Below are 144179 nucleotides of genomic sequence, written 5' to 3'. Positions count from 1 at the left end.
CAGCAGTAGCAGCAGTAGTAATAGTAGTAGCAGCAGTAGTAATAGTAGTAGCAGCAGTAGCAGCAGTAGTAATAGTAGTAGCAGCAGTAGTAATAGTAGTAGCAGCAGTAGCAGCAGTAGTAATAGTAGTAGCAGCAGTAGTAATAGTAGTAGCAGCAGTAGCAGCAGTAGTAATAGTAGTAGCAGCAGTAGTAATAGTAGTAGTAGTGGTAGTCATAGAAAGTGAAATGCTATCTGGGCCATAGACTGTGTAACAATGCAGAAGAGAAAACAATGCCTGGACATTTAATCCATGGCCTGAATCTTCACGCTGGCTGCAGTGACTGAGTGTTTCAGTGCAGGGAGGAGAACCGAAAGCTCTTCCAACGTTAAAGTATCACATTAACTTTAAAACTGTTTCCTCATGTTACTGTACAGCACTAGAATGGCGGTTGGAAAGGCAGTTAGAGGGCTTTTTAAAGAGGGGAATGTCCATAAAGTTTAGTCAGACTTTGGGCTTAGTCCCACCTCGTGTCACTGAATGTTGTTACATGAGATTTTCAGCATTCATTGCTTCCAGTGAATTGCAGCACTCTATACTTTTCCATTGTGCAGAGTGGAAAGGCAGAAAAAGAGGGGAAATCCAAGAAGGACACTCCTTGAGTCCTACTTATTTAGCTGTCTACTCATTTTTAAACTATTTTAAACAAATCATTCAAGAGCAGAAAACATATTTAACTGAAACATAGACAGAAACCTCAACCACTAAAACGAATACTTTTTTTCTGTATTTAGTTTATCCCATTTTTGTCTTTATCACTACTTTTAGGTTTTTTGGGATACTTCTTTTTAGTTTTCAACGAAATCTGCAGGGATATTTTCCATAAGCTCAATGTCCAGTTTTAAAAGTTAGTTGTATTTTCTATTTTTCATAATCCAAGAAACCCAAATGCATTTATTGATGTTGAGGTCTGGACTCTGGGATGGCCAGTCCAAAAGAACATAATAGTGGTACTAGTAGTAGTAGTAATAATAATAATAATAATAATAATAATATTAGTAATAGTATCAGTAATAGTCGCTCTCAAAGACGGGAGCTTTAAGTGCTGTTTATCTGATGGTTGCAGGGGTGGTGGTCTAACAGGTCTTGCATGGATCTCCTGAAAAATGAATAACTCCTACTTAATGACCATCTTAACTGGACATTAAATAATTGAAGGGAATCTCTGACTTTTGCACAGTGCTGTAAATACTGAACCACAAACAGCAGCCGTTGAGATTTGCCTTCATTGTTACTGGCCAGTTCAAAGGATCCCGCTAAACAAATGCCCAAACCCCCCACCCCACCCCACCCCAGTCCCCCGCAAGTGCTACCTAGTAGAACATGAAGCAGGTGATTAGATCATTAACACTGATTACAGTGCCCTCTGAGATAAGAAGCAAAGGAGTTCCAAATCTTCTCAGATTTCTCAGGTTTTGAGATGTAGTTCTCTCCAAATGGTTCAGATGGGCTGTATTTGTTTTTTCTACAATAGATATTCCATCCCAAATCTTCGTCTTCATTTGTGGATGTTTGTGTATGTGTGTGTGTGAGTATGTGTGTGTGTGAGTATGTGTGTGTGTGGTTGTGTGTGTGTGGTTGTGTGTGTGTGTGTGTCTGTGCATGTTTGTGTATGTATGTGTGTGTGTGTGTATGTATGTGCGTGTGTGTGTGCATGTGTGGGTGTGTGTGTGTGTGTGTGTGTGTGTGTATCTGTGCATGTTTGTGTGTGTGTGTGTGTGTATCTGTGGATGTTTGTGGATGTTTGTGTGTGTGTGTGTATCTGTGGATGTTTGTGTATGTATGTGCGTGTGTGTGTGTATCTGTGGATGTTTGTGTGTGTGTGTGTGTGTGTGTGTGTGTGGTTGTGTGTGTGTGTGTGTGTCTGTGTGTGTGTGTATCTGTGCATGTTTGTGTATGTATGTGTGTGTGTGTGTATGTATGTGCGTGTGTGTGTGCATGTGTGGGTGTGTGTGTGTGTGTGTATCTGTGCATGTTTGTGTGTGTGTGTGTGTGTGTGTGTGTGTGTATCTGTGGATGTTTGTGGATGTTTGTGTGTGTGTGTGTATCTGTGGATGTTTGTGTATGTATGTGCGTGTGTGTGTGTATCTGTGGATGTTTGTGTGTGTGTGTGTGTGTGTGTGTGTATCTGTGGATGTTTGTGGATGTTTGTGTGTGTGTGTGTGTATCTGTGGATGTTTGTGTATGTATGTGCGTGTGTGTGTGTATCTGTGGATGTTTGTGTGTGTGTGTGTGTGTGTATCTGTGGATGTTTGTGGATGTTTGTGTGTGTGTGTGTATGTATGTGCGTGTGTGTGTGTATCTGTGGATGTTTGTGTGTGTGTGTGTGTGTGTGTATCTGTGGATGTTTGTGGATGTTTGTGTGTGTGTGTGTGTGTATCTGTGGATGTTTGTGTATGTATGTGCGTGTGTGTGTGTATCTGTGGATGTTTGTGTGTGTGTGTGTGTGTGTATCTGTGGATGTTTGTGGATGTTTGTGTGTGTGTGTGTGTGTGTGTGTGTGTGTGTGTGTGTGTGTGAGTGTATCTGTGGATGTTTGTGTATGTATGTGCGTGTGTGTGTGTATCTGTGGATGTTTGTGTGGATGTTTGTGTATGTATGTGCGTGTGTGTGTGTATCTGTGGATGTTTGTGTGTGTGTGTGTGTGTGTGTGTGTATCTGTGGATGTTTGTGGATGTTTGTGTGTGTGTGTGTGTATCTGTGGATGTTTGTGTATGTATGTGCGTGTGTGTGTGTATCTGTGGATGTTTGTGTGTGTGTGTGTGTGTGTGTGTATCTGTGGATGTTTGTGGATGTTTGTGTGTGTGTGTGTGTGTGTGAGTGTATCTGTGGATTTTTGTGTATGTAAGTGCGTGTGTGTGTGTATCTGTGGATGTTTGTGTGTGTGTGTGTGTGTGTGTGTGTGTGTGTGTGTGTGTGTGTGTGTGTGTGTGTGTGTGTGTGTGAGAGAGAGAGAATAGTGTGGATTTACTCTCCATTTCATTGTGACAGAGAGCGTGAGCTTGGTGTAAATCATGAAGAAAGGGAGGAGGGGTAGGAGGACCTCCCTTTCAGTGTTCTCCTGTCACACACTCAAACGCGCTGTCTTAGGGGCCTTTCCTCACATCTTGAGCTGCTTGCGTGTGAAAGGCGAGGGCCCCGAGGCTACGGGGGCTCCTCTGAACTTTCTTTCTCCTGCTGACAACAGCAGCGCCCCTGCACTTCACACTTCCCTCCGCCCACAGCCTGGCTGCTCCTCCCACAACCTGGTTATTATATCCAGCAGCCGCTGAGATTTGCCTTCATTGTTACTGGCCAGTTCAAAGGATCCCGCTCACGTGTTTAGATATTCTTTTATTGAGAAGCGTCATATTTCAAAGCTCACTATAAAGCCTCCACTGCTTTAACTCCCTGCAGCCGCATATTGTTGCTATTACATCAAAACCTCCCAACTTGAGGGGTTTTTGTTCAATGTTTGAAAAATGCCAGCTGCCTTCTATGCTGTGTGGTCATTTGGTGACCACTAGAAATGATCCACAATTACTTGGAATAAAATCTCATGTAAGGCTGGCATGTTGGAGATAAGAAGCTTTCTTATTAGAGTATCAATAGGCAAAAACAAACACTACTGATATAAACATGTTTTGATGATTTTCTAAGTGAAAGTAAGTTAACACCTCCTCTGTAGCTGGTAAGAGTAAATATGACTTTTTCCGTCATTAGAGCACAATTTTTCTGTTCTAGATTTAACAAATTGGGAAAAACAGAACAAAACATGAAGTATTTAATGCACCATAACTTTTGCACAGTCCACATTTTGACTGTTTATTTGTTTGTGTGTTTGTCTGTTTGAATGTATCAAATAAACAGTGAATTTGCATAAAAATATGCAAAACATGCGATCTCTGAGCTGGATGTGGATTCACTTAGTGTTTAAGCTTTAAGCTGCTGTTTGTGTTTTTTTTGTTTTTTTTTTACGTTACGTTTAAGCTTTTTGTCTTTCTTTTTCCTTTTGATATTCCATTTCGCTTATATTCATGTAAAGCACACTGAATGGCTGTTGGGTAGGAACTAATGAAGAAGTCACTCTGCTTTTCCTTGGAAAATCAGCAGAACATGTCTTTTGAGCGGTGGTGCATTTTACATATGACTGTACTTAACCACCAACAGTGCTGCCTTTTCCAGCCAAAACCTTCTCCAGCAATAACCTTACAGAAAAGGCGCTTTTCTCTCCAAACAAGCCGAAGTCTCCCCAAATGGAATGTACTGATCAGCTACGGCCGTGTCTCACCTCTCTTAGTTACTGTTGTCAAGCTCTCGACTCACCTTAGCAACCTGGCAGCATCCATAGTGCTTGTGCTAATCCATAGAGCTGCTGATGTACTTGTTGGTCAACTTAAAGCAAAAAAATAAAAAATAAGATCCTGGAAACTGTGTTTACATAAAATCAGTAAAGGCTAATTTTTTTGTCTAACAAAGATTGTCATGATAGTTCGCCAAAACAAGTAATCCAATACAAATGACTTGAAAAAGTAATCTCCCTGCTCATTACTTTACTTCTATGTTACTCTCTAAAACCCATACAAAATACAAATACATGACCCTACAGCTGACACTGGAGTGTAAATGACCCTACAGCTGACACTGGAGTGTAAATGACCCTACAGCTGACACTGGAGTTTAAATGACCCTACAGCTAGCACTGGAGTTTAAATGACCCTACAGCTAACACTGGAGTTTAAATGACCCTACAGCTGACACTGGAGTGTAAATGACCCTACAGCTGACACTGGAGTTTAAATGACCCTACAGCTAGCACTGGAGTTTAAATGACCCTACAGCTGACACTGGAGTTTAAATGACCCTACAGCTAACACTGGAGTTTAAATGACCCTACAGCTAGCACTGGAGTTTAAATGACCCTACAGCTGACACTGGAGTTTAAATGACCCTACAGCTGACACTGGAGTTTAAATGACCCTACAGCAGACACTGGAGTTTAAATGAGCCTACAGCTGACACTGGAGTTTAAATGACCCTACAGCTGACACTGGAGTTTAAATGACCCTACAGCTGACACTGGAGTTTAAATGACCCTACAGCTGACACTGGAGTTTAAATGACCCTACAGCTAACACTGGAGTTTAAATGACCCTACAGCTGACACTGGAGTTTAAATGACCCTACAGCTGACACTGGGATTTAAATGACCCTACAGCTGACACTGGAGTTTAAATGACCCTACAGCTGACACTGGAGTTTAAATGACCCTACAGCTGACACTGGAGTTTAAATGACCCTACAGCTGACACTGGAGTTTAAATGACCCTACAGCAAACACTGGAGTTTAAATGACCCTACAGCTGACACTGGAGTTCAAATGACCCTACAGCTGACACTGGAGTTTAAATGACCCTACAGCAAACACTGGAGTTTAAATGACCCTACAGCTGACACTGGAGTTTAAATGACCCTACAGCTGACACTGGAGTTTAAATGACCCTACAGCTGACACTGGGATTTAAATGACCCTACAGCTGACACTGGAGTGTAAATGACCCTACAGCTGACACTGGAGTTTAAATGACCCTACAGCTGACACTGGAGTTTAAATGACCCTACAGCTGACACTGGAGTTTAAATGACCCTACAGCTGACACTGGGATTTAAATGACCCTACAGCTGACACTGGAGTTTAAATGACCCTACAGCTAGCACTGGAGTTTAAATGACCCTACAGCTGACACTGGAGTTTAAATGACCCTACAGCTGACACTGGAGTTTAAATGACCCTACAGCAAACACTGGAGTTTAAATGACCCTACAGCTGACACTGGAGTTTAAATGACCCTACAGCTGACACTGGAGTTTAAATGACCCTACAGCTAACACTGGAGTTTAAATGACCCTACAGCTAGCACTGGAGTTTAAATGACCCTACAGCTGACACTGGAGTTTAAATGACCCTACAGCTAGCACTGGAGTTTAAATGACCCTACAGCTGACACTGGAGTGTAAATGACCCTACAGCTGACACTGGAGTTTAAATGACCCTACAGCTGACACTGGAGTTTAAATGACCCTACAGCTGACACTGGGATTTAAATGACCCTACAGCTGACACTGGAGTTTAAATGACCCTACAGCTGACACTGGAGTTTAAATGACCCTACAGCTGACACTGGAGTTTAAATGACCCTACAGCAAACAGTGGAGTTTAAATGACCCTACAGCTAACACTGGAGTTTAAATGACCCTACAGCAAACACTGGAGTTTAAATGACCCTACAGCTGACACTGGAGTTTAAATGACCCTACAGCTAACACTGGAGTTTAAATGACCCTACAGCTAGCACTGGAGTTTAAATGACCCTACAGCTGACACTGGAGTTTAAATGACCCTACAGTTAGCACTGGAGTTTAAATGACCCTACAGCTGACACTGGAGTTTAAATGACCCTACAGCTGACACTGGAGTTTAAATGACCCTACAGCTGACACTGGGATTTAAATGACCCTACAGCAAACAGTAGAGTTTAAATGACCCTACAGCTAACACTGGAGTTTAAATGACCCTACAGCAAACACTGGAGTGTAAATGACCCTACAGCTGACACTGGAGTTTAAATGACCCTACAGCTGACACTGGAGTTTAAATGACCCTACAGCTGACACTGGAGTTTAAATGACCCTACAGCTGACACTGGAGTTTAAATGACCCTACAGCTGACACTGGAGTTTAAATGACCCTACAGCTGACACTGGACTTTAAATGACCCTACAGCTGACACTGGAGTTTAAATGACCCTACAGCTGACACTGGAGTTTAAATGACCCTACAGCTAACACTGGAGTTTAAATGACCCTACAGCTAGCACTGGAGTTTAAATGACCCTACAGCTGACACTGGAGTTTAAATGACCCTACAGCTGACACTGGAGTTTAAATGACCCTACAGCTAGCACTGGAGTTTAAATGACCCTACAGCTGACACTGGAGTTTAAATGACCCTACAGCTGACACTGGAGTTTAAATGACCCTACAGCTGACACTGGAGTTTAAATGACCCTACAGCTAGCACTGGAGTTTAAATGACCCTACAGCTGACACTGGAGTTTAAATGACCCTACAGCTGACACTGGAGTAACAGAACCACCCAGATGACCAGGATATTGTGTCTGAATTCCCCAGAAACATCTTTCCACCATTTCTTGGCCTGATGAATTTGACTAATGTATTAAAGAGATGGGGGCGGTTCCTCTGCATCTATAGGCCTCTTGTTAAGGTCTGCTACATAAGAAATGAGACCACTGGAGTCTGCTGTTTGTTGGAGTCATACGTCCTGCATTGACACCGCTGGCAAAGCTTTGGTTGGAAACAATCCAAAAGTCAAAAATATCTCCCTTTTATAAACATAGATTTTTCCAGTTATCTCATTGTAATTTCCGCTAAAAAGCACTCCTTCAAGAGGAAAAATCAATCACGCAAGTGGCAGCTATTATTGGACATGATGGGAAAGAGTAATGGCCCTCATTTGTTTTGACTTCCCCAGCTTAAATAACACATACTGGGGAAAGATAATGTGTCATTCTGTCTCTCTCTGCCCCCTCACCCTTTCTCTCATATATACCATGCCTTTGTCCCACATGTAGCCTAAACCCATTGGAGGTTTTACAGCTGATGCACTGGCTTGACCCCGAACGACGCCAGTGCACATGTCAAAATAAGCAGGAATCCCCATATTACTAAGTCTTTTCAGTGCCCAGAAGACGGAGGATGCAGCACTCTTGTCCAAATAATCCTTTAAAATGCATTTCTTCTCAACATGATTCCATTTCCAATTCTACCTCTTTCATTCCAGCCACAAGGGTCTTGGGAAAATAATCACACGGCCGGTCTTATCCGCTTCCTCCCAGTGTCAACTGCCCCCTCCATCTTCTCTAAACTCTAAAGTGGTTGGATATTCATCTCTGTCTGACCGCTATAGAGTTTCCCACAATCCTCTCTCTGATATTAACACTCTTAAAACTGGACGTGCCAGAAGGGTTCGTTTTGAGCGATGCCATGAACAAACCGCCATTGCTTTCCTAATGAACAGTTCAGTAGATGGTTCTTTGAAGAAAAACTCCAGGCGTTTCAGTCTAATCTGTATCGTATATCTAAATGTAGCTAAGACTGAGGAGCTATTCGAGTTCAGATCAGAGTAACATAAATAGTGAATATTCAACCAGACTTGCATAAAAAGCTGAACACTCGCCTGCGTAAACTTGCTGTGTTTTGGCTGGAGAGGAAGGTTTTATCCTATGGAAAGAATTCAGCTTGATGAGCAAAACAAGACCACCCAATTCATCTTCAGGTACTGTTTACCTTCTGAATGATGACCATTGAGAATCTTCTTTTCTTTTGTCGGAGAACTGCTGTAAGAATTTGTCAGTCATCTATTCAAACTGTCTGTACAATAAATTCTGCTTCTTCAGATATTTTTATATATTAATACTAAAGGTAACAGCACAAGCACTGATATTAAAGGTAACAGTACATGAACTAATACTAAAGGAAACAGTACAAGAACAAATACTACAGATAACAGTACATGAACTAATACTAAAAGTAACAGTACAAAAACTGATACTAAAGGTAACAGTACAAGAACTAATACTAGAGGTAACAGTACAAGAACTAATACTAGAGATAACAGTACATGAACTAATACTAGAGGTAACAGTACATGAATTAATACTAGAGGTAACAGTACATGAATTAATACTAGAGGTAACAGTACATGAATTAATACTAAAAGTAACAGTACAAAAACTGATACTAAAGGTAACAGTACAAGAACTAATACTAGAGGTAACAGTACATGAACTAATACTAGAGGTAACAGTACATGAATTAATACTAGAGGTAACAGTACATGAATTAATACTAGAGGTAACAGTACATGAACTAATACTAGAGGTAACAGTACATGAACTAATACTAGAGATAACAGTACATGAACTAATACTAGAGATAACAGTACATGAACTAATACTAGAGGTAACAGTACATGAATTAATACTAGAGGTAACAGTACATGAACTAATACTAGAGATAACAGTACATGAACTAATACTAGAGATAACAGTACATGAACTAATACTAGAGATAACAGTGCATGAACTAATACTAGAGGTAACAGTACATGAACTAATACTAGAGATAACAGTACATGAACTAATACTAGAGATAACAGTACATGAATTAATACTAGAGGTAACAGTGCATGAACTAATACTAGAGGTAACAGTACATGAACTAATACTAGAGGTAACAGTACATGAACTAATACTAGAGATAACAGTACATGAACTAATACTAGAGATAACAGTACATGAATTAATACTAGAGATAACAGTGCATGAACTAATACTAGAGATAACACTACATGAACTAATACTAGAGATAACAGTACATGAACTAATACTAGAGATAACAGTACATGAACTAATACTAGAGGTAACAGTACATGAACTAATACTAGAGATAACAGTACATGAACTAATACTAGAGATAACAGTACATGAATTAATACTAGAGGTAACAGTACATGAACTAATACTAGAGATAACAGTACATGAACTAATACTAGAGATAACAGTACATGAACTAATACTAGAGGTAACAGTACATGAACTAATACTAGAGGTAACAGTACATGAACTAATACTAGAGGTAACAGTACATGAACTAATACTAGAGATAACAGTACATGAACTAATACTAGAGATAACAGTACATGAACTAATACTAGAGATAACAGTACATGAACTAATACTAGAGGTAACAGTACATGAACTAATACTAGAGGTAACAATACATGAACTAATACTAGAGATAACAGTACATGAACTAATACTAGAGGTAACAGTACATGAACTAATACTAGAGATAACAGTACATGAACTAATACTAGAGGTAACAGTATATGAATTAATACTAGAGGTAACAGTACATGAATTAATACTAGAGGTAACAGTACATGAACTAATACTAGAGGTAACAGTACATGAACTAATACTATAGGTAAGTGTACAAGAGCTAATGCTAACAGTAACAGTTCTTCTTCTACATGAGGTACATTGTTTTCGCTCAGTGAATGATGTGGAAACATGATGAAATATCTTGTCTAACTTCAGCTGTCACAGTTGACCTAGCAGCACTACCTCAGAGCTCTCAGTCATATCTCAGGCATGTTAAGGCAATCATGTTGCATAGCAACATTAGCAGCGAAATAATATACAATAGTACGTCACTTGACTGAGTAAAAAGGCAGAGTTGCCAGTTTACCTCGAAGCTTTTAGCTTAGTGTCGACTGTTTTCGTCACACCAGGAGTTGCACATCAGCCCACCCAAAGCTCAAACTGTATATTATCTGCAACTTTGTCTTCTTTTGGCTGCTCCCTTTAGGGGTCGCCACAGCGGATCATCTGCCTCCATCTTGCCCTATCCACTGCCTCCTCTACTTTTACACCAACCTTCTCCATGTCCACCTTCACTACATCCATAAACCTTCTCTGAGGTCTACCTCTTCTCCTTCTACCCGGCAGCTCCATCTCCAACATTCTTTGCCCAATATATCCACTATTCCTCCTCAACACATGTCCAAACCATCTCAACCTGGCCTCTCTGGCTTTATCTCCAAACTGCTCCACCTTCACTGTCCCTCTGATCTGCTCATTTCTAATCTTCTCCATCCTTGTCACTCCCAAGGAAAATCTCAGCATCTTCATCTCCGCCACCTCCAGCTCAGCCTCCTGTCTTTTAGACAGAGCCACAGTCTCCAAACCAAACATCATAGCAGGACGTACTACTGTCTTGTAGACCTTCCCTTTCACTCTTGCTGCTATCCTTCTGGCACACATCAGCCCTGACACCCGTATCCACCCACTCCATCCTGCCTGCACCCTCTTCTTCACCTCTTTTCTACACTGTCCATTGCTCTGGATGGTTGACCCAAGATATTTGAAGTCATCCACCTTTACGACCTCTACTCCTTGCATCTTCACCTTTCCACCTGCCTCCCTCTCATTCACACACATGTATTCCGTCTTGTCTCTACTGACCTTCATTCATCTCCTCTCCAGTGCAAACCTCCACCTCTCCAGATTCTCTTCCACCTGCTCTCTACTCTCACCACAGATTACAATGTCATCTGCAAACATCATGGTCCATGGAGCCTCCTGCCTGACCTCATCTGTCAACCTGTCCATCACCATTGCAAACAAGAAGGGGCTCAGAGCTGATGCCTGATGTAGCCCCACCTTCACCTTGAAACCATTTGTCACTCCAACTGCAACACACGACAAAAAAGAAGGGACAAAGCTGACGCCAAAGAGAGATACTTCCATTCATTTCTGGAACTTGCTAACAGCTAACCTAACTAACTTTCCCTGACAGCTTGAAGGCCTAATGTCTTTGTTGCCTCCCTTGTTAGTTATGCTGTAATCAGTGCTGGACAGTAACTGAGTAACTGAGTAAATGCAATGAGTTTCTGTACTTTAGTATTTTTGGTGTATCTGTACTGAAGTTTCTCCGTTCTGGGCGACTCTTTCCTTTCACTCCACTACATTTCAGAGTCTAATATCCGACTTTTTCCTCCTACATTCTGAGAAATCTGTCGTTCCTTTTGGTTTCTGTGTGTATAAAAACGTAACATGTCAAAACGAAAGAAGCGCAAAGCCAGAGCACCAATCAGGGCCCAGCGGTCACTTTGTTTAGAGCTGGTTTTGACCTGTTGGTCATACCGACCCAGTGCAGCACGCGGTTCAACGTCAGCGCAGCAGCGTAAAACTTTGGGAGAGTCTGTTCAACATAAATGATGAACTAACCTAACTTTGTGTAAATAGAGCTCAATATAGAAATATGTCCACATATGCAGTCGAGACTGACGCGGCTTTTTTCTGAATTTCTACAAACACCATTTCATTTTATAGTAAATGAATTTGGGCTGGTTTATGTTTATGAACAGACGCCTACAGATCAACATAGTGAAGGAGCTCATCTGTGATCCTGAGTTTAAAGCCAGTTTTTATTCAACTTAAACTTGGAACTAAGTTGTAAATAAATCTGAAACTGAAACTTTGCTTGTGTGTAAAAAGTGATTTCAGAGCCACTCGGTTCTCCCTGATGGAAACTGTTTACCTTCAGTGTTTTGTGCTTCTGATCATTTTAATAGACGTCAGCGTCACTAATTAATGACGTTCTATTAAAAGACTGGTTTACCAAGAGAGACGCTGGAGGACTTTCACCTGAAATGAGTTCATGAAGCCAGTCTGGTTATAAAAATGATAACAGGACATCAGAGCCAGAATTCCTCTTTTAGTACTTTTACTTTATACTTAAGTACATTTGAAGGGAAATACTTTAGTACTTTTACTCAAGTGGAGGTCTAAAGGGGGGAACTTCTACTTTTACTGGAGGAATATTTTACCTTGGGGGTCTTGACTTTAACTCAGGTACATGGTTTGTGTGCTTCATCCACCTCACTGACTGTAACAGCCAGGCCTGACCAAGTCCCTGCTTGTACTCTGTTCACACTACATTGTTCTCAGTGATCCCCAAACAGAACTGTCTGTGTGTTTCTTTGCTGAGCTGAACACCTGCCCATTCTCTGCGGTCTGGTGTTGTTTCTTCATCTGCCTTGACTGGGTAGCCCTGCTCACTCACCTTTCGGACCACCATGGAGTTTCCTGCAGTCTAATGCTGTGCAGAAAACCTCACCTGCATGACACTCACACTCCTCATGATGATGCCTGCACAGACCCAAGCCATTTAATCATAGACAATGTGTCATCTGCCTCAAAATGTGCTGACCTCTTCTCATATTCACACTAACACACTGACGTAGGCTTCTGACAGTCATTAATGTTCATGGATGCAGCTCTCATTCTTACTGTAATACGCTCTACACAGTAGTCACTGGTATTTACTGGCAACAGTAACTGGTCTGTTTCTCATTGTCACTCTAAAAGGCCTCTGACAGTGGTCACTGGCCATCACTGGTTGACCTCTTGCCATGCCAGTCTTATTACATACTCAGGCTTATTATTCAGTAACTATAGGGACGTCAGTTCAAACTGGTTGAGTTATTCTTGGGCTATTCTAAAACAGTGTAATAAAGTTTTGGGCTCTGGCCACCTGGGGATCATTTAAATACTTCTGTCCAATGACAGGCTGGTTTCTTTTGTCCCTGCGTCACACGCACATTTTCTAAACCGCTTATCCTTCTGGATCGTTAGGGGGGCGGGGGGGGGGGGGGTGGGCGGTGTTGTCAGGAAACACCCTGGACAGGTTGCCAGTCCATCGCAGGGCTAAACCTAACCCTCTTTTAATATTGCTATTCATGTGGTTTTGTTTTGCCACTCTGTTTTGTCCAGAGGAGCATGGGTTCCCCTTTTTAGTCTTGGTTAATTTTAAGCCCTAACCTAAGTTAAAATTGCTAATTGTTAACTTTATACTAACTTAGAAAAGAAAGACTGTGTTTAAGTAAGCAAACAGCATTTTCTAAGACCTCATTTCCTGCGTTGGTCAGCTATGTGACTTAATCTTGATATTTAATACTTTACATTTGAATACTAGCTGACTAAAATCTTCTCAGTGCTCAGATATATTCAGTATTTTAATAATAATAGCTTGTTTCATTTTTAGAGCACTCTTCATACCACCGGCAGCTCAACGCGCTTCACAGGCAGGTAACAGCAACAGACAAGACGAGACAGATCAAGTTAAAGATAAATACCAAAGAGACATTGAGTTTTAATTGAATGCGAAGTTAAAGAGACACGTTTTTAGATGCTTCTTAAAAGTGAGCACTGAGCTTAACTGTCTAATAAAAGCTGAACTGAGCTCCACAGCTTAGAAGCTCAATAACTGAACGAGTCCCTCCATGTTTCCTGTCTTGTAGCGAAGGTGTTTGTAGAAGGTCAGTATCTGCAGATCTGAGATCATAAACAGACAGACACTCTGTGAGGTGAGTGGAGCTTTAAGGTCATTTAAAGCCTTAAAATCTATCCTAAATGATATAGGTAGTGCAGTTCTTTCTAAACGCTGAACTTTTTAGGGATCTGTGCCGCTGCACGGGTTTTAGGGCATTTTAGAGCGTTTCCTTACATTCTCTTCAAGGAACCATCCGATAAAGATGGTTTATTTCTGGCATCACTTATTGCACATTTATTTTTAACGGTGGATCTACGACCACCTATTGATTCTAATTATAGATCTGGTATATCTGCTGACTTTTTACCAAGCACTTTCACCACAATCCCCTTACCTTTGTTTTCAGAGCCTTGGCCCAGCCTGCACTGCACGGTAAAAGAGATGAGCAGACCTTATAAAATAAAGCAAAAACAGTCCTGTCTCATTACCAAACAATAAGGCTCAGGCCAGAGTTTAGAGCCTGGCCGCCAAATGCAGAGGCCAAACACAGAGAGCGGAGATTGAATGGGCCATTAGCACTTAAAGTGAAGGTGCTATGGACTCACCCAGTGTGTGATGCTAATGACCAACAGGTCCCTCCCTCTCAGTCTGCATGAGCTCTCTTAATGCAAACTAAGCCAGAGACGACTGCTAATTTCCAGTGCTGTTAATTGGGTTTCTCTCAGCCAGTTTCTGTTCATGTTACTGTCTGTAAACACTCTTTTAGCCATCACTATCACCCTGTGTCTGTAAAGGCCTGAATACAAAACGCTGAAGACTAACATCGGTCACTGAATCCTGCTTCTAAAACCGAGTAGACTAACAAACGCTATGCACATATTCACAATGCTGTTCTCCTGATTAGAGAGCCTGTCATTTAAGTGCTGAAGGTTTCAGACTACAGTGGCGCAGCTAGTCACCCCTACAGGCTCCAAACCAGTAGTGTAGTCTAGTCTCAAGTAGTGACTATGACTAGCCAGGCTCTCCTCAATAGTGTAAAGCACTATTGAATAACGCAGCTACATAAACAGGCTACATTAACATTTCACTTTTGATATAATCCGAAATGTTTTTCATTTATACTCCAACATCAAGCATTTCTACTTAACATTACAGATGGTCAGTTTACCACCGGGATGCCGGGATGTCACCATTGTGTTTGCACGGAAAAAAAAAGTAGAGGATCCTGTCATTTCAGGTCTGTGTGATTTCAGCTTACAGGAAAAGTCCCGGGAATATTTTCTGCTGTTTATCTGTTGATTTCCTTGATGTGTGATTGGAATTAGGACCATTTTCCCAACTTTAGAGGGGCATCCTACTGAAGGATGCAATTAATTCCTGATTTTAATCAGGAAAAAGTGTAATAAATGCTAAGAGAACCACAAGAAAACAGTAATTTACTGTAAAAAAAAAGGGGGGGTTATAAATAAATAAATTGTTAATAATAATAATAATAATAATAATACATTACTGTCCATACCAGAACACACCTTATTTATTTCATTCCCTGTCAATACAGTCATTATAAATACATACATAATTAAATAATAAGCATTTCTACTTAACTTCAAACCTGCAGGGCTACCAGCTGCTGGCGTTCCTTTGATTTCAGTATTATTATCCTTCGATAATATCCTAATATCCTAATATCCTTCGATAATATCCTTTTTTTCACCCCATAGCAACCATTAATATGCTTATTTTAGAAGGTAGGAGCATTTCTAAAACACGTCTTCCCAAAACTGGCACCAATTGCAAACTTTTTAATGTATGTTAATGTAAGGAGTTTTTATTCCAAGTGATTTTGGAGCCTTTCTACCGGTCCAGTCTCCATGAAATTCTAAGACAATGCCCAGGACAGAAACCATGTCCACCTGAAGTAAAAACAAAAATGAAGAGACCTTTTTGTGTAGAATGTTTTAAAAGTTAGTTTTTCAGTTTATCAGCCAGTGTGAGAAGAAATGAATGGAGAGCTTTTGTTCCCTAGTTGTACATTTTGCCCTTGTGACATGAACAAATAATAACAACCGTGTATTTTCTGTTATTACAAATTACAGCTGGAAACTGCTTCTACTCAAAGCTGGTCGGCTGTTTCAGAAGACAGGCCCGGCATCAAATCGGAAGGCCATTATGGGATTGACAAGCGTTAACAGATTTGGAATTGAGTCCATTTGTAGGACAGAACTCGGCTATTCTTCACATGAACAGCGTTCATCTGGGCACAGCAATCTTTATGAAGTACCATGTTGTTGTCCTGTTTGTAGCAGAAGTCTGCAGTTATAGACGTAGTGTTTTCCCTCAAAAAAGGAGCCATAAGCCCATACATATTTCTATGAGATGTAAACAAAGTGGTTCAGAGTGGTTTGATGTTTAATGCTCCATCCTAGAGAAACCTACCGAGTCAGAGTTGTTCACAGTGGTGGTGATAGGAACCAGATGTCTGAAGTTTCTATGCTTCTATTATAGAAACCTATTATATGATGTGGTTATGAATGCGCTGCCTGATGCCTGAAACACTGTTTTATGATCGTTTTAAGACAAAGTTGTGGCCTAAAACACATGTTCATATCCATTCATGACAGAGAGGTACATGAAGGGAGCTGTGAGGCCAAATAGAGCCTACAAAAACTTTTTTCTTTCAGATTTACCCCTATTTTACCTTTAGGAACTGCACATAAAAACTGGAAAGACGTGTATGTTCACTCATCATGTGGTTCATAACTTAAATGCACATGTTTGCATTGTAGATATTATGACCCCTGGTTCCCATCACCACCATGGTGAAGAAATCTGAGCTGGTAAGCTGCTGTACAAAGAGGCATTTCATACCAAACCACTCCAAATGACTTTGTTTCCATCTCAAACACTGTATTATGTAGAGATCCTGGCAAATGTAATACCCCTTTAATATGTAACACCGTGTATAAACAGTCTCTAGCTGTCTGAAGTGATGTGGTAGCAACCTGAGTCCACTCTACAGTAGCAGTACATAACCTGTTCAGAAGAGACATTAAAAAGGTCCTCCTGTTTGTCTTTGCAGTGTCTTGCCTCCGTCTGTTCTCTGTAGCGTCCCCTTGGTGAACCCAGGCCAGTGGTCAGGAGATGAGGGCGTGACCGAGGTGATAAATCACTATATTGATACATACATATATTTCCTGGCACTCAGAGACATAAGGGCTGTCTGGCTTCTGTACAAATCACCTATGACTCCATCTCGCTGAACATGGAGCGAAACAAAACAGAAGGATCAGTTTCAGCCTGAGCTGAACGTCCGGCGTCTTCCATGCGATGGCATTTTCCACTCAGAAGCTGCACCCACGGTCCCAAGTCTTTTCCTTTTTGTCGCCCAAGCCAAACAGAGACACAGTGAAAGCTTGCCCTTTCTCTCTGCCTCACCCCAACGGCACCCACAGCCTTTCACACACTCTGCCGTGCCGCTCCCACGATCTGGCCTTTCAGAGTCATCGTAGATGGTCAGTTTACCACCGGGATGCCTTAGTCACCATTGTGTTTGCAGGGGTTGTAAAAAAACGTATAGAATCCTATTGTTTGTGTCTGTGTACAGGAAAAGACCCAGGAATCTGTTCTGCTGTTTGTCACTGGAGTTCCTGATATGTGTGATTGAAATTAGGCCCATTTTCTTGACTTTTAGGGGACTTCCTACTGAAGTGGGGGGGCTCTCAAGAATAAAAAGCAATTAATTCCTGATTTTAATGCTAAGACAACCAGTAATTTACTGTAAAAAAAAAGGAGGCGGGGTAAATAAATAAATAACAGACATTTTTTCTGTTAATGGCATGATTGACAACAATGATTAATAATAATAATAATAATAATAATAATAATAATAATAATAATAATAACACAGTACTGTCCATACCAGACCACACCTTATTTATTTCCTTTCCCGTCAATACAGTCATTCTTGATTTTCCCGCATCAGGAGAAACGCACAAAACATATATTAAACAAACATTACACAAAAACCTCAATAACTAATAATAATTAATAATATAAATCAATATATATCATACTTTTTGTTATTTTTTTAACCCATTGCTTTTATTACAGCTTGCGTTTCACAGTTTTTCACAGAAATATATTTTACACACCTTCACGCAAGTTCAGTCTTAGAAGTTGCTCCAGTGCCAATTCTCTTCTTTCTCTGTCTCCTTTTCTCGCTACACATCCTTTCAGACCCGCAGCGCTGAGTGGTCTTCTCACAGTGGACGGATGGACAGAAACACCTGTGGATGTTTTCAGGTCTGAAGCAGCTTGATCTTCTCCTCTCTCTCAGAGACGGAAGCTTTCAGTGCCGTTTATCTGATGGGGCGGCTTTGGTGGCCGGCCTGGTCTTGCATGGTTGTTAAGAGTCCCGTTTCCTCTGTATGCTTCTCATATCTAATCTCCGCAGGAATATGTACTGACTCCTTAATGATCATCTTAACTGAACAAGCGAAGGGTGCTCTGTGAGGTTGGTTAGTGTAGTGGTTAACACCTCTGCCTTCTACACTGTAGACTGGGGTTCAATCCCCCACCAGGGTAAGCACCCTACACTATACCAATAAGAGTCCTTGGGCAAGACTCCTAACACTGCCTTGGCCTACCTGTGTAAAATTACCAAATTGTAAGTCGCTCTGGATAAGAGCGTCAGCCAAATGCCAGAAATGTAAATATAAAAATGTTTGCACAGTCCTGTACGTACTCGTGGCGCTAAGGAGAGCTAAGCCGCTGCTTATATCGGTTACAGCAGAAAACAGCCCAGACTGGAATGACATTTGACAGTTGAGTACACTATCGACCAGGCATTCTGCAGCGTACTATAACCTGGAGGCAAGAACAGATTCAGTTGGTGATGATGGGATTAATTAGCCACTTAAATTAACAGACTGAACAGGCCTTTTGTTTAAGGCGCTCTGTTGTGGCAGGTTTCAGTGCAGGTTTTACAGGTTTAATCCAGGGCAGTACGCAGGCTTTGGTGTACCTTCTCCATTTCAGGTTTAGGTTTACCAAAAGGGGATTGCCAGCCAGTTTTGTAAGACCAAAGCAATGTGGTGGTGCATCTTATTATATGTTCGGGTCCTTGGACGTACCAGCTCTTCTTGTAGGGGATTTGTTTCACAGCCTTTCTCTCAGCAAACCCCCAGTCGTACAGGATTTCTCTCCGTGTACCTCCAGCACATTGCGGCCCGAATCATTGTCAGTAATTAATAAGCGCACTAAGCAGGCCGTGTTCTTCATTCCAGTTTTAAGTTTAACCAAAAGGGGATTGCCAGCCAGCCAGCCAGCCTTTGTAGAGCCACAAACAATGTGACAGTGCATCTTATTATACGTTTATGGATAAAATTAGACCCTTGGATGTACAGGCTCTTGTACAGGGGAGTTTCCACATGGGAGGTGATGGTAATAAGCCCTTGAAGAGACAGTGTAATTTGCTCTGCGCTCAGAGACACAGTGATAGAGAGGGAGCTAGAGGGTCTCTTTGAAACTCGGCGTTGACTCCAGAACACCTGGATCCTTTTTTAGAACTACAAAGCAAAGAGAGAGAGAGAGAGAGAGAGAGAGAGAGAGATAGAGCACCCCTGGTACTGATTAACCAAGCACCCCTCCTTCCCTCTGCCACCGAAGGCGAATACACAAAGAGCAAATCTTCTCAGGAGAAAAGAAAACGCACACATGCACGCACATGAATTATCCCCCACCGGATCAGTAGACGAGTGTGCTCTCCTCGAGGGCAGCCATATGGACGGATTTTACACTGAAAAAACTGGAAAGGACTTCTAAGTACTAAACACATGTACTGTAAGTCGCTGGCATGAAATCTGTGCTTATGTTATAAATTGATGACATACAGCACAAAGTAAAGCCAGTATACTGAATATGTTCAACCGCCAGCGACATTATATGAAGCTACACTTAAAAGAAATGCTCAAAAGGGCCGTATAAATGTCTTAAAGATTCGGTTTGTCATCTGTTGGTCCTTAGATCCAAAGCTAAGTCCGTGAAGGGGGGGTGGGGCGGGGGAGGGGGGTGCACTTCACCCCACATCTCTGTGTACTTCTATCGTGTGCACTGTGAAAAATTTGAGCTGAACCAAATTATCAGGCGATGAGGAAAACCTTAGCAAGGCCTCGGTCACGCATAACCCGAGGATAGGCCAAGAGTCATAGCCCAAAAGAAAGGAGTCCCAGTTTGTAGAGAAATTTATATAAAATAAGTAAAATAAGTCATGATTTTTGCTGGAATTTCACATACTGGGAAAAAAAAAGGTCAAACATAAAATGTGGCCTCTGCAAACGTTTGGCACGTTTGAAATTTTATGTGTTATTTTATACGTTGATTAAATAAATTAATTTAATACATTGAAATGGTCAGCTAAAAAATGCATTAAAATGTCCTGTATAGGTTTGTTGCCTGTAGAGGATGTGTTATATTTTTTTCACTTAACAAACCAACAAAAAAATTGAGCCGAAAGTCGCATATGACTGTATATCTTCAATACAAAAGCTTGTGTCTCCATTTTTGTCATTTTTCAGTATTTACATAATTTCAATAAGCCTTTTGTCCTTTACATTGTGTGTAAATTTCATGAAGAATAAACCAACAGAAATGGCCCAAAATGACTTGGAAAGACATCTGGTTCCATTGACTTACATTAAAAGGAAAGTAGCTTTTTTCCTTCTCCTGTAAAGTTACCATTTTGGAGATACAAGGTTTTGATTAAACTGAGCTTTAAGCTGGGTAAACTCCAGTAGAGTTAACTAAAAAACTGTGTAATAAGTTGACATGTGCTTCTGTGTTGAGCTGCCTTTCATTTTGTCCACTGAAGTGGGCCAAATTCTTACTAACTTCTTGTTGGTAAGCATAATTCAATGTGCTCCAACCAATATGGGCATATTTGACTCACAAGACAACCACGCTGCTGATTATATTTGTACAAATCCTTTTTTATTTCAAAAGTACATTTGAACTTCAAATACTTCAAAAAACACTGACAGTACACACAGATGAATATATAAATATGTCTTAGTATTTACAAAACATACATTGTCCTAAAAAACTATATCTCTCTACATGTGGCTTTCCAACTTCATCCTTTGATACTATCTTTTAATGAGCCTTGTCCCTCTCCACTGACCATGCCTTGGCTCTTTAACTTCCCTCCAATTAACTCTGTCACGGTCCAACGTGTGTGAGGCCGCAACCTTCAGTCTAAAGGTGGCGGAGTCTGACCAGCCGGCTGAAGAGCAGTATGGATAAACGGAGACAGAGTTGAGAAAGGGCCCCTGAAGCTTTATGAGTTCCCTCTGAGGCTTCTCTGGGGGAGGGGACCTAGACTGACCCTACTGACCTCATATGCTTGGTCAACCTACACCGAAGCTCAGCCAACTACCGTTCCACTCAGTACAAGTGCTTTAGTCATACATCCCTAAAAATAATTCTCACTTACACAAAAGGATATACAATTCTTCGGTTTGCAGAGATGTACAGTACACATACTCTATCAATACAAAGTTCTAGAGTTCCTTAAAAAGCACATAGTCTTTGCTGTTTAAGGGAATACAGCTTCTCTTAATATGGGACCCAATACAGGAGGTCAACAGAAATCATAGCAAAGTCCTTCAATCTCCACCTCACAGAGGTCCCTGATTCTCCACGGCAGAGTACTCCGTCTCAGACGCATGCGAGGCATCAATCAGCCTGGCCAGACCTGTTTTAGTGGAGTACTTGAAAATGAAGGCCTTCATGAGGTCGTAGCGGTAGTTCTTGTTGACGAAGTTGTAGATGACAGGGTTGAGGCAGCAGTGAAGAAGCGAAAGGCACTGCGTGAGATGCATGGCCACGTATAAGACGTTCTCCAGTGCGCAGGTGAGTGGCAGCACATTCAGCAGGGCCAGCGTGTCCAGCAGCAAAGTGCCGTGGTAGGGCAGCCAGCAGACCAGGAAGACAACAATGTAGGTGAAGATCAGGCGCCGGCCTAGGCGCCACTCCTGGTCGGCTGACGACTGGACGGCCTTTGCTAGGAGGGCGTAGAAGATGGCAATGACGGGGAAGGGGACAGCAAAACCCAGGATGATGAAGCTCATCTGGACGCCCACCATCCACTCCCGCATGCTCTCGGCCGGGTACATGGACTTGCACACAATACTCTCGGAATGTGAGGATTTGACGGCTTGGAGGAAGTAGGTGTCAGGAATGGCGGCCAGCAGTGCCAGAAGCCAGACACCCACACAGATCAGCTGTCGGATCCATCTTCTCTTACCCTGGCCAGGGGTGTTGCCGAAGTGGACCACAGACAGGTAGCGGTCCATGCTCATGCAGGTCAGGAAGAAGATGCTGCTGAAGAGGTTGACGCTGAAGACCAGGTGTGTGATCTTGCACATGGCATCGCCAAAGGGCCAGTGGCCATGCTGGAGCAGAGAGCTCACGGACACGGGAAGAGTGGCCACTACGAACAGGTCGGCAATGGCCAGGTTGAGGATATACAGGTGTGTCTCGTGGTGCTCCTGCTTCCCGGCCCGCACGTTCACCCACACCACCAGGGTGTTGGCAGCCAAGCCAATGAGGAAGATGAAGATGTAGAGGACAGAGACGGTGTACAGCAGGGCCCGCTGGCTGAAGGCACTTGGACACACCACCGCCTCCACGTGTGAGCCGTTGTCATCCAGGAAGGAGAAGTTCTGCTCCAGCATGTCCAGCAGCTCAGTCAGATCGTTCATGTTCACAGCCATGTTGGTTCACGCTCCGCGCTGGAACTCTCGGAACAACACGGCGACCTGCAATATAAGACATCAGCTGGTGAGTTTGGAAAGGCAGGCAGGGTTCAATTAAGCACTGGGAGGAGAGAAAAACGTGTAACGAAGAATGTTTATTTTCAAAAACAACATGCATAATCTGAAATATCTCAAACTGGCCAGGGGTTCCGGTGTCACAGGGCAGGACCTCATGCGGTTTGGGAGGAATTTTTTCTGCCTTGTCTGTTACAGCGAGGCATTTCCCAGGGGTGCTGGGTTGTTGCTCTTAATCTATCAATAGAATGTCCAGTTTGGACAATCGCTGCCAAAGGATCAAAGAGAGAATTATCAGGGGCTGAGACTCACAGCCTAATGCATCTGAGAGTAATCAGTGAGCACAGCGTGCCTGACAGAAAGCATGCACGCTGAGAGCTGGACGCTGGAGAAACATCTTCTCTAAGCAAGCTATCAGGGTATTCCATCTCTACCCTGAGCTATCGCTCTCAGGCCATTAGGGAACACTGATAAACAACATCTCAGGTACTTAAATACACAGACTGTAGGATGAATTATACATAAAGTAGCTGTTAACTGGATTATCAGTCTGTTTGAGAGTTCTGTGCCCGTCTGAAAGACAAGCAGCAAAACTGCGTTGAAAAGGTGAATCTCATCAGATGTCCATGACAAATAGGAGCCATGGAAGTGGTCAGTTTCATTCTGTACAGGTAACAGGCAGCGCCGAGACAGAAAGCAGAGAGCACGGCTTCTAAAACCATCAGATCAACATCAGTGATCCGAGGCCGAGGTAAGCAGAACAGGGTGAGGGCTTCTGTATCTCCTCCAAAGGGTGCAAAAGATCTATTATATCCAGTGCTTTGAACGAGCAAAGAACAGAAGGAAACCGTGATTCATTCATGCAGCGCCTTGAAGAATTTCATTCACATGCACATCTCCCTGATCGTAAAACATCTCCACTTAGAGTGAAGCACGCAGGGCACAGAGAAAAGCCAACATGCGAGGATGTTTTAGAAGTGATGAAAGCATAGTTGCACAAAACATGACCTCAATTAAGACATTTAAAGCGTATCACATGTCCTAAAAACGGAGTATGCCACAGAACGAATGCAATTTCAGGAATGTTAAACAAAGTGTCAGCTGTCGAAAGCACGTCCCCGTTTTGCATTAAGAGCCATCGGGTGATATAACCTGTTCAAGCCTGTTTATTTTCCTTCTAAATCAGCCTCGAAACAGTGTTTGTGCCTGACCTTAATGCCATTTAAGGGAAATGTGAGAGGAGACCCAGCTGTTCTTAATGTACCCTCTGATCCCCACTTACTGCGAGATGAGGAGGCCACTCCGGTCCCTCCGAAACAAAGGCAAGTTGCTTTTTACAGCTTTTCTCTCAAGCCCACGTTAGCAGAGGGGCAATGCAAAGCTCTAGCCTGGCCCATCATGTGCAATAAAACATGGTGGTCTCTGAGAGACCCCCCCACCCACCTTGTTGTGAAGTTGTGTTTACACTTTTCAAATATTGCGGCGTCCCCTTAACCCCCACCCCACCCTTTCCTTACCTGATCCTGCGGCCCCGGGCTGCAAACGCAGTGGCCGGCACAAAGAACTCACTCTCTCCACAGTCCACCACCCCCCTGCACCCCACCCCACCCCTCACTCTCTCTCTCTGCCTGTCTCTCTCCCTCGCTCGCTCCGTCCCTTTCTCTCTCCAGCTCTCCTTAAATCCCCTGAAACTCAGCATTGTTTCCTTTCAAAAGAATTACAGGCAACGGCTCAGGATAAGATAGAACAGTCAGTCGTCAGTCAGGAGCCTCGAATAGCCGGTAAAAGTTTAACACAGTGCATAAAAACGGCCAGTTCTGACCAATAAACAGCACAAACGCAGAAAACGTGGTGGAAATGTAGAGAATATGTCTGCGTTAGGCGTAATTAAGGTTGACATTAAGCCATTAAAACACATTCAAATGGGGAAAAGTGATGGAGGGCATAAACACAGAAAGAGAAAAGAGCAAAATGGCAAGGATTTCAGCACTATATCTACATTGCTTCATAAATATGATTGGCATTCGGCTTGTATTATATTACGATTCATGTTAAAATTGGTCTAAAATGGTAAAAAGGCGATGAAAGCCAAACTCCATATACATAGCAGTGAGAGAAAACAGCGAAAGTAGCGAAAATATCTACATTGCCCAATGATTAAGACAGCTATTAAGCCTATATTACATTGTTATTAACCCTTTATTCCAGAGTCCACATGGACAGTTCATCAGTTTATATATATTATTAGTTATGTTACATTATTTGTGACTGAAAAGTCAATAAGCAGTAAAGAGCAACAAGCCAATCTCCAAATGGGAAACTTTACAGGAGAAGGAAAAAACCTGCTTTACTTTTAATGCAAGTCAATGGAACCAGACGTCTCTCCAAGCCATTTTAGGTCGTTTCTTTTGGTCCGTTCTCCATGAAATTTACACTCAATGTAAAGAGTGAGAGCAGCAGTGGTATATTACAATATGAGAAGGTCCGTGAAGAATAATACGCACCCCTATGTCACTGAGAAACTCAGAGTCCCTCATGAGCTCTACCTGCCACCAGGACTTTAACCCGAAACCCATCGCTCATGCAGTCTCAGTGAGGGCAGTGGGTGGGATGGGGGTCTTCACTCAGTACCATTAGTTACCACCGAAAGTGCTGCAGTGCTAAAAACCACTAAAACCGAGACAGTTCAGCACCGAGCGGTGCCGAACCTGGGCTGCTGTCCTGCTACTCTTAGTTAGAAAGTTAACAAAACCAAACGGGTCCTTACGTCTGTCGGCGTCTCCGGGTCGGGGCGGCGCCGGCGGTGATGGGGAGTCTCGGGGAGGTTCTCCAGTAAAGAGGAGCGCAGAGTGACAGAGCGGCTGGAGCTCAGCTCGATACTGACTCTCTGCTCCGCCGTGCGCGCACTCATATAGGCGCGGGACAGCGCCTCTCGAGGCCGTTGAGGCAGCCAGCCGGGCGGGCGCGCGACACGTTTCCCCCCCCCCCCCCCCCACCCCCCCGCGCGAACAAAGAGGCAGAGAAGTTTTCAAACGTGCAGTGCGCGTCCAAAGACTGGACACGCCTCCGGGTGAAGGGGATTTCGGTGCTTTTCTGTTGTTAAGCGTTCAGGACAGCAGTGGAAAAACGCACGAGGAGCTGCTCAGTGGCCAAAGCCTCGTCTGAGGACTGCTGCTACCATAGCTGCATGTGGATGGTCGCCTGTAGATGATCTGCAGATACTTGTCAAACATTCTGGTGGTAGTTGCTTAAGTATCAACAACATTAAGGTCAGGGATTAGGTCCAGGAGTATGTGCAGGTTTTATTCTGGGGTTAGGATTAGGGGTAGCAGTGGATTTAATAGAATCTTTCACACACAACTTCAGGTATATGTAAATGCCTGTTGTGCTTTACGTTGTGTGTAAATTTTGTGATGAACAAAACCTTGTATTTCCAAAATAGTAACTCCACAGGAGAAGGAAAAACCTACTTTACTTTTGATGGAAGTCAATGGAACCAGAATTTTTTCCAAGGCATTTTGGGTCATTTCTGTTGGTCCATTCATCATGAAATTTACACACAATGTGAAAGACAAAAGGTATTTTCAAATTATGGTAGAAACTGAAAAATGATAAATTTATATATATATATATATATATATATATATATATATATAAAACTTATGCACTGGTTTTCTTATCCTATTTTACTATTTTTACCGTATGTTTATGTTTGTTTTGTATGCTGCTGCTGCTGCTGCTGGAACACTCTAATTTCCCTTTGGGCTTTAATAAAGTCTTATCTTAGCATTAAAACGCGGTGAACAAATCAAAACCATATTATTTCCTCTCTATGGATTCTTCAAAGAAGCCAGCTTTTGCCTTGTTGACGGTTTTGCACACTTCTGGCATTCTCTCAAACGGCTTCTTGTGGAGCCACCTGGGGTGCCTTTCCAGTCATGAAGACATGTGCTGAGCACTTGTTGGCTGCTGAAACCTACTTGTTGGAAAACCATTGCTAAAAAAAGGTCTTTTATTTTATTTATTTAAAAGTATTTATGTATAGTCATGAACTCCATTCATTAGATTTGCCTTAGAAACAAACGGAAAGCATTAAATGGGGCATTCAGGCCTAAAACCAGCATTTAATATCTGATTTGTCATGTTATTGTAGTGTTCTGTAGTGGCGCATTGCATCTCTCTGCCTCAGCGTTTGGACAGAATTCACAGTTTTGTATTGATTTTGTGTTTTCGCCCATCAACTACAGTACCCAGCATGCCCAAATGCATCACTCAGTCATTAGAGAACAGCATTCAACAAATCCTGACTGGTAGCCCCTGATCTGAAGGCTAATAAATACTGCCCTGTGGAAGAGTTTGGGTGTCAAATTCTACATTTTGTTTGATTTCATTGATCAGCTACTGCTAATATTTGTTCAATTTCACACATTAGGACAAATAAAAGTAAATAAAATGAGGCCTGCGCATATTAAAATGTTAAACTGAGAAAATAAACAGACTTTCTGCGCTAAAACTGCTGAAAAGTATCATGTTTAAGTTGTTCCCTCTGGAGCTGTGTTATCCTATTTACTTAACAAAGCGTGTTATTTGATCAGAGGTATCCAAACTTTTGCATATGCCTGTACATTAATGGTGCTGGTATTAATGATATACCGGCAATATGATATACAGCAAAACAATAAATAAATAAATGAATAAATACATAAACACAGCATGGCCCCAAGTCCACCTTCCAAGCTCTTCTAGCCTTTCAAAATTGACTTCCACCTTCAACGTACATCATCAGAAGGGGGTGTTCCTTGTCTCTAAATCAGGAAACCTTAATGTCTCTGGGGAAACTTTTAACTGGTGCACTTTCTTCATCGATTGCAGTTTTCTGTCCGAAGGGTCAGCCCTTGGTTTCACAAACTATCCCCAAACTATTTGGAGTAAACTTTTTAACCCTCATTTAGAGACCACTTCTCAAAACACTTCTTTGGTGTTCTCGACCCAGACGGAGCCACAGACCTTCATTTACTCCTTAACAGAGGCTCCAGTGGTCGTCAAAAGCTGTTCTTTGAGGTTCTCCATGCAAAAAAAGCCACAAAACATTTTAACTTCTCACTTTTAAAGGCTGAAATGGAGTGTGGATCGATGAAATGGGCCGACTGAGGGATGGTAGGTTTACTGTTCCCTCAAACCTCAAGTTTATATTTTTAGAGGCTGCAGTCGTGCGTTCGTGGATGCCAGGCCTATTGTTCCTCCAAACCACAACGTTTCATGTTTCAAATATCATAAGCAAGATTGAGGTTCTTGGGTAGATGAATGGGCGAATGGATGAATGGTCAGTTTTTGGTCAAGATTTGCTTTGCATACACCTCATGATTTTAACAGTAATTTCTCTTCTAACTGGATTAGTTGACTTCTTTAATCACTGGTTGTGGACAGTAACTGAGTAACTGAGTAACTGTAATTAGTTTCTGTACTTTAGTATTTTTGATGTATCTGTACTGAAGTTTCTCCGTTCTGGGCGACGTTTTCCTTTCACTCCACTACATTTCAGAGTCTAATATCCGACTTTTTCCTCCTACATTTTGAGAAATCTGTCGTTCCTTTTGGTTTCTGTGTGTATAAAAACGAAAGAAGCGCAAAGCCAGAGCACCAATCAGGGCCCAGCGGTCACTTTGTTTAGAGCTGGTTTTGACCTGTTGGTCATACCGACCCAGTGCAGCACGCGGTTCAACGTCAGCGCAGCAGCGTAAAACTTTGGGAGAGTCTGTTCAACATAAATGATGAACTAACCTAACTTTGTGTAAATAGAGCTCAATATAGAAATATGTCCACATATGCAGTCGAGACTGACGCGGCTTTTTTCTGAATTTCTACAAACACCATTTCATTTTATAGTAAATGAGTTTGGGCTGGTTTATGTTTATGAACAGACGCCTACAGATCAACATAGTAAAGGAGCTCATCTGTGATCCTGAGTTTAAAGCCAGTTTTTATTCAACTTAAACTTGGAACTAAGTTGTAAATAAATCTGAAACTGAAACTTTGCTTGTGTGTAAAAAGTGATTTCAGAGCCACTCGGTTCTCCCTGATGGAAACTGTTTACCTTCAGTGTTTTGTGCTTCTGATCATTTTAATAGACGTCAGCGTCACTAATTAATGACGTTCTATTAAAAGACTGGTTTACCAAGAGAGACGCTGGAGGACTTTCACCTGAAATGAGTTCATGAAGCCAGTCTGGTTATAAAAATGATAACAGGACCAGATCAGAGCCAGAATTACTCTTTTAGTACTTTTACTTTATACTTAAGTACATTTGAAGGGAAATACTTTAGTACTTTTACTCAAGTGGAGGTTTAAAGGAAGGAACTTCTACTTTTACTGGAGTGATATTTTACCTTTATCTCTAACTTCGTCCACCTCTGCTTATCACTCTAGAATTCCTACGATCCCCACTAATCCTGAAAAGATTTTCTCCAGTAGGTTTGTTGTGAGTAGTGACAGGTGAATATTTTGTTGTTTTTTCTGTTCCGAGTTTCATTCTCCATATATCCTCTTGGCACCAGCTCAAAGGCTTCCAGAAAGGAGGCTTAATATAGGCACAGGAGGATTCACCTGTTGCTCAAGGCTTCAGCTGGCCACTAGTCTATTTAGGGTTGTAAATGCTGGCTCGGGGCCAGCGTCTATTGTGTGGCAGGCATGGGAGAGCAGGCTTTCAAATAACACACAGCACAGAAATCAATACAGTCTTGATTAGATGTATTGTGGAGGAGAGTGAACAGGTCTGATTTAAATCCAAGAGAATAAAGATGGTGCGAAAATGTCAATAACAAACCATTCTTACCGCTTTATTTGAGGAAAGAGATTTCCATCTCTTTCCACGTGAGCTCCGGCCAAGAAACCATGTTTAATGACTCAAAACAAAACAGTAAATCAAACTGTATAGAAGATTCTTAATCCGGCTTGGTTCCCATTCAATAACAGGTGAAACAGATTCACTGCATTATTGTGAGTCAAGCACAGGCATGGTGGGCCTGTTTCCATTCAGCGGTCAGGATGGATATCCACGTCCATTCAGCTTTTGCCAGTATTCTTCTTCAGCTGAAAGTATAATGAGGAAGGAGGTGGCTCAGTGAGCCTTGAGTGCGTAAACAAGCGTAAGGCATTAGCAGCACCTGACCAAACAATACAAACACATTTCCTGTGTGTTTGAACCAAACTGCTGCCGGACAGGGGAAACGTCCATGTGAAACCAGAAACTAGGACCTGCTAGAGGGAATTTCCAGGCTAATAGTTCCCACCAATTATAAAATATATAATACAATATCACACCATTGGCTATTAAATAGGTGCCAAGCAACAATGCTCTGTAATTGCTCTCCATTATTGAAGAGCTCAAGGCTGGAAACATTTGGCTGAGGAAGTAGCTGAAACAGCAGTCCAGCGAACACATGCTCACAGCACATTTGGTTTCTGTTAGAGGTCCAGTATGAAAAAGCCAGATATGGTCCAAATGAAAGATTGCTGGGGAGAAAAGAATTCTTTTCCTATTATTAAGCCATTCAGGAGGCCTGGGTCTGCATTCCTGATGTCAATGAAAGTTGAGCAATGTCTATCACAGGTATGGCCATGTCACGCTGTTTGTCTTTGTGGCTACATAGTGGAATACATGACTTAACCCTTTCAGTGTTCACTTTCAATGCCTTTAATGGACCTGGTTGTTAAAATCAAGAACAAGTTTGAAGAAATAATGCTTGTGTGTGGGTCGGGGGGGGTCCTCTTGTGGTATGTTGCCTTGAGGCAACATTGTGTGACAGTGGAAATAATGAGTGTCATATGAAAAACAATATTTTATTCAAAATATTTCATATATAAACAAAAAAAGAAGCAAACACAATGAAATGAAAAACTAAACAATGACTGCAGTGTTCCCTCAGTTAAGTAACTTTTCATTTGCTCCTGGCTGTAACCACTCCAAAGTCTCATAATGTTGCTTGTAGGCAACATATACAGTACATTTAAGCAATTTCTCATAAAAGGTTTATATGACTCTGAATGTTAAAAAAAAGACCTTCACAGACGAGCAGATGGTTTTAAAAAGCCTGTGAAACGGTGATCAAGTAAAAGCATTTCATTGGTTCGTTCAAACTCTTCATTACTAACATGTTACTGTCAATAAACATGTATAAAGTCATAGTAAAGTGATGAAAATGAGTTTGTTGCCTTGAGGCAACATGAGTAGAATTGCATTATGTGTCAACATTGCAAATCAACTCAGTTATTCCATAAAATACTATTCCAACTCAGTTATTCCATAAAATACTATTCCAACTCAGTTAATCCACTGAATAGTATTCCAACTCAGTTATTCTATAAAATAGTATTCCAACTCAGTTATTCTATAAAATAGTATTCCAACTCAGTTAATCCACTGAATAGTATTCCAACTCAGTTATTCTATAAAATAGTATTCCATCTCAGTTATTCTATAAAATAGTATTCCAACTCAGTTATTCTATAAAATACTATTCCAACTCAGTTATTCCATAAAATACTATTCCAACTCAGTTAATCCACTGAATAGTATTCCAACTCAGTTATTCTATAAAATAGTATTCCAACTCAGTTAATCCACTAAATAGTATTCCAACTCAGTTATTCCATAAAATAGTACTCCAACTCAGTTATTCCATAAAATACTATTCCAACTCTGTTATTTCATTGAATAGTATTCCAACTAAGTTATTCTATAAAATAGTATTCCAACTCAGTCGTTCCATAGAATAGTCTTTAGTTTTTCAGTTCTAATTCTCAAAGTACAGTGATCACCACCCATCATCCTGAAGGTCTGCATAGCCACAGAGTTAAGCTCCCAACTAGGATCCAGCACATGGTCCAGATGATATATGTCTTCTTTAGATACTGATTAAATGGATTGAGGGTGGAAGTTTAAAGGTCAAAATAAACTCTGATGGAAGGAAGATCTCCAGAAGGAGCAAAAGCTAAGTCAATAGTCATCCATCCTGATTTGGGAGATCTACTATCTTGCAAAGTTTAGCTCTAACCCTGATATGCTACATTTTCTCTGTGTACAACATCAGCATATAATTTAGTGTAACTGCCTTCAGAAGCACTAGATTAACAATATCTTCTTGGAGGCCAGCCCTGCAGCAAGGATCCTCGGGGGGTTGGGGGGGTCACTGCTGGTCACTGTTTTATCCTAAGCCAGTCTAAGACACCAACCTTGCTCCTGGAGAATTTAGCTCTGTCTCAAATCCACAGGAGATTTTGATAAGATGGATTAAGTTTAGATCTGGCTTGGAGACGAAGCCTGCAGGTAGGCAGATCTCCAGAAGGAGGCTTGGTGACCTCTGGTCTGAGCTAATATCATGTCAGCAGGCTGTAAGGCGCTCATTGCCTGTCTGTCAGTGCCTGCATGTTTCGTTGGTGGAGAACGGTTTCTCTGGTAGGGATCTTCAATGCGTGACGGATCATGTAGTGCTCATATAATAAACCATTGTTCCTGCAGAGAGCTCCATGGACATGCTGACTGGGACCAACCAAGCGCTCCACCGCTAAATGAGTTTCAGGCAACACAGCTGCAGTCAGCACCTCAAGTGCACACCTGTCACTTCAGACCGACTCGCAGATCAAACAGCCTCTCATAGCTGAGGCTTAATTGCAAAAATGGAAAAAATCTTGCAAATTGCTGCACGGCGAGATTGAAAACCCAGACAGCATTGGTTCAGCGTGGGAACTGCGGCAGGGATCTTGGTGGTGGGGGGCAGGACTATGAGGCGACCTATATATCACTGTTGTAAAAAAAAAAACCTCTCCAAAATAGTAACTTTACAGGAGAAGGAAAAAAACTACCTTGACTTCTAAAGTAAGAACCTTTTTGACCAGGGTTGTGGTCAAAACGGTCCAGGTTCAAATAGCCCACACGAACAGATCGGGGTGCAGACATGATGAACAACACAGAACCTCAAACAAGAACCAATCACAAGAATTCAATACATACATCCAACAAACATCAAACAGTACAAAGACCGGGACTTATAAAACCCAGGGATAACAAGGGACAGGCGGAAAACAGGTGGCGACAATCAGGGGCGGAGCCACGAAACAAGGGGGCAGGATTGTGAAAACCAAAACAAAAAAGCACATGGACTAAACAGGAGCACACGGGGAGTGGGAGGAGCTAAGCGTGACATTATCCTTGTTTTTCATAAAAGTATTTCTATGCAGGGAAGATTTGATGCCATGTGTTCTGCATGAATATAAAAATATAAGTTATGTTAAGTTATGATAAGTTACAGGATGAACAACCTCACTTAACGCTTTTCTATCTTAATCCTTGTGTGGTGTTCAGGTCTGTGGGACAAGGTTTCAATGTTTACGAAAAGGAAAAATGATGTGATTTATTACTATTTCATATGTGGGCAACATAGGCAGGCTGCTGACTGGCTACAGCTGCTAAAGTAGAACTCTACACTGGACACTGGTATTTTTACAGAAATTGTTGTGGCTGCATCTATTTAAAAACAATACTGTGGTAATGAGTAACAAACACATCAACACCACACATGGGTTTAAAATGTAAACTGTATCTACTGTGTGTGTATATATATATATATATATACACACATATGGGTTGTTCTACAGAAACGTCCACTCTTCTATCTCTCCAAAGGAGTCACTGGTGTTGCTGATCGTCTTCGGTGTTCCACATAATGAAGGACAGAACATCAAACCACACGCTGTCCATCAGGGAACATCCACTAAAATATGGAATTTAATCCATTTATATTCTATTTTTTCACAGTGACCTCAGAATAAAGTCGGTCACACCAGTGACGTCAGCCAAAAGCTTCCTATGAGATCATGAGCTGAGTGAGAAGATCTCTGAGAACTGAGAGACGCAGTGGACTCACCATGAGTTTTTCTCCATAGATCCTCAGAAAACAGGCCAAAGGAGGTCGAGTGACCTCATCGGTGTGACCTTTATTTCAAAATAAGAGGTTTTTGGTTTCGCGGTAACACCAGTGACGCGACTCCTGGGGAACTTTCATTATAGATTTGATAGTATTTATTTGGCGTTTGTTTATTTATGTCGTTTAATTTATTTATACCACAGTCACGTCTGGATTATTGTAGCTAAAATAGCAGAAAAGCGTGTTTTTACTTCAAAATGTGGCCTCAGCCTTCACGCTTCTGTGGTGCCTGGAATTCTTTATGATTGATCTAAAAACCTTTACTGCTAAACCCACGGCTCCTGGAGGGGTGGCAGTTAAAGTTACTTGCTGTTTTAGTTTAAAATGTAAACAGACTGTAACCCTGACCTGTAAACTCTCGGTACACAGACCCTTCTGGTCAATGACTGGGGGGTATAAAGGGCAGCTTGTGCGTAAATAAGGATGAAAATGGAGAGATCCGGGTCTTTTGGACGTGTTACGCAGCGTCCCAGCTGAAGTGCGGAGAGTTTCTGTGGTTTGGGCTTTTTTCGCATTTGAAGTTCACGTCTGCTGTTTTTCTCAGACAGGCGCTTCTTTCCCTGCCGCGTCTTAAAGAAGCGAGAGCGCGGAATATTTTCACTTTCGCTTTAAGTGTGAAAATATATCCTGTTATTTTTCAGTGTATCTTAGCAGCCGCGCATTCAGCGCTAATCTCGCAGCCTAGCGATGGCTGCTTGCCCGGAGCGCTGAGGAGGCTCTGATCTGGTCCCCATGGCAGCTGCGCAGCAAACCAGCCGCGGCTCCGCTGCGCAGTCAGACCGGCGACAGGCGGAGCGCCAGCGGCTGCGCTGCTCCGGGGAGACCGGGGAGACCGGGGATATGCAGTAAAGCGTGCAGCGTGAACGCGCAGCACGGCATGAACGTGTTTTAAGCGTCCTCTGTTTGGGGGGCGCTGGACTTTATCAGAGAGTGTAGCTGAGCGTGGGGTCCAGCCGGGTCACTGAGGCGCACTGACTACTGGACGTTGCTTTGGACTGTAGAGGGGATGTCTCACAGGTAAGCCTGGACCATATTTGGTCATGCACTGACCACAAAGCTGACAAGCAGTAGAAGATGATGGTCATTGCAATGAGCGTTTAGCGTCCATTCATTGAGAAGTATGTAGGAGCCTTCGCCCTAAGAGTTAGAAGGTTATGTGGACACTTAAGTGATTACTCCACCGATTTTTCTGAATTTCTGCATAATTGAACGGTTAAGACTCAAACAGAGCCGTTCAGAGCGGTTTGGTGTGAAGTGCTGTGTTCCAGAGAAACCTACAGAGTCAGAACTGTTCACAGTGGTGGTGGTGGTAGGAACCAGACGTCCACCTCTAAAAGCTTCTATACAGGTTATGAATTCATGGCCTGTTTGTCTGAGACAAAGTTTAGGCCTAAAATATCCCGTGAGTCTGTTGGTTTATGGTGGAGGGACACATGCAGGGCGTATTGGGGCGAAATGGTCCCTAAGGAAACCTCTTTTTTTTTTTAGATGTTCCACTATTTTACATCAAACCACTCCGACTGGTTCTGCTTTCCTCACAACGGCGTAATTACGTGAAACATTTTTGAATTCCCTTTTAAGCAGAGTGGAAGTTTGTGGAACGAAGGCCTAGTGAAAGGGAGCAGAGGAAGTCCACATTGTATTGCAGTTCCTATGACAACATATGGCTCCGCAGAAGCAGCGCCTTTGTGCTCCCACATTGGGTGGCATGAAGGTTGTAGCTGGCTAAACACCTTCAGCTGACCTAGCTCTGAAGACAATATCAACTCACACAATGAACATGCCAGAGGGCCTTTGATTGACACCTCGAAAATGGTTCCATCGGGAAAAGCCAGGCTATAACCCTTTCACTCTCAGCACTGCGGTCAGCATATCTCCTTTGGTTGCTGCAGTAGCCTATCCCACCACTTTGGCTGTGTGTTGCCTGCCATAGTTAGGGTTCCTCCCTCTTTTATTGCAAATGATTCTTTAGAAGCCTTCTCCCAGTCCTCCTCCCATGGCACCTCCCCCCAGAAAACCCCCACTCACTCCCACTCAGTGCCTTTCTCCTTTGATTTGGTCACCCCTACGGCCAAGGCTCTTGACAGTGGTTTTGCCCACATGGGGACAATACTGTATGGCCCCCATCAGAATACCAAAAGAAGGTAGTTTCACCCCTGCTCTGAACTCTTTCAGGGATACACAAAAGGGACTCCCACTCACAGGAGGGTTAAAAGGCGAGCAAAGGGGGCATCTGAGGAGCCGTGTGTATTCGTCTTAAGAGATTAAAATGAATGAAATTAAGTTTGTCAGGGTTTTTCTTTCATCGCTGACACGTCCAGTAAGCGTGCTCCAGCACGGTGTACACACCTCTTAATTGCTGACACTCTGTAATGCTGTATGGGATAATTATGATTTTATAAGGAAAAATGTAAAGCTTGAGGCCACTTGTAGTGTAGCTGAGCGGTCAATAAGCTCCCACTGGGCAGGTGCTTTCAGCAGGTGTTGTTAAGAACAATAACAGGTACTAAACTCTTCTTGAAAGGGTATTGACTATCCTGTGCAAGGTGTCGGAAACAGAGGGCTCTCTACTAGATCAAGACACTCCATTCACACTAGCCGTGACGTGAGAAGATGGGTTTTTGCGGTTGTGATACTCACAATCAATCAATAAATAAATAAATAAATACAACTGGTACAAATGGTGTAAATACAACAGGTATAAAAATGCAGTGCTTGTTCTTTTGGCCTTTGTGTAAAGAAAGAGGCCAGAATTGTCGACATGCACAATCAAAAGTCAATGTGTTTAGTGATATAAAGCCAGTTGTACTGCAGATATATGTATAAAATGGTTCTAAAGTGATGCTACTGCTGTGCACAGGTTTTACACAGTAGAAAGCTGTAAGCAGTTTATTTGAGAAATTAGTGTAGGAGGAGTTTTGAATCTGTGAATTATTATAAAATGACTGCATTGAGAATTGCGGTTGTAATAAAATTAGCATGCAAGATGAATTAATGTCATGTCCAAAGTATATACGCTTCTATCAGAGACTGTCCTCCATTCATTTCATTTTCAGTTGAAATGGTCATTAAGTAAACGTTATTCATTTTTCAGGATCAGGAAAAAAAGCAGAAAACATATTCAACAGAAAATGACACAGAATTCTCAACCGTTTAATATATCTACATACATACATGCTGGGCGTATACTTCTAAAAATAGTAGGCAAAGTGAAAACGAATTATGCACGCTGGATACATACTTATGAAAGTAGTACGCACAGTTAAAAAGTATTATGCATACTTTATAAAGGTATGCTTCTAGTGTGCATGGTAAAAAAGTACTATATTACTACTGTGTACTTTGTGCTACTATGTAAAAATGCAAGTTACCATGCAGAGTTAAAAAAGAAGTATGCATATTTAAAAAATACTTCAAAAACAAGAAAAAAGTTGGATGCATGTTGGATGCATATTTATAAAAGTAGTAGGCAAAGTTAAAAAGTAGTTTGCATACTTCTAAAAGCAGTAGGCACAGTTAAAAAGTAGTATACATACTTCAAAGCCTGCATGCTGGATGCTTATTATATGTATATCTATCAAATATTTCAGTATTTATAATGTCCACCCTTTGCCTTTGTTAAAGCTCCCATTCTTTCCAGAAGTCTTGCTGTCAAAGAAATCTGCAAGGATGTTTTTCCACACCACTTAAAGTTCAGTCTTAGAAGTTGGTTGCATTTTCTGCCTCTCACAATCCAAATAATCCTAAACATATTCAGAGATATTCACGTCAGAAATCTCCTGAAAAAGGAATAACGCACACTTAATGACCATTTTGACTGGACATTAAATAAGTGAGGTTTGGGTGGTATATTACAAGTGGCTACTTACACTGTATTATTAGTTATTTAATAACTTCTTGTTGTTCTCAAGCTAACGAAGGGGTGTCTAGTTTCTAATGTTTGCATCTACGATGTAAGAGCATAGAATTAAAATTATTAATATGACAAGAGATTCTAAGGTTTATCACAAGCAGAATAAGTTGTTGTTCTCCTCTGGCCAGCTCCTATGGCAGAATATGGGCAGAGGCCCAGGGGGCCTTGGCAGACCTGCTGGAAGATGAGATCCCCCCGACACAGCTCCATCCTCAGAAGGACCGTTTGCAGGTCTTCCGGACTCTGTCCACCTTCTACCTGCACTATCTGCACATCTTCAGGCGTCTGGAAGAAGTCTACGACCAGATCGTTCACCCACAGAAGAGACGTGTGGTGCTACACGTTCTGGAAGGGGTCATGGGTCGGCTGGTGGAGCTGAAGAACGAGATGGTGGAGGTGGAGTTTTCTGAGTTTCACTACTTTGATGACGTGCTGCAAGACCTGAAGATGACTCCTGTAAGTGTGCAGTGTGTAACTTTCTTTTCATTGCTACTTTCTTTCTGTACGGTAGATTCATTGTCTCAGTCTATTTGCATGTAGATTGACAATGTGCCACCAGCGTTTCAGAGTGGAAACAAAATCTATTGTTATACATTAAGAATAAATACATTTTTATATTCTTATTTAATATCCACTCTGACCAAACTTTCCCTTTGGGGATCGGTAGCGTACAGCCAGCTTCCTGTAAACTTTCTAGGGCTAAATTTAAACAGACACCAAGCATAACGTAAACCTAAGGGTTATATTCTTAGATTTCTGCCTTGCTGTACAGTCACTAGAAGTACTTAAATTTTTGACTTTACAATCTACAGACAGATAAATGGGTAAACAGTTAAATGGCTGTTTAATGAAATGTAAACGCCCACTTAGCTATCAATAAAATGCATCTACCCAATAGCAAACATGCATCAGTCCGATGTCTCGATAAGGTCGGCACCCCATTGACTATATGCCACTGCTAGTTTCCCCTCAGACCACCCAGATTACTGTCCTGCATACAAGGTCTAACTATAGTTTTTAATCTCCTCAAATAAAATAAACTTCATTTTGTTGAAAATGTTGCTGACACTGTGCTAGATTGGTTACAGATGTACAATGAGCTTCATTTATGATCCTGCTGTTAAAATGATGGTCCTATTTTATATTAAGTGTCTCTAATAACTGTGTAGGTACGCATGAGTAACATATGCAACAACACTGTAACTACTGATGATTAAGTTAATGTTACAGATGTGTAATTACACATGTGTATGAACTTCAGTTCTGCTTCATTTAAGTGTGGTTGGTTAGTGTAGTGGGTAACACCTCTGCCTTCTACGCTGTAGACTGGGGTTCAATCCCCACCTGGGTAAACACCCTACACTATACCAATAAGAGTCCTTGGGCAAGACTCCCAACACCTCCCTGTGTAAAATGATCAAATTGTAAGTCGCTCTGGATAAGAGCGTCAGCCAAAATACCATAAATGTAAATGTAAAAGTAAAAGTGTAAGTATTACAGAGGACCTTTCCTGTAGTGCAGGGTTAGAGTTACACTCTAAAATAAGTGGACAGTTGCTGTGTAATTGGTATGTAGGTACTGTGTAATAAAGGAGTGGTAATACAGACATTACTTTGAGTTTAATGTAACACAGTAGCATAAGAGTTATGTTTTAATATAAGGGGTCGCCTGCTGTTCTGTCACATATCCATACAGACTGGTTGGTTGGTTAGTGTAGTGGGTAACACCTTCGCCTTCTACACTGTAGACTGGGGTTCAATCCCCACCTGGGTAAACACCCTACACTATACCAATAAGAGTCCTTAGGCAAGACTCCCAACGCCACCTTGGCCTACCTGTGTAAAACAATCAAATTGTAAGTCGCTCTGGATAAGAGCGTCAGCCAAATGCCATAAATGTAAATGGTTTAAAGCTGAAACTGGTTACAGTGTCTCAGCACTGGCAACATAAACACCAGTTAAATGTTAGGAAAGCTGGCAGATGCAGCGTAAATAATTTATTAATTCATTCATTCATTTAACTGCTAGAAAAAAAAACTTAAACTGCTGTTCAGTCTGATTACAAATGTAATTAGATTTGTGTTATTACCCTTGTGTAATTACGTGACAGAGAATAGGCTGTTACAGCTATTAAGAGACATAAGCTGTACTTCTGTAATCCACCTGTAACAGTGACTAAATCATCAGTAGTTACAATGTTGTTGCATATGTTGTAACTACATAGTTATTAGAGACAATATAAAGTGGGACCAAAATGATTTACTAAACTAATTTACAAAGGATAAAGAAGCAAATGATGGAAAAAGAAGAGAATTGGATTGTGAAAATGAACCGTAGCTAGTAGCTAGTAAACAAACAAGCTGTTTAGTGTAAATAAAATACATCTATCTCCCTGTCGGTCTGTCTGACTGTCTGTCTGTCTGTCTGTCTGTAATCTGTAAAGTCAATATTTTCAAATACTTCTAGTGAATTTACACGTTTAAGAGATTTAGTCAGATTTAAACGCTTGGGGCCTGTTTAATTCCAGCCTTAGGCTTCAGCGTAATGATTATCAGGATCTTCAGTTCAAACTTTTTACTTGCACTTAATCTGACTCTGGAAACTCACTTCTCTATGTCATAGCGACCTGCTACTTAGCAAACCCAATCCTCTTAAACGCCTTTGAATTCAGTGAAAAGCTAATTGGGGTCGCCCGACCTACACCAGTAATTCTCGGCAGATTTCCACAGGCTGGGCCTGTTTCGTCCAGAGCTTTGATCCACATGAAATCTTTTGTGCTTTTTGTAGGAGGACCTGGAGGTGCCCATCCCACGGTATTTTGTCAGAGAGAGGATGAAAGCATTGAAAGAGCGAGAGAAGATGCTGGCTCATATCCTGGCTAAAAAGGAACGCTTGGATCAGGAGCCGGTGCGTCTTAAACTCTGCATGGCACCCAGAAAAACTTACAGCCTAGTAAGATGAAGGAGGACCAGAGAACCGTCCACAAGATTGAGCTGTTTTATTAACCTTTTTTTCTCCTGGACCAAATCATAAAGCAAATTATTCAGTAACTGCATAAAATTAAAATTTTATTTATTTATTTATTTGGTAAAAGCCCCTCAAATGAGCAGAATGTGTGTTTATGATCTCCACATATCACTATACGCTCACAATTTACAGCTGAAAGCCAAAAATCTCTGTCGCTCTTTGTGTTGTTTTCTAAAAGTGATGTTTCCAGAGCAGATCACTGAAGAGACGCCGTCTGTTTATAGTTTAGAGCCCAGATTTGGGGAAAAACGGGTCGACTTTCAGTAGAAAAACAAACTGAGTTCAGCTTCTTTTATTATAAGGGTTTAAAATGACGTCACCGTCTATTAGACTGGAGAGAAGAGCTACAGCCTCACACGACGCCCAGCTTCTGAATGGAGCTTATGAAATATGAACGTTATGAAGAATATGATGAAGTGCATTTAGGAAGCACCGGTGGTCTCGAGGAGTTGAAGAGGCTACAGGTAAATGAGAACATTAGGATAAAATATATAGCATAAAACATGAGTTTGACAACAACAGCTGCTCATATTGTGAGAACATCTCTTGACAAATGGGCCAATAATCACTGTATATATCTAAGGGAGCTCTTGCCTCTTGTCATTTGTCCTTCACCTCATCTTCTCCCATGCAAAACCAGCAAGCACACACAACATGTATCGCTGGTATTAAGTGTACTCAGAATGTTATACTAAAGTAAGTAGTGTAAATCACATCCCGCAGAAGTGATAACGAAATCGCTGTCAGCACTATTACAGTAACTTGTCCGTGGTGCTGTGTGCTTGGGCTTTGTAGATTCCAGTGCAGACCATGTCAGTGGAGCGGGCAGTGCAGCTGCTGCAGGTGAGCGAGCGTGCTCGGCAGGGCCGTCTCAGAGCTCACTTCATGAAGGAGATCTGGCAGGAGGAGCAGAGAACGAGGCGGAGGGAGAACTACAGTCCCATCGCTTCGGACCCCCATCTGGCAGCCACGCTCATACAGAAGGTGCCAAACAACTCATGCAGTTTAACCCACACAGAACTGAAACCGCAGGTTGAGTATCCAGTTTTCCTGGATATATATCCTTAGACTTTCTACCCCATTTCCAATAAAGCTGGAACGCTGTGCAAAATGTAAATAAAAACAGAATGCAATGATGTGCAGATCATTTAAACTCTGTATTTAATTCCAAATAGTATAAAGACAGTGTATCCAGCATTGAAACTGAGAAATTGGAAAAATATATGCCCGTTTTGAATTTGATGCCAGCAGGACATTTCAAGCTGGGCAGGTTTTCTGAGGAGAACAGGATGCTTGATATAGGATTTCAGCTGCTTCACAGTTCAGGGTCTCATTTATCGTAATGCACCAATTTTTTCCAGTGGTGACAGGTCTGGACTACTGGCAGGTCAGTTTAGCACCCGGACTCTTTACTACAGAGCCATGCTGCTGTAATATGCGCAGAATGTGGTTTGGCAGTTACTTGATAAAACAATCATGGCCTTTCCTGAAAAGACGTGGTTTGGATGGCAGCATATGTTGCTCTCAAACTTTGATATATTGTTCAGAATTAATGGCGTCTTCACAGATGTGAAAATCACCCGTGCCATGCGCACTAAGCACCCCTATACCATCACGGATGCTGGATTTTCAACTGTGGGCTGAAAACAAGCTGGGTGGTCCCTCTTCTCTGTCACCTGGAGGATGCCGCATCCATGATTTCCAAAAATAAATTTACATTTTTCCTTTTTCACTTTTTCAGTCCATCGTAAATGAGCTTGGGCCCAGAGAAGGTGGCAGCATTTCTAGATGTTTGCTTATATTTGGTTTCTTCTTTGTGTTTTAGAGTTTTACAGCATTTGTGGATGCAGTGATGAGCTGTGTTCACAGACAGTGGTTTTCAGAAGAGTTTCTGAGCCCATGCAGTGATTTCCACCACAGAATCAGGTCTGTTTTTAGTGCAGTGCTGTCTGAGGGCCCAAAGATCACAGGCAGTTAATACTTGTTTTCACCCTTTGCAGAGATTTCTTTGAATTCTCAACATTTTTTAATGATGTTATATGCCGTAAATGATGAAATCCCATCGTTATTTGCTTTCTTACCTGTTTGCACATGCAGTCTTTCGCAGAGTGGAGGACCCCTCCACAACTTCACCTTCTGAGTCATGTTACTGACCAGTTGCCAGGTAACGTAATTATCTGTGAGATGTTTCACCAGGAGTGTTGTTTTCAGCATAACACAACTTTACCATGTTTCCACCGTCCCAACTATTTTGAGACGTGTTGCTGGCATCAAATTCAAAATGAGCATACATTTTTAAAAAAGAATAACATTTCTTAGGTTCACATTTGATATTAACAACATTTAAATAAAATGTAGGCTTTAAGTGATTTGCACGTGATTGCTTTCTGATTTTATTTACATTTTGCACAGCATCACAACGTTTTTGGAAATGGGTTGTGCTGTTCAGTTACTTTTATAAAAGTAACTGCTATTAAACTAATATGTAAGGTATCTACACTTTCCCAAAGCAGAGGAAAACAAGTTTTCTGCTCCACCTCTTAGCTTACCAAGACATCACTATATCCACCTCGCACTATATTTAAAATAGGTTAAAACACCATCATCAACTGTTTCTCACAAAGCCAGCATCCAGTGTTGGTCAGTTTAGATAGCAGGGCATCCAATCAGGAGTAAATCTCTGGAGCTCACCGCTGTTATGCTGTAATTTACAGCCAAGGACATTCTAAACTGCAGTTAATAGCTGCTGAGAGCTCACATTATACCTCCCCACACTGTATTAAGTTATTCTTGAAATTCTCAACAAACCACCAGAGGCTTCTTTAATGTAAAACAATATCACCAGGGCCACATTTCTCCACGTATTCTTTTCCTGGAGTATGATTTATGATACACCAATTGCATGTTTGTGGATGAATATACATGTACTTTGGGTTATAAATGTATAACCTGGGCATTGCTAGGCCAAATCACAGCTATGAAATATATCTGTGTAATTTTAAAGGTAATAAAAAGTCATTTATTGTTGTTTTTACCACAATTGCTCCACTCCGCTCCGCTCAGGGTCGCATAACTCAAATGCCAAACTTTGAGCGATTTGCCACAAAATGTAATGTCAGCATTCATGTGGACATCCAAATATTCTGCAGCCTTTCAACCTGGACAATGAGTACATTTAGGGTACACCGGTCAGGCATAACATCAAGACCGCCTCCTTTTTTCTACGCTCACTGTCCACTTTATCAGCTCCACTTACTGTATAGCTGCACTCTGTAGTTCTACAGTTACAGACTGTAGTCCATCTGTTTCTCTGATACTCTGTTACCCTGTTCTTCAGTGGTCAGGACCCCCATGGACCCTCACAGAGCAGGTACTATTTGGGTCATTCTCAGCACTGCAGTAACACTGATGTGGTGGTGGTGTGTTAGTGTGTGTTGTGCTGGTCTGAGTGGATCAGACACAGCAGTGCTGCTGGAGTGTTTAAACACCTCAGTGTCGCTGCTGGACTGAGAATAGTCCACTAACCAAAAACATCCAGCCAACAGCGTCCTGTGACCACTGATGAAGGACTAGAGGGTGACCAACACAAACTGTGCAGCAGCAGATGAGCTGTCGTCTCTGACTTTACATCTACAAGGTGGACCGACAAGGAAGGAGTGTCTAACAGAGTGGACAGTGAGTGGACACAGTGTTTAAAAACTCCAGCAGCACTGCTTTGTCTGATCCACTCGTACCAGCACAACACACACACCACTACCATGCCAGTATTACTGCAGTGCTGAGAATGATCATCCACCCTGAGAATGATCATCCACCTACTCTGCGAGGGTCCATGAGGGTCCTGACCACTGAAGAACAGGGTAACAGAGTATCAGAGAAACAGATGGACTACAGTCTGTAACTGTAGAACTACAGAGTGCAGCTATACAGTAAGTGGAGCTGATAAAGTGGACAGTGAGCGTAGAAACGAGGAGGTGGTCAGAGTGTTATGCCTGATCGGTGTATATTCAATATAGCTGGACAGAGCCAAACGGCCTCCAACTGTGGAAACGATGTGAATTTTATTATGGTCCATGTGCAGAAATCATAATATTCATGCAAGTGTGATTTAAGCATAGCTGGACAAACATCAAGCCCGCTTTCAGTCACAGGGGAGAGCACAACCATATCCCAACCTGAGCGTGAACTCACATGACGTCCATCTGTACTGTCATCACCCTTGACTGGCTCTGCAATGCTAAATCTACCCACCAGGGATTATGCATGTCATGCGATCCCACTCATATATAAAAGATACATGCCCAGCTCATCTGTGCGGATAATGTGCTTATGGCCCTTTTGTTAGCAGGGAGTGGATTAGCGCCTCGGTGATGAGAGATGCAAGAGAGAAAGTGTTCCTGGATTTTAGGCCTTCTTTTCTCCTCTTCTAATCATGTAATCTGAGCTGGGGTAGCTTGACGTCCTCCTCAATGCGTGTGTACTGAATGCCTGCTGAACCCAGACACTGATGCAGTCTTAAAGAGATCTGAGATATGACTGAAGAGATCTAAGTGTTTTTTGCAATCGCGTGAGAAAGAGACCCTGCGAGTGTGCGTACTGTACGGAACAGGGCTTTGCCACAACAACACGGCTTTCTTTTCACTTGTCCTGACGGTTATTGCATATTTAATATGAGTGGCTGATACATTTAATCCTGTTTCTGACGCTTAAAAACTATGGATTAAGCCATGTAGTTGATCATACCGAGAGCTCCTCATGCACTTCCTCTTAGCCACTGTGTACTTCGCATTATCCACTAATTCTCAGCCATTTAGAAACAGACAAATCTTCACGCATTCATGCACTAAGACCACATATTTCAAAACTGGTAACCAAATCTCACTGTATGTTACTGTCAACCACTAATTTTGCATGAAAAACAGAGATTCAACTTTCAAAAAGTTTAAAAACCTTCAAAGATCAATGAGTTGTGAGAAATTGAAAAAGTCTCTCATAGTTATTAGGTCGTATAACAGGGGGCAGTCGTGGGCTGGAGTTTAGGGAGCCGGCCCTGTGACCGGAAAGTCGCTGGTTCGAACCCCATAGCTGACAGTACATTACTGAGGTGCCCTTGAGCAAGACGCCTAACTCCTAACTGCTGTGGATAGGGCTGCCCACTGCTCCGGGCAAGTGTGCTCACTGCCCCCTAGTGTGTGCGTATGCTCACTAGTGTGTATGTGGTGTTTCACTATGTGGATGGATGAAATTTCCCTGTTGTGGGGCTAATAAGGGTCACTTAATACAAAGTTTTCACATTGCTATGGCTAAATATCTCAGGATAACAAATGTGTCTCAATCATAACAAAATATATGGTGAAAAATAGAACATTTCTCATAATTTTGACTTATTATCTTATCTTATAATTATGAATTTGTGTCTTCTAATAAGCAGTTAGTATTTAATTATAAGTAAATATCTTGTAAAAATGAGAAAGATCGTACTGATATGGGATACTATCTCATAAGCATGAGAAAATCTTGCTACGACTTACTAGTATTTCATAATTACGAGGTAGACGAGATGAAGTGTGATCATCATTTTGAGATCATAATAGTAATTAGTATTGGTGTTTTGGCTTACCAAGTGGCTTAATTTCATCTCCATCGCAGAAACAGGCTTCCATATAAACTGGCATTTTGTATGTTTTTCCCTCGGTGTGTGTTAAGTGATTTACTGGGGTCAAACGGTAGGCCACGGTATTATACTGAGAAGGTCTAATCTCCTCAGTGTTTGCCCTTCTCATTCTCTAACTCTCAGTCTTACTTCTGGGGTCTGAAATCCTGGAGACATAATCTCTTTTATCCCACCAACCTTAATTGCACTGGCTTCATTGTTGCTCTCACGTAGAGGCAGGAAAATCCTCAGGATAAATGAAACTCCTTCCCACTGCCTATGAGCAAAAAGCTAAAAGCTGAGCCTTAAGATGACATGCCTTCATACTGAGGTCAACCTGGAACGGCTCTCATTCTCACTGTTTTGTACGCATACAAAACTGAATTCTCCAGTTTCAAAGAAAACGGCCAGTCACAGACGTTGTACATTCCTTTCAGCTAAGAAGTGAATGCAGGTGATGTGGCGATAGAGGGGCAGTCGTGGGGAACCGGCTCTGTGACCGGAAGGTCACTGGTTCGATCCCCTTGGCTGACAGTCCATAACTGAAGTACCCTTGAGCAAGACGCCTAACCCCCAACCACGGATAGGGCTGCCCACCGCTCCGGGCAAGTGTGCTCACTGCCCCCTAGTGTGTGTTCACTAGTGTGCATGTTGGTGTTTCACTGCACGGATGGGTTAAATGCAGAGGTCTAAACCCCCCGGTGTGCAGACTTGAGGAACAACTTGAGGTTTTTACAGTGTGAATCATTGGTATCTGAACTGAAATCAGATACTAATGATTCACGCTGTAAAAACCTCAAGTTGTTCCTTAATACAAAGAATCAACGTTCTTCTGCATTTGGATGTTCAACATAAGGCTGTTTGACACAATTGAGCTGTTAAGGTGTTGAGGTGTAGTGAAATTTAAATATCACCTTCCCTCAAAACTGAAGGTGGGACAATTCAGGCATTTGTACATGCATTGAATTGTCCCACCTTCCACAAATACTTGGACTTCATTTTAGCATATTGGAGTTTAAATTGAATAATGTAATTTGCGGGTATCTACATCTAAACTGGGTGAATGGTGTAGAAATTCAAACCACAGACATCACCAGATGTTGTCTTTTTCCTTGGTGAAGCTCTACCAGGCCTTCATTACAGCGGTCATCAGTTCCTGGTTGTTCTTGAGGTGTTTTACCTTCAGCTTTGCCTTTAGTAAATCAAATCCATGCTTGATTGGATTGAGGTCAGCTGATAGACTTGGCCATTTCAGAATATTCCACTACATTGCCTTAAAAACGCCTTGGATTGCTTTTGCAGTATGCTTTAAATCATTGCCAGTCTGCATTGTGAAGTGCCGTCCAATGGGTTCTGAAGCATTGGCTGAGGAGATAATGTAGCCCTATACACTTGAGAACCCATCCTGCTGCTTTTGGCAGCATTCATATCATCAATAAATACAATGGAACCAGCTCCATGGGCCCCCATACATGCCCATGCCATAATACTACCGCCACCATGCTTCATAGATGATTGGATAGTGAGTAGTCTATAAGATATTGATACAGAATTATACAGGCTTTTTTTTGGCAAACTTTAATCTGGTCACACACTTGAAATCAAGTCTAGACCTTTTATCTGCTTACGTGCAAGTGAAATAATGAGGGCATAATGCACACCTGGACATAGAACCGCTGAGCAGCCGACTGTCAAATGACTTCTGACCTTAAAAAGGAGGGAGCTATGTATAAAAACAGTTCATGTTCATATGACATGGCTCATCTGATTTTATATGTAAATAACCTCTGAATTAACACTAAAAGTCTGCACACTGAGCTCATATTCATTATTTAATTTTAGCTCCAAGAAATCTGAAACGACAGTGAACTTATCCAAACATTTCTAGACCTGGCTGTATATTTTAAATAGTTTCTAAAGGGCTCCTTGGCAAATAGCCCATCACAAGTCTCATACTTTCTCTTATTCTGGCATTATGTGGTTTATATGTCTTCATTTGAAGGCCCACAGCAGACAGTGGTGCTGCAGCACCTTAACCACTGAGCCACCACTACATCATCCATGGCAATTCAAGATTTGTTTGGTATTCCTGTATGACAAATGTTTATTTGGAAAGCTAGCTTTGTGCGAGAAAGGAATGTGATGTCATCATGCCCAAAGCCCCGGACTCCTTCTCAGGGACTGATCCGTGTACATCTGTTTTTTGTTTGTCATATACTGTAGGTGTGGAGGGGTTACAGACAGAGGAAGAGGACCAGCAAGGAGCGTCTAGAGGAAATGATCTTTTTGGGAATGGTTGGTATCAGGATGCCCTGCACGTTTCCTCTCCTGGTTTATTGGCTCAGTTCTCTTTCTGTTTTTATGATTGTTTTTCAGTTTCTGAGTGAGTCAATGACGGTGAAGCTGTCACGTGTTTCGTCCTTTCCAGATGTACACTTAGCAAGAATCAGATAAGGATCTTACTCTGTATCAACTTACTGCTGTTCACAGATAGCACCTCAGCTCCCAAATCTCAGCCCTGCCCAGCAGCGAGCCCAGCAGGTGGAGAGCAGTAGGAGGCAGGTGCAGGAGGACCATGAGACAGAGTACCAGCAGGCACTGGTCACCATCAAAGAGTCAGTTCGTTTAGTGGATGGACCAGACATAAAGGAAACAATGCAGGAGCAGCTACGCCAGTGGTTCCTCGAATGCCGGTAAAGCAAAACTGAGATGTAACTAGGGGTCTAACATGTAGTGTCAAAGTCAAAGGCCTCCTTTTTTATTTTTTATTTGTTTAATTTCCAGTTATTCGTTTTTTATGATTAGGAAAAAGCTGAAAACTTACATTAACCTCTTATTCTCCAGGGTATATTTTGGTGAATTTTCGTGACCAAATCGTAAGGCAAATTATTCAGTAACTGCATGAAATAAACGCAGATTTTTTATTTTATTTATATATTTATTTTTAAAAGCTCCCCTCAATTGAACAGAACGTGTGTTTTATGATCTCCACATATCACTACATGCTTACAATTTACTGCTGAAAGCCAAAAATCGACTTTCAGTAGAAAAACAAAGTTCAGCTTCTTTTATTATAAGGGTTTAAAATGACATCACCGTCTATTAGACTGGAGAGAAGAGCTACAGCCTCACACGACGCCCAGCTTCTGAATGGAGCTTATGAAATATGAACGTTATGAAGAACATGACGGAGTGCGGTTTGGAACCACCGGTGGTCTCATTGAGTTTAAGAGGCTACACAGAAAATTACACCGAAGCCTTAAAAACTAAATATAATTGCAATGCCAGGGATCGAGGAGGCGGACGCATATGCGGAGATACATGACTTTTATTCAGGGCAAATCCAGGGTCTTAGTCTAGACAGTCCAGGTTCATTAAGCCAACACGGATAGAACGGGGGGCAGACATGACAGACAAACCAGAATCAAACAAACAATCAACACGATCAAACATCCAACATCAAACAGTACATCCAAACAGTTTAAACAAAGATCAGTAACCAGACAGGGGGGAAACACAGGGCTTAAATACACAAGGGTAAACGAGCGACAGGTGGAAACACAGGTGGAGACAATCAGGGGTGGAGTAACCAAAACAAGGGGCCGGACTATGAAACCAAAACAAACGCACATGGATGAAAAAGTAAACAAAAAGCATGTGGACAGGACTGGGAGGGGCCAATCGTGACAATATATATATTTTTTGTGTATTTAGTGTGTCTGACCCTGTTTCCTTTATTAGTCCATTCTTTGGAGACTTGCTTTCAGTTCTTCAGAGAATTTTCAGCGTTTTTCCAAACCTCCAAAGGTGCATTTTCTACAGTGCATGATATTTCATTCAGTGAAAATTGGAAAATTGAATTGCCGATCACTGAAATCACAGACGATGATTATCCATTACTTGGATCATGAAAAGCAAAAAATGTGACCAACGTCTCATACTGAACTTTGGAGGTGCGGGAAAATATCCCTGCAGATTTCTTTGAACATCAGAAAAGAGTGGAAGCTGGAATGAAGGCAAAGATCACATTTAGTGATAGGTTGCTGTATGATGTCTGTTAAACATGTTTTCTGCTGTTTTCCTGATGCTGAAAAATGAATAGGTTGTATTTAACGTCCGTTCTGAGTGGATATCAAACAAACGAGGGGTGTTCTTTGACCTGTGAACGCTGTATACTACTATAAACCAGTCGTACAGGAAAATAATACGGAGGTGAAAGTGTTATAGATTATTATCGAGATCTTTTTTGTAAAATTAGTGCTACAGATTTTTTTTTGCTGAATTCATTCACAGAAAGATGCGGCACAGCAGAATGAAGAACTCGTACCTCTGCATGCTTTCTTTCAGTAGCTTCGGGGCTGTTCATGTCTGGTAAGCTGCTGTCGTGCAGGCTTCCTCTTAGCACTTGTGTGCTTGGGCTAATCCGCTAATTTGCTCCCATGCTCCAGTGCTCGTCATTCACAAGAGCTTTGCGCTCCATCTCTCCATCTGCATTATCTCGCTCTAATTGTGAGATGCATTCCTCCCCCGTTTTTGTCTCTGCCCCTTTTGCTCGGAGGCTGGAATGTTAACGGTAGCTACGGTGGTCTCAATTAGCCTTTCTTGTTTATGCTAAGCTAACACTCTTGCTTGGTCAGCTTGTGCTCGGTTCAGAGTGGGGCCAGGCTGATTAGCGCATTCCAGGCTGATTTACAACTGGCCACTGGATGTTGCTGCCCATTAGTGTGGAGACTAGGGTCATAAGTCATCTCAGTTGGACCCCACAGGGAAGGTGAGTGACCATAGGCCCTTCAGCAGCCTCTCTGTGCAATGACCTTACCGGGCTCCGAGTGCTTGTATAAACCATGTACGTGACACAAGGTCAAGACCTGCAGGGTGAGGCGTGTTGGCGTAGGTTTGGTGCGCTGATTAAGGTAGACGAGGTGAAACAGTCACGGTGCAGTCTGACAGCGGGCCAGACAGATGGTGAATCACTCAAACATGACTGTAGGAACCTGAGGGCTTGGAGGGGAAACAATGTAAAGCGTGTATGATACTTATGCGCTCTTTTGAAGCAAGGAATTATGCAGGCTGTGGCCTTCATATAGGCTATGGATAGGACCTGTAGACTCATGTAAGCCTTGGAAATGAATGGGCGCAATGAAGTGAGCTGAACTTATAAGAACAACCAGCACCTTTAAACCAAAAAGCAAAGGAATTATGCAGGCTGTGGCCTTCATATAGGCGATGGACAGTACCGGTAGGCTGGTGTAAGCCATGGAAATGAATGGGCGCAATGAAGTGGGCCAAACTTATAAGAACAACCAGCACCTTTAAACCAAAAAGCAAAGGAATTATGCAGGCTGTGGCCTTCATATAGGCGATGGACAGTACCGGTAGGCTGGTGTAAGCCATGGAAATGAATGGGCGCAATGAAGTGGGCCAAACAAATAAGAACAACCAGCACCTTTAAACCACAAAGCAAACTATGAGGTATACAAATATCTATACTGTAATATGTTTTGTTTACTTTGTAAGCTCTAAGGAAGTGGTGATGGATGGATGGATGGATGGATGGATGGATAGATAGATAGATAGATAGATAGATAGATAGATAGATAGATAGATAGATAGATAGATAGATAGATAGATAAGGTATGTTATGTACTCTCAGAGGAAGCAGTTATGTGTTATATTCTATATACAATGAACAGTCTGTTGCATGGAAATGCAAGGGATAATAAATAAATAAATAAATATTGTGTGCGACACACGAGTATGAGTATTAGTGGAGTGGTGTGGAGTTCAGCAGGGTGATGGTTCTGGTCCGAACGCTTCTGTATCTCCTCCCGGATGGGAGAAGGTGAAACAGTGTGTGGCTGGGTTGGGGGTCCTTGATGATCACAGGTCGTAGCCTATGACCATGCCGATGAATCCTGTCAAGCCTCGACCTTGATGATCGAGGTCACAGCAGGCATAGCTAACTTAGAAATAGTTCAACTGTTTTACTACACACTTCTATAACCTAAGAATAACTCAGCCAGTTTGCATTATAGTCCATGGAGTTAGTGAATCAGAACCCTTATTATGTAATAAGTATGGGATGTTAAGTGTTTAACCCCTTAAACCCCCAGGCTTTTTGCATACTAAGGCCTATTATTCAGTAACTATACAGATTACAGTGCAAACTGGCTCAGCTATTCTTAGGGTATAAAAGTGGGTAGTAAAACTTTCGGCCTGCTGGCGGGCCCTGGCCATTTAAGGTTACAGGAAAGACTCACAAGGATTTTTCTTATAAGTGCTGCATAATTCTGCGTAATTGTTGAGATGTAGTCACTCAGAGTGGTTTGATGAAATGCTCTGTTTTAGAGGAACTTTCTGAGTCAGAATTATTCACGTCTGAAGTGGTTAATGCCTCTAAAAGTCATGTCACGCAAAGCTACTACATGAAAGCTTTACAAGCTCTGTGTCTCCTATGCAACCATCATTGATCACTGAAGATTTACCAGTGCTGAAAAGTTTGCATGTGTTTGCTAGAAGCTGGCTTTTATAACTCAGTGTTCTATGAAATACACACACACACACTCACACACACCTCATCTAAACCGCTTATCCTTCTGGGTCTCGGTGGTGTTGCTGGATCCTATCCCAGCTGTCATTGGGCGGAAGGCCTGTACACCCTGGCCAGGTCACCAGTCCATCGCAGGGCAGACAGACAGACAGACACACACATTTCTATGACATATAACTTTCATTAATTATATTGGTTGGTTAGTGTAGTGGTTAACACCTCTGCCTTCTATGCTGTAGACTGGTGTTCAATCCCCCACCTGGGTAAGCACCCTACACTATACCAATAAGAGTCCTTGGGCAAGACTCCTAACACCACCTTTGCCTACTTGTGTAAAAATGATCAAAAATTGTAAGTTGCTCTGGATAAGAGTGTCAGCCAAATGCCATAAATATATTAACAGCATTGAAAGTATGAAAGCAGTTTGAAAAGTTCTCTCATTTTCCAGCTTCCTCATCGTTCTTGCACCACTACGTTTAGCTTTCAGCTTGTTAATGTACTGAGGTATGAATGTCATTTGTGTAATCCACTCTTTTTATTGTAATGATGATTTGAAGACAGTTACTACACTTAGCTTTCTACTAACAACGAGAGATTGGAACCTTAGTGCACCTTAAAGCAGTTGTAGTTTTTAAACGTTCCTTCCAGCATCCTGCCTTGGAAGCGAGTAAGCATGTTTACAACAGATGGTCATATTTTGGCCTAAGTGTGCTTTTAACATCTCTGAAATAAAAAAAAAAATCATGATCAATATAAAGCGTTTCAAATGTTAAACCAATCAAATAAGTAAATAAATTAAAATCCCATTAAAGACGTTCTGAAGTGGAGCTTTGTCAGATGAGGAAATACAGTCCGGCATTCCTCATGCTATGTTTAAAACCGTTAAATGGATCATGCTGGTGTCACGACTGGCCCCTCCCAGTCCTGTCCATGTGCTTTTTGTTTACTTTTTACATTTATGGCATTTGGCTGACGCTCTTATCCAGAGCAACTTACAATTTGATCATTTTTTTACACAGGTAGGCCAAGGTGGTGTTAGGAGTCTTGCCCAAGGACCCTTATTGGTATAGTGTTGGGTGTTTGCCCTGGTTGGGGATTGAACCCCAGTCCACAGCATAGAAGGCAAAGGTGTTAACCACTACACTACACCAACCTTTTTCAGCCATGTGTGTTTGTTTTGGTTTCCTAGTCCGGCCCCTTGTTTTGGTTTCTCCGCCCCTGATTGTCTCCACCTGTGTTTCCACCTGTCCCTCGTTTACCCTTGTGTATTTAAGCCTTGTGTTTTCCCCCCTGTCTGGTTACTGGTCTTTGTTTGAACTGTCTGGATTGTTGGCTGTATTGTATTCTCTTGGTGTTTGGTGTTTAGTTCCGTGTTCATTTCGTCATGTCTGTCCCTCCTGCTCTCCGTGTTGGATGTTTGACCCTGGACCGGCTTGACTATGACCCTGGATTTTCCCTTAATAAACGTCGCTTACCTCAGCACATGCGTCTGCCTCCTGGCTCCCGGCCGTTACAGCTGGTTTCAGGAAACGTAAGGTCACTTGATAAAACCTTTCACCTCTCTTTTAGATGTGCTAATAGGCATATCTCTGCCTGTCCAAGTCAGCATGCACAATTTGGTTCCTCTATAGGAAGAATATTACTTCAGCATAGTGTTAGTCTATTTAAACAAGGGGCCAAAAGTGTTCAAAGTTGAAGTATTGAATTGTTCACCACACTGCCGTACTGAAATAGCACTTAACCTGTAATACGTCTTGTTTAGCAGGGGAAATCACAACTATACACTGTTAGAAATAATGTTCCCTCAAAGCTCCAGCCTTGGTTCTAAGGTCTGATTGTGGAGCTTAAATCAGTTTCTCCAGATGAAAAGTTGGTATTTGTCCCTTTTCGTAACCGAATGTTTTAAAACAGAGCAGTAGAATAAAAGCCTGGAGGCGAGGCGAGGCAGGGTGTATGGAGTCAGTCCAGCTCAGAACATATCATTTCAGTGGATTATGGTTCAGTTATGTTCCCTGACTGAAGGCACTGAGATGGACCCATGAGGGTCCCACCCCTCTCTGCATCCTGTTAATACTTGACAGTTGGGCCCAAATACCTATAATTTTTTTGGCCCTTGCACATTTTCCATGTTTTTTGGTGGCAAATAGTTTAACACGTTATTTTTTTTCCAGTGAAGCAAGCGTCACAGTCTGTTGAAACATTGAAACCTATGCTAGCATTTTGCTGTGGTGTTATTACAGAGACACTTAACCTCTGGTTTTGCTGAGTTGCATCTCAAATGCCTCTAATTCTGAGATCACATGTGACTTGCTTGACCATATTTGGTCCTCATACGTGACAGTTCCCTCAAATCATTTGGCAGATTGGCCACAACACTTGCGCACGCTAGTTCCTCTGGTCTTGTGATTTCTCACTTGCACTTACTTTTTTAAAGACTTACAGACTAATTAGACTCTTTTCTTAGCTTTATCATTACTGACTGCTCCCAAATATGAGGTTTTTTACCTTTTTTATCTAAAGTTGATGTTTAGTGTGCAACAATATGACGATGTCATAATTCAAAACTTTTACACTGTGAATGCCATCAGTAATAACTTCACCCATCTATCAGTGATGTATGTTAAAAAGTTTAATACGTTTACTTTGTTTCATTGCTACAAAATACAAGAATCATGAGCTACATGCTCCAATAAAGATACTAATAAACCAATTAAAACAAAGCATCACACAATGAACTCTAAACAATAGGCAAGTATACATGTTCAAGTAAATGTATTTTCTATTTGTATGAAATTTTAAGTCAAATAATCAGCAAGTCACCTGATGTTTTGGATTTAAAAATTTGCTGAATGTTTATAGCGTATATATATTTTCTGTTTTACTTGAATAATGTTAATGTAATTGTTTTGATACATGTATCACTATAACTGAGTCATCAGGTGCACGAAATCTGTTTTGTTAATGGATCTCTAAGTAACTTGAGCTTCAGACTCCTCTGCTTTGGTGTGTTTTACAAGATTCCAAAATCAGCGTTTCTTTTTATTTTTCATTAAATTGGTAGGATGTAGTCATTCAGAGTGGTTTGATCGAAACGATGCATTGTAGAGACACAACAACAAATTTTGATATGTTTATATACCTAGTACTAAAAATGGCACAAGTGCTGGGATAGGCTCCAGCCTATTCCACCAGGATGATAAGCAGCTTAGGTGAGTGAGTAGTAATGGTACAGTGATGATGATAATAGTTTTCCAAAGCCCTATTCTACTTGGATCAGTTTTACCTGGGAAGGTGCTGTAATCTGAGTAATTACCGATGAGATCTGTGATTTTAATCAAGCAATGTTCGTTAATTAAACAGTTTTAATAAATTAGAACTAAATCATATATAAAATGGTTAAAATAAGTCATTCTAAACAGCCGTGAAGCAACGGATCATGTGAACAGCAAACACTCGTAGCTCACAGAGACGGAGGAGCCTTCAGTCTGACGGACACAGCTGTCCAGCAAAACACCAAAAATAACCACTCTGTTGTTTAATTCTGCTTTTTGTTCCTTAGGAATAAACAGCATTTGGTGAAATTACTCACAGCGAGCCTGATGACCATGGCTGCTGTGTAATTTCAGCAGAAGATAATGGATTTGTGAATGCAGCATATTTAACTTTCATGTAATCACCTTTAGAGGCATTAAACACTTCAGATGTGCGCTTCCTATCATTACCACTGTGAAGAAATCTTTTTTCACAGCATTTAATGTAGCAAGAAAGCAAGCGAAGTTTATTTATACAGCACTTTTTACAACAGATGTTGTCACAAAGCAGCTTTACAGAACAATCAGTATTACAGAAGGGAAAGAAAAGAAAAGAAAATCTGGGTCCGAGCCCCCATGAGCGACGACGGTGGCAAGGAAAAACTCCCTAAAGAGGAAGAAACTTTGAGAGGAACCAAGACTCAGAAGGGGAACCCATCCTCCTACGGATGGGTTAATGTCAAACCGTCTGAAGGACTGTGTTTACATCTTAAACATCATGCAGAAGTTTCTCTTTAAAGTGTAGGTAATTGTGATCAGCCAGGCTTTCAAGCTCAATTTTGGACTGCAAATGTAAATCAAATGTAAGTGCATTAAATCTCTATGGTCCACAACAACCAACGGGAGCTTTTCTGCATATGGTGTGGGAATGTATGGATGTTAACTTGATGGATGATGGATAGAGGTTGCTACCATCTTATCTGCCCTGGTTGGACAAGGAAAATCCAGCCGTATTATTGCTAAATGATGACTCCAATTAAAATTTATCAGGAAGATGTGGCTCGCTGGTTTATCAGCTAAAAAGAAAAAAATCATTGCACAGAGGCAGCTTTGCCCCATAGTCGGGTGGTTGGTATAGTGTAGTGGGTACCACCTCTGCCTTGTAGACTGGGGTTCAATCCCCACCTGAGCAAGCACCCCACTATACCAATAATCCTTGGGCAAGACTCCTAACACCACCTTTGCTCAAATTGTAAGTCGCTCTGCATAAGAGTGTCTGCCAAATTGCCATAAATGTAAAAATAATCGGAGTGTACGACATTGGCTATTTCACCTGCATGACATAGTTGGGCAAAAGTTAGTTGACCACAGATTCAACAAGTTAAAACATCTACTCTTTAGACATGGCAACAGGTTTGTTGTGATGTGACAGACTGGAGCACATGTTATGACGTACATCTTCCAGGCTAACACTTTTTTTTTCTCTCTTATTTAATTTTATTTTTTAAAATCTCATCCTTTTTATTAAATCTTATTTAGTAAATAGTAATAAAGTAGGCACAGGTGATGGGGAGGGATGGGGACGCGGGAAGGGGATTTTTTTCTTGATTTCCTTCAGTTCTGTCATGTTGTGATAAAGAGCTGCTTGATTAACGGCAACAAATAAAAAAATTCATCATTAAAAAAATACCGCTTCTTCATGCAGTGCATGGGAGGATCTACTTCCTAAGTCTGATGCAAGACGAGTGGAACATGACAAAAACAAAAGAGAAAAAGGAATCCACCAGTCGAGCTATTACAGGATACTTCCAGCGAAGCTTAGTTCCTCTATGCGTCCTGCAGTAGTGAAGCCGCCTCTCAGTACGTGAGGTGCAGCCAGTCTGCTTCTGATTAAGCGAGGCAGAAGTGAGAGCGGAGAGCTGACGTTTTTATCCTGTTACTCTAAACCTGCCTGAGGTCCCCTGAGTGCGCGCTGGATCTGGCTAATATAACCTCCTCATTCGTGACATTCGCAGTTCTCATATGAGCCATTTGTCTTTGTTCCTGCTGTTTTATTGACCTGCATCTAGAAGTGAAGTCTGTCTTTTTTCATTCTGAAAAATCTCTGGCCTAATTGCATTACCCCACACCAGGCCTGTGATTTATTTACTTTTTTCCTCGTAATGGGAGGCCAATCAAACGAGGCCTTTCTTTACAAATGGGTAAAAGTAATTAACATTGTCAGCTGGAGGTTCTCGTGTGGATATTGAGCTGGGCTGTTTCCTTTGTTGACTTTTGTGAGTTTGGCAGAAAGCATGAACAAAATAAAAGCATTTGTTGTCTTTGTCACAAAAGCAGACCCCCTTTTTTATGGAACACACTACTCTAATATAGGTAGTTCGTGTCCAAACACATTAAAATGTGCCTATTTTTTACACTGCAGAGATGCTACCGGAAAATTCCCTGATTTCCCAAGTGCTGAGGATGGAGGATCAGCTTCTATATTTGCGCAGAAGACACCGGAGCAGGTCAACACACACACTTACACACAGGACATGGATAATGAAGCTATCTAACACAGCTTACACATCATGGCTACATTACTGTGCAAAAGTCAGAGACTACCCTTGACTTAAATTACTTTAGAGTCAAAAAATAACGTACATTTCTAATCAAATTATGCACTTTTCACTTTTCACCCTCAAAGTTCAGTCGTACAAGTTGGTTGCACTTTATGCTTCTAATGATTCAAGTGATCCCAAACACCAGCTAAGAACACCAGCAGTGTCGTTGTTCAGTTTGCTAATTTTCTTGTTTTTTTTGTCCAATTTCTTTTATCAGTAGACACATTTAAACAAATCAGAACTCTTTAGAACAATGTATCCCTGTCACAAAAAATGATATCTTTGTCAATAAGGCAGCTCATTATGTTTAGAGAAAGAAAATGTGCACATATGATCTTAAAAACACCACACCTACAGTGAAGTATGGTGGCGGGAGCATCAAGATATGGGCCTGTTCCATTGCAAACGATACTGGGGCATTACACACTAACAAACAGAATGTGAAAGGGGGGCTGTACCAGGACATATTAAGGGGAGAATTTCATCTCATTGGCTAAGAAAAGGGATCAAATAGACATTTCAGCAATATAACAACTCCAAGCATACGCTGTTAGGAATGAAGGTTCTGTACCGGTACATTTTTGGTTCATCAAGATACAAACAGTGTAAACGTTCCCTCAAAGCACCAGCAGTGGTTTTAAGGTCCGATTGTGAAGCTTAAATCAGGTTCTCCAGGTGAAAAGTTGGTATTTGTTCCTTTTCATAACCGAATGCTTTAAAACAGAGGAGTAGAATAAAAGCCTGGAGGCGAGGCGGGGTGTGTGGAGTCAGTCCAGCCTAGAACCGATCATTTCAGTGGATTATGGTTCTGTTATATACCCTGACTTAAATGACTGAGATGTACTCTTGAGGGAACCCCAGTAACTGTTTAGTACCTCTCAGACTGTATGACTAAAATAATTCAAGTTTCTGAACAAGATGATGTTTGCATGGCCTAGCCAGTCTCCTAGGATTATGAATTTTCGGTCTATCAGTAGAAAACTAATTACTTTATACCAAAGAAGTTCCTAGTACTATATATCATGAATTAATAATGTTAACTGGAAGTCTAATTAATAAATAAAACAAGTTCTCTCACTGGCTGTCTTAAGCATAAAACATCCACCTCAAGTGAAATGTTTCCATTAAAAATAGTTAATTTTAAAGCTTAGTGTAAGGAGGTTGGCTCAGTAAGGAGGTTAGCCAATGTACAAGGTTTATTAGTATTAGAAAAAAGCAGTATTTTGGCTGTAATTCCAGTTTAAGATTATATGTGTGCTACTTGTGATGCAGGTTGCTGCTGAGCTGGCTGCTAAACAACAGGAAAAGGAGAAAAAGAAATCCAAGGGGAAGAAAGAGAAAAATTCTTCCAAGGAACGAAAAGAGAAGAAAAAAGACAAGAAAGGAAAAGCAAAAGGCAAAGGGGGCAAAGCAGATATGGAGGTAAGGTCATGTTCTGATGAGAAAGATTACAGAAGCGTGCGGGCATCAAAGAAATCAACAGAAACTTCCATTAAGCTTCTGCATCTGCCGGATTAAATCTGCAGACTCAGCGCATGTATGAGCATCCACGACACCAATGCCCTTTGTGGTCATGACCGCAGGTGGTCAAGGTTGCGTGAGCACCCAGGAATGTCCAGCACATGGCCTGATCAGACAACTGGCTCATTTGGAAGAGTGTTTTATTTTCCCTCTTTGTAAAGTCTTCCCCAAAGTCTTGTTGAGTCTCCCTGGTGACATCAGTGAACTGAACTGAAATGAACTGAGCTGCTTTGTCTTCTTAAAGGCTAAGGTTCATTAAAGTGGAGTGAAAGTGTTTGTGGGGGGGGCAGATACTTGTATCCGTATCTGTAAAGGAGCGCTCGGTCATTTTTTAACCCCATCTCTATCCGCTGCATCTGTAACATGTGGTGGATCAGTAACCATTTGAAATATATGACTATATCACATAAATACAGTTGGACAATTACACAAATATGTCATAATTTCCATGAGTTAAAAAAAAGAAACTATTCAATAACAAAGTTGCAAGCAACACATTCAGTCGCTCCACTAGTTTTCCACTCGTTTTCCATAGTCATGTGCAAACATTTGACCACCCCCAGTCAAATTACAGGTTTTGGTACAGCATCTTCTACAGGGAACTGACCTAAATAAGGCATTATTCTGCTAATGTTAGTGCACTATTTCTATTTATTTGCTAAGTTTAAGATATGGGAAAAAATGAAATATACAGTATAAGGTGTGCCATAACTTTTGCATAGTCCTCATTTAGATTTAGATTTAGATTTTTTTTTTTTCAGCATGTTCATTTCAGCAAATAAGCAGTTAGTGTGCAAAGGTGTGTCCTCTGCAGAGGACATGCAAACTTATTTTAACTTGGGGAAACGTCCAAAAGTGCTCAAACTGCACTCAGTCTGTGTAAAGTTATCAGCTATGAAGGACATTTGAATATCCCTCGCATTTGTATTGCTTTTGTTTCTATGGATCTCTACCAGTAATCTCCTGTATTTTTACATGACAACTGTATGCAATGTATAATGTTGCATGTAATGCAACTCAATAGCCTGTAATTTATTTACAGTGTAAAATATGCATAAATTAACAATGGATTGCACTGTATGTGCGCAGAATATCCACCATGCATGTTTAAATTTAACTTGCTTTTGTTACAGAAAGTATCTTACTGTATAAGATCTCACAATAAAAAGATCAATACAGCTTTTTACTGGGAAAATGACTGTTAAATACGGTGTAATCCCAGCACTAATTAACTTAATACATATATGACATGTGAAATACACAGAGGTGGACGAAGTACACAAATCATGTACCTGAGTTAAAGTCGAGACCCCCAAGGTAAAATATTCCTCCAGTAAAAGTAGAAGTTCCTCCCTTTAGACCTCCACTTGAGTAAAAGTACTAAAGTATTTCCCTTCAAATGTACTTAAGTATAAAGTAAAAGTACTAAAAGAGTAATTCTGGCTCTGATGTCCTGTTATCATTTTTATAACCAGACTGGCTTCATGAACTCATTTCAGGTGAAAGTCCTCCAGCGTCTCTCTTGGTAAACCAGTCTTTTAATAGAACGTCATTAATTAGTGACGCTGACGTCTATTAAAATGATCAGAAGCACAAAACACTGAAGGTAAACAGTTTCCATCAGGGAGAACCGAGTGGCTCTGAAATCACTTTTTACACACAAGCAAAGTTTCAGTTTCAGATTTATTTACAACTTAGTTCCAAGTTTAAGTTGAATAAAAACTGGCTTTAAACTCAGGATCACAGATGAGCTCCTTTACTATGTTGATCTGTAGGCGTCTGTTCATAAACATAAACCAGCCCAAACTCATTTACTATAAAATGAAATGGTGTTTGTAGAAATTCAGAAAAAAGCCGCGTCAGTCTCGACTGCATATGTGGACATATTTCTATATTGAGCTCTATTTACACAAAGTTAGGTTAGTTCATCATTTATGTTGAACAGACTCTCCCAAAGTTTTACGCTGCTGCGCTGACGTTGAACCGCGTGCTGCACTGGGTCGGTATGACCAACAAGTCAAAACCACTGTGTCCTGATTGGTGTTGTTGCTTCACGCTTCTTCCTCTTTAACATGTTATGTTTTATGCAAAACAGAAACCAAAAGAAACGACAGATTTCTCAAAATGTTGCGGAGTGAAAGTAAAAAGTCGCACAAAATGGAAATATTAAGTACAGATACACGAAACAACAACTTAAGTACAGAAACTAATTACATTTACTCAGTCCACCACAGGAAATACATGAATGCATTATGGATGGAATTAAGAAACTGCCTATTGACTTCTATTGTAAGTAAGTTTGGAGCGAGCATGTTTTCTTTTTTAATTACAGCTAAATTGGTAACTGACTGTGCATTACGGGTGCAGCAGACAGAGATTAGGTTAGAAAACTCTGGGCCATTCCTTTACCGTGTCAAGGTGTCAACAGTGTGAACCTTCACCATCTTTTAGATTGCTGTTGGATAATCGCCATTGTCTTCCAGTAGGACTTTTCCAGCTGTGTAAAAACAGACCTGAGATAACAACATTGCATTCTGCACAAAAAACCTTCTAACACCCCACAGAGCTCGGAGGAAAGAATGTTAATCCTGCAGCCCATGGGCTCGGCTCGGATGAGGAACATTGAGGATGTTATTTCATTAGGCTGCACTCACGCAGACCTCTGATTCCAGCCAGGCGTGTCTCCACTGTCCTGCTGTCCCTGATAACCTGTCAACCTCGCCATTCATAACTCCTTCCTCTCTGTAAATACTGCACCTTCTATGGCAACAAGGAGCGGCCTTGACGCAGTTAAAGGCTTCCCCTGTTTAAGTGTTTCTTATCCTGTTAATGTGATTTACGGCAATCATACTGCATTTGAAGAGGAAAGGTCATATTTATACACTATCACTTTCCACTGACCTACCCACAGAGGCAGTTCCCCTTAATCATGGTCATGGAATTTGCACTTTGAGATAGTTGCTTGGTCCCATCAGCCCCTTATTATCCATCCATCCATCCATCCATCCATCCATTTTCTAAGCCACTTCTCCATCAGGGTCACGGGGGGGTGCTGGAGCCTATCCCAGCAGTCTTCGGGCAGAAGGCAGGACACCCTGGACAGGTCGCCGGTCCATCGCAGGGCCTCTTATTCTCCAGGGTATATTTTGGTTTGTCCATCTGAGTTTACGTGACCAAATCATAAGACAAATTATTCAGTAACTGCATGAAAGAAATTTACATTTTTAAATTTTATTCACATATTTATTTTTAAAAGCTCCCCTCAAATGAACAGAACATGTGTTTTATGATGTACACGTGTTGCTATATGCTTACAATTTACTGCTGAAAGCCAAAAATCTCCGACGCTCTTTGTGTTGTTCTCTAAAAGTGATGTTTCCAGATCAGATCACTGAAGAGACGCCGTCTGTTTATAGTTTAGAGCCCAGATTTGGGGAAAAACGGGTCGACTTTCAGTAGAAAAACAAACTGAGCTCAGCTTCTTTTATTATAAGGGTTTAAAATGACATCACCGTCTATTTGACTGGAGAGAAGAGCTACAGCCTCACACGACGCCCAGCTTCTGAATGGAGCTTATGGAATATGAACGTTATGAAGAACGTGACCGAGTGCGCTTTGGAACTACTGGTGGTCTCGAGGAGTTTAAGAGGCTACAGTGCTTCTCTTAACCATAAATGGGTCTCCCACCTGAAAGAGTGTCTTAAAGACTACATCCCACGTTGGATTATCAAATGCTGCTTGCAGGAAATTCCTCACCTAAAGCATGAAAAAGCAGTATTAGTCTATATGCTTCCGAGATTTGGAATTTTAGCTGTCCGTATCCATCAGGCACCTTCTGTCTGCTTTTTGTTGTTCCTCCATTTAGGCTTGTTCTGTGAGCAAATGTTTGTGAAGCACCTTGAGCTGCATTTCAGTGTCTGAAGGGTGTTATTGATTTTTTCCTTTAAAATTTCATATATAGCTCTGCTTATCGCCGTGCTGAGGCCTGTATGAACTGCAACCGACAGCACATCTGCATGATTCACATATAAACAGAGTCATTCACAGTGGTTTGATGTGAAATGGCTCACTGAAGAGAAACGTACAGACTCTTTCTTTACAGTGGTGGTGATGGGAACCAGGGGGGTCACAATGTCTACATCACAAATACAGCCATTTTATTTACTTTACCTGTTCGTGCCATTTGATTTTTATATGTAATGTTAAACAGTAAAAACAGTGGTAAATCAGAAAAAAAGCTTCCTTTGGGGGCTATGTTGCGACTGAGTTTCAAATTAGTTGCAAGTGAGTTTGGGGAGGCTTTATATTATGCGACTCAGCTGAAATTTAATTCAATGTAAGTTTCAAGCAACTGAAGTTGAAACAAGCAGACATGAAGAATTCTGTCAATGTTTAACACTGTAAAAAGATTCACAGTAAAACTGCAGTAAATTACTGCTTACTAGTTGCATTATTTTCAATTTACTGGACCATATAAACAGTAAATAAAAGTAAAATAACAAAGTGGGACCCCAAGATCACTGCAATGGAGCTGTAATCTCTTTGTTAGTTTACTTTGGGGACTATTTTGCCGTACACTGGACTGAGGGGTCTCTGCTATGAATTAATAGTAAAAAGTGCTTTTTAGGCCAAAACCTTTCATCAGGCTGCATATTTATAATCATTTTGTGTAATAACTTTCTGTAAGAGCGCCTTTAGTTCCCATCTAAGCACAACGCCTGTGATACAATCCTGTCTGGTCGGCAAAAGTGTTTTCATTTTCTATTAATGTTTGCCTGTTTCACAATGCGCTGCACTACAGTCCCCAGCATGCACTGCAGCGTAATGTGTGCTCTGACTCTCCTACCCCAACAGCAGTCTATGCACCAGCGGTTACGCATCAATTCATCAAGTCAGTATAAACGCTGAACGTCGGCTCAGCAGCTCAGAAATTCAGCCCATTTTTTACCAACTTGCAGCAAAGAAAGGAAGCCATGTGTCTATTTTAAGGACATAGGTAGGTTGAAAAGACTGAAATATTTCACGAAAATGCTTGAAATAATCAAAATTAAAACGTCCCCAAGAGCTCAAAGTTTACTCAGTGTCTCCGTTTTACTGCTGAAGTTTTTGGGTACTTTGAATAAGCATTGGCCAGTTCAGGTTACAGCACAACTTCTAATTAAAAATGAAATAAAAACATTTTGACACACCTACTTTAGAGGCATTAAACTTCAGATATCTGGCTCTCATCACCAACACTAAGCCGTTTTAACTTTGATTTGCCTTTGTTTACTTTGACATTTGATTGTACAGAAATTTAGTGGAATTCCCTTTTGAAGGCTTCGTGATGCATGGATAAGCACTGAATAATGTAAAAGCAGGACCAGCTTTGTTGAACTAAATTTTTATATTTGAGTAGATACGAACAGCTTCTAACTCTCCACCGTTCAGTCTTAGACACTGATACCGTTTTGTGCTTCTTGAGTAATTCCAAACGAATTCCGTGTCTGTGGGATGGTTAGTCTATTGTTGAACCCCAGCAGCTATTTTGTCTGGATTTTCTTGTTTAGACTGTTTTTTTTCTTAGTAAGGGTGTCTTGACAGCTACACATCCTTTCAGACTCAGTGTTGAGTCGTCTTCTCAAAGTGGAAGGATGGACAGAAACACCTGTGGATTTTTACAGATCTGGAGATGAAAGGGGAGCTCTGTTCTCCCATTTCTCAAAAAGGAAAGCCTTAACTGTTTATCAGATGGTGACCGTGTCGGTGGTCTACCAGGTCTTGAACGGTTATTAGGAGTCCCCTTTGGAAATCCTCTGAAATATCTCCTCAAAAAACTGGATGAAGGGTCTCTGAATTTTGCTCAGTGCTGTATCTCTTACTATTCAATCGTAACACTTTCACATGCATATTAAATCCTACATAGTATGTCTTAAAGCATTCGTTCCCGGTGCGCTGGCTTTGGAGTGTTGCATTAAAGCCGGTAGTTACTGCAGAGCGGTCAAGCATTACAAATGCCCCCTCACAGTGATTGACTGCAGTCTAGAGCTGGTAGAATGGAGCCTTTGTTCCCGCTCTGTTTAATAAGTGCACCTGTAATTCTAATTGCGGAACTGAGTCATTGATACCTGCACTGAGTGATGTGAAAGGTCAGATTTGACCCTCTTCAAAACTCCCACTTCCTGGCGAAAGTTGAGAGGCTCTGCAAGGTCATTAGCGGGAATTTTTTCACAAAGCTCTCCGAATTGCTCTTCCTTGAAGTTACCAACTTCACTTTTTTTCTAGTGGCTCTTAAAAGCCGCCGCTTACATTGAAATGAACTGTGGTAATATATAACGTATAACGAGGCAGGGCCCTGGCGGTGGAGTGATGAACTGAGAGCTACTGTGTCTAATAAAAACAGCATGGCGAGGGAACAAGGGAGTCACCCAGACTGGGGCTAACCAGTATTTACTACACCTTAACCAACTGCCTGAACTCATTTCAACTTGGGCCAGGAATTCGTTTGGCCCTTTAGGGTAGCTCCATGCTTCTTTGATAAAGCCTGCTAGATCCATAAAGAAATGTCCTGCCTCATGCCATGAGAGCAGCCGTATATCACAGGGGTGTAGTATAGACCACTTAAGGCTCGTCCATATTTTTGGACGGATTTCTCTGTCTTTTGGGGCCCATTAACCGCTAATGGAGAAATGTGTTTAAAAGGAGACCAGTCATAAAGTAAAGTGTGTCAGGTCGCTTTGCTCCTTCTGAGAACACGCTCGGCCCTCCCAAACGCAGACCTGCACCGCACAAAGCAAACATTTACGCGAGTGTGTGGGGACAGTGATTAGCTTTTAATGCGCGGCCCCTGACTGAGGGGAAGCAAAACACGAGGTGTTGTAAATCACACTCGCAGCACTGCGCCCTGCTCCCCTACCGCGGATGGACATCATTAAACCGGCAGCGCTTGGCATGGTCCTGCATCGCAGCATGACAGAGCATCCCCTGTCCTGGAGACCAGCTTTGATCTCCGCTAGCGTGATACCGGCCCACTTTTCAACAGAAGTATCCATAACTCGCCTTGAAACGTTCTTGATCATTCTCAAAGGCGTTCTCCATTACTTGCTGCCTCTAAAGTCAAGGGTTCAACGAGCTGCACATGAGGTATGAATGAACATGGCAGAACAGATGATACAGACAGTATTCTTGTGTGTTTTACAGAAGGACGAGGAAAAGGGCTGGAAGATGAGCCCCAGCAACTTCCTGCCCACTGTGACTGAAGGAGCTAAGCTGTACAGAGGTGAGTGAGAAAAGACATAAAATGGCCAAATTATTCAAAAAACAAACCACAGCTGGTTTAATTCATCGCAGAGTGTTTCAAATGGTTCACATACGCAGGTATACGGCCTATACCCACCTCTGCGGAGACTGATTTACTGTGTACTCACCTACAAACAATGAGAAATACACTGGTGCCTGTATCTTCAGGAGTATCTAGTAGAGATGTGCATGAGCACTTGGTTAACTCTTTAACGGCCAGGGACCACCAGCAGGCCCAAAGTTTCATTGAACGCTACTATATCTGAAGAATAGCTCGGCCAGTTTGCACTGAAGTCCCTCTGGTTACTGAATAATAAACCTTAGTATGTAATAAGCCCCTGGTTTTAAGGGTTAACTGTTAAGATGCCGGTGTTTGAATACTTGAATCACTATTCAGGTTCTGCTTCATCGCAGGAAGACAGAAAATGTAGAGAATAATGATTCAATCAATTTAGACTGTAAAATATTATGATTTTGCCCATATTTGTGTGTGTATGTATTAAAACATGAGATCCGAAACAGCATTTACAGTTAAGAACATGATTGAAAAGACAGATTTAGTGCAGCTAACTTTGGTTGGCAAGTGTGCTCAGAGCCCCCATGTGTGTGTGTGTGTGGGGGGGGGGGGGGGGGGGGGGGGTGTTTCACTGCACCGATGGGTCAAAATTGGGTCAGGTGAAATTTCCCTGTTAAAAGATACTTTTTTTAATCCCACAACCGGGGAAAATCCACCTCCACATTTAACCCATCCGTGAAGTGAAACACCACATACACACTAGTGAATACACACACACTAGGGGGCAGTGAGCACACTTGCCTGGTGCGGTGGGCAACCCAATCCATAGCACCCGGGGAGCAGTTGGGGGTTAGGTGTCTTGCTCAAGGACACCTCAGTCATGGACTGTCGGTGCTGGGGATCAAACCGGTAACCTTCCGGTTACAGGGCCAGTTTCCTAACCTCCAAGCTCGACTGCCCCCTGTTGTGGGACTAATAAGGGTCTCTTAATGTTGAAGCCTCTGGCAATATATTCATTTTAGCTTTCCCCTCACATAACTGGACCAATTATTTACTCTTATGGGTGCTCAAATATCAAAATTAGACAAAACGTACATTTCGGGTATCTACCTGCTGCCCCACAGACCAATCCCTAGGCTGAGCCAAGGCTGAATTGGATGGGGAAGCCCCAGGTTGGGCGAATATTAGCCAGTGTTCTTGAAGAAGTTCACATTAACGTAAAACCATGAAGCTTGTTATCTCGCTAACACACTGAAAGGCTGATTTATGTAATTCTGAAACTACAGAATACTTTCTTTGAAGAAAATGACACCTTTACCTAACGTTAATCTGCCTAGCTCATCAGCACTTCAGCTTAGGTACTTGCTAGTTGGCCGATTTCCACCCTGGCTGTGGCTCCTTCGGCCCCTGTGTAGGCTTTGCCCGGCCTGGGGCTTGGACTGCTGCTAGATGTCACTCTGTGTTTTGGGCTTGATTCGATCTGTCTGTGCAAAGCAAAGACGTTACTTTACTTAGAAACTACCACCTGTTCAGCCACCACACCACTGAAGCAGAGCTATGAGACTGCAAATCTCAGTGTTATTAAATTAGATCCATTTATTAGATTTTAAGAAACTCATCTCACCAGTTTCTGACTCCGAATGAGCAAATTTTCAAACCAAAGGCACGTCTGTCCCTTGTGTCACGACTGTTTCTCTGCCCAAATACTCGTTTCTCACTAACCTGTTTGAAGTGTACTGGGTGAGGTGGGGGTTCCTGCCTGAGTGTGTTTCTCTGTTATCTTTGAGGACAGAGGTGTCTGAAGTACAGTGAAGCACCCACTAATGATATGGCTGTGTCAAAGGTGGGGTCAAGAGCAGTCCAGATGGTCCTCAAGTGGAGCCTCTCACATTTTCATTACCTTTTTTAAGTTCTTGACATAGCCGTCTGACGCCGAAACTAAGGCATGTACCTGCTCACACTAACACTCACCTGTTTACTAGACCTCAGATTCCAAAGAACATGAAAGCCGACACTCTAAATATGAACTACGTGTAATGCAGTAATCACGTAATGTTGATACTGCTAGTTGGCCCACTGACTGCTTGGCTAAGTGCTGCACTGCAGTTGCACCGGAAACTTTTAGAAACTTTTTAGAAATGTTTTAGCTTCGAATAGCACTGGGATATCAGATGTAGGGAGGATTTTATGGAAATTACATTCTTCCAGTTGAGTAAAAAAATATAAGCCTTTGTACCTTTTTGTTTTTGCCGTAGTCTCACAATTCCCAGGTAGAAAAAACACTGTTTTCTATATATTTATGCTGAGTGGCCATTGAGACATTGCATTTAGTTAGAGCTATGCTGTTTATTGTGGTTGTGTCCTACTTTCCTTTGCATCTTGAAAAATAATGTATTTAATAGCATTTAATAGCACTTAAATGAGCATTGAATTAAGTATTGATGGCAATATATCATTTTGCACTTATATATTGTATTTTATTGTGTTGCACTGTGTAGTGTATTGTATTATATTGTAGTGTAGTGTAGTGTATTATATTGTGGTGTAGTTTATTATAGTATAGTGTAGTGTATTGTAGTGTATTATAGTGTAGTGTAGTGTATTGTAGTGTATTATAGTGTAGTGTAGTGTATTGTAGTGTATTATATTGTAGTGTATTATAGTGTATTATATTGTGGTGTAGTGTATTGTAGTGTATTATATTGTAGTGTATTATAGTGTATTATATTGTGGTGTAGTTTATTATAGTATAGTGTAGTGTATTGTAGTGTATTATAGTGTAGTGTAGTGTATTGTAGTGTATTATATTGTAGTGTATTATAGTGTATTATATTGTGGTGTAGTTTATTATAGTATAGTGTAGTGTATTGTAGTGTATTATAGTATAGTGTAGTGTATTGTAGTGTATTATAGTGTAGTGTAGTGTATTGTAGTGTATTATATTGTAGTGTATTATAGTGTATTATATTGTGGTGTAGTTTATTATAGTATAGTGTAGTGTATTGTAGTGTATTATAGTGTAGTGTATTGTAGTGTATTATATTGTAGTGTATTATAGTGTATTATATTGTGGTGTAGTTTATTATAGTATAGTGTAGTGTATTGTAGTGTATTATATCAGTATCTGAGCTCAGGACCGTCTTTCTCTCTAACCTGTTGGTAACTAGCATAGATACTTTCTCTAGACAGACAAAGCACTTCTTGTCAGTCACTCTGGCTAAGAGCGTCTGCTAAATGCTGTAAATGTAAAAATGTAATACTTGTGAATATTACACTGTTTGAAAAACAAACAAGTGAAAATTCAGAGCCCAGTCGAAAGTCCAGTGTACCTCTTTTTTCATCTTAAAAATGAAGGTTTCTAAATGGTCCTTGGTTCTAGGAAAAAACCTTTAATCTCCTAGGATCCTCTAGCAGGTCCAGACTTCCATTTCTCACTCCAGTAAGTTAAGGTTCTTTATACTCTCACTCTTTTACAGAATCGGTTCTTTAGTGAACAATCCATTGATGGGTTCTTTGGGGAACCTAAGAGTGATTCTTATATGGCATCATGCCCAAAGCTACGTTCACGTTACAAATCCAATGTTTCTGACATGATGGTTCAGACTCGTTTAGGTAATTCAGACCTGTCATTAATGATGGGCCTGAAATGACCCTCATGAGCTCCTCCTACTCAGTAACGTCACGTGACTGAATCACTGCATCATCAGAACAAACTAACGAGCAGAACGAGCTTCGCTGAGAAGATCATTAACTCTGATCAGCTCTCAGCTTCATTATTAGAGCCAGATGGAGGAGAAAAAGGTGAGATGAGCTGCTTTTCCACTGTTTACAGGCTTTATCATCTGGTTGTAGCCATGGTAACGCTATATGATGGAGAAAAAGCAGATGAATTCTGATCTGAGCGTCACATTAAGGTCACAAGGCCACAAATCGGATACGTATCTGATCCAGGACCACATATAAAAGTGGCTCAGGTCGGATTTGAAAAGATCAGATTTGTGTCCACACAGCCCTGAAAACACCAGATCTGAGTCACATTAGGGCAAAAAATCAGATTTGTGCCACTTCAGCCTGGTAATGTGAACGTTTACCACCTTTATTTTTAACAGTATTCCACTTCTTCCTCATGAATTCCATAACTGGAGGAAAAGTCCAAGTGCAGCCTCATCTAAAACTAGCATGCTACCCATCCAAATGTGTCCAGTGTTTTTGAAATAATAGTTCATTCAGGTCCTGCTTCAATATTCCCACTGGTACATCATGTGCAATAATGGTTGCTGGTGATCTCCAGCTTTCTGGGTGGAGGTTAACGAGAAGTGTAGGCACATGCCCCTCATCTTTGGCTAGGAAAGAGCTATTGTTTCCTCATGATGCTTCTACAGGCCATATGCTGGATGAACTCCCCGTTTTCTTCAGCCAGCTGCTTCATGCTGGCTTCTTCTGAGGCCCAAGGCCACAGAGTTCACCTTGTATTTATGTTTAGTCGTAGTTCCACTGTGGTATGCCCAATGACAAATCAATATGACCACCACCAACACCGCTGACAGCATGAGCGTGTTTCTTTAACAGCAAGGAGCACCTCTTCCTGTTTGGCTAGGGATTTAAGGAAGTAATTTTTTTTAGCAGGTAGTGAGAATTCCAGGCCATGCTTCTGTAAACCACTGACCCGTGGTGACGGGAGAGAGCAGTGGACATCCACAAATCCTGCGTGCAAGTGTGTGTATACATGAATGTGTCCATGGGGAGCAGTTGGCACAGCAGTGAGATCGAAGTGAAAATCTGTCAGTTGCACTTTACATCGGCATTTATATATTTGGAAGAATGTAACAAAAGAAAGCGCAGCCTATCAGGTCCACATTTACAGCCCCATTTCCAAAAACGTTGGGACACTGTGCAAAATGTAAATAAAAACAAAATGCAATGATGGGCAAATCATTTCAACCCTGTATTTGATTGAAAATAGTATAAAGACAACAGATCAAATGTTGAAACTGAGAAACTGAGAAAATGTTTTTTGAAAAATATGCCCATTTTTAATTTGATGCCAACAACATGTTCCAAAAAAGTTGGGAGGGGGAAACAAGAGGCTGGTAAAGTTGTGTAATGATTAAAACCTGTTGGTCAGTTTGCAACAGGTCAGTAACATGATTGGGTATAAACAGCATCTTTCAGAAGTAAAGAAGTGGAGGGGTTCACCACTCTGTGAAAGACTGCACCATCAAATAGTTTCTCAATGTAAAATAGCAAAGAACATTGGGATTTCAGCGTATACAGTACACAATATCAATAAAAGACAACCAGCATTTGCTGGGCATGATTTTTGGGCCCTCGGGCATCACTGCATCAAAAACAGACATGATTCTGTGGTGGAAATCCTGGGCTCAGAAATGAATTAAAACTCTTAAATGTAAAGAAAAAACTATACATGAACAGGATCCAGAAATGCTGCCACCTTCTCTGGGCCCGACCTTATTTAAAATGGACTGAGGTGAAGTAGTAAAGTGAGCAGTCCAGACATGTCACCGCTGACATTTGGCACAATATGAAAGGAAAAATATGAAAAAGGACACCTTGAACTGTTGAGTAGCTGAAATCTATATCAAGCAAGAATGGGAAAATATTTCAATTTCAAATCTACAGCAGCGTCTCCTCAGTTCCCAAACACTTACAGAGTGTGGTTAAAAGAACAGGTGATATGAAACAGTCGCAACAGGTCCCCATCCCAACTGTTTTGGAACGAGTTGTTGGCAAAAGATTCCAAATGGTCATATATTTTTGAAAAAAACAGTTGTAACATTTGATTTGGTGTCTTTGTAGCATTTTCCTTTAAAATATGGTTTACATGATTTGCAAGTCTTTGCATTCTATTTTTATTTACATTCTGCACAGCGTCCCAACTTGTTTGGAAATGGGCTTGTCCATGCAGTTTGGACAGTAGGAGGAAACCGGAGCATCCACAGAAAACCAATCACAGGGAGAATCGCACACTCCACACAGAAAGGACCCTGGTTGCCTGGCCACCATGCCGCCCCTTAACAAATCAACATATATGTTAAACATTTCGGTGTTTTGCCTAAATTAATATTTCACTGTGTTCATCCTTTGCTTTTATTGCAGCTTGCATTCTTTTTGGGAAACGTGTTTTCAGTTGTTTAAAGAAATTTGGATTTTTTTTCCCACACAAAGTCAGTCTTAGGTCCTGTTTACATCAGGTCACATCATGTGACTAGAATGTGACACACAGAAGCCAAACGTGTCTCCAGTCAGTCGGACTGAAGTCCCAGTGCTGTATTAGTATGGCATATTGCTCATTATGCCATTTCCATTTGTTTATCAGTTCAGCCTCTTCATCTGCAGTTTGTTTTGCACAGCAGTGTTGGTCCATATTGTTTCATCTGGTCACCAACCATGTGCTTCCTCCATAATTGTCTTCCTCATAGACACGGGTCACATGCTTAGTGCTTTACTGCATGGGGAGGAGTTTTGGTTGTACTGGGAGGTGTTTTGGTTGGTTTCTTGGAGAGGTGGATTTGTTTACACTGCTATAACATGTGGCTCCACTACATTTCAGAAAACCTCCTGAAGTGGTTTGAGTGATCAGATTTGTATCCATTGTAAATGCATCTTGGGAGTGTTTACACTTGCATTGGTCCTAATGCTCAAGATGCATGATGTGTCTGGCTTTAAATAGGCTCTTGGTTGGTTGCACTTTCCGCTTGTCATGAATCTGAGGTGGCCAGCCCATTGTTCTGAGAGCCCCAGCAGTTTCTTTGGAAAATTTCGTCTTGTCTTCTCACAGTGGAAGTATGGATAGAAACACCTGTGGATCTGAAGCAAGAATAAATAGATTTTTCTCCCAGGAACTCCTGTATTTTGACCTTCCTTTCCTGAAGCAGGTCAAATATTTTATATATAATCTTCTCAGAAATAACTATTGAAAAACTATTCAAATAAAATCATCATAGCATTTTGATTCAAATCTATGTTGGCGTCATACAGTATTGGGTAAATGCAGCATTGAAATCTTGCCCGAGGACCTTTACTGGTACGAAGGATGACCAGGAGGATTAGGTGGGGGTTGAGGTGAGGGTTAGAGCTAAAGTATGCAGGAAGGACGATCTCCAGGAGAAGGATGGCTTATGCTATCAAACTCCTGATCTATAGCAACACTTCTCCAAATCTTTTCCTTTCTTGGCCCCAAAGCTTTGCATACAGGCCTGTGCTTTGCTAAAATCTCCACCCAAAACTGTCCAAAACTGTAGGTTTGCCTGTCAGAGTTTATCAGTGATAGAATGCTAAGGGCTGTGAGTTCAAGCTCTCTTATCATAGAAGAACCCATCTGTCATTTTCTGGCAGGCCTGTCGGAAGGATGAGAGAGGGTGAGCCATGGGTGTGAGTGAGGGTGAGGGTGAAGGTGAGGCCCTGTGCTTTGTCAGCCATCACAGTACTGCTTCTCCTCCCCGTGGCCTGTGATTCATCTCCTGTTGCATTAGCTGTGCCATTCAATGTCATGGGTTCCCCCTCCTGGGGATCACATCTGGAATGTTCCAGCTACGCCTCCTCATCCCCACCTGTGTTTCATTTTGTTTTAAGTCTGTGTGTATATGTAGTCCTACTTTGTGTTTTCCATAATCTACCAGTGTTTTAGAGGTCTGATACCCAACTTGCTACCTAAATTTGGGCCAGGTTTGGGTTTTTTTATGTACCAGATTGGCTGTAGGTTTGCTTTCTTATGAGAAGAGAAGGTTTTCTCTAAACTCTGTCTATCTGATAGAGCTAGCCCATCAGTTTAGGCCTTAATGTCAAACAGGTTAAAAAAACAACTGTAAAATGAGGCTAATTTCTTCCAGCATCCCTATGGGATTCTCATAGAATGCCAGAGCCAGTCACATAGTAATATTGGTGGAGTGCAGTGGTCCATTTTCAGCGTTTTTTGTAGATGGGCAAATCACAGCTTTTTGAAATTGCTGACAGCATGCAGTAGCCTGTGCATGTCCGCAGCTGTAGAAATAGGATCGATGACTGGGTTGTAACAGCGTGATCAGCAAATTCAGGGTAATTTTGGGGGAGAAAACAAGTATAATTTCATTTGGCTTTGCCTTTTCATTAAACCCTAGAGCGGAGGCATCAGAATGTACTGCGAGCAGTTCTTGTAAACAGGTTGTCACCTCGATGGCACATATTAAAAGTATCTCAATGATTCTGTCTTGAAGATCAGGAATTGAAATGAATCCTAACTAAGAGCTAAAAAACTCTCTGGCTGATGAGGACTGTGTGATCTTTTCAGAGACTGTTGTGTAGCAAGTAAACCCCTTGGCCAGCAGTAAGCTCTTTCACTCTTGAAGCTTCTATTTTCTAGCAGAAATCAGACTTTGAATCTGTGTGAAATATCAATTATTGGTGGTCTAACGATCTGGAAGGCCAATTCCACAGAGTATGTATTTGGCCAAGGACTCACTGTAAGAAAACCTCAGCTTTAGCACTCTATACAGGGTGATTCAAACAGATTCATCATCCGATTTCAAAGTGCCATATTTTTTCAACCGTGAGGAGCCTAGGAACCAATCGCAATCCGATTGTAAGAGGGGGTCGTAGAGTTTCTGGCTGTCAGTGGAAGATGGTTCCCTTCAGTCTGAGAGGAGATGAGACCCCTGAGCAGAACGTTCTGCGTTCTCCACGTCAATAAGAGTGAATCCATCATAATTGTGCAGCGGGATTTTCATCAACAGTGAAGCTCCAGCAGCTCAGAGCGTTTGTCGCTGTTTCCACAGCACTGGATGATCTCCGAAATCCCACTGAAAGAGCCGACGTTTGCTGATGCTTTTGCTGGTACTCACATCCTTCCTCAGTGCCTCACACATTACACTCACCTGGCGATCTGGAATGTATTGCTTCTATGATGGAGGCGTAATTGAGACAGCATGTTTTTCCCATTTTCCATATTTGCTTCCATGGATCAGTGACGCCCGACACGCTCAATCCAGTCTGGGATGGGTTTGACTGTGGTGTTGATGTCGTCTGTACAGCTGGAGGAGGTTCAGACTGAGACCTTGTACAATTACATAATCAACTTTATGCTCATTTAAACCGTTTACAGCTCACTGCACTGATCTGTAACGATTTACAAGATAAATAAATCATTTTGAAATCAAATGAATGTTTTTGAATCATCCTGTATTTTGTGCAGTGTATACATTCACAGTGTTCTTCTTGAGGAGCAAGACATGGAAGATTTTTTGAAAACCCGGAAAAACTTCCTTTAGAAAGTCTTAAGACGTCTTAGAACAGGGGTGTCCATTCTTACCCACCAAGGGCTGGTGCAGCGGCCGGTTTTCTTTCCAAACAAGGAGGTTCAACTTGTTCAATCAGTTGGTCAGTCTGATCACGTGAGCTCCTACTTTGTTGGAATGAAAAGCTGTAGACACCCTGTCTTAGATGCCTTGGTTATTCCTTGGACTTTGTTTCCAAGCATGGTCTTTCTAGTTAATGATCTTAGCCTGCTTGTTTTTAATTCTGGATTTGCCTACATCGACTGTGTCCTGTTCCCTGCCTTGCAATTCCTGGATTTGGGCTGCCTCAGTGCCTCACACATTACGCTCACCTGTAGGCCTGGCGGTCTGGAATGTATTGCTGCTATGATGGAGGCGTAATTGAAACAGCATGTTTTTCCCCATTTTCCATAATCGCCTCCATGGATCAGCGTGTTCCACAAGAACTTTCAGAGCCGCAGATGTCACCATTGTTATATCAAATCATTCAACACCATTCTTGAACGACTGCAACATTTGAGGGGGCTCGCATTCAAAGAGAGCCGTATCGGTGTGGGCCGAGGTTGTTCAGGTTGCTCTTTCTGTGGAAGAACACATGCGTGTCCTTGAGCACAGCTAAGGCTTCAGTCACTCAATCAGCAAAAGTCAAGCATGTCTCGAAAGAGCAGGGTCGAGCTGGACTCAATGGAGATCCGCATGCATGTGTCAAGCAGCGTGGAGATTACGGCGATGCACCGAGACACATCGCTGCACAGCTGCAAAGCATCTCTCTCTCGCCCTGTCATCACAGCCTGGAAGCTAATGGAGATTTAGAGATATGCTTATATACAGCTGTGCAGGCGAGCGCACTTAGCGAGGGGTTTTGACAGATCTTTTAATGATAGTTCAACCATTCACTGATCTTGCTGGTTGTGCATACATGTATGCATATGTATGTACACTTGGCAAAGGATGTAGTGGTTCTGAATAAGCTTGGTAAAAACGCGCAGCTGCTGCCGAAATGCCTTTTGACACCCACACATGTTGGCTGCTTCCACACATTTGACATGGTCACTCTCAGCCATGCAAACATTTACATGTGCATTAGAAATGAGATATTAAACACTTGTCACACTGTATTCTGACCATAAACTATTTTTTCATGCTTCCTCCAGTGTCCAGTTGAAGATCATGGGTACTCAAGTACTTCATTAGCTGTTTGAGGTGAAAGTGAAATCATTGCATGTTTTGTTCCATCAAACGAAGGCAGGGGAAGTTTGTGGACTAGGAACTCAATGAAATGCTGTTTGTGTTACAGTTTTGATAGTGTTTGCGGGTAAAGATGTATTTGGCACCGTGCAACTCAAACGTGAGTTCCTAAGCGTGAGCAAGTTGCCAAGGATGCATTGTTAAGAACATTATAAACCCCATAAAGTGTGCTTGTCTTCTAATTGAACACTTTCTGCTGGTAAAGGGACGCTCTGAGTTGAGGCTTTCTCTAGCTTAGACTCTGTTAGTTACAAAGCTGTCTTGTAGCACCTCGTGCTTAATTGTAATCTTTGGGCCTGCTGGTGGACCCTCACCATTTAAAGGGTTCAGAATTCAGATGTAGGCTTCACTCCTTCTACATACTCACACACGACCATGAAATACAAGAACTATGGATTTCCCGATTTTTTTTTTTTTTTTTCCCGATTTTTCGTTCCAAAACCTGGTGGGCGACTCTGTTCAGGTACACAAGTCAACTGATCTCCATCAGTGCTCAGGTTGTGAGTGACGCTGACCTTATTGTCATACTTTAATAATGCATCTAACATAGCTACTATCTTTGTATTTCAGCAGATTCAAATAGCGATTACATTTACTGCACCTTCACCAATGTTACTGACCGCTCACTGATAAAGTGAACGAGTCCAGAACATTGGAGAAATTCTAGCAGAACAAAATAAACACACATACAAGAGATGGAAGCTTTAAGAACACAACTTTATTGTAAGTCACAGGTTTTTTTTAATTACAGTTAATATGACCAAGATGCCTTAAGCGAAGAAAACGTCTGGGGAGCGTTTACTGATTGGCTGCAGAGTGAAAACGTCATTCTGTGCTACAGTGTTTTGATCTACAATCACTTTATGCTCTACTATTTAAGACGTACCATGTATTTTTAAACTAACTAATCTCAACATGAGGTTTAGGATGGGCCTTCCACCCCAACCTATGATCATACTTACGTTCAACTGGCTGCAGTGGTCTCCAACTCTGGTTCTGGAGAGCTGCCTTCCTGCAGAGCCTAGTTCCAACCACAATTTGCCACACCTGCTCCAGCTAATCCACCTCTTCCCAAATCCCTCACTGGCTGGATCAGATGTATTAGAGTAAGGGGCGGGACAGCTAATTGGATACAGGTTGGGACTAAACTCTGCAGCTGTCCAGAACCAGGGTTGGAGAACCACTGGTCTAGACACTTAGTTTAGCCTTATTTTGGGGTATAACCCTATGTTCACATTAGCAGACGACAGAGCGACAGGTGAGCAACCATCAAGCAACAAAACGAAGTCTGACTTATAAACAGATAAATGTGGTTCATATTCCAAACAAAATGATGAAACATGTACACTCCTGTGCAAAAACAGGCAAAACATTAATCTTTTAATTATAACAACAATATTAGTCAGTAACTTTAATAAAGTAAACGGATGGATAAAATAACTTAGATTAACCCTTTGATTTCCTTTAATATTGATTTTTGTGGGTAAATTTCCAGACAGGCTTTTGCAGAAAGAGGAGTTAATATTGCTCCTCTCAGCACTGATGGCTTCAAACAGCTGAAAAACACTGCCACACTAGTTTGTGTTTAATGTGACACTGGATGTTCTTAAATCTGGACTCTAACTAGGCTGAAAGCATCTCTAAAAGCCATTAGTATTTCATGCTTGGCCCCTTTTTTGCACAGGCATGTAGACTTGTTTCTGTCACCGAGCTTAAACTTCTTAGTTTAGTCCAACGTTTTCCAATTCACATTTATTATTACAACAGACTTTGTTTTAGACGGTTTCAGCACTTGCTGGGACTCTTTCCATCAGGCAATCTCAGCAGGTATTTCCACCAACTGGGCTCCCAGATATGGACAGCTGTGGCTTCACTGGGGTTCAAACCCAGTCTCCTGAGTGAGGGCTTAGACTAGGGGTCACAAATCTCATCCACAAATCACTGTTTTCATTCCATACATAACTGAGACTGAGTCAGGTGTGCCCCCCCCCCCCCCCCGCCGCCCCCGACACCCCCGACACAGCAGTGGATCAGACACAGCAGTGCTGCTGGAGTTTTTAAACACCTCAGTGTCGCTGCTGGACTGAGAATAGTCCACCAACCAAAAATAACCAGCCAGCAGCGTCCTGTGACCACTGATGAAGGACTAGATGATGACCAGCACAAACTGTGCAGCAGCAGATGAGCTGTCGTCTCTGACTTTACATCTACAAGGTGGACAGACAAGGTAGGAGTGTCCAATAGAGTGGACAGTGAGTGGACACAGTGTTTAAAAGTCCAGCAGCACTGCTGTGTCTGATCCACTAACACACCACCACCACGTCAGTGTTACTGCAGTACCCAAATGGTACCTGGTCTGTGAGGGTCTGTATGATGTCAGTGCATTCACCGCATTATTCTGGACTCTTTAAATATATTTGCTTCAGTTCAACACACTCAGTTCACATTCTGCTTGCTGCAGAAATCTAACAACTGTGGGAAATTATTGTAGTGGGCCTAAATAATTGCGATCATCTACAAAAAATGATTATCTCAATATCTTATAATTGCGACAGCCCTTTAATTGAGTTTTTAATTAGATGTCTTTGATCTAAAATATAGAGTTAATTAAAAATCAAATGGTCCGTTCACAGAACAACAATCCATGTCCTTCTGATTTCCAATACACTTAAATCAGCTGGGCTACTTATTAAAGTCAAAACAACAAATATATTCTTTCACTCTTTTATATCTGCGGCTGCCAAATTGGATGGAATGTAGCTTTTGAATGTTGGTGTAAAAAGACACACAGACCCCCTTGATTTCTGTGTACTTGGTTCAGTGTGTGAAATGCCCCTCCCCCCCAGTATTCAGGGGGTCCCATGTTGGCTGGCTACTCCAGCATTGGCTGGCTGCTAGCTCACTCACCATAGTGATGTTAACTTCAATAGCAGCAAAATGTTTGGTTGAACAGTTCTTTTCTGGTTTGGTATGGTTGTCTTCCTCACATTAACTGAGATCTCATATATCTCATCCGTGGTCTATCGTTTGAGAATTCACTCTGTTCAAACGTCTCTTATGAAATTGGGCCAGTTTTCAGATTTACAGATATACCACAGCATATTGTAAAGTTTTGGAGAGGTATTCCGGGCAGCTGGATGAAGTAAATAAACCATGGACTTCAGTTAAAGTCGAGACGCCCAAGGTAAAATATTCCTCCAGTAAAAGTAGAAGTTCCTCCCTTTAGACCTCCACTTGAGTAAAAGTACTAAAGTATTTACCTTCAAATGTACTTAAGTATAAAGTAAAAGTACTAAAAGAGTAATTCTGGCTCTGATGTCCTGTTATCATTTTTATAACCAGACTGGCTTCATGAACTCATTTCAGGTGAAAGTCCTCCAGCGTCTCTCTTGGTAAACCAGTCTTTTAATAGAACGTCATTAATTAGTGACGCTGACGTCTATTAAAATGATCAGAAGCACAAAACACTGAAGGTAAACAGTTTCCATCAGGGAGAACCGAGTGGCTCTGAAATCACTTTTTACACACAAGCAAAGTTTCAGTTTCAGATTTATTTACAACTTAGTTCCAAGTTTAAGTTGAATAAAAACTGGCTTTAAACTCAGGATCACAGATGAGCTCCTTTACTATGTTGATCTGTAGGCGTCTGTTCATAAACATAAACCAGCCCAAACTCATTTACTATAAAATGAAATGGTGTTTGTAGAAATTCAGAAAAAAGCCGCGTCAGTCTCGACTGCATATGTGGACATATTTCTATATTGAGCTCTATTTACACAAAGTTAGGTTAGTTCATCATTTATGTTGAACAGACTCTCCCAAAGTTTTACGCTGCTGCGCTGACGTTGAACCGCGTGCTGCACTGGGTCGGTATGACCAACAGGTCAAAACCAGCTCTAAACAAAGTGACCGCTGGGCCCTGATTGGTGCTCTGGCTTTGCGCTTCTTTCGTTTTGACATGTTACGTTTTTATACACACAGAAACCAAAAGGAACGACAGATTTCTCAAAATGTAGGAGGAAAAAGTCGGATATTAGACTCTGAAATGTAGTGGAGTGAAAGTAAGAAACTCCCGTCGAAGAAAAACGTTTCCTCACACAATGCAGGTTCTCCTCTGAAAGCATTTTGGTTAGTGAGGTGAAGGTCAGGTGAGGCCCAGCAACAATTAGCTACAATTACACACAGGTCAGTGGAAACCCCTGTGGAGACAGTAATGTAAAAATATGTGTGTGTAGGGGGTCAGTGTGTGAGGAGCTATGCATGCACGTGTGGGTGCAAGTGTCAAAGAGCCAGTCTGGCAGCAGCTGCGCATTTTTTGGGAAGCAATTATCTGACCAGTCAAAGACACTTTATTCCTTTCCATTAGGATTTCCCTCCAAATGTCACCTGGCACAGCCCGGAGAGCATGGGGTTGCATTCTTAGAGAATGAAGCTGAGAGTTGTAATGAAAAGCATATAGCAGAGCTCACCTCCCAAACATTAATCACTGTATGGCCACGATGAGTCCACCTCTCTGCTCTTGGCTCCTAACTGCAATATTCAACCCTCATTAGCTCCGCTGACCTCTTTAGAGTTTTTGTTAGAGACCGAACAGATGAAGTGACTCTAGAGTAATAAGCATAGGCCTCGGTCGAGCACCTCCAGCTCCAACTTTTAATCAAATGTGGAACTGATTTTCATTGTAAATAGTTGCATGAGCACGACCGATTATACTGTACATTTCATGCAATTTTATCAACCATCCCGAAAAAACAAAACTGTTGAGCAAGGCGCTGAATGTCTGGAACGTCACAATGCAGACTGGCTTAGCTGGTTCACTATGTTTCTGTTTGTGAATGTTGGTTTAGCTTCTTAACCAAATTGATCTGCCAGCATTTGAAATTTGGTCAAACAAGTCTCCTAGCTCAACTAACTTAACTATGTAAGTCATTACATACACTAAATTTCCAAAAGTATTTGGTCGTCTGGCTTCACACAAATATGAACTTGAGTGACGTCCCATTCTTAATCCATAGGGTTTAATATGATGTCGGCCCACCCTTTGCAGCTATAACAGCTTCAGCTCTTCTGGGAAGGCTTTCCACAAGGGTTAGGAGTGTGTTGATGGGAATTTCTGACCGTTCTTCCAGAAGCGTATTTGTGAGGTCAGACACTGATGTTGGACGAGAAGGCCTGGCTCACAGTCTCCGCTCTAATTCATCCCAAAGGTGCTCTATGGGTTGAGGTCAGGACTCTGTGCAGGCCAGTCAAGTTCTTCCACACCAAACTGGCTCATCCGTGTCTTTATGGACCTGCTTTGTGCACTGGTGCGCAGTCACGTTGGAACAGGAAGGGACCGTCCCCAAACTGTTCCCACAAAGTTGGGAGCATGAAATTGTCCAAAGTCTCTTGGTGCTGAAGCTTTGAGTTCCTTTCACTGGAACTAAGGGGCCGGACCCATTCTTTCACTAGTGTTTGTAGAAGCAGTCTGCAGGCCTAGGTGCTTGGTTTTATTCATCTTTGGCCATGGAAGTGATTGGAATATCTGAATTCAGTTATTTGTGTGGGTGAGTGAATACTATTGGAAATATAGTATAGGGTATGACTTTGCTTATTCTGGATAGATGTCCACTGAACCATCTTTGATGAGCAGGAATCTTGCTAATAACCATCTAAAGACCAGCTTAGACCATCTGAAACCAGCTACAAATGGAAGCTGGTCTTGCCTGTTTTTTTTCTTTGTTCTTGTTGTCAGCAGTTTCTTGCAAAGGACTGCAGTCATGAAGCAGTAGACTGAAGTGTGAAAGGCCTAACCTTTCACTCACTACAGTTCCAAAATGCCTTTGGAAGCAACATGAGCAAAAGACCTATGTGTCAGAAGCTTCCTGAAATGGGCATCCATGGCTGAGCAGCTGCACACAAGCCTAAGTTCACTACATGTAATGCCAAGTGTCGGCTGGAGTGGTGTAAAGCACCCTGCCAGTGGACTCTGGAGCAGTGTTAACGTCCTCTGGAATGATGGATCTCCCAGTCTAATGGACGAGTCTAGTTTTGGAGGGTCCCAAGAGAATGCCACCCCCTGAAAGGCATAGTGCCAACTGTAAGGTTTGGTGGAGGAGGGTGATGTTTATGCTACAGGATACAAAGAACCTGTCAACAGTTAGATCCTTCCAGCTCTGTGGGGATGTTTGGGGAAGATCCTGTCTTGTTCCAGCATGACTGTGCTCCCATCTCCAAGCGAGCTCCATGAAGACATGGCTTGATGAGCTTCGTGTGGAGGAACTTCAGTGGCCTGCACAGAGCTCTGACCTCAATCTCTCCGAACACTTTTGTGATGAATCAGAACAGTGATTGCATCCAAGCACATTTGCTGACCTCACAAATGCTTTTTTTGACTGAACGTACACAAATTCCAAGATCTTGTTTAAGAGAAGAGTGAAGGCTGTAAAGTGGGAGCCACAGGCCTGGAATGGAAGGTCCCAGCTAGCTCATATACGTGTGATGATCAGGTGTCCACTTACTTTTGGCCATAGTGTAATCTTAATTGGCAAGCCAGCGTTAGCTCGTTTTTGCTAGGATTTTTTTTTTATCATAAGGCCAATTCATGAGGAAATCTTCTTACCTTATGAAACATTTTGGACTATTACGAATGTTATGATGACTATAAGTAGAACTTATAATTCTGTCTAGATAAAATGACGCTAATAAGGCACATTTCTCACAGTGTACAGTGTTAAACGCTTGCAGCCTCTCAGTTTCCCAGACATAAATGATACTATGAGACTAAATAATGCTTCCAGACTTTTGGCTGGCCGTGTCATTTTCAGTAGGGTAAGTGAGGGGCAAGTCTTAATGGGTTTATTTTTTCTGTTTTCATTTTATTGTTAATCTCAGAACAGATTATTTCCTTAATGTGTGTGAAAAAAGGAAGCGGTGTTCAGATCCGTGTCCCACATCCTGCCTGTCAGAGGGGTGATTATAACTAAGCGGGCCGGCTGTGAGGGCTAATCGCCCGGCCCAGCGGCGGCTCGGCTCTGTTTTATCAGCTGCCGGTAATTGGGATGTTGTTATGCGAGAGGTTTATTTGGTTGTAATGAAGCAGAAAGGTGAGCTCTGCATTTAGACAGAGCTTCAGAATCAGACAGCAGTCAGGCTGAGTCCCGACAGACGCTCACTGGGAACGTGTCTGACGCTCGGGTTCAGCATCGCCGGCTCAGAGTGAGGAAGACATTAGGACTGCTCTGTGAGAGAGGGAGGGAGCTGTCTGGACTTGTTGGGGGGTTTCCAATAGTGATCTCTCCCTCTCCCTCTCCCTCTCTCTCTCTCTCTCTCACTCTGTTTCTGCATCTCACTCTTTCTGTCTCCCTTTCTCCCTCTTACTCTCTCTCTCTAATTCTTACTCTCTGACTCATCTCCTCGTCTGTATTTGTCTTTTTCTTTCTCTCCCTTTTCAAATTTCTAATACGCTCATATTCTCTATATCGCCGTCTCTCCTTCTGATACTCTGACTTCTCTCGTTCTCTCTCTTGCTCTTTCTCACCGTCTCCATTTGTCTTAATCTCTCTTTGTGTTTTTCATTCCCTCCCTTTTTTCTTCTTGCTCTTCTTCTTTCCCTCCATCTTTTCATGCTTGTCTCTTTCTCTCAACCCCTCTCACCCACTCTCTTTCTGATTATTCTCTTCTCTCTCAGTGTGACTCTCTCACTCCTTTTCTGAGTCTTATTCTCTCATTTCTCTCTCTTATTCTTATACTTATATTCTCTCTCTCTCTCTCTCTCTCTCTCTCTCTCTCTCTGATTTTTATTCTCTCTCTCTTTCTCTCTCTGATTTTTATTCTCTCTCTCTCTCTCTGATTTTTATTCTCTCTCTGTTTCTCTCTGATTTTTATTCTCTCAGACCTCTCTTTGTCTTTCTTTCTGTCTTATTATTTCTTTCACTCTCCGACACTCACTTCTCTCTCTCATGCACACTTTCTTTCTTTCAATTCTCTCTCCTCTCGCTCTCCCTTTCTCTCTCTCTCTCTTTCTTTCTAGCTTATTCTCTTTCATCTCTCTCTCTTTCTGATTTTTATTCTTTCAGTCCACTCTTTGTCTTAATCTCTCTCACACTCTGTGTTATTCTCATTTTTTTCTTTCACTCTCTTTCTGATACTAACTTCTCTCTCTCTCTCTCTCTCTCTTTCTTTCTTTCTTTCTTTCTTTCTCTCTCTCTCTCTCTCTCTCTCTTTCTTTCTTTCTTTCTTTCTTTCTTTCTTTCTCTCTCTCTCTCTCTCTCTCTCTCTCTCTCTCTCTGGTTGACCTGCAGTATTAAGGACTCTCTTCCTGCGTGATGGTGTCACGGTGCACTGGCTCGACATGAACTGTGAGCTTAATTTCCAGTTTCCTGGCAGGAGGGGCCTTTATTACCCACAATCCTCTTCCTGTCTGCTGAATGAGTCAAAAAAAAAAGCAAGACTGAACGTTCCCAGAGTGCGCGAGCTGAAAGAGTGGCTCCAAGTGTTCACCAGCATACTAATGGCCAATTAACGCAAGGCCAGATGATGAGCGCGACAGGGCACTATTGATCCGAGCAGGAGAGGTAAGGCTGACACACACTTCAGGCCTGAGTGCCTTTCAGCTTCTCCCCAGGTGGTGGGTGCACTCTACATACCCCAGCTTGCGCAGACGTGGGTGGTCCTACATGCGTCCAGTCATCTCTCTGGCACTGTCTTGTCAAATGTTCAGCTACCATGAAATTCACATCACTTTTCGATGCTTCTCCCTCAGCGGCGGCTCTCCTTTCTGTCTCTCTCTCCCTGTTCTCTCTCTCTGTTAGTCCCCTCATGGTTTTGGATGGATTTCAGGTTCTTGAGTCCAGTGAAGCGGGCTTGAAAAGCTCGCCCCGCTTTCTCTCGCTCCTTCAAAAAGACGTCTGTTTTCAGGAGTCTGGGTTAGATGCCCTCTTTAAACAAACAGGCCAGTCTGTGTGAATGCGCCCCGCTGAAGCGCAAAGGTAATTATATGGATCAGATTGCCTGGGGATGTTTTGAAAACAGGACCTTAGAAAGGGAGGCCTTGTGGAGGACAGGTTGACCTCTGACCTAGGCAGAAGATCTCATTTCAAAGTATGGATGCTTATTTTTAGTTTCCACCAGCGCGAGCTCCAACGCCGCTGCCCTTCGACTCCCAGCCGCACTTGACAGAACTTCTGAGACAGAGTTGTCAGCGGTGATGATGGGTCCAAGTCTTATACACAGTCGTTTTGAAAGCTTTTTTATGCGTCTTTGGGCAGATGTCGCAGGTGACCATGCGCCTGATATAGCTTGAGAACATTTGGCCTGAGTCTGATCTGTCCCACACGCATTAAGTCTGAACTACGCTTTACATGGGTGTAGCCATTGTTCTCATGCAGGCCTAGTGGAAATGGGTGGACCTTCTTGTTTTATTTTGTAAACAGCAGAACAGCAGAGTGTTTTTTATATAAGATGTAGTTGTCCATCTCCACACCTGCTCCTGGTGTCCTCACCCCCAACCTTCAAAAGTCATTACAATATACACTCAATATGCTACTAAAAGGTTGGGCCCCCTCTTAATTCTTCATGGCAGACTTTCACCAAGGTGTTGGAAACGTTCCTCAGAGATTCTGGTTGGTTATTTGAGTTCTTGTTGTCTTTCTATCATCTGGAACCAGTCTGCCCATTCTCCTCTGACCTCTCACATCAACAAGGCATTTTCGTCCACACAACTGACCGCTCACTGGATATTTCCTCTTTTTCGGACCGTTCTCTGTAAACCCTAGAGATGGTTGTGCGTGAAAATCCCAGTAGATCAGCAGCTTCTGAAATACTCAGACCAGCCCGTCTGGCACCAACAACCACGCCACGTTCAAAGTCCCTTAAGTCCCCTTTCTGCCCCATTCTGATGCTCGGCCTGCACTTCAGCAACTTGTCTTGACCACCTCTACATGCCTAAATGCATTGAGTTGCGGCCGTGTGATTGGCTGATCAGCTATTTGTGTTAACAAGCAATTGAAGTGAATAAAGTGGCCGGTGAGTGTACATTGGAACTAAACTTCTCCGTCAGGGTTGCAGGGGTGTGTATATATATATATATATATATATATATATATATATATATATATATATATTCGCACACTACACAGTATTGGGACACCTACACAACACATCAACAGGAGCTTTTATGACATTCAGTTATAAATCCATAGGCATTAATAAGGAGTTGGTGCCCCTTTGCAGCTATAACAGTATCCACTCTTCTGTGGAGCTTTCTTCAAGATTTTGGAGAGTGTCTATTCCCACAAAGCTGGAAGTGTACAATTGCTTAAAATGCCTTGATCCGCTGAAGCATTAAGATTTCCTTCACTTGAACTAAAGGTTCCAGGCCAACCCCTGGAAAACAACCCCTTATCATTATACCTCCTCCACCAAACTTCTCGCAGCTGGTGCAGTGTAGTCAGGCAGGTAAAGTTCCCCTGGCATTCGCCAAACCCAGACTCGTCCATCAGACTGACAGACAGAGAAGCATGATTGGTCACTCCAATAACCTCCAGCCCATGACTGCCCCAATTTTTGGAGTTAATAAGTATAACAGCGATTTGCGCTCTAGAAATACAGTTTTGTTCAATCCTGAGACTTAAAGAATTTTAGCGAGTTTAATAAATGCATTAATAAATATTCTATTCAGGCTGTTTTTTGTGGTTTGGTTAAAAAAGAGTATTGTTGTGCAAACTGTGCAAACAGTTTTAAAAAAAGAGATCAGTATTGAAAAAGCTTGTTAGCAGCTGTAAAAAAAAAAAAAAAAAAAAAAACTAATGTTGACCTGGATGCAATATGAGAACTTGTGGGGATGTAATTACAGAAAAGATTTGGGTGACTATTGACTTCTAGTGTTTTTAGCAGTGTTTGCCTTCTAGATCCAGCACTAAACTAGACAAGCCAAAGTTGGACACCAAACATGTTCTTGGCTGATCAATTACATCTCGTGTGGAAAACTGTATGCATGTAATTTTACACTTAGCCATTCATTTAAAGTTTAAAGACAAGCCACGAGACACCACATCATGAAGGTGGAAATCGGCCCATCTCCAGCAAACTGAATAGACATGAAAAGCTGGGTCTCTCCAGATTCAGATTAGTAATTCAAGCTAATATACCTTCATACTCTGGTATGCCTTCAGAGAAGATGTCCTCTCAAAATGCTTCATTAGTTATTATTTGAGTAATTGATGCAAAAAAAATGCTTTTAGCTTAGCTGACTCTGTTGTTGGCTTTGGCCTCAGTGTGAAGTCAAAACACTAAAAGGATTTCAGTGACGCTTTACTGCAGGCCTCAGACGACCTCCAACAGGAGCTGACAGACACCCTTGTTCCCAGCCACTCATATCAGGCTGGCATGCTGCCCTGTCCTGAGCCAGGAAGTGCGCGGAAATGTACTTCCTGTCAGGATATTGCGTGTGAGAGCACAACACGGAGGACAATCACCCCCAGTGTTCTCACCCGCAGTCCAGCACCTGTGCTTCCTCTGCTTCAGGCTCAAACCAGCCAGCTCCCACTCAGAGCCCTGTGAAGAAATGCTGCTCATAGGCAAACCTCTCTGGGGGCTGTTACCACTTTTACAACCACTAGTGACCAATGGTGTCTATACTTTTACATGCATTGCTGACCAGTAATGCCCTGCCTATACATTTACATATACTGCTGACCAATGGTGTGCTGTCTGTACTTTTACATGCACTTTTACATGGTCTACCTCTTCTCCTTCTACCCGGCAGCTCCATCTCCAACATTCTTTGACCAATATATCCACTATTCCTCCTCAACACATGTCCAAAACATCTCATCCTGGCCTCTCTGGCTTTATCTCCAAACTGCTCCACCTTCACTGTCCCTCTGATCTGCTCATTTCTAATCTTGTCCATCCTTGTCACTCCCAACGAAAATCTCAGCATCTTCATCTCCGCCACCTCCAGCTCAGCCTCCTGTCTTTTAGACAGAGCCACAGTCTCCAAACCATACATCATAGCAGGACGCACTACTGTCTCGTAAACCTTCCCTTTCACTCTTGCTGCTATCCTTCTGTCACACATCAGCCCTGACACCCGTCTCCACCCACTCCATCCTGCCTGCACCCTCTTCTTCTCCTCTTTTCTACACTGTCCATTGCTCTGGATGGTTGACCCAAGATATTTGAAGTCATCCACCTTTACGACCTCTACTCCTTGCATCTTCACCTGTCCACCTGCCTCCCTCTCATTCACACACATGTATTCCGTCTTGTCTCTACTGACCTTCATTCCTCTCCTCTCCAGTGCAAACCTCCACCTCTCCAGATTCTCTTCCACCTGCTCTCTACTCTCACCACAGGTTACAATGTCATCTGCAAACATCATGGTCCATGGAGCCTCCTGCCTGACCTCATCTGTCAACCTGTCCATCACCATTGCAAACAAGAAGGGGCTCAAAGCTGATCCCTGATGTAACCCCACCTTCACCTTGAAACCATTTGTCACTCCAACTGCACACCTCACCACTGTCTCACTATCCTCATACATGTCCTGCACCACCCTAACATACTTTTCAGCTACACCTGACTTCCTCATACAGTACCACAGTTCCTGTCTTGACACCCTATCATATGCCTTCTCTAGATGTTTGCTGACCAATGGGGCCCTTCCTATACTTTTATACATACTGCTAACAAGTGATGCCCTGCCTATAAGTTTGCATACAGTGCTGCACATATCTGTGCACATCTCTGCTGCGATATGCTGTGTTATGATATGCTGTGTTGAATAACACTGTTTTGTCTTCTCTTCTTTTGCCTTGGGCTCTCTGCTGTTTTGTCTTTCATCTGCACTTTATTATATTCTGATATCTTGTATTTGTATTCATGGCATCAGCAGATGCTCTTATCCAAAGTGACTTGCAAAAGTGTTTTGTTGTCCACCCAGAGAATGTATTTTGTAGCTAGAACAAATTGGTTATACCCCAAAATACCCTTTGAGCTCAGATGCTGCTTGAAACAAAAGCAGAGTTTCAGTGAGTTCTGTTTTATTGCCTTGTGTTCTGTTGTGTTGTCTTATACTCCATTTTATATAACAGTTAGTTCCGGTGTGAAATTCGTTCTGAAATAACAGCACGGTTAGAGCGCTTTTCAACCAAAGACCATATCACTCCACTGAGACACTGTGAGGCTTTGACAGCTGTAGGAGACGCTCACATTTAAACGTTTTTACTTCTTACTTTGCCACAAACAGAAAACGGACGCTGTTAAGATCACATTTGACCGACAGCCGATTTGGTCCGACTCTGAAGACGAGACTCCGCTAAATTCCCAAACTGTCGTCAACACTGAGCAGCTTTTCAGTCAGCTGCTGTGACAGAAGAACAGCTGAACAACCTGGAATCAGCCAGAAATGAACCCAACACCATTCGCCAAACTAAACGGGCTGTAAGAAGCTTTACAGACCGGCTGGAACAAAACAACATTAATACTGATCTGGAGAAACTGACCAAACTGAGCTGAACCTGATATTGGGTCGGTTTTATGGCTCAGTCCATACTTCAGAAGGCGGGGCTTACAGCAGACTGAGCAGCGAGTGGGCGGAGCTCGTTACTCTGACGTAGCAACAAGCTGCTCGTTAAGGAGCTATAATTAGGAGGAAGGAACTGAACATTAAAACATATTAAACGCCGTCTTCAATTTAATTAAATTCTTTATTATTATCAATTTATTTCTTTATTTCTTTAACTGTGGCATAAAAGCAATATAGCACTTGAGGTCATGTGTTATTACGAATAACATCACGGCTGTGCTGATCTGTGACCAAATCACGTTATTTGGCGATAACCCACTCCCTCTCGTGTTCTATTGCCTAAATGTTGCATAGTCTTGTGTTGCTGAGCGTTGATGCATTATTGTCTTTTGTGATTTTGTGCGTTGTTTGGATGTGTTGCAGAGATCTGGCAGGCTCGGGATGAAGGCCAGAACTTCATTCAGCGTTTTGACCCTCAGCTTGTGCGAGAGGAGAAAAGGATGGAGGTGGAAGAGGAGGTCAGAGTGCAGGTGAGAGTTGGGGAGGGCTTCTAATGAATCACCACACACGGCTCTCTAGAGTCCGACTTTCTACAGCCATACATTTGCAAAATTCCTGGCAATTCAAATAAAGATAAGGCACCACATTATAGATTATAGGCCCATAACGTACGATCTCCCATCCACTGGCTTCGGAGTTTAGTCATTTTCAAGTTCTTTTACTGCGTAGAGGTAGTAGATGGACAAAACATGCCAGAGTGGTCTTTTAAAACCCTCACTCTCTCTTAAGGTGGATGAGCTGATGAGGCAGGAGCTGAAGAACCTCAAACTGACAGTGGACCGGGATAAAGGCAAGAAGAAGAAGAAGGTGAAGAAGGCCAATAAAAAGGTGAAAGAAGCCTAGTGCATGTCCTCTCTCTGGGGTCAGCGTAAGGGCTTCACTGAAAAACGTCCTACAGCGTGCGCAGTGCCACACTGACAGTACGCAGACATCAGAGCCTTGAAAGTAACTGGTTTGTTTCATGAAATTTGCTTCGGCTGTTCTCTATACACTCTGAATGCGGGTTGACGATGAAGGGCTCATCCTGCACTGTTGCACTGGGTCAGCCGGGTCACACTCTGATTCACGCGCACTGTCAGGAATGTGAGATGTGCATTGAGGCAGAGATGCAATCTCGCCTCTGTCAGCTCTTGTTTTGATAGGCCTGCTTTCCCACCACCTTTGCCACACACATATTACAGCCTGGGCCAGATGTGAGCTCTGCTGGTGGATAAAGAGCAGGATGTTTGGGAGCTTGTCTATTGTACACGCTGGTAAACATCCAAAGAGGGACGTTAACCTCTTGTTGATATTTGATAATGCTCAAATGCATTTGGAGTGTGAGTGCGAGTGTGTTCGTGTGTTCATGTGTTCGTGTGTTCGTGTGTGTGTGTGTGTGTGTGTGTGTGTGTGTGTGTGCTACATCTGTATCTACATTTGTACCCAAAGCTCACGCTGTGCAGATTACAGGAACATATGAAACAGCCCAGCACATTCTCAGTGCTTTCTATGAGCCAAAGTTGCAGCAAACATGACACTGCTCTTTAACCCATTAACCCTCTAACCCTTTACAAAGTGATGGTAACACAGCACACAGAAAACTCCAGTTCTTCTCATGGATGATTCATTGTTGCAAATGAGGATGTGCACATGCTGTAACTCCTCTTTGAATGAGTTTAAGGGGCCATCGACTTACCGAGTCAGTGGTGGTGATAGGGGCAAGAGTCACAATGCAAATGTGGACGTTTAATTTGGCATCTTAAATGACCAGCGAACCTACAGGTGTCTTCATGTGCAAGTTTTTATATGTGAGGTTGATAAAGGTAATATAGTGGTGAAGCTGAAAAAAAACGTTTTAGATGATTAACATGACAATTTAATTTATTAATTTATAGGTTTTTTTGTAAAAATAGTGTTCAACGATTTCTTGGCCATCAGACAACAAATCTGTAACCATTTCATGTAATGACTTTGTGTGAGGTAGTTTAAACCAGGCCTATTCGGAAGTTGCCCTAACCCCATCCCATCACCCAATGAGAGAACAAACATATTTTTATGCTGTATATTTTCCTGTGTTTTATTCTCAGAGTGCATAATAATTTCTATTTAGATTTCCAAGCATGCAGTGAAACTTCAATATGTACGTCAATGTGTAATAGTTTGACTCGCTACTCAGATGAGCTAGGTCATCCCAATCGGCCAGATGGTGGCGCTACAGCAATGTTACATGCTTTGGTCCATATCTCTTGGACCATATGCCATAGAGACAAAATAATTTTTACCTCCTGACTGCATCTTATACTGTACAAAAAGAAACATATGCGCTCACCTTCTTGATTTTGATATAATCAGCATTTTTGTCAAAATTGCACAGCTTTGAGTGCAAACTAGTCCCTGTGTTTTTTTTTTTTTGTTGTTGTTGTTTTTTGTTTTTTGGTTGTTTCTTTGTTTTTTTCACAATCTGGTTTTAAAATAATCCTAAAAAAAACCTGAACTTTAGTAATTATCAAAATATGCCATCAATATATATTGCATAGGTCATGCATATATAACTTACTTTGGTTGTCTTGAAATTCTCAGGTATTTACCGTAGGGGAGTTATGCAATCTTCAAAATTTGGTGTAAAGGCATCGCTGGAATTTGATATGCCGGGTCAGTACTATGCACCTACCAAAGATGAAGTCATTTTACGGTGGTGTTTTAAATTAATTGGTACCAAAATAATGACACTAACATACTCCAATCTTATTTTGAGGATGCTTGTGAATTGGTGCTTGGACCCCTGAATTACCACTCACAGCTATGTTTTTTTTTATTCAAAATCACAAACATTTCCTCTGTGGGATCTGGACCCTGTAAGATTGGATTCAGAATGTTCCACTTTTCACTCCTTATGAGTTTGCATGTCTGTACCTGGCAGTTGTAAAATGATTAGTTTTATGATTTAAAAATTGTATTGTATTTAGAGATATAATTCATTATGAAGGTCTTTAATTTCATTTTTAAAAGTATTTATTTGCCATGTGAACAGTAACTGTGGCCCTATTATGGCTCCACCACTGTCTGCCTCACAATATGTACCATATGATAAAACAGCCAAATAATAAAATGGACATTTGACAGATTGCATGTTTGAAGAAAAAGCCTTGCAATTCCAGTCATGCACACAGACAGACAGACACACACACACACACACACACACACACACACACACACACACACACACACACACACACAGACACACAGACAGACAAACAGACAGACACACACAGGGAGGTGTTAGAGAATTGTAATATTTAGAGTGTGTGTGTGTGTGTGTGTGTGTGTGTGTGTGTGTGTGTGTTTGTGGAGACTGCGTGCTTGTGGCAGACCCATCTGTGCATTTCCTGCGAACTGAGCTTGTTTCCAAACATGTGCGTCTGTAACAGCATCACTGCATGTCTGCACAAGTGGAGACTTCAACAACATATTTGGCATCGCACGCAAGAGCTTTTAACACCCAGCACACTTCAGAGCCAAACCAGGCCTCCAGTCTCTGCCCTGTTTGTGGAATGTATGTTCAGTGATCAACATTAATCACTTTCTGCATAAAGGATTCCACAAACCCCATACTGCTCCACATATATGTGCACATAAATCTACTCACAGCACTGCTTATCTAAGCTTGCGTTTGCTGATGACGTTCACATCGATGCATCTAGTGTGAGTTCAGTACTGCGCCAAAGTCAGAAACCACCCCTCATTTATTTAATTGCTCATTAAGTCCAAGTTGTTCATTTTTTACAGGATTTCTTGAAGAGATCAGACATAAGATAACCTGGAGAAGCAAGAGGAAAGTCAAACAGAAATAAGTGAAAAGGCAGGAGTTCAAAAATTAAGACGCATAGAAAATGGCTCTTAACAACCATGCAAGAGCTGGACCTCCAGAACTGTCCTTACTTTTATGAGAGAAAATCAAGTTCCACTCTTGCTTCATATCTGAAGCCATTAGTGAGCAAACGAAATCAAAATCAAACAAAGAAGCTGTTCAGAACAGTGGACAGGCCACCCCTGAGCCCAGACCCAGTAATGAATTACTGACCGAGTGTGTGGGGCCAGTGCCCAGGAGCTTCTGACTGCTGCCGTTTTTTTGGGGTGGGGGGATTAAGTTAAATGATGATTAAATAAATCAAATAAAGCCCCCTCAGCCCATACTCTGCCACTATATTCAACTAAATATGTTATATATAACACCAAAGATATTTGGAAATATAACTAAGCAGGAGATAATTCATTCTCAATGAATGTGGAATAGACTTATTTTATTTACCTTGCACTTTTTTGCATTATTGTCAAAGTTTGGGGGCTAATGTTCTAAATTTGTGCCCTGTGTGTGTGTGTGTGTGTGTGTGTGTGTATATATATAATATAATACAATACAGCTTTTTCCCTCACCCTGAAAAAATGTATAAGTTGTATGTAATAGTCATTTTTACTGGGAATAAAAAAAGATATGAACGTAACATTATGCAACTCGGAGCATAAACACCACACCCTGGCTGGATGAGAGCCAAATGCAGTTGTTTTTTACATAATTATACTCATCTGAAGCGTGTGTTCTTTCTTTGCCAGAAGTCTAGACTTTTCTGTACTACATAATTACATATTTAATGTAAGGCTTCCAAATGATTATAATAATTAATCACAGTTAATGACATTTCTATTTATTTTGATGTTAAAAGATGAGTCATTTCCACAAAACAAGACTGTGCATAACAATGACTTTTCATCAAATTCAAATAATAATAAAATATCCCCCAACACAAAACACAAACAGGGATTTGACTGAACTGTAGAAACCACACTTTGAACAGAAGGTCTCCTCTGATTTCAGCGAGTACCAATACAAATTCCTTATCACCAGCAATAACTAAGTGTTGAGAGAGAGACAGAGAGGAGAGAGAGAGGAGAGAGAGAGGAGAGACAGGGAGAGAGAGACAGAGAGAGACAGAGAGGAGAGAGAGACAGAGAGAGGAGAGACAGAGAGAGGAGAGACAGGGAGAGAGAGACAGAGAGAGACAGAGAGAGACAGAGAGGAGAGAGAGACAGAGAGGAGAGAGAGACAGAGAGAGGAGAGAGAGAGAGAGACAGAGAGAGAGACAGAGAGAAAGAGAGAGAGATTGGTTACGTGTTCCTGCTATCGGCTCAGGGTGTAGGCCAGTTCCCTCACTGACAGATTCATTCTTTAATGATGAATCCTCAGGAAACTAAAGAATGACGGCACCAGAAATACGTTGAAGGTTGATTTTTCTAAAAACATTGTGTTCTTCGGTTGAGATTCAGTGCCGACCCTTCTCTGACCCTGAACATCTAATAAACCAAATCTCTAACATTCTTGGCTAACATTGCCAAGAAGTATTTTTATTCCATTTTGGAACTGGACAAATATTCAGAGGGAGCATAGCAGTAATTCCAGAAGGCTTGGCTGGAAAAAGCTCTCAGGCCCAGTTAAGCATTAAAGGCCAAATGAAATTTATACAATTTTCCCGTTACCCCAATTGTCAGTCAGCAAAGACATGCTGGTGCCTGGAGTTTGCTTCTTCAGTTTTGGAGCTATGTGGGTAATGTAGTTAACCAGTAGTGCATGCTTATACTGCATCAGGAGGGTTGGAGCCTCCAGAAAGAAAAAATTGAGCTCCACCGGTATTGAATTGAAAAAAATACAAATGGGGCAGTCGTGGGCTGGAGGTTAGGGAACTGGTCCTGAGACCGGAAGGTCGACGGTTTGATCCCCAGAGATGACAGTACATGCCTGAAGTGCCCTTGAGCAAGACACCTAACCCCCAACTGCTCCCCGGGCACTGCGGATAGGGCTGCCCACCGCTCCGGGCAAGTGTGCTCACTGCCCTGTGTGTTCGCTGGTGTGTATGCAGTGTTTCACTGCATGAATGGGTTAAATGCAGAGGTGAAATTTCCCTGTTGTGGGACTAATAAGGGTCACTTAAAAGGGTGGGTAGCGCTGTTGCCTCACAGTAAGGAGGGCCTGGGTTCGATTCCCCGGCCAGGCGACCAGGGTCCTCTCTGTGTGGAGTTTGCATGTTCTCCCCATGTCTGTGTGGGTTTCCTCCGGGTTCTCCGGGTTCCTCCCACAGTCCAAAGACATGCAGTCAGGCCAATTGGACGTGCTAAATTGCCCCTGGGTGTGAGTGACTGTCTGTGTCTGTCTGTCTGCCCTGCGTTGGACTGGCGAGCTGTCCAGGGTCTTCCACCCGAAGTCTGCTGGGATAGGCTCCAGCACCCCCCCCCCACAACCCTGATGGAGAAGCGGCTTAAAAAATGGATGGATGGATGGATGGATGGATGGATGGATAATCTTAGATGCACATTGGTTGTGTTTACATTACTGACATGCCCACAGTACAACCGTCCCCACGTTTGAAGATGGAATGGAATGAAAAGTTAGAATAATATTGTTCCAATTTGCATATTTTCATACATTAACTTGTTCTACTAATTTATGATACCGATCTGCATGAAACGATATATTTTTGAGACGGCTGCTATTTAGGCCTGCAGGTCACACAATGCCAGAGATGGAGACTTGAGTCAGTTACTTGGACTTGACTTGGACTCATCTTTAACTTACTTGCAACTTTAACTGGACTTGAGACTACCAACTTGTGACATTTCAGCCTGAGGGAAACATAAAGTGGTCAATTAATAAAACCTTTAGTCTCCGAACTCGCGTGTTGGCATAGCAGGTCAGTTTTGCTACATCCGTGCACAGTCAGTCATGCCATGTCAGGCAGCTCAGCGTTTGCAAGTAGTATAAAAATAAGTCTGTTTAATCTTCTAATAGAGAGAATGAAGCTTTATACACAGTAAATGTGGAGTTTAAATCAAAACAGTTGGGGAGAAGCCGTTTGGTTAGCAACTATGCTAGTTAGCATAGCAGCTCATTTAGCTAGTTAGTCAGTAAGTCAGTAGCCCATGGAGTCCATGGAGATGTGTGTACGTGAAGAACTTATTACATGTGGTAAAAACAAATGTGACTTCTTTTAAGGGAAAAGCTGTTCCAGTTCCATTAAACCAGATTTTACAGGGTGGGTCAAAAATCACAGGACAGGTTTTATTTTATTTTATTTTTTATTTCATTATTGACTTTTATCTCTGGTTTCATCTCAAACAAATAGTGTATGCTGAGAAAATCCGCAGCACCACCTTCAGCACCGCATCGTAGAGGCTTGTGACAGCATAAAAAAATAAAATAAAACTGTGACTTTTGACTCACCCTGTACTTTAGCTTTAGACAATATCTGGACTAGTGATAAAAGTTACCTGAGATTTTCAGCTCACGCTCTGACAAAACCGATTCAAGCCGTTCTCCTGAGACGTTCCTTTTAAAGTAATGAATGTTAGCTAACAATAGCATTTCACTAGCTGGGATTTTAGGGAGCGTTTCACTGCTGTCGGACCAAAACCTCGCATCTCGATTTTTTACATTTTTCGATTTTTTACATAGTTTGAAAAAAGATGTACTTTACATTGTTTGTAAATTTCGTGATGAATGGACCAAAAGTAACAGCTCAAAATTACATGGACAAAACGTCTGGTTCTAAGCTAATATTAAGACTACACTAAAATTCTCGACTAAAGACTCAAGACTTAACTCGCGCTTGCTTCCCAGAGACTTGAGACTCGACCTGGAATTGCATAAAGTGACTTGTGAGCATCTGTACACTTGGGACAGTGTACAGACTGCAGGCAAATGGATTAGTTTTTCTCTTCAGGTCTTTTGAGATGACCGTCCGCATTGTTATTTGCAAGTGATCAGATCAGATTTGCGTGTCCAACTATGCAGCTGTGCTGTTGACATGGAGTTCACATGCGGAGACATGGAGGTGCATCGTTTTGTCCTCCAAACTTCAAAATTCTCTGGCATAAGCCTGAATCTCAGGCACTCTTCTTAAATTCCAGCACTTCCGTCAATCTGGATTTGGCATAATCATTGTGAGTGATGCAGAAGACGTGGTGAAATCGGATTTGAGTGACCAGAGTGTCCAGACTGACGGATGAAATCTGAATGGAATCGCATTTCAAGCCACCTCCGAATGTGGTTTGGATCCGATTAGCAAAAAATCTGATTTTGTGTTTTTTGCTGTCCAGACTATCAAAAATCAAACTGGATACAATCAGGAAAAGCCAAAAATCAGATTAGGGCTGGCAGTCTGAACGTAGCCATACATTACCTGTTAGTTCAAAGCTCCTGCACACAGCTATAGAAGAACTTCAGACACCAAACATACCTCGACTGACTGACTACATTTCTAAAAAGGGGGAATTATGAACCTGTCAACTTGGCCAAACCTTAGGAAGCATATACATCTCCCAGGAAGACAGAGTAGCAGTTGTACACCCTTTACATCAATTCTGTTTGCAGTGGTGGACAGTAACTGAGTAACTGAGTAAATGTAATTAGTTTCTGTACTTTAGTATTTTTAGTGTATCTGTACTGAAGTTTCTCCGTTCTGGGCGTCTTTTTCCTTTCACTCCACTACATTTCAGAGTCTAATATCCGACTTTTTCCTCCTACATTCTGAGAAATCTGTCGTTCCTTTTGGTTTCTGTGTGTATAAAAACGTAACATGTCAAAACGAAAGAAGCGCAAAGCCAGAGCACCAATCAGGGCCCAGCGGTCACTTTGTTTAGAGCTGGTTTTGACCTGTTGGTCATACCGACCCAGTGCAGCACGCGGTTCAACGTCAGCGCAGCAGCGTAAAACTTTGGGAGAGTCTGTTCAACATAAATGATGAACTAACCTAACTTTGTGTAAATAGAGCACAATATAGAAATATGTCCACATATGCAGTCGAGACTGATGCGGCTTTTTTCTGAATTTCTACAAACACCATTTCATTTTATAGTAAATGAGTTTGGGCTGGTTTATGTTTATGAACAGACGCCTACAGATCAACATAGTAAAGGAGCTCATCTGTGATCCTGAGTTTAAAGCCAGTTTTTATTCAACTTAAACTTGGAACTAAGTTGTAAATAAATCTGAAACTGAAACTTTGCTTGTGTGTAAAAAGTGATTTCAGAGCCACTCGGTTCTCCCTGATGGAAACTGTTTACCTTCAGTGTTTTGTGCTTCTGATCATTTTAATAGACGTCAGCGTCACTAATTAATGACGTTCTATTAAAAGACTGGTTTACCAAGAGAGACGCTGGAGGACTTTCACCTGAAATGAGTTCATGAAGCCAGTCTGGTTATAAAAATGATAACAGGACATCAGAGCCAGAATTACTCTTTTAGTACTTTTACTTTATACTTAAGTACATTTGAAGGTAAATACTTTAGTACTTTTACTCAAGTGGAGGTGTAAAGGGAGGAACTTCTACTTTTACTGGAGGAATATTTTGCACATGATTTGTGTACTTTGTCCACCACTGTCTCTTTGTCAATTTTTGATCACGCCTTGAATTTAAACCGCTCTCAGCCTCTCCCCAGAGCATCAGCTTGAAGGCATTGTTGCGTAATGAGCCATGGCAACACATTCACTAATCACAGAGCTCAAGTTCTGGTGAGCTGATCATTCAGGGAGGACTTCGGGAAAATTCCTTTTACACGCCACTGATTCTTGTGGTTTAAAAACAGCCTTCTACTATAAACAAGTTCCAGGGTGTCTCTGCATGGACCAGTGCCAGTGGGTGTGTTTCAGACCTGAGGCCAGCACATCTCTAATCAGAGCGATCAACAAACAGCTGTGCTGTGGGTAACTCTCGGCCTTCTATCAGGGAAACTATGAAGCCGTGTTCATAGCATTTGCACGAGTCACTTGCTCACCAAAGGCCAGATGTTTTTCGAATGTCATTCCACCAAACATTTCAGTTAGCAACAGTGCATTAATTTCCATGTTGTGGTGCGAGCGTGTATATAGTTGAGAGCATAGACAGATCCACACTGAGCCTGTGGGTTCAGCAGCCGCATCGCTGCATGCTTGAGTGGCCTTAATATGAATCAGTATGTGATTTGCAGCCTTTGGCCTGTTCAGAAAGCAATCCAGAGTTGAACGTGTTCCTTTTCTCCATGCAGAAAAAGAAGAAGGGGAAAAAGGGTGGAAAGAAGAAGAAGAAAAAAGAGAAGGATCTGACAGCAGACAGGTCAGTAATGGAGCAAAACAATAAAAGTGAACAAAAAAAAATGATTTACAAGGATTTGCAAACACATTTTTATTTGCCTCTAAAAAAGCCCGGGCCTGCCACAGTCATTGTCTGAGGGACTGAGGGTTATGACATGGTGTTTTCAGACTTGAGAGGAGTTTATAGCTGTCTGTGGTCAGGGCTTGTTACGCTGGTTGAAAGCTAGTTCAACAAAGTCGTACTGAATTTCTTAAATGATATGTTCTCATATCTTTGACATTCCATTTACATCCAACACACTCACCATGAAGCTAACAGACCTTTAACGTTTTGCTCGCTGGCTCGCTGGCTCTGTGTGATACGGAGGCTTCTGTTTTAACCCGTCTCATCTGTGGCTGCAGCTCAAGATAGCAGCTTCCTCTTGTTTAGTCTTGGCTTTAGTCTCAAGTTTTCCTATATCACTGGTGTCTTTATCTCACTTAGTTAGGAGTCTGGACCTGTATTCCTGTAATGCTGCCAGTCGTTAGAAGCTCTGGAGGAAAGGGAAGTTGAGTTCAGGTGATTGTGATGCAAATACTAAGGTGCTCCTAAAGACTTTGATTGCCCAGAATCAATGGGTCGGGGTTAGGATTGGAACTTCACTGACTGGCCACTTTATTAGAAACACATACAGTACTGTGCAGAATTAAAGACCACCTTTCATTTGATTTCCAGCCTAAATGGCCATTGAGAACAAGGAGATCATTCTGAGGATGATAATAAGATAAGTATAGATTAAGGAAGTAGAACATAATCATAAAATACATTTATTAACCAGATCAAGATTTTTTATTATTTATTTAACACAGGTAGGTGAAGGTGGCGTTAGGAGTCTAGCCCAAGGACTCTTATTGGTATAGTATAGGGAGCTTGCCCAGGGCAGGGATTGAACCCCAGTCTACAGCCTAGAAGGCAGTGGTGTTACCCACTACACTATACAACCACTATTTCTAGCCATCCTTCCACTGTGAGAAGACAGCTCAACACCATGGGTCTGAAAGGATGTGTAGCTGTGAAGAAGTTGTTACTGAATAAAATTAGTAGACAAAGAAGAAGAAGGCAAAAGAAAGCTGCTAGTGTTTTCAGAGCAATGGACAGTCCACCCCAGAGCCCAGACCTCAACATCATTGAACATGTTTGGGATTATTTGGATTGTGAAAAGTAGAAAATGCAACCAACCTTTAAGCTCCACCATGCTGGTGCGCAGTTAGATGCCTCCTGCTGTCACTACAGTGTCAATGACACTGCTGTGTTGAGTTTGGTCAAAAGTGTCCAGATATCTCTTCTAATTAGTGAATTCAGCCACACAGCAAGTATGATGTCCACAGAAAAGGATTGAGACACATGAGCCAGAGGTCACCATGCTCAATGCTAAGCATCAGTGGAGCAGGTGAACTGTGTTCTCCAGATTGATGGAGCTCTATTCCATATCTTTATGATTGATTTGAGTGGCGTTTGTGTATCCAGAACTAGTCATCCAACATCAGTACCTGACTTCACCAATGCTCTTGTTGCTGAATGCAGTCAAATCCTCACAGCAATGTTCCAACATCATGTGTAAATGATGTCCATAAGAACAGTGGCTGTTAATGCAGCAAACCTAATATGAATACCCTTGATTTCAGACGAAATCTTGGATGAGGAGGTGTCTATAAACTTTGGACATGTGGAAGCCAACAGTGGTCATGTGGTCAGAAACTGACCGATGACTAATAGGGTATAGGGTGACAGAGTCTCCCTAGTGGAACTTTAAGATAGAAGGATCCCATAATGTGGCCGAATTCCCCAGTGCAGAGTTGGGTAGCTGATTTGTGGCATTGTACTTTGGACTGTGTCCAAGGCCGTGACTGGTTCTTGAGCTCCTGGATGGGTGGGACGGTGATAATGTAAGGGATGATATTCCAGCTGCTATGTGAGTGGTTCATGTGCTTCTTACCTAATATTTCTTTTGCTTTCTCTCCTCCACCCTGTCTCCATAGGACCATTGAATCCCTGTATGAGGAGCTAGTTCTGGAAGGCATCCTGATTCGGCCCCTGAACATTAAACTGTCTGAGTACCTCGGTAATAAACAGTCACACCCATACTCCTCTACCTTTCAAATTACATATATGACAAGTATGCACACCATCAGAGGGGATTTTCACATATTTCCTGCAACATAATTCCTTTAAGTTTAGTACGAGTGACATTTTTTCAGGCCGAGCATGAATTTGAGTACATGGTTTTTAGTACTCACCCATACAGATTCCGACAAAACACTGAGTAACCTTCTAAGACTCGAGTAGTTGTTAGTGTAAATGAGTGCAATGGACCTTAACAGTTAAACTGTTAAAATCTAGGTAATTTTAAATGGAATGCATTAGTTACCTCTGCTACGCTGGTTACCCTGGATCGAGTAGTGCTATAGTGGAGAAACGCGAGTTTTGCTCCATGTCAGAAAAGCACTTCTGCATGGCTGTAAGTAAAGTACATTTCATAGTTTTGATCCCCAGTCTGTCTCTTTCAACAAGTCTCTGTCACAGTGACAGCAGGAATTACATGTGAGGTTAATGCATCCGAGTAGCTCACGTTTCATGTTTTTGGAGTCTTTTCAGCTCGCTGGTTGGTTGAGCTGTGCCTGAATAGACTATCGTGTACAGACAAAGCTTATGATTTATATGCTCACACTATATGAAAATGCTCGGTCCAATAGAAACACAACTGATACAGACAACTCTGTCTGTACAACACACTGCACACACGAGTTCTGATGAGAAGTGCTGAAGAACTGGGCAGCTTTGCTTACTTGTGCCATACTGCACTCCTCCAAGCGTGTTGAGCTGTCTAATAATATTGTATTAGCTGCAGTTTGGAAAGAACGTGTCTCTTCATGTGAAGGAAGCGTGAATTAGCTTTTCAGTTTGGTAGCACTGTGTTATGGGGGAGCCAAGCTGGCTGGGGGAAATGACCAAATTGCTGAGGAAAATGGGTAAAATATGTGTGTATATATATATATATATATATATATATATATATATATATATATATATATATATATACTGTTACCAAACGCATATTTTTTGCACCTCTGACTCTATATGTGTTGCCATAACTGCTATGTTGGCTCTCAAACCATTCATTGTTGCGTTCTGTTTTCAAGTTTATGCTTTCTACCTTATTACGTTTATTATGTATGGCAACATTTGAAGCTTGCTTTCAATTTCAAGTGTGTATTGACCGTCTAAGTGTCTGTTGGCCAGATCCCCAGAGCTTGGCCAGAGTGCAGTTTAAACTTTAGCCCAGCCTCATAAGAGCAATGTAAGCTATCAAATTCAACAGTCAAGCCCCATGAAGCTCTTAGTGATGTTGTAATGCAGGCCCATGGCTCCAGACTTCACAGTAAACTGTAATGCTGAAATGTCATGACCACAGACGCGTGCGCAGGATTGAATCACAGTCTGTGTACGTGTGTGTGGACGTGTGTGTGTGTGTGTGTGTGTGTGTGTGTGTGTGTGTGTGTGTGTGTGTGTGTGTGGACGTGTGTGTGTGTATTAGCATCATGGGGGAGCTTCTCTTCTTCAAAACCACGATGACTCAGTAATTCCCTTACTGCGCTGCGCTGATAGGCCGCACAGGATAAGTGAAACCAGGACGAAGGACGAAGCAGGAAAGCTATTCTAGCACTGTTGATCACTCATTTACACACACAGACACACATGCACATGCGTGTAGCCTCTTTTAGGTCTACATTTAATTGTCTTCATACATGAAGCATCTTGTTTTTTAGCACTGCCGATATTTCCAGATGTTTCAGTTTCGGAATATTAACCAGGAGCTTTGCCTGGAACAACACGAGGCAGTGTAATCTGCTTGATTTTGACATGGAAGTTAATGATGTTTCTGTTTCTCTTTAAGCTGTTTCTGCAAAAGCAGGGTGCGGTGCTCTAAATAGTAACCACATTAGGTCTGATGTGTGGAAACAGCTTGGCCATTTTGTCTCTGTTTACCGGGGTTGCTCCAGCGATGTGATGTAATCCTGGCACGAAGCCAGAGATGCACCTACGGCGCCCGTCAAAATTTGATTGGACCTGACTGAGAGTTTTTGTTTTTCGTAACTTTGAAGGATTGGTTCTATACAATATATCGTTTTCCACTTACCTCAAATCAAGATCAGATTTGTTTGGTGCTTCATTGGTTTAGATCTGGAGCTACAAGGCTGATGTTTCTAACACTGGGAGTCAATAGACACCCAGATCTTTTCCATAAATGGAGCTTTAATTGGGCCTGAAACTTTGGTCCAAATCCAAATACAGCTCGAGGATTTTCTGACATGAATGAACACACACCTTCGCAAAAAATTAGCCAAGCTTGCGGGGAGGGGGAGGGGGAGGGGGGGGGGTGCGTTACAAAACCTGTTGAAAGTGAGAGTAAGATGTGAGAACCTTAAAATGAAATTTGAGCCCGACCCAAACCAGATACATATTCGAGAAATGACATCAGAGCCCACCAGAGCCAGACATTAGGAGTTGACCCTTGTCAAGTTTGGACGGATAGTTCGAGCTCTATGTGTAAACACATTAAGATGTCAGTGAATTGTCAGTGCAGTATAGAGGACAGTTTGACTCAATGAACTATGAAAAAAAATGAACAAAACCATTTTATACAGCAGGTGTTGAGGTGAATTCTGTGTCCCCCTACAACATCCCCCCACCGGTTCATGTGCAAACACGTCATTCTGAAGACCTGGATGGGCTTTGGGCAGGGTGGGGGATTTTCTGAGGTTTTATTTGAGATTTGAGTCACTCAAATTTGACCATTGACAGTGTTTGTTAGGAACGATATCCTTGTAGCTCCGGTGATAAACTAAAAAAAAGTCAAATTTGGACACCAGACAGCTCCTGGCTGATCGACTACATCTGGTGTAAGTGGAAAATTGTGTAAACATGTTTTTTGGATGAACTGCCACTTAAATACCAAAGTGAGCCTGTGTTCCTGCCAGCCATGCCCTCTGGAACTACTGCTGTGCTCCTTCTGAATATTTGTCAAGGGCCAAAATGGAACAAAAATAATTCTTAGTAATGTTATCCAGAGTTTTGGGCTGTTACGTGGTCAGGGTCAGAAAAGGGGATTTTTGGTACTTTCAATTTTACTTGAAACTGAAACACAACAGAAAAAAAGTCAAGACAATTTGAATAGAGTGAGTACAACATTAAAAGAATAATTCCAACAGGCTGTAGTACATTTGTTCCCTAACGACGTACCTTTGAGGGTAGCACCCCAGTCTCAAGTTTAATCGTGAAATGTACAGTATCTTTTTGTGAGAGTGAATGGAAGCCAAGAGGCATCTCAGAGCCATTAAGGAAGCTCTTAGGCATCTCTGTTCTTTCAATAAGTTTGGGAATCTTGATCATAAAGGGTACATATACTACTTATGTTTGTATAGTGGCTTACAGTCCTAATTTATTTTAATATGACCGTTTTCCAACCTCTCATTATCCCATAGAATTAAACTGGCTGTTTTAGTTACTTTGCTTTGAAGACATATCGTTGCCTTTAGACCAAAGCCTGTCCCAAATTAGAACTACAGGAGAAGGAAAAAATACTGTACTTCTAATGCGAGTCAATAGAACCAGACATTTTTCCAAGTATATTTTGGCTGTTTCTTTTGGTCCATTCGTCGATATTGAGATGAATATAAAGGGAAAAAGGCAAATTTTGTTGCAGACTGGGCTGAAACGCCCTTAACTTCCATGTGAATGAGCAGGGCTAAACAGCTGAATGCTGAATATGTGGATATAAGTAAATGTGATGGTTTGCGTGACATCACAACAACAATGAATTCAAAACAGGTTTTGCAGCTGAGCTTCCATATATGGGCTGTATTGACTGCATAGTGAATGGTATGTTTGGAAACTTTAGTAATGTTTACATGCTGCATCAAACTCATCAAAATGATATGGGCCCTTTAAATGGATGGAATGAGTACATCTCTTTCTCTCTCTCTCTCTCTCTCTCTCTCTCTCTCTCTCTCTCTCTCTCTCTCTCTCTCTCTGTGTCTAGGAGAGTACAGTTATTTAGGTACGAGCCTGAGGCAGGCAGACATCGAGCCCATGCCCTCTCTGTCAGACGTCAGACAGCTGATTGCTCTGTATGGCGTATTGCCTCTGGGTGAGTGAGTGTTCCCACATCTTCCTGTCTGCTCTCTCTCCCTCACTGCCCTGCTTCCTCTTACCCTAACCCACAGTCAAATGACACAAACCAGAGTTTACCTGGAAACAGCACCCACGTCACGGCGCCGCAGCCGAATACAAGGCAGGGTGGACCTGTATGCAAAGAATGAGCACAGAATGGAAAACTCACTGGTTGCAGTTTATTGGGTCACAAAGAGGCACTGTATTCAGCAACTTCAGGGGGCCAAGCAATGATGGATTAGGCGTATTGTGTGTGAAAAAAATGTCCAAAAGGAGCAATAATGAACACCCTGGGAAGTCTAGTGTTGCTCCCATTAATTTTTCAGGACCAGACCAGTGTCTGGCTCATACAGTGCGTGGCCTTCTGAACTGTATCTGACCCTGGTGGGGTTTATTCCACAGCCCAGGGTCTTTTCTCATTTTCCCTAGAGCGTGCACTCCATTAGTAGAGAGCACACCGGTGTCCAGTGTCGCACCATCCTCTCCCACACTCACTCTCTTTTGCATTGTCCTCTACTCCAGTCCTCCTATTATCTAGCATCACACATTCTCTATAGTCAACACACGTGATCCCTTAAAATCCCAGGTTTATTTCATGATCAGGCTTATTAATCAGTAATTACAGGGTCTTTAGTGCAAACTGGCGGTAGAAGTTACAGAAGTGGGTAGTAAAACTTTGGGCCAAGGCCATTGAAGGAGTTCAGCATGGTGGCTTTCTACTCATTTTAATGCAAAGTTTCGGAAGAAAACCTCGTATTTCCAAAATTGCAACTTTACAGGAGAAGGAAAAAAGTAAAGTGTGTTTTAATGTAAGTCAATGGAACCAGACGTATTTCCAAGTCATTTTGAGCCGTTTGCTTTGGTCCATTCATCATGAAATTTTGATATAATATAAAGGTCAACAGATATTTTCAAATTATGTCAAAAACTGAAAAATGGAGATACAAGGTTTTGTTCTGACAACAGCAATATTCTGACTTACAACACATTTGGGAAAAAAATGAAATATGAAATATAAAATGTGCCAGAACTTTTGATCATTGATAACAGGCCAAATTTTATATATTTTTTTATTATTTTCAATATATAGTTGTCAGCAATTGTGCATTAACATGTCCAGAAGTGTCTTCTCATTCGTGTTCATTTATTCTCGATTAGAAGAATCAATGCAACATATAATTTAACCAGGGGTGCCCAGACTTTTGCACACGGCCATGTATTCACCTTGCAGTGCCTCTTGTGTTTTATTGAACTCGGAGAAGCTCCGAGATATTATGGTTATTTTGCTACACTTTGAATAGAATAAGATTATTACATGATTGTAGTTACATAATGAATCGAATAGATTTGACAGATTTATCTCTATAACTCTTCAGACTTTTGCCTGTTGGTTTCCATGTCAACAAAAAAAAAAGACGGACTAACAATTTTAAATGGTGTTTCTTCTTTCTGCAAAAGAAGACTCTGCAGAGAGTTTTAGTCCAATCCAAAAAATAATACATATCTCCAACTTACAAACACAAATATGTTGGAAGTTGGAAGTTGAGAATCGCTTTTGTCCGAGTTTCCCTGCTTGTTTCAGGGAGTCGCTTGTAAGGATTCATTATTTCACACTCGGTTAACCGACACAAGCAGGGAGATCCCGCTGAACGTGTGGAATCTAAACACCGTAAAACCCGATGAGTAAAGTAAACTCGAATGGCTTGAGGGAACCGACTGCCTGAAACCGTTTAGGTTCATCAACTCAGATCGTATGACCATAAATAATACCCTGAACTGCGGATGAACAAGACACGTTTTTATTGTCATACACTCTTGAAGAGGAACGGCACTGACTTTTCATTAAATGGTTAAGGTGTAAACAAAGTCGTTCAGGCTGGTTTGTTGTGAAATCCTTCATTCTAGAGAAACTTATCAGGTCAAAACTGTTCACAGTGGTGGTGACAGGACCTGGATGTCTAAAGCATGAAATGCCTCTAAAAGCTCGCTTACAAGAAAACACATCACACATGTTTACAGATGTGTTTCCTATGCCTGAGATGTTGTTTTATGATAGTTTGAAAATAAACACTGTATTGCCAAAATCAGTTATTAAGCATTTGCCATACTGTAAGATATAAAGAGTGCAGACACACACCTGAGCAGAATTTAAATCACATTAATTTTGTCATTTCTCTCAAAAGTACAGCAAAACAACAACTCTAAGCAAAACAGCCCTCGACTCCTCAGGGTTAATAACCTGGCAAAGGCTCAGCGGGAAAAACATGAGGATTAACCCCCATCTTTCACACCCGTACAGACACACAACGCCCTGGTGGGCCGTAACCCCTGACAACGAGAGCGAGAGAGAGAGAGCGAGAGAGAGATATCGAGCAGTGGCACAGGGCCTCAGGCAGTGCCGTGTTACCACATCAACAGCCTCCTCTGCGCTAAAACAATGAGAGATCAGTCAGCAGCTCAAAAACAATCACATGCTGGTCGGCCCACGAGCCCACGGTCGGGTCTCAGCGGGGCGAGACAGACAGAGAGGGGGTGACCCCCAGAGTCTGTCATCACCTCAGTGCCAGGGGAGAAAGCAAATGGGGAGGAGAGAGTCTACAGAGACGAAAAAGTGAGGGGAGGGCGGGAGAGAGGGAGGGGGTGGGGAGGAGGGGGTTTTGAGAAAAACATTGTTGAGGTTTTGAATTTTTACTCCCATAAACTTTTTATAGGCCCAGTGTACATGTAGCGTTTTTAAACTATTAACTATGGACTATGAGACTTTGTGTACAGAGAAATAAACACAAGGACATGATTGACGAATGAAAACAAACATGAAATAAATTAATAGAGAGAGGGAGACAGAGAGAGAGAGAGAACCAGACAGAGAGAGAGAGCTCAAAAGAGATGCACAGAAAGAGAGAGAGTGAGAGAAAGACAGAAAGGGAGAATGTGAGATAGATAAAGAGAAATACAGAAATACAGAGAGATAGATAGATAGATAGATAGATAGATAGATAGATAGATAGATAGATAGATAGATAGATAGATAGATAGATAGATAGATGCTCACTCACTCACGCACACACACACACCTTCTAAGCCGCTTCTCCTTCTGGGTCGCGGGGGTCCGGAGCCTATCCCAGCTGTCATTGGGCGAAAGGCAGGTCGCCAGTCTGTCACAGGGCTACTTACTTACTTTACTAATCCCAAAGGACATTTACACAGACAGACAAACAACCAGAGAGACCTGAGAAGAGAGACACAGGCAGACAGAGAGAGAAGAAGAAGAATTCAGAGAACTCTTCTTATTTATTGCTCAATATCTTATTACTTATTGTTAAATATCTTGTTGCTTGTTATTCAGAGTCTGTTTTAATAACTGCTGTGAAGCTGATGTGTGAGTTCTGTGGCTACTGCGTGACCTGAGGAGCTGAAGTGTGGCCTGTATGCGAGTTTAAGGGGTTAAAATCAAACCTCTAAACTTTATTTACACTCTTTTTGACAGTGAGATATGATGTTGTGTTTATAGGAACATAAACATAATGAGAAGATAAACTTATAGTAAAGATAAAACATAAATATTTCCTCTAATACATGGAGAGAGAGAGAGAGAGAGAGAGAGAGAGAGAGAGAGAGAGAGAGAGAGAGAGAGAGAGAGAGAGAGAGAGAGAGAGAGAAGGCAAAGAGTTTTGAATAAGCTTGCAGTTCCAGCGCTTACAGGGCAGACATATGTTTTTGCTATTAGTTATATTAATCATGAAGCTCATTCAGCAATGACTATGAAATTAATATGTAAGTTATGCAGTTATGAGAGGGATGAACTGAAGTGGGTTCAGGGTTTTTTTGTCTTTTTGACAATGAGCAATGGCCTATAATATTGTGTTGGCAAGAACATAAACACAATGACAGCAAATTGATGAATAACAAAAAATATAAAATAAATATTTTCTCCAACACATGTGGAGGGAGGAAATGGTCATTTGTCATTAAACAAATGGTGGCAAATGGAGGCTGAAAAGACAGACAGACAGACCGACACAGACAGACAGAGACGCCCCTCTACTGTCACAAACCTGTCAGTCTCCTCCACAGAGACAGACAGACAGACCGACACAGACAGACAGAGACGCCCCTCTACTGTCACAAACCTGTCAGTCTCCTCCACAGAGACAGACAGACAGACAGACAGACAGACACCTCTACTGTCACAAACCTGTCAGTCTACTCCACACAGACAGACAGACAGACAGACAGACCAACCCCTCTATTGTCACAAACCTGTCAGTCTACAGACAGACAGACCCCTCTACTGTCACAAACCTGTCAGTCTCCTCCACACAGACAGACAGACAGACAGACCCCTCTACTGTCACAAACCTGTCAGTCTCCTCCACACAGACAGACAGACAGACAGACCCCTCTACTGTCACAAACCTGTCAGTCTCCTCCACACAGACAGACAGACAGACAGACAGAGACGCCCCTCTACTGTCACAAACCTGTCAGTCTCCTCCACACAGACAGACAGACAGACAGACAGAGACGCCCCTCTACTGTCACAAACCTGCCAGTCTCCTCCACAGGGACATACATGACAGCCTGGCAGTTAGTCTGTGTTTATGATGGCTGAGCGTGTTTTGATTGAGGCCCATTGAGAGACGCGCTGCCCTGTTTTAGCCCCGTCCCCTTCACGGAAGCTACCCGGGTCCAGCCCATTTGTTTGAACTGCTTGGCTGTATCTGTGCCCGTCAGTCCATACAGTGACATCTCCCACATGGAGAGAAGTGGCGCTGAATAAAGACAAAGATCAAGCAGCTGCAGTTCTAGGTCAACTGTAACGCGCGCTGCACCGAGTTTATGAGGTGTGCAGATGGGTTAGTGTGGCTATTATTACAGTACAGTGAAACTGGTCTAGATGAGAATCGAGGCCTTCGCTTTTTCACAGAACTGTTCATTGTTTTTGAGGTTTTTTTGTCAATGGAAAAATGTTATAAACAGTGTAGATTTGCAGAAGTTCAAATCTAAAGTCAACTTCCCTCCAACACAATGGCCATTAAACAGAACTAGTGGGAAAGCCCGAAGAGTGCGGTCTGCTTTCATATAAACGAGTTCTAATCCGGGGTGTGAGGAAGGGAGTACACACCCACGCGCACGCTTTTATACAACATCAGGGTTGTGAGGTCATACATGTTCCTAAATGTTTGGATCTGCTGAGCCCCTTCAAGCTAAATGATTTTTTTTTTCCACATTACTGCATAATGCAGTCATTAATATGAAAATAAACTTTAAAGTGGTTGTGAAATAGTGAATTACGGAGAAATTTGCCCAATCTGATTTCTTTGCAGTGTTGGTGATGGGAACCAGGGGGCACAATGTCTACATGTTATTTATTATCCAAACCACAAGTGAACCTATACATGTCAAGTTTTATACACTATATTTCCAAAAGTATTCGGTCGTCTGGCTTCACACGCTTATGAACTTGAGTGAGATCCCATTCTTAATCCATAGGGTTTAATATGATGTCGGCTCACCCTTTGCAGCTATAACACCTTCAACTCTTCTGGGAAGGCTTTCCACAAGGGTTAGGAGTGTGTTTACGGGAATTTCTGACCGTTCTTCCAGAAGCACATTTGTGAGGACTGATGTTGGACGAGAAGGCCTGGCTCACAGTCTCCACTCTAATTCATCCCAAAGGGGCTCTATCAGGTTGATAGACTGTGCAGGCCAGTCAAGTTCTTCCACACCAAACTGGCTGATCCACGTCTTTATGGACCTTTAGTAGTGAGGAAATTTCACGACTGGACTTGCTGCACAGGTGGCGTCCGATCACGGTACCACGCTGGAATTCACTGAGCTCCTGAGAGCGACCCATTCTTTCACTAATGTCTGTAGAAGCAGTCTGCAGGCCTAGGTGCTCGGCTTTATACACCTGTGGCCGTGGAAGTGACTGGAACTCCTGAATTCAATGATTTGGATGGGTGAGTGAAGACTTTTGGAAGTATAGTGTATGTCAGGTTGATAATACTAAAGTAATAATAATAATAATAATAAAATACTATTTTTGCCCCACAATGTGAGGAAATGTACCTCTTAGAAACAAATATGTTTTAGGCCATGTTGCCTTCCACCAAATATTTGTTGGGATAGGCTCCAGCACCTCCCACAACCCAGAAGGAAAAGCAGCTCAGATAGTGTGTGTGTGTGTGTGTGTGTGTGTGTGTGTGTGTGTGTGTGTGTGTGTGTGTGTGTGTGTGTGTGTGTTTTAGGCCAAAATCTTGTCTTAAAACTATGGATCAAGCTGAGCATCAAGCCCAGAACATGTAATCATTTCATGTAATAACTTTCTGTGTGGAAGCTTTTAAAGGTGGACGTCTGGTTCCCATCACCAGCATTGTGAAAAATACTCATTCTTTTTGACCAGACAGATGATCAAGCATTGATAGCTCTTACTGTCATTTTTCATATTTTGTATTGTATTGTATTGTGGAGCAATTCTATTGGTCCATTCTTTACGATTTGCTCAGACAGTGTAAAGGACAGCAGCTGTGTTAATGTGACAAAAATGAGCGTCCATTGGTTTTTCCATTTCTTTTTTTTTTGTGGACAGCAATGATTAAATTGCTCAAAAGCAGTAACTAGAATAATTAAGAATAAAAAATAAGTAATGCATTGTGATTGTATGTCTGCCAGTGTGTTAGATTGGCCATCTCTAAAGCTCTTCTCAAGGAAGCCCAGAATGAACAGCTACCATCCAATACTCAGTCCTTCATTATGTTAAAGGTGCTGCTGATGGAATTTAACCCTGGAGTGCAGCGAGAAGTCAGGAACTAACCAACATATCAATAACTTTTTTTTTTAGAAAAAAAGTTAGTATACTTTTACTGTATTTATATTTATTTGTATTAATTTCTCATTTATTTCAGTGCTACTGGCAAAAGCAGACTTACTGTAGAGATAAAGATTTTAAATGGTTTAAAAGGTTTTCTTGGCTGCCTAAGCACATTATGAATAATAGTAACCAAAAAGAAATGGCATTGCCTTTTCAGGGACTCATGCTGTGATGAATCTGCTGTTTATATCGCCCCCTGCTGCACATATCTGTAGGTACAACCACTAAAGCCACCAAATTTTACACTGCATGCCTCCTCTGAGTCATTCCACTCTGCTGGCTATCCTTACGAGATTTCCTTTGATGCATATCCAGCTAATAAAGGGCATGTCATGAAGACCTGGGAGCTGGAGGTCTTTTCTATGATCTCCATCACTCCCTCAGACCTGCTAATTAACCAGAATGAGTCGGAGAACTTTTATCAAAAGTCTCCTCTTGTTTAAAGCATGAAAAGAAGGCTGTTCGTTCACATTCAGCCTGATGTCTATGCTGAAGTGGCAGTTTAACATAAATAAATAAATAAATAAATAAATAAATAAATAAAAATGGCACAATTTTCCAATTTAGCCCATCAACCAGGTCATGTTTGGTATGCAGGGGTTGATTATTTAGTAAAACTGTTCGATTCCAGAAATATTAAGGCTGACTTTGCATCCAGTTCCAAGTGACAGGAATGAATGGAATGGATTCCAAGAGTTTATTTCATGTGAAGACATAGAGGCGGATATCTGGCAAAAAATAAAGCGAATGACATGAATGAGAAACGTGCACTTCTTGAAGAAAATGCAGGGTCATTGCACAACTGTAGCAGGTCCCAGTCGGCTGCTTGGGTGTTTCTAAACTGTTATCGTGTTATTTTAGGTGATTGTAAAGGTGCTAATAAGTGGTTGTTATGGTATCCCGGGTGGTTGCTAGGTGGTTGCTTTAGTGTCCCATGTGGTTGCTAGGGTGCCGCTGGGTGGTTGCTATGGTTCCCCACATGGTTAATAGGGTGTTGCTGATGGACTTGTATCAACATGACAGAAGTTGGGTGCACAAACCTTTGCACCTCATTCATTCCTATGGAAAAAAAGAATAATTTGGATGTCTGGTAGAAAAGCTGTATACAAGCACACCATTCCTGATTAGACTGATGCCAGCACGGTATGGCAGCCCCCCTACAGTTAGCCCACTTTATCCTGCAAATATGACAATGTTTTTTTCTCCAAAATATTGTGAATTATTTCTCGAAACATTATGACTTTATTCTCGAAGTCTATTATTTTTACTTGGCCTTAAAGCACCGTCACTTAACAGCAGTGGCGATCTTGAATCTTACATTTTGTTGATATTTTTTGTAGGTATCAGTATAATAATAGCTCAAGCTTGGTTTAAGCCAAGTGTGGGATGACCAAGGCATGCATAGCGCAGTGTGAATGAAACAAAAGCTTCTGCTGCTTGTTATCTCTGTTAGCTTTGGAACTCCAGTTCAAAATGAAAGAGGCAAACTTTCAACACCAATCATGCCTTAGCCGATCAACTAGGGGTCACTTTAAGTCTGCGGTGAGCTTCGCTGAGCCGTCTTGTGGCTGGCTAGGAGCCAAAGCTCTGGGATGTTGGATACTGTAGTTCAGCTATAGGTGCAGCCATGAGTTTGGCCTGCACCTGCCGCACTCCCACCGAGAGCTCAGAGGGATATGTGCATGCGGCCGGATGTTTGTGTTTGTTGTGCGTTCGCCTCAGCGGGATTTGTGTGTGTGTGTGTGTGTGTGTGTGGGGGTTAGGGTTCACACATTCACACTGCTTCCTGGTCACAGTTGGAGCCTTTAGCCACATTTGCCATCAGATGGAACAAATGCTTAGAGACCCATTAAACTATTGTTCTTTCATTTCAGAAAAGCAGCAGCTACAGTAATCAGCATCTGTGTTGATGTCTGACTTCCCAGGCTAATTACCTTTGCATTAGTGTGACTAATAAAGGTTACCAGAGGTCATTAGGTTAAAAGCCTATAAAGGCTGTTTGCAAAGCAGCTATGGAGCAGAGGCACGTCGACAGTAGGAAGGATTTCTACACTGTAACTTAAATTAGATGAATTTGCTTTAAAAAAAAACTTGTGCAACCTTTTCACTTTGAAAAAAATTAACAGGCAGACTTTCAAAAACACTATATTTCCAAAAGTATTCACTCACCCAATTCATTGAATTCAGGGGTTCCAATCACTTAAACATAAACACCAGCTAAATGCTGGACAATTTACTTTAGAAATAAACTTCTAAAACTGCTGTTCCAGTCTGATTACAAATGTAATTAGATTTGTGTTATTACCCCATAATTATGTGAGAGAGAATAGGCTGTTACAACTATTAAGATACACTTGTGTAATTAAAAATTAAATTAAAAATTAAAAATCAGTGGTTATTGTCATTGCGTATGTTGTTCACATGTAACTACACAGTTATTAGAGACACTTAATATAAAGTGAGACCAAAGTTCCTGTGTAGAAGATACACTTGTGTAATTACATGTGGCAAAAACTGAAGTTGGGGGCAGTCGTGGAGGTTAGGGAACCAGCCCTGTGACTGGAAGGTCGCTGGTTCAATCCCCTTGGCTGACAGTCCATGACTGAAGTGCCCTTGAGCACCTAACCCCCAATTGCTCCCCGGGTGCCGTGGATAGGGCTGCCCACTGCCCACCATGTATGTGGCTGTTTCACTGCACGGATGGATTAAATGCAGAGGTCTAATTTCACAGTGTGCAAAACACACAGAGTGACAAATGGCTATTAATTCTATTCTATTCTTCTATTCTGATAGAATGTGTAATTACATGGACGGCACCTCTGTAATACATTTGTAACATTAACCAAATCATCAATAGTTAGTGTTGTTGCATATGTTATTCACATGTAACTACACAGTTATTAGAGACAATATAAAGTGGGACCATTAAAACAACTCCATTGTATTAAATTAGTTGTTAAAGTAAGTTTAAATTGGATTAGAATCGCCGAGACTCAAATAGCTGAATGCAAATTTGCCATTTTGTTAGCGTTCATGCTGAAAGACTGGGTGAGGTCATGGTGAGAATAACGAAACTATGTAAAATGAATTCAAATGGATCGTTTAGCCTGAGAATAATAACATTTTGCAAGGAGAATTATATTTAAATATTAGAAAATAATAAAACTTACTTTAATTTACTTGTTACCACATGAAGTTTCTTTTTTTTTTTTTAAATATAGATCTGACGACACACTTTTTGCAGAGTAATGAAGGATTAGACAAGAAATAATGTGTGTTATTAGATTTGTATTGGTCATTTTAACAAACAAGTAAAGCCACAAACAATTGAGTTAGTTTAATCACATCAGATATGGCAGATCTTCGTCAGGGTCAGCAGTTTTGATGTTGAAGGAGCCTTCAAACGCCTCAAATGTGCCAAGGAAGGGAAATAAAGGGAAATAAGCTTTCACAATTTCTGCATAATTCAGTTGTCATGATGTGAATCAGTCATTCAGGGGTTTCTAGAGAAACTAGAGTCAATATTGTGCGCAGTGGTGGTGATAGGAACCAGATGTATGAAGAATTTGCCACGAAGAGCCACTTCACATTAAGTTTTGCCATGAAATGGTTACAGATCACTGCCCGATCACTGAGTCATTGTTTTTACAGCAGATTTGAGGCCTAAAAGCTACTTTTTAAAATCTGTTCATGGTGTAGAAGTTCATGCAGGGTGTTTTAGTTTTAAGGCAAAGTTGTTCCTGAAGAAAACGTATGTCTCCAGATTCACCACTATTTTACCTGTATCAACATTACATGTGAAAAAATCTCAAACTCAAAATGTTTCAAAAACACATGGAAACAAACGGTTCAGTGAATTCCAGGAAAAAACTGTGTCAGTTTTAAATGAAAAAATCTTGACTAACATGAAATCGACAGGCTGCAGACTCAAATTCTTTTCACTCCAATGACTAATATCGCTCCATACGGCTCAGCACAGCAGGTGACTGCTTGCTGCTGGTTAACCCTCTGTTGCACGATGTTGCCTCAGGGCAACAAACTGATTTCTCTCACTTTACAAAAACATTATACAGATTTAAAGTCAACAATAGGGTTAGTAACAAAGGGAAGAGTTTGAGTTCATCATTGAAAAGCATCTGCTTGATTTTGAAGAAATATGTTTGTTGCCTAGAAGCAACATTGTGAGACAGTAGAATGGATTTAACCAATCACAAGCCAGGTCTCACTTCAGGGAATATAGCATTTCTTCCCATCGCTGCATAATGTTGCCTCAAGGCAACAAACTCCAAAAGGACCCCAGCTATTATTATTATTATTATTATTACTTTTAATGCTTTTGAATGTAATAATCGGGTCCAAAAAGGTAAATCAATGACGATTTTGTGCAAGAAAAGTGTTATTTAATGCATTCAGTAGAGGATCAAGATGTAGTTCACTTATTTTTTAACATAGCAGCTACCTGACACTTGTCGTATAGCAAAAAGCTCTAATTATTTCATTAAATTGTTGCTGTGATTAAAGTACAACATAAATATCACATTCATTTTAAGTACAACCTCAGACCCACCAACATTAAGCGATCTTCCACACACCCACCACCAGTTTCCACGTCACTCCTGTCCCTCGCTCACCGTTTGTCTTGGATTGTAAATAAATGGCTGTATTTCTGTTGCAGATATCACAACTACCTGGTTCCGATCAGCACCATTGTAATCAGTGCATTTCTATACAAATGAAGCTTTTCACCTCAAACAACTCAATGACCCAGTTTATGTTTTGCTTCTATTACTGTATTCATTCTACATGATTCCTGTGCGTCAGTCGGTTGCACATGAATAAAATCCATTACATCAACACAGTTTCTCAGGTTATTCAGTTCATTTCTTTTGGGAAGAGCTGAAATGTTTGTAACACATTCAGGTGCAACTGATGGTACATTTCAATCATGTAAATTCAAGCATCAGTGTACATTTGCTTTGTAGCTACAACTAAAAAAGGCTTCAGGCAGGTGAAGCGACTTTTTTATCCTTTTTATTACTTTTATTACTTGTATTACTTTATTTCTTGCGATGCAAGAAAGTCAGCAGGTCTAGCAAATGGCAAGTTGCACTGAGGAGGGAAAAACTCGTAAGATGTCCTTTTATTTCAAACCCAGTTCCAAAAGAGCTGGGAAAGTAGGTGAAGTACAAATCAGAACAGAAAGCAGTGATTAATGAATCTACATTGACTTGTAGTGGTAGATACACAAACCATGTACTTGAGTTAAAGTAGAGACCCCCAAGGTAAAATATCACTCCAGTAAAAGTTCCTCCCTTAAGTAAAAGTAATAAAGTATTTACCTTCAAATGTACTTAAGTATTGAAATTAAAAGTACTAAAATATTTATTCACTTAATTCAACTTAGTTCCAAGTTTAAGTTGAATAAAAACTGGCTTTAAACTCAGGATCACAGATGAGCTCCTTTACTATGTTGATCTGTAGGCGTCTGTTCATAAACATAAACCAGCCCAAACTAATTTACTATAAAATGAAATGGTGTTTGTAGAAATTCAGAAAAAAGCCGCGTCAGTCTCGACTGCATATGTGGACATATTTCTATATTGAGCTCTATTTACACAAAGTTAGGTTAGTTCATCATTTATGTTGAACAGACTCTCCCAAAGTTTTACGCTGCTGCGCTGACGTTGAACCGCGTGCTGCACTGGGTCGGTATGACCAACAGGTCAAAACCAGCTCTAAACAAAGTGACCGCTGGGCCCTGGGTCCACATGAGTCAGACAGTAATCAGATTTCTGCTTTGCAACCAGCCAATAGACTCACAGAAGACAACATGACGTGAACGTAACGTAAAACTCAAACTTTATACCGCAGCTTTTTTTTAAACATCACACAACTTTACCTGAAAATATGAACAAACATCATCTAGAAGATGAAGAATATTTAAATCCTTTATTTCGTGTTTGGTTTCAGCGCCACTCTCGTGACATCCACCGTCTGATCTGCACATGTGCGGAGTGAGAAATCCGAAAGAAATCAGAGTAAGAGTTTACAGGCTGAGAAATCTGATTACTGAGCTAAAATCCAGCCTCTTAATCGGATTTCTACATCGGATTACGGTGCTTACATGACCGTTTGAATAATTGGATAACTTGAGAAATCCGATTATGATGGGATTATTGAGTGCATGTATATACACTCACAGTAGTAAACATGCTCCTGTCCCAGCTTTATTGGAACATGTTGCAGGCATCAAATTTGGAATGAGTGTATATTGACAAAAAAACAATGAAGTTTATAAAGTAAAACATCAACTACATGCCTTGTTGTTAAGAACCTGGCACAGAAAAAAATCTAATAACTGCCTTCATAGTGTAAAATGCTCAAAATATTTTATAACTTCATATCACTTATCTGGCCACAGTGGGCAGTGTGGAGAGTGGGAATGACGTCACAGATCACCAACAACACAATGTGCATTTAAAAGTTAAGTAAGGTGAAATGAACTAACTTAAGCATGCGGTGTTAATCAGAGGATCACTGCTCTCCAGGCTCTCAGAGTGTCCATGAGAGAGGGCCTCTGATCCGCTCTCTGCTGCTGGCTGGTCCTTCAGGCGTGGGCAAGAAGATGTTGCTGCATGCTCTCTGCACGGAGACCGGAGCCAACCTGTTTAACCTCTCCCCCGCCAACCTGGCAGGCAAATATCCGGGCAGGAGTGGCCTTCAGTACCTCCTGCACATGGTGCTCAAGGTAAAAGCTCTGCAATCGTGTCATACTGGACTTGTGCCTGTGTTTCAAGGCAAGTTACACACTTTTTTTTTTTAAGTCTTTAACTTAAAATCATTTTTTTAAGTTAAGCCCAATTCATAGTCAAAATGATGTTTCAAATAATGTCGAGATTGTTGTAACTTAATTTAAATAAGTGAGTTTTTGATGAGAATGTATATACATGTATAAAATGTACAGGACATTAAAGGGAACGTTATTTCATTGTTTATGGGATTGTATAGCGATACAGAACTTTTGGAGGCAAGTAACAGGGATTATTTCAAGGATTCTCTCCAAAGAAATACCCACCTGTCCAAAACTGTCTTTAAAAAAAAAAAAGAAAATAAAGATCTCTAACATATCGCTGCTGTCGGAAGAAAACCTTGTATCTCCATTTTTGTCATTTTTCAGTTTTTATCATAATTTGAACATGCCTGTTGACCTTTATATTGTGTGTAATTTTCATGATGAACGGACTAAAAGAAACAGCCCAAAATGACTTATGAAAAATTCTGGTTCCATTGACTTACATTAAAAGTAAAGTAGGTTTTCTCCTTCTCCTGTAAAGTTACTATTTCGGAGATACGAGGTTTTGTTCTGACAACAACAATATGCTCAACGCTGGATTAGCACACACCGGAAAAGTATATACTATACGCACCTTTGATGAATGCATGGCTGACAGGGTTGTCTTCCTGTCTAATCCAGGAAAGGATAACTCACACGACAAAAGAAAAAATATGGAAATTGTTTCTGAAATTTAAGGAGGAAGTAGATATGAAATCAGCACCCTGGTGTTCCAAAGCAAAAATGTCTTATTTCATTTATATACATATTTAATTATATATATATATATATATATATATATATATATATATATATATATAATGTTATATGACAGTGTATTCAGTATTCAGACAAGTTTTCTGCCCAGCACCGTCTGCATGCTATGGCATTGGTCTAAGGCCTCATCCATGCGTAACTACATATTTTTATAAATGTAGCCGATATAGATTAGATTTTGTAAATGAAGCAGATTTGATGGCTGAGTGTTAGAAATGTGGCCCAGTCCCATTTCACCTCTCGCCACTACCACTGAGCCCTTAACCCTCTGTATTGCGTGTTCACATCTAGGGGTAGGGTGTCCCGATTCCTGTTGAGATGGAGGGTAGGGGCGTAACGTTAAGGCTACATGGTCCTCCGAACAGAGGTTTTTCAGAGACACTCCAAATAGTGTTATTAGAGAAAAAGAAAAACCGGCAAGTTGGCTAAACAAGCGACCAAAGAATCCCACAAATGTGAGAATTTTCTCTGTTAAAAAATTGCGATACCCATATATATTTTCTTAGTTTAATGTTGTTTTGATGTATTATGGTCGTTTTCTTCATAACAAGCATTGAAAATCTAATCTAATCTAATCTGCTGTCTGGGCAGCTAACCATTTCACCAGAAATAGTCCAGCAGTTCTGACGCCTGAAGCATCAGAATGTAATGGCTGCTCCTTTTAAGGTTTAACGGGAAAATTCAAACAATAAGCTGGTGAATATCTGACTTCAGCTTCATATCACTGAAGAATAAGCGACTCTGATCAGGCATTTCACCCATTTGATTTATGCCTAGGATTTATTTGGAATCTGACCTTGGTCAGTGATCAAGAATTGATGCATCTTTTGAATAACAGTTGCTTTTTAAATACTTGCAGTTAAACGAAAGTCATTCTAAACATGATCATAACTCCCAAATCATCCCTAAACTGCTGAGCAACCCAACTGTCAGCCACATTTCAGTCAGTTGCGCTTGCTTAATAAGTGAAAACAGCTACGTGATGTCAGCATTTATAAAAAGCTGTGTATTTTCTGTCCACACCAAAGCACTGAAATCAGAACTCTCCTCCCTGGAGAGCGTTTTCAAGAACTTTCATTGTCAATTTCAGTGAAAACAGATTTTCGTGTGGCCGGGAAGCCAAAACCCAGAGGAAAAAGCTTCAGAAATATTCCGGAGAGGTGTGAACGGGGCCTTAGGTCTGAGTTAATTTGTCTAAATTGTCTACTTTTTCCTTGCAGCTCAACTTGTGTAATGGTATTGTAATGGTGGTGTAATGCGTTCACTAGTGTGTGTATGTGGGTGTTTCACTGCACGGATGGGTTAAATGCAGCACCACGGAATCAGGCCTTGGAGAGAGTGGACTGACAACAGATGGGCTAAAGTCTGTATTTGTACACTTATATAGCAGGCAGTATAAGATTAGCCCCCCTAAAGGGCCTGCAAATCTAAGGTGTTTGTAATAACGGGGATGAAGAACGGAGGTCGTATTCTGTTATGTGTAAAATGCACGAGCTCTGTAGAGTTATGCGCTCAGATTAGATCTCTCCTCCTCCCAAACTTCATCCATACATGGCCGAGACTCATGTCCCTAAGAAAGGTCAGGCTTTGCGTGCTCTGTTTGTTACTGCACTTCCAGGATACAACATGACATGCATATCTAAACACGTTGCTTACTATGTCACCATGGCAACACCCATCAATGCCATGAAATGACATGATGAACATTTAGTTCTGTTTACTTTTCCCCAAGAACATAAACATAAACAAACAGGCTTGGAGGTTTTAATGAGGAACTAAAAGCTTGGCAGAAGCGTATCCGCACATTGCCTTTTCTTGCCTAGTCATAAATGTGCAGCCCGTGAGCGATCTTCACTGGGGGGCTTTGTGGAGGGTCGGTGGGGCGTGTTCTTTTGTGGTTGCATTTGTGTCTTGGCCTCTGAGTCAGAGAGCGAAGGAAAGCCAAGCTTAGAGCTGCTTGTGGAGCTCTGGTTGAGCACAGCTGGAGCAGGAGATAAACTAAGTGGAGGGTTGAGGTTGCGTCTGTTTGCATTGTGCGGATACGGCTCTTTCAGTGCCTCTCCCAATGCAAGTTGGGAGCAGGGCCCTGTTCAGCTGCGGCTTCCTGCTTGCTCTGCTGTTACCAGATGAATACCTTCCCATCCTCTGGTCACCTCTCTACTTAGCCCTTATCTTTCAGAGGCATCTGGCTGTGCTTGGGCCTTGTGCTCAAACAGGGTAAACACACCACGTCCACTGTGCGAGACGATGATGAATGGGGAATTGGGGCAGTCACGATTACTCGATTCAGGACATTCATTTTCTTAATGTTCCACACCTGTAATTTTGTTTTCTTGCATAACACGAAATTACTGAATTGGCTCTTCAGCTGAATCAATGTTCAATGCTTTACCACAACAAACCAAACAACCTTAAATAACATTGGTTTCAAAGCCACACCTGCTTCTTTTAGAAACATAAGTTATAAGCCAAATAGCCCCTGGACCAAAGTGTGGTCTAGGAGTCCCTTCATCTTTTAATGTTCTGCAGGCAGTCATGGTGGAGGTCAGGGAACCAGCCCTGTGACCAGAAGGTCACCAGTTCGATCCCCTCGGCTGACGGTCCATGACTGAAGTGCCCTTGAGCAAGGCACTTGAGCAATTGCTCCTCGGGCGCTGTGATTAGGGCTGCCCACCGCTCCGGGCAAGTGTGCTCACTGCCCCCTAGTGTGTGCGTTCACTAGTGTGTGTATGTGGGTGTTTCACTGCACGGATGGGTTAAATGCGGAGGTCTAATTCTACAGTGTGCAAAACACACACAGTGACATGGTTCTAGATTCTTCTTTATGCATGTCATTACCGCACGTCTTCTAATGAATGGGTTCTCAATGAGAGCTTTAAAGCTCTACTTGCCAAAAAGAACGAAAATGTCTGTACTGCTATTGTCCTTCACACCACAGCTCAGAGGTTTGTATAGTCAGATTTAATTTTTTGTAAAGACAAATTCAGACTAAAAGAAAAATGATCTGAATTTTTGCAGAGCTCATTATTTATATGACCGACTCTGATACATTTTATAAAAAAAAAAATTGTTGAGGGTTTTGGACAGTTGGATGGCCAGAAGTGCCAGTAGTTGAAGAAACACCGCCCAAAAGACAGAAATCAGAGACCACCGTTCATTTATTTAGTTTCAAGTCAAAATGACCACTATGTACCAGTTCTTTATTTTCAGGAGACATTTATGAGGAATTAGATATACAGGTGTTTGCAGAAGCAGTTCAAAAATTATTCAAACGTAAAAAGGAAATGGGACTTGGGACGCCACCTAAAGAAAACGTGTCGTTCTTGCATTCCTCTATGCTTCTGTCCATACTTCCACTCAGCGCTGTGGGTCTGAAGGGACGGGCAGCGGTGAAGAAGCTGTTACTGAGAAAAGGAACTAGACAAAAAGCTGTTGTGAACAATGGACTGGCTGCCCCAGAGTCCAGACTATTTGGATTGTGACCTGGGCAGAGCATCCCACCCTTTTCCGACTGAGGACCCTGGTCTCAGATTTAGAGGTGCTGATTTTCATCTCAGTCGCTTCACACTCGGCTGCAAACTGGTCCAGAGAGAGCTGGAGGTCCCGGCCTGATGACGCCAACAGGAGCACATCATCCGCAAAAAGCAGATGTGAAATCCTGAGGCCACCATGCCGGACACCCTCCGAAACTTGGCTGTTCTGTGAAATTCTGTCCATTAAAGTGATGAGCAGAATCTGTGACAATGGACAGCCCTGGCGGGGTCCTTTCAAATAAATATAGGGTTTAAATGTTTTGCACATCTTTGTATTTAGTTTTCATTTACATTTCGCAACTTTTATGGAAACAGGATTGTAGTTGTAGAAGCTTCTATGTGGTTTTCTGTTAAATGTATGTTTTCTGCTGAAAGTGCAATCATTTGTGCGCAAAGGTCATTTGGATGGACTACAGGGTGGTCTCTGACTTTTGAACAGTATTATGTATCTGGATTTGCATATGTCAATATGTATATGCATGTATAGTTTTCACGACAGAACATGTTTACCAGGTAATCAGCACAGAATATGATTTATTTGTAAGTGAGAAACTTACACTAAGTGAGAAACTTACACTAAGTGAGAAAATAAAATCTTACCTTATCTGGTCTATTATGTGGAATTCTGTGCATGAGCCCTGAAGGGCCTGTTGGTGTACAGTTGTTTTTGCTCTAGTAGGAGTGTGAGAGTGTGTGTTTGGCCTGTGTTGGAGGGATTTGTTGTTGTGTTTGGGCAGGTGGCTCGCCAGCTGCAGCCCTCTGTTATTTGGATCGGAGACGCTGAGAAATCATTCTACAAGAAAGTTCCAAAAGCGGAGAAAGAGGTACGCCTGCCAACTGGGCTGCACTGGACATGTGGGTTCACAAGCACACAAACATATGTGTACACACATGTACATGCACTCCTACGCACAACGGTCTCTGTTTGGCACATTTTAAAAACAATAGGTGGTTAGTCCCCCCCTGAGGAGAGAAAAGCAACAGCAGTGCCCTTTCAGACTTCCACACTGAGGTCTTGAAGAAGCCTCTACTGCCCTCCTGTGGCTCAGGAATTTGAATACATTTCCAGGGTACATTCAGTCGTCTGCGATTTGAGTTCAGTGTTTTTTTAAGGATAATTAAATGTTTTAGTGGTTAACAAAGTCATTCAGAGCAGTTTGGTGTGAAATACTCTGTTCTAGAGAAACTTAGAGTCAGAACTGTTCACAGTGGTGGTGATAGGAACCAGACGTCCACCTCTAAAAGCTCCTCACAGAAAGTGACTACATGGAATGGTTACAGATGTCGCCTGAGACACTGTTTTGCGATAGCTTTGAGAAACTTTTGGCCTAAAATGTGTGTTTTAGGGCAGAGAAGTGGATGCAGGATGCAGCGAGTCAAAATAATAAATTAACCAATAAACCAATAATAGATTTAACCATTTTGGATAGTAAATAAAATGGTATATATTTGCATTGTAGACTTTACAAATCCTGGTTCCCATCACCACCACTGTAAAGAAGTGAGGCTTGATTTTGTCAAGAATCCACTGTTTATTGTATTTACTGTCCAAGGAATCTCCAAGAGTCTGAACCAGCACCGGTTCAGTGCTTTTCCAGTCCTGCTTTTTCAGCAAATCCTGGGCAAATCTTTACATTTGATGATTTAGAACCAATTCCTTGGTTTCCAAGAGAACCTGGTGGATAGACAATGGTGATAAATGGGATGTTCTAGTGCGAGAAACCTTCTTAAAGTTTGAAAAACCGTGTAATGTGAATGTTCTATACTAATTAGTTATTCCTTTATATTTCAAAATATTTATATGTCAGCATATTTCAACTGCAGTGGACATGTACACTATAGTGAGGCAGTCAGGGTTCCCTTTAATGCCATATATGCCCTTCTTTTTTTTATTTATTCAGTGCTTTTTAATATGTTGTAATGACCTGATACCCTGGTATAGATTCCTTGCCTTTGCTAGAATCTGCAGGCCATCCTGTCTGCTGCCCTTTCATACTCTTTCTACTCTTCCCTTTGTGCCTTAATGCTTCAGATGGAGCCCAAAAGGCTTAAGAAAGACCTGCCGAAGGTGGTGAAGTCCATTAAAGCAGAAGACAGAGTACTGCTTGTGGGGACCTCCCGCAGACCTTTTGATGCCGACCTCAAACCACTCTGTAAGGTTTACAAAAAGATCATCCTGATCCCGAGACCAGACTATGCCTCACGGATGAGTAAGTCCAAACGTATAATTAAGCATTACTTTAAGAGGTCACATCTTGTTATAATACAGGGAGATTCACTCGAAAGAGGCCCCAGATATTCTACTGTAGCTCCCGTTATGATGAAGCAATCTGAAACAAAAAAATACACTACATACCTTGTTGTGTGTGTAATCAACTGCATTGCATGCGATGCTGGAGGTGGTCTCCGTTTTATACCAGACACATGAAGGGGTACGGGGGGTCTGCACCAGGAAGTTACGAACGGAGGTTAAACGTCGCAACGGCTGTCCGGCGCCTACCTCATCACTCTGATCCTGGCTTGTTCGAAGCTCCTTGTACTGAGGAGCTCATTGCATATTGTTTCGATCAGGTTGCTTTGTCTGGAAAGAGTTATTACTGAATATTTGGGGCCTCTTTCGAGTGAATCTTTAAAGTCGTGTGTAAAGGTTTGAACACCCTTAAACAAATGACATTTTGTTGAGTTTTTAAAGTAAAAATACTTTTAAACATCCTCTACAGAGATCACACTTAAACTTGGGCATTTTCCTGCAAATTCATGATAAAGACTATTTTGTGCCATAAAAGTAGCTTTTTTTTATACTAGCTGTTTTTGAGTTAATGTGTTGCGTGAATAAGTCATTTATTTACACAGGTATTATGTTAATCTCCCTATTGGTGGCTGCAATGTAACAGATTTTTTAAGTATATAAATAACGCACAGCTAGAGCTAACCAGGGTGAAACACAGCCTCCACATGGCAGGGTTAGTTTTACCACAGTATTGCAACTAAGCCACCCCAAATAAGCAATACCTCCCATATAAATTCAAAACAGCTAGTATTTTATACATTAAGTTATAGACAGCCAAAAAATTTAACTGAATTAACTGTTTGCATAAAACAGTGATTTTCCTTATACGCTATATACATGGCCATAAGTATGTGGACATCTCACCTATATGAATATAATATATGAAGCCCCAAGATGTCAGAGCTCTGTGCAGAGTTCCTCAGTTCCTCCACACCAAATTCATTTAAACTGTGTCTTTAAGGACCTTGAATTGTGCAGAGTCATGCAGGAACATGAACTGGCCTTCATCAAATCAAAGTTGGAGCCATATGGTTGTCTAAAGTAGGCGGTTGGTATACTGTGGTGGTTAACACCTCTGCCTTCTACACTGTAGACTGGGGTTCAATCCCCCACCAGGGCAAGCACCCCACTATACCAATAAGAGTCCTTGGGCAAGACTCCTAACACCGCCTTGGCCTCCCTGTGTAAAATAATCAAATTGTAAATCAATCTGGATAAGAGCGTCAGCCAAATGCCGTCAGTGTAAAATGTCTTTGTGTGGTGCAGCATTAATACTGATCTTCCCTGGAACCAAAGGGCCGAGCCGAAAGCCTGAAAAACAACCCCAGTTCATTATTCCTCCCCCATCAAACTGCACTGTTGGCAGTGTGTATTCCAGTAGGTAGCATTCTCCTGACTTCCACCAAGCCCAGATTCGTTCATCAGCCTTCCAGTGAAGTATGTTTTATCACACCAGAAAACATATTTCCACTGCTTCAGAGACCAGTGTTGGCGTGCTTTACACCACTCCAGCTGACACATGGCTTGTGTGCAGCTGCTCCGACATAGAAACCAATTTCATGAAGCTCCCAGTGCTCTGTTCTTGTGCTGATGCTGCTTCCAGAGACAGTGTGAAGCTTTATAACAAGTAATGCAACGCAGCAATTTTTACACACCATGGGCTTCAACACTACCGTTTTAGGGCTGTGACGTGTTGTTGCGGGCGGCACGGTGGCGTGGTGTCGCCTCACAGCAAGGAGGGCCTGGGTTCGATTCCCCTGCCGGGTGACTCTCCTCTCTGTGTGGGGTTTGCATGTTCTCCCCGTGTCTGCGTGGGTTTCCTCCGGGTTCTCCGGTTTCCTTCCACAGTCCAAAGACATGCAGTCAGGTCGATTGGACATGCTGAATTGCCCCTAGGTGTGAGTGTCTGTCTGTGTCTGTCTGTCTGTCTGCCCTGCGATGGACTGGCGACCTGTCCAGGGTGTATCCTGCCTTCCGCCCGATGACCGCTGGGATAGGCTCCAGCATCCCCCGCGACCCTGACGGAGAAACGACTTAGAAAATGGATGGATGGATGGATGGATGGATGGACGTGCTGTTGCTCTTAGACGATTCCATTTCAAAATAATAGCACTTGCAATCAACGAGGACTGATCTATTAGGGCAGAAGTTTTAAGCTGACTGACTGGTGGTAAAAGTGGCATCCTCTGGCAGTGTTATTTTAAAGCCACTGATCTCTTCAGCATGACCCACTCCACCACCAGTGTGTGTCTATGGAGACTGCACAGCTATGTAGCTCTGACACTACAAGCTCTAATATTAAATTTCCAAAGTCACGTCTGCAAATATTTTAATGAAAAACTGAAATAAAGCCTAATTTGCTATCCAGAAAGTGTCAACAGCGTTCGAGAGGACTGAATCCTTTTGCAAGGTACTGTGTTTGTATCTGTGTATCTGACAGGTGCGGAGATTGGAGTGGTTCAGTCTATCCTATTGGTACAGCACTGTATATAGCAAACAGGATGCGTGAGCTGATTCACTGCTCGCGCCACATACTGTACTGCATTGTAATAAGAGTAATAAGAGTCCTGTATGTGTGTAGTTTTATGGAAGGAGCTGCTTGCGGTGCGAGGGGCTCAGCTGGGTCCCACTCTGGACCTGAGCTCTCTGGCTAAGGTCACTGATGGCTACGCTCAGGGTCACATCTTGCAGGCAGTGCAAAGCGTCCTGAGCACTCGCCGCCTCACTCAGCAAGCCAAGAGACCCCTCACTGCCCTGGAGTTCATCCCCCCTCTCGCCAGGCAAGACCCCATCTACAGAGAGGAGGAGGAGGCCTTTAAGGTAAGAGACAAGCAGAGATACAGGAACATATATTTACTTTATTCATCATCCTTTGTGTTACTGAGTATCTCTAACTGGTCATCAATATTAAAGGTCCCACTTTACCTTAAGGTGTCTCTAATAACTGTGTAGTTACACGTGAACAACATATGCTACAAACAATGTACCAACCAATGATGTAGTCACTGTTATAGAAGTAAACTTGATGTAATTACACAGTTGATATATTGGTACAGTGCAATTACGGAGAGTTATTTATAGAATGCAATTAATGTGATGTGATTAGTTACAACAAAGCTATTACACAGTAATAATGTAAACCAAATGTAATATGTAAAAAAATACTTTATCAAAAAGATACACTTGTGTAAAACTGAAGTTATTACACATGTGCAATTACACAGGCTGTACGTCTGTAATCCATCTGTAACATTGGTAGTTACAGTGTTGTTATCTATGTTATTGATGTGTAAGTAAACTTATTAGCGACACTAATATAAAGTGGGACCGATTTAAATTCTTAAGATGTAAACAGTGTCGTTCAGAGTGGTTTGATGTGACATGATTGGTTCTAGAGTCAGAGTTGTTCACAGTGGTAGTGGTAGGAACCCGATGTCTGAAGCATTTAATGCCTCTAAAGGCTACAATCACAGAAGGTCATATATGAAATGTTATGAATACGCTGCCTGATGCCTGAGACGTTGTTTTGCAGTAGTTTAAAGATAGGATTTTGGCCTAAAATGTATTTTTTAAAATCTATATGGATAATTAATCAGAAATACTGATTAAAATGTATTTATTTTTCCTTTTCAATGATGATTTAAAATCAATAAGATTTTGATGGAAATTATTAAAGATTATGGTTCAAGGGGATAATCCATTAATCCACATATTTTACAGATTTAACTATTTACCCTAAACATTACATCTAAAAACTCAGACATGTAGGTCTACTGGTCATTTTGGATAGGTAGCAAAATGACTGGCAAATTTGAGTGCCAGACATCAGAACCCATGGCTCCCGTCCCCACCACTTTAAAGAAATCGTCATCATTTCACATCATTCGTCTTTAATGCTACTTTGCAGGATCATCTTACTGGTGCACAGTTAGAGACTGCAGCCCATCTGTTGCGCAGTTTGTATTAGTCTTGCTTTATGCCTTCATCAGAGGTCAGTTTCTGACCACAGAGCAGCTCCACCACAGTCACGGTCAGTAGTACATTTGTAATGTCAGTGTCAGTGCTGTGTATGAATGGTCCACCAATGGTCACTCATTATCTGGTAATAAATGCAGTATAGGGGCTAATATTGAAGTGGATGGTGTGTGTGGTATTGCGTCCTGGCAGGCCTGGTACAGCCGGACTCCACTGGGCAAAAGACGAGCGCGAGCTGCCAAGGAGTTTGAGGACACGGCAAAGCAGGGCAAAGGAAAGAAGAAACCTGGAAAGGCTTCAAAGAAGGAACCAGCAGGGAAAGAGAAAAAGAAGAAGAAAAAGAAGTGAATGTTTCTCTGCTTTGGCGTGAACTGCGGTGCTTTTATGTTCATTTTATTCCGATTTGTTAGTTTTAGATCCTATATCTCTTGTTTGCAGACACCCAAACAAAAATGGGGAGTATTGTGCAATTCCTCTTTTGACCACCAGAGAGCAGCAACAGACTTTCTTCCACTTCTCCTCTGGTTTACTACCTCCTGTACACACATCTCTGTTTAGAAACATGTTTCATTGCATTTCTGTGTTTATTTAGCTTGTTAAAGAATAAATACATTGATGCATTAATCGAGTTATATGCTGAAATCTTTAGAGTTGTTTTATCGTACTTGTTTGATTCCATAAAGCTGCACTTTTGTGGAAATTGAAAGAAGTAGCAATACTGACACACGAAAATTTGGTCTACAACCTGAAATACTTGTGCATAAGTGAGGGTCAGATTTATGGTTAGTATTTTGGACCATGTCATACATCTTTGTGTTAACGTCACTCGCACACGCCCAGAAATAGGTCCATCTCGATGTTTACAGTTACGGCATTTGGCAGATGCTCTTATCCAGAGCGACTTAAAATTTGATCAATTTACACAGGGAGGCCAAGGTGGTGTTAGGAGTCTTGCCCAAGGACTCCTACTGGTATAGTGGAGGGTGTTTGCCCTGGTGGGGGATTGAACCCCAGTCTACAGTGTCAAAGGCAGAAGTGTTAACCACCACACTATAACAACCACGTGGGTATTTGTTTAGCTCTGAAATGCAAAAATGAACATTATACGGATCATAATATGCTAAAAATAGTAGATAATTCACTTCCAGTTCTCTTTAAATAGTCTTCAAGTGCACTCACAATCATCAGATTCATCCGTTCAAGAAAAGGAGTCAAAGCACAACTCAGGTTACAAAATGTTGCATGCAGTCACACATTTCCACCAGAGAGGTCGCCAAATCCCCAAAAACATACATAGTGCAGCTTTAATTTTCCATTTATATATATTTTATATTTGTATGTTTATTTTTATTAGAGCAAAACATTTGGAATTTTTTATCATTCGGAATGACCTCTGAAATGAGCTACTAGATGTGGTGTAATACTTAAACTGCCACTGTGTAAACAGATCAGGGGACCATTTCACAGCAGACAGTTTTATTTAAGAATTTTTTCACACTGGGTCATATCTTGGCAGAAGAAGACGAAGCTGGAGAAAACACTCCCATTAAAGAAGCACATTGTTAGACACTGGCACTCTGCTGTGCTACCGTCTCTCCTAAATGCTGTCATTTGGCTTCTCAATGGCGGAACTGCTAATTAGCCTGTGTAATGGACCGCTGTGCCTGTGGCTGCCAGCAGGACTGCACTGCGACACCTTGGACCATCTTCTGACATGGTGCAGCCTAGCACGTGAAGCTAAAAAGTGTTTGCATAATTCAATATTTATACATAACAAATTTTTAAAAATGCACAACAGTTTTAAAGAAAATGAGCAAATCTAATTGTTGCCATACGGCAACAGCAGGAAACAATATAACAGTCATTTCCATTCCAAGCTGATGTTATCGATCATTATATTTATTTTCTGAATGATTAAAACATTTATGCCTGTTTCTATCAAACATGTGAGGTTTTTCATGTCTGAAATATGAGTGGAGCTATGTGTATTTGTTTCCTGCCGCTTGGCGTATTGCAGATTGCAGTTCTGATGTTGTGAGCTGTTGCCATATGGCAACAAATTTAAAGGCATGTAAAAATATTTTTTTAAACTTCTATCAATAATGCCTTTTTATGGAAGATAAAACAGAGAAACATGCTTTATTTTTCATGTATAATTCTATAAGCAGTAAAACTTTGGGAGAGTCTGTTCAACATAAATGATGAACTAACCTAACTTTGTGTAAATAGAGCTCAATATAGAAATATGTCCACATATGCAGTCGAGACTGACGCGGCTTTTTTCTGAATTTCTACAAACACCATTTCATTTTATAGTAAATGAGTTTGGGCTGGTTTATGTTTATGAACAGACGCCTACAGATCAACATAGTAAAGGAGCTCATCTGTGATCCTGAGTTTAAAGCCAGTTTTTATTCAACTTAAACTTGGAACTAAGTTGTAAATAAATCTGAAACTGAAACTTTGCTTGTGTGTAAAAAGTGATTTCAGAGCCACTCGGTTCTCCCTGATGGAAGCTGTTTACCTTCAGTGTTTTGTGCTTCTGATCATTTTAATAGACGTCAGCGTCACTAATTAATGACGTTCTATTAAAAGACTGGTTTACCAAGAGAGACGCTGGAGGACTTTCACCTGAAATGAGTTCATGAAGCCAGTCTGGTTATAAAAATGATAACAGGACATCAGAGCCAGAATTCCTCTTTTAGTACTTTTACTTTATACTTAAGTACATTTGAAGGGAAAAACTTGGTGGGTTTATCAGTAAATTATGTTATTTTCTGAATGCTTAAAACTTTTATGCATATATGGCATCACACATATGACTTTTTTTCTTGTCCTGACGATGAGTGTGGCTATGTGTATTTGTTTCTTGCCACTGTAGATTGCAGTTCCAGTGTTGTGTGCTGTTGCCATATGGCAACAAAATGCAAAGTATCACACCGAAAAAACTTTTTCCATTTGTTCTTTTTCATTTCTGTTAATTATGCCATTTTCAGTAAAAAGTCAATAGTAAAACATGCCTTATTGTTCATGTATAATACATACCACAGCTTTATTTACATGATTGCTCCAAGTTGTGTTTTAGTATCAACTCTTTGCATTTCTTTCTTGTCAAAATTTCACATATAATGTAAAAGGCCGAGACAAAACTGTTAAGCCGTAGTGGATGCTAGATTTTTCTAGCAGTCAAGTCTGGCATGCTCACCAAATGTTTGTTTGTTTGTTTATACTTGTTGGGGTTTCTTTGCTTGCTGTGCTCTACCTATGCTACTCTGTAGTGCCAGATAACTGACCTACTTCTCCTCCTCATTTCTTCATACTCTGCTGCAATCCTCCTCTCCTGGTGGAGCTCCAGCCGATTCAAAGGAAAGAAAAATCAGAAAAGAAACCCCCTTAATTTCTCTGTAGCTTCTTCTAGACCACCCTGAGATCAGATGGAAAGACAAATAAGACTGTGCTTTAGTTTCCTGATGTTCAGATGTTTCTCCTGAGGAAACAAGACCTATTACATCATTGCTGTCCAAAAAAAAGTGTCTCAAAAATAGTGACTTTACAGGAGAAGGCAAAAACACTCCTGCATTTCAATGTAAGTTCAGGAAAAGTGATTTTCTTCCAAGTGATTTTAGAGCATTTCTGTTGGGAGTTTCAGCACGAAATTTTCACAGAACATAAAGGACAGATGTTGCGTTGAAATTATGTAAAACAATTAAAATCACCAAAGAAAAGGAGATACATGGTTTTTGTCTGGACAGTGATGAAATGCTATAGTAGAGATCTGAGTAAAGTCACAAATTGTGCTCAGATTTGGCAAGAAAGTAACACTCGTGCTCACCTGCAACTGGGGCAGTCGTGGGCTGGAAGGTCGCCGGTTCGATTCCCTGAGCTGACAGTACATGACTGAGGTGCCCTGGAGCAAGACACCTAACCCCCAACTGCTACTATGTGCTGTGGATAGGGCTGCCCACAGCCACAGGTAAGTCTTCACTAGTGTGTATGTGGTGTTTCACTACACAGATGGGTTGGATTGTGGAGGTGAAATTTCCCCATTGTGGGATTAATAAGGGTCACTTCATTTTAAAACTGTCGTGTCGTTTTTGTCTAATGCTTTTTCTCCTAAGGAATTTTAGGAGAATCACCATTAAATCTCCTGAGCCATCAACAGCAACGTTTGAGCAATGAGTGCACTTGTCTTCAACCAGGCTTCTCCTCATCCAGCCATGTGTACCTTCACTCTTCCCTCTTTTCAGTTTCTTGATCCCTCGTCCGCCGCACCAGGTGGGTTTATAGAGCATGACAAACACTCACAACTCCGTGCTCCTTCCAGCTTCAACTCACATCTAATTGAATTATTCAGAAGGGTGTGTGTGTGTGTTCTCATCCAGGGAAAAGCCCTGAAGCTAGGTGTCATGTTAAGATAAGTGTGAGATTTTTTACCTCTCTGCTTGTTCAAATGAGACATGTTTGAAGTGCATCTGCTAAAGTGCGCTCACTTATAAAGCTCATCCTATTGTGTTGAAATTCACGCTTAATTACTGAAAGGAGAAGTACAATGGTTTTATCTGATGTTACTACTGCTCACCCCCATTTCTGTCGTGTTCAACAATCCTTTTTTTTTTAATTAAAATGCCCCTTTTGACTGTTCTCTATCCTCATAGGTAATTTCCATAATCCTAGACATATCTTCCCTTCAGGAGCGATTATAATTAAGCATTATTCAGATTGGATTATAAACATGCGTTTTTTTTTTTTCCCATCTCATCCAGAGTCGAGTCGTGAGCATGGCATCCCTGTGGCCGCGGCAGTGAAACAAAGAACATCCACTGGCTCGTTTCGAGGAGCCTTTTAAAACCATTGTTTCGCAATTGCTAGTTATTTTCCCTGGCCTGGGGCTCCAGGGCCCAGGCTTTCTCATGCAGCGTCGGCTCTCCTGCAGCTAGCTGCAACCTCTGAGCTCTCGTTTATGGTGATGCATCCGACTCTTCATAGCCCTCGGCCAGCCCAAGGCCCATGTGACTTCACCGAGCCCCAGACCCTAAAACAGGCCCCAGGGGTCAGGGGTGAGACATGCTCGTTTAAGACGTTACCCCTGTCTTAATGGAAACATAAAAGCGAGCTTTCACAGGAGCGGGATGACAGAGGATCCTGAAGGATGGCCCCTCTACCTGTCATATCAGACTACGTCAGAGAATACAAACTGCTCATTTTAAAGGCTAATTGTGAACATTTCACGCATTCATTTGCCCACAGCACGAAAAGGACCTACATGATGAAGACTTTGTAGGCCACGGTTGTGTGGAGGTCTGGATTAGAGTAAAAGTTTGCAGTTTGCAGCATGTTTACTGGGGTAAACCAGGTATTTTTTGGGTTAAGGTTGCACAGGATTGGTATAAACAGCATTCTGAATCACTGCCCCGCTGTGCAGCGCTGCATTCTAGCCTCTAAAGATGTCATTTTGAATGCTCCAATTATTGAACAATTAGCCAGCTGGGTATTATGAAACAAAGCAATTAATGTTATGCTAATAAGCCCGATTTCTAGCTATTCTCTATCATTTGCTAATTATTCGTTAATTAGTCTGACTTTGTAGTACATCAAATTAAGAGTGATTAATCAGACAGATTCTGGTATTTAACAAACTCCTCCACGGAGCTGGAACAGATTTCATATTCCCGCTCAGCGGGACTTTGATCCCGCAGGCAGCCTGAACAACAAGTTCAGCGCCTACCAACACAGTCTTTCAGGGCACAGTCTAAACTGCTGAACATGTGCATTCACCTCTTGGGAACAGTAAGTGTGTAAATGACTAGAAATAGCAATAATCCTGATATAATAATATGAATATAATAATAGAAATTCATGTAAATTCTTAATATAAGTGAAAGTGAAAGAGAAGTTTTCTAAATTGGAGTTCAGAACATTGTTAAAATACAGGGTGATTTAAAAAGATTCATCTGATTTCAAAGTGCCATATTTTTACGACCAAGAGGAACCAATCACACTCCAACTGTAAGAGGGGGTCATAGAGTTTCTGACCGGCTCCTTCAGTCTGAGAGGAGCTGAGACCCCTGAGCAGAGCGTTCTGCATTCTCCACGTCAATAAGAGTGAATCCGTCAGAACTGTGCAGCGGGATTTTCATCAGCAGTGAAGCTCCAGCAGCTCAGAGCGTTCGGCGCTGGTTCCACAGCACTGGATGATCTCCGAAATCCCACTGAAAGAGCCGTGAGAGCAGCGACGCCCGACACGCTCAGTCCAGTCTGGGATGAGTTTGACTGTGGTGTTGACGTCGTCCGTCCAGCTGGAGGAGGTTCAGACTGAGACCTTCTACAGTTACATAATAAACTTTATGCTCATTTAAACCGTTTACAGTTCACTGCACTGATCTGGAACGATTTACAAGTGAAATAAATCATTTCAATCATGAAACCAGATGAATCTTTTTAAATCACCCTGAATATAAAGAAAATGGGACCCCTAACAACTGTATCAAACTTGGTAGCTCCACAAGTATCTGTCCATCCTTCCACTGTGAGAAGACAACTCCGTGCTATCGGTCTGAAAGGATGTGTAGCTGCCGTAAAGTTCTTACTGAGAAAATAAAATAGACACAAAAGAAGAAATTTAGCAAATCAGACGAAGGATCTGCTGGTACTCTCAGAGCAATGGACTGACCACCCTAGAGCCCAGACCCTAGCATCATCGAATGTGTTTGGGATTACTTGCACTGTCAAAAAATAGTTAATTAGTTCACCCTAAAATAAGTGTGTCATGTGGTAACAAGCAATTTAATTTTCCTACTTAAGTGCTTGGATTAATAAATTTGTTCATTCAGAGTATTTATTTAAGTTGTATAAAACTGCTTAATGTAGTTGTTACCTTTTTTTCATACTGTTTTTGGTTGAACTGGCAAATGATTTTTACAGTGTGGATCAAAAGAAACAGAAAAATGCAATGAGCTTGACTTAATCATGGAAATGTGGAACATTTGCATCGGATTTTATTCGGAAGTGAGAGGTTGAAATCACATAATACATAATCTACATGGAAGAGCTCTGAGAACGAAAACTTACCTATGAACTACTTGCAAAAATCAGTGTCTGAGGTACGCAAAGCAACATCTAGATAAGCGAGAGGCACTTTGGAACCCACTACTGTGGACTGCCAAAGTGAAAAATTAACCCTTGGGCCACCAGACGCACGTTCGGAGAAAAATAGAGCAGCATTTGATGAAAAGAACACCTTGCTAACTGTAAAATATATGGATGGGTCTATTATTCTTTGGGGGTGCGTGGCAGCCAGTGGTCCATAAACATTGCATGGGTAGACGGAAAAATGGATTCCACTAAATATCAGCTAACTCTCGATGCAAATTCAGATTCCATGAAGATACTGAAGCCGAAAAGAGTCTGTCTTCTACGATAAGACAATGATCCAAAACACACCTTATAATCCACCGGCAATGCAAGTTGAAGCTTTTTGAATGGCCAGTTGCCTGATTAAACGTTACTGACAATTTGTGGGTAGATGTTAAAAATGTATGTTTTTTATATAGATGCATAGTTTCACACTGTATCAAGAATAAATAACAATGGGGGAAAAAGATTTAATAGTGCAGAAAAGTCAATGAACAGCACTAACACTAATCACCAGCCCATAGAGGAGTTATTTCTAAGGAAAGTATACTTGTTACACATTTATAGATGCTTTAAAAGGCTCACTACCATCCCTACACTACACTGCTGGCAGACCAGTCCCACAGTGAGAGTGAACGGGGCAGATAGATGGGACTGTTGAACCAGGTGAGTAGGCCATTAAAGGCCAGGTGTGCTCCTCCTTAATTACACTGCTGCCCAGCCGCCTAATCACCGGCCATTCTGCCCGGGTCAGCCGCTCCAGTAGGGGAATCTGGGAAATAACAGGCCATTGCCATCTTTTAGGGCAGGGGAGTGACAGCCTCGATGTGCAGTCTTTATGGCCCCTGAAAACCAGAAGTGCAAGTGATTATCCACATAGTTTGTCGCTCAACTTGGGCTTCCCTCTAACCACCCCAACCCAGGAATCCTACCAGGACAAGCCCCCATCATTATAGTAAAATGAAGAAGAAAGAATCAAGCTCACCCAGGTAACTGTAATCAGATGGCAGTTTTAGTGCTAGAAAAACAACTTCACTTGACTTCTTTTGCATCCTGTGAGAACTTTTCTCCAGGTCTATCTAGCTTAGTAGATCTGAAAATAGGAAGGTTCTACAGGGAGATTCACTCAAGAGATTCTGCTGTAACTCCCATTAGGATAAAGCAATCTGAACCAAAAACATACTATACACACCGTGACATACGTATAATCGTCTGTGTTACATGCAATGCTGGAAGTGATCTCTGTTTTCTGCCAGACACATGAAAGGGTACAGGGGTCTGCACCCAGAAGTTGCAAACGGAGGTTAAACGTTGTGACTGTCCGGCACCTACCTCATCACTCCCATGCAGGTAGGTGCCATTCAGATATCGTTCAGATTGCTTCATCCTAGCGAGAGTGAATCTCCCTGTCTGTAAATCAGTGGTTCTCGTTCAAATGCAGTAATGCATCACTTCAAAAATGGCCTGATAATTAGCTCAGGTATGCTGGAATTAGCTGGAACTGAAACATTCAGGGTAGGCATGCTCCAGGATGTGGACTGAGAACCACTGCAGTATGTTATCATTATTCTCTATAATTCCATGGAAGTTTCTGAGCATGTCAGTTTACTTAATGTCATTAATTCTATTGTTATCATAGTCTTATAACGTAATAAATAACTGATCTTCTGTTTTACAGCCAAAGCCCACAGGAAATGAGGCTGAATGCTCTAACCAAGCACGTCTTTAGTCCTATACAGTGCCATATCCCAGTGCTTCCCTTTCCAAGTCCTAGAGACCCCACAGTCTACATATTTTTGTGTTTTCACTTTTCTAGTACACCTAATTCAACCAATTATCATATCAACAACCCTCTTGTGCACTAGGTCACTAGGTATTAACATAGGGAAAGCACAAAAATATGCAGCGCATGGTGCCCTCAGGACAGGAATTGGGTACATTGCTTCAAAGAGAATTAATCTACTGGTGTCAATTCCCAGTCCTCCAACTCACCAGCTAGACAAAGAGACTTTAATGAGATGAATTTACTTTGTTAGAATGCTAATCTGAGTTAGAGGATCGCCCTATGAAACTCCCAGACAACAGCTCCCAAGACAATCATTCAAGAACTGAACGCCTGGACCGAAGGTTGTTGGGAGCTGGGATCCACCAAAAATGGACCATCTGAGAGTGTCTGATGACTACGTTGGGAACTGATCCATTGAAAGTATGAAGGACAGGGAATGATCCTCTGTGGACTAGCATATCAAAATTCTAAAGGTCAGTTTTCCCAACTTTAATTAAGCCTAGAACTGTACTACACCTGATTCTCCATTCAGAATGGTGTATAATCCAGGACTAGCCTAAATCCCTGCTCCCTGTCCAGGAAACCAATCCAAGATTTATTGTAGCTCATGTGCTGGGTTCCTTAGCCTTGATATTATGATCATGGACCCATTATAAAGCCCTGACCTCAAGCAGTGACCTTGTCAACCATTGCCCCAACCATTGTCCACACCCCCATCACCTAGAGAAGCCCATAACTCCCTGCCCTATACACACAAATACATCCCACAGACACATGGGTACATGACCTTGTGTATCATAACCTACTTATACCCAATGGACAGCTAGAGGTCAGATATGGGGTTGAGACATGATGTCAGCACACACATCTATTGCACACATTTGACCCACCCTTGAGATCCAGGAAATATAAGAAAGAGTGACAGAAACACACCAGTGGGCATTCATCACTGAGATGTTGAGCTCACCCCAATGAATACAATGGACCTTTAGTTGACAAAGGTTCTCCTAGACTCTCCATATTGCTGTATATATTTACAGAACCTAGCACAGAACAAGCAGTCTCTAGCATGTGGACAGTCAGTGAAATAGTAAAACTCTATTTGACCTGTTTTACATTTAAAACAGTATAAAAACATGACGATATCAAAACATTTTACCTCATGAAGTTTAATTTTTTATATATAAGTAAAAATAAAAAAAAACTAGCACCCTTCCTTTTAACAAAACTTAATAATAAGTTAAGGACTAAGGACACTTATTAATACAGTTTTAAATGTGATTTTTGCCAATGTTCCCTTATACAAGGTCAGTTTTCCCAACTTTAATTAAGCCTAGAAATGTACTACACCTGATTCTCCATTCAGAATGGTGTATAATCCAGGACTAGCCTAAATCCCTGCTCCCTCTCTAGGAAACCAACCCAAGATTTTACATGTGCAACGGGATCTTCATTTTTATATTTTGCACTTTATAAGGCACCACAAGTTTTTACGGGTAGACAGGACTGAAATCTCTGACTATGCAGTAGTAACACATGCAGAATGTTGCTTTGCGCTGTGTTGCTGAAATAACCATGGACTTTCTTGAAGAAGATGTCATCTAGAAGGCAGCATATTGCTGTTGTTGGAACAACATCATATCTCCATTTTTGTTGTTTTTCAGTTTTTGACCATTTAAAAATACCTGTTGCCCTTTATGGTGTATGTAAATTTCATGATGAACAGACCAAATATAATGACCCAAATTTACTTGGTAAAACGTCTGGTTCCATTGACTTACATTAAAAGTAAAGTATGTTTTTTCCTTCTCCTGTAATGCTACCATTTTGGAGATACAAGGTTTTGTTCCGACAGCAGCGATATGTTGCTCCACAATGTCTTTATTTCTTTCAGCATTAATGGTGCCTTCAAAGATATGCAACTTAGCCACGTGATGGGCACATGACAACCCTGGCTTTTGAACTTTACACTGGTAACAATCCTGATGCTCCTTTACTTCTTTGGTCCAGTGAACACAATCCATTATTTCTAGAAATTATTTGAATGGTTGACTCTCCAGACCACATAGCACATTTGCACATTTGAGTCCATTTCAGTTGAGCTCAACTGGTTTGTTTTTAGTGCGGTGCCATTTAATGGAGCAAAGTTCACAGCTTTTTTGCCCTTTCCTAAAATATTTTCATGATATTATGCATAGAAAGTAAAATACCAAATACCCTTAGAAAAAAGTTTTGTTTTTAAGATGTTGGATTATTTGCTGACACATGACTCCTTTTGTACCCAAGCATGATTATATAACCCATTAAGGATGTGTTTCACAGCGTTCCTAGTAATAAATTGCCTCTGTGCCAACTTTTTTAGAACGTGATGCAGCCATCAATTTCAGAATGAGAGTACATTTGAAAAAAGTTAGAACAAGGTAAGTTAGAAAAAAGTATAACATTAAAAAGCTTTTCTTTAACAATAAATAATTGTCTTGAAATACAGGTCAGAGTGAATTTACAAAACACTGCTTACTGGTTTTACTGAGCTTCTTTGAAATTGATGCTCGTATCACATTACAGGGTACAAGAGCCAAAAAGAACCTTGGCTCATTCATGGTTCGGTATCAAATGGCTCTTTTTTTTCCTGCAGGCCGGTACGATTGTGGTGAGTGGGCTGTGTGCACTGGGCTCATGTAGGACTAATTAGCATGTGAAGGATGAGGAGGCAGAACTCATTAGGGCTCTGGAAGGCTGAGCATACTGTCGCCCTCTCCCTGTAATGATGTTGAATCCACGGCAAGCCTGAGACACACAACACTTTATCAAACGTCTCCTTGTTCAGGGTTAACCCTGCTGTTGACACTCATCATTCCCACTTCTCGATTTCGCTCCACAAAACCTTTGATTCTCTGTCTGCCTCTTCACCTGTCTGTCTCTCTCCCGAGCTCTTCATCTCTTTCTGCTAAAGCACTCTCTGTCGCTCACACACTCTCAGGGCTGGCCGTAATTCACCTGGTGTTTTTCATTCTTCATTAGTGGCT

At 41.6% G+C, this 144179-nt stretch overlaps 2 protein-coding genes across 2 annotated transcripts; one reads left to right on the top strand and one right to left on the bottom strand.

The window, feature by feature from the left end:
* Positions 1–20904: 20904 nt before the first annotated feature.
* Positions 20905–25669, bottom strand: ackr3b (atypical chemokine receptor 3b). Its single transcript, XM_017714936.2, has 2 exons — positions 25535–25669; positions 20905–22755 (listed from the first exon to the last, which is right to left on the bottom strand). The coding sequence occupies exon 2, from the start codon at positions 22708–22710 to the stop codon at positions 21613–21615; it is 1098 nt and encodes a 365-aa protein (XP_017570425.2). The 5' UTR covers positions 22711–22755; positions 25535–25669; the 3' UTR covers positions 20905–21612.
* Positions 25670–34197: 8528 nt separating this feature from the next.
* Positions 34198–132860, top strand: iqca1 (IQ motif containing with AAA domain 1). The gene is made up of 19 exons (XM_017714938.2): positions 34198–34766; positions 37791–38118; positions 40449–40568; positions 41484–41672; positions 48565–48636; positions 48832–49034; positions 58565–58649; positions 60018–60167; positions 67446–67524; positions 92011–92117; positions 92377–92475; positions 101699–101766; positions 103764–103846; positions 107825–107932; positions 121378–121577; positions 126709–126795; positions 128004–128181; positions 130843–131081; positions 132429–132860. The coding sequence occupies exons 1-19, from the start codon at positions 34756–34758 to the stop codon at positions 132582–132584; spliced, it is 2562 nt and encodes an 853-aa protein (XP_017570427.2). The 5' UTR covers positions 34198–34755; the 3' UTR covers positions 132585–132860.
* The last annotated feature ends 11319 nt before the right edge of the window (positions 132861–144179 follow it).

Source organism: Pygocentrus nattereri, chromosome 30 (assembly GCF_015220715.1).
Source record: "Pygocentrus nattereri isolate fPygNat1 chromosome 30, fPygNat1.pri, whole genome shotgun sequence".
Lineage (NCBI taxonomy): Eukaryota > Metazoa > Chordata > Actinopteri > Characiformes > Serrasalmidae > Pygocentrus > Pygocentrus nattereri.
The sequence above is the reverse complement of the archived record's forward strand: the minus strand, read 5'-3'. Positions and strand labels throughout refer to the sequence as shown.

Bases quoted from the DNA above. Each gene is read 5' to 3' on its own strand.
- iqca1 (XM_017714938.2), top strand. The intron at 101,767-103,763 runs GTCAGTAATGGA...CTGTCTCCATAG, and splicing joins AAGGATCTGACAGCAGACAG to GACCATTGAATCCCTGTATG. The intron at 126,796-128,003 runs GTACGCCTGCCA...TTAATGCTTCAG, and splicing joins TTCCAAAAGCGGAGAAAGAG to ATGGAGCCCAAAAGGCTTAA.
- ackr3b (XM_017714936.2), bottom strand. From the start codon at position 22,710: ATGGCTGTGAACATGAACGATCTGACTGAGCTGCTGGACATGCTGGAG.